Source organism: Gymnoscopelus braueri (genome assembly GCF_963280865.1).
Source record: "Gymnoscopelus braueri genome assembly, chromosome: 1".
NCBI lineage: Eukaryota > Metazoa > Chordata > Actinopteri > Myctophiformes > Myctophidae > Gymnoscopelus > Gymnoscopelus braueri.
In genome coordinates this window covers 33,488,933-33,633,111 of record NC_137603.1, presented here as the reverse complement: position 1 = coordinate 33,633,111, position 144,179 = coordinate 33,488,933, and the positions used below count along the sequence as shown (strand labels likewise).

Here is a 144,179-nt window from a genome sequence, read left to right as displayed (position 1 = left end):
TGCGTCTGATACGTGTGACATATATGAAGGAGACAGAAGGAAGGTCACCGCCAATGATCTTAGACGCTGTGTGTACAACTCCTTCCAACGGCCCCCCTCTTGAGGGCGCTTGTTTTGTCATACCACCTGACACTGTGACAGAGTACACAACACTGTGACATACCACAGTGACAGAGTACACAACACTGTGACATACCACTGTGACAGAGTGACATGCTGTAAACAGCACTTCAGATGAGTTCCCACTGTGCAGTTTTTGAGATGAAGAGCGCTTCATCTCAAAAGTGTGTGCTTGAAAAGATAAATGTTTTAATGTCTCAGTGATCGCAGTGTAGAAGCTCATCTGCATTGTCTCTGATATTGAAATTGAAATCGAAACCTCCGGAATTGTTTTTTTTATTTGTCATCTCATTCAATAGTATTATATTATGTCTGTTCCTCAATAAAAGCAGCAAATGAGTCAAAAGTAGACCTCACTGAAGTGTGTGTGTGTGTGTGTGTGTGTGTGTGTGTGTGTGTGTGTGTGTGTGTGTGTGTGCGTGCGTGCGTGCGTGCGTGCGTGCGTGCGTGCGTGCGTGCGTGCGTGCGTGCGTGCGTGCGTGCGTGCGTGCGTGCGTGCGTGCGTGCGTGCGTGCGTGCTTGCGTGCTTGCGTGCGTGCGTGCGAGAGAGAGAGAGAGAGAGAGAAAGAGAGAGAGTGGGAGCATCTCTTGGAGTTGACACCAACAGACAGAACGTGTGGTAGAGAGAAGAGAATGGAAATGTAATTACATCACATGCTGCCCCACCCCTCCTTTGAACAAGTGAAACACAATTCCCTTGTGTCTCATGTTGGTGTAACATGATGTGGCTGAACAAACCTGGGTTGGAATGGATACTAAGATAAGATGAGACAAGATAAGATTAAGAGTCAAGAACCAAAAATACTGAGCTGCCGGCCCAAGATATCTGCACTATACCGAATGAAGTAATGAGTGGACATATGTACATACATACAGTATATCAATAAAACATGTGCAGTGAATAATATGAATGAATATACATCTATCACCAGTGAATATGAAGATACAGTCTATCAACAGTGTGCGCCTGCGCACTACACTATATATATACAGTATATTATATATCTCTGCTGTCGGGCAGAAACCAGCTAACTCCACAAAATGTTAATTTTTCAGGAAATGGATAAATAAAAAAATTTAAAGTGGAGTTAGGAGGTTTTGTTCATCATTGATAAGAACAGCCGAATGGACCTCCAAGCTCTCAATGAGGTTGGAGGTCAAAAGGGGGTGGAGCCTGGAGTCAGCAAAACCAGCTAACTCCACCCCCCTTTGGTGGAGTTAGCTGGTTTTGCAGAAAGTTTGAGGATCCAATGGAGTCAGCTGGTTTTGTCAGAAGCGCTTTTTAATATCGATAAAACCACAAATTGACAGCCCTAATACAGACAGACTACCTGTCAGGTACTCTGACAATGGGTACTATCGGGTATGGGGCATGCATTTCCAACTTGCACCGTTCCCGATTTTTTGCACCGGTCTAGTATATACACACACATAATGCAGGATGTGATTGAAAGCAGAGTCCCTGGGTTTGATCGGATGTCACTGGTCTTCAGAAAAAGGCAAATCTATTCAGATTGTCAGTGTTCTCAGAGCCCAGCCTTTTCACCTGAAATTCTTAGAGAGTAATTGTCTATACTATGCCTTAATAGACTCTTACTCTCTAGGAATTTCAGGGGTATAGAATTTGACCGAGTTGCCCTTAACAGCTAGGAGAGTTTATAGCTGCCTGTTTGCATTCTTGTTTAGAGTAGATCATTTTATTTATTTTATTTCTATTAACAGTTCTAACGGTCAATGAAAGTGTATTCATTGTTATTTTTAGTAGCAGAAGGAAGATGGTAGTGGTATTCACGTTTTGATTTGTTTAAGTGTGCAGGTATTTGTATGACAGGCAGCCAGACGTATTGTACAACATTTTGAATTGTGGCTTGTGTGCCATTCACTGGTAAGTGAATGGTAAGGTGAAACTGCTCCCTGTTGGAATATGTCAGTGTGAGCAGACCAAGACAGCTCCCAGGTGAGGTGTCAGTACAGTATTCACTACACAGTTGAGGCTATTGTTCGGGCCCTTATCTGGGTGTTAAGAAGTGACACCTAGGGACGTACTTATTCAGACTGATGCATCCTGGTGGCCTTGGAGAGTAGGAGCTCTAGTGTATGCCAACATCTATTATACAATTTACAATTTAGGCATTTATCAGATTATCTTATCCAGAGCAATTTACAAAGTGGAAGATCAGATTGAACAACATGAACCCTCATTATGCATTTCCTACCTAATTCTAATCCGCTTTGCCTTTTAATTTGAATGTTTTCTTTGCTTAGTTTTTAGCCTTTTAACTTTTTATTCTCTTAATAATGTCGTTTTTTTTGTTTGCTCTGTTTTGTAAAGCGACTTTGAATACCAAGAAACGTGCTATATAAATTGGATGTAGTATTATTATTATTATTAACCCTAGTCAACAAACAACACTGTAAATGGTCACATAAGAGTGCCAAGAAAACAATTAAGTGCAATAAAGTAAGTAGGATAAAAGCTAAGAGTCTAGCATTTGTCTAAACAAGATGCCCTCTAAATAATATTATTAACACTTGTGGTCAAACAATTGATATATGTTTAAATATAAATAACATAACATAAAGTGAACAAGTAACCAACATACATCTGCATGCTGTATAACTGACATCTATCTATCCAAAATATGCGACAAGGAATGAGGAGTGCTAGTGGGTGAGGTACATGAAGTGATACAAGGAGAGAAGAGTGCTTGGGGTTTGGTGGAGTCTGAAGATGTGAGATTTCAGACTGCAGTGGAAAATGGGGAGTGAGTCTGCAGTTCTGACTGGGGGGAGGTCAGAGGTCATTCCACAGCCTGGGAGCCAGGAGCCATGGCGTCATTTATGAAATATCAATATTCCCCTCCATCAGGCGCCACGGCTGACCAGGGGGAGGCGGTATAGAGACCAGGATTACTGCATGTTTTTTGTGAGGGTACCTACCCTAGCAAACTCCGCACAGAAAGGCCCTTTCGTCAACCCCGCCTAGGGTATGGGCACTGATGACGCGGAGGAGAGAACACGCCCCCAGCGACCACAGCACCCCCGGCGGGAATCGAACCGAGGACCTTCTAGCTGAGAGGCGACAACGCTACCGACTGCGCCACCGGGCCCGAAATATTAATATTCTACGTTGGATCGAAAAGCTAGTGTATGTGGGACGTGGGTGGGACCATTGAGGGAAACAAGAGAGCATGTGAAACAACAAAACAGGCTCTCGTAAGGAGAGGTGTAGGATCTCACTAAATCATATTTAGAAGGTCATAGTATAATAAAGGCAGAAAGAATGTCAAAGGAAGGGAAAAGGGCACACACTGTTATTCTGTATATGGAGTCAGGACAACTAGAAATAGAAAATGCAAATGGGAAAGGTTAAAGTGAGAACACAGAGATTGGTTTTAATACGGGAAAACTCACAGAATGTGCAAACGTTGTCATATCTGGTAACTGTGGATCGTGCCTTTATCGGGTGCTTTTTGAGAGGTTTAGTGAAGATAGGTCTGCCTTGTATTGATAAGTTACTGAGCATGGGATGATTGGGATCAGTTCCTTCAGTGTGGCAGCTCTACTGGGTGAAAAAATATCCAATCACACATTTATGTGCAGTGACTCCAGCAAGTTTAATTCAAGTAGATCATAAAGGTTATAAGGACAGTAGTAATGTCATAAAGTGTGAAGTGTAGAAAATGTAACCTGATACATGTTTAAAACAAAAATCAGCATATATATTCACAATTTGGAATTTGAAATAGCATCTTCCCTGTTACTGAGGTAGGATATACAATATACAACTATATGTTCCTGCAAAAAAGAAATATATACATAATTTATACTGTAGAATCTACACAATAAAATGTATAAATGAAAACCAGGATGTAGGCATACAGAGTCATGCAGTCGGAGGATGACCAAATACATTATTGCAAATGGAAGTAAATATTATATTAATATGAATGGGGCATACAGTTTATTATACTAGTGGTTTCCAAACCTATTCACGCTAAGTACCCCCGAATTGATATGTATTGCTCTGCGGGCGGGACCCCCATTTGAAATGATTACTTGTCGTGCCTCCATATGAGAAGATCTTTGTTGTTAGATTCTTATACGTTCTCTCTTTTAGGCGGGGAAATAATAGTGAATTTAAACTGTTCCTCGGTTTTGGTCGGGAACCCGGCCTGGAACCCCCTCAAGCCAAGGACTCCTGGTGGTCCCATGCCAGACCCCAGTGGTTCCTACCTCTATGAGTGGTTCTCAAACATTTTCATGTGAAGGACCCCCAAATTGATATATATTTGGCCGTGGACCTCCATCTGCCTGGGAACCCCAGAAGAGAAATTATTCAAAATCTTCCAAACATTTTAGATATTTTTTCAAACATTTAAAAGAATAGCAGATATAGGCCTATAAGCTGTGAGCTTGTAGATCTGCTATTTTTGAATAGCCAAAATGTAAATGGATAAAGTGATTAACAGGATTGTGATGCTTTTGCAGGTCTGAGAGTGTATACATGGATTTATGTATTAGAGTAACTCCAATGCATATTGGACATTGGAGTCAGTCTGGAGTCAGGCATTGTATACATTTGGAGGAATACCCATGGCTGAACTTTACAGTATATGAGGGAAATGTATTGTTTTGCTGTTTGTGTTTTTTCATTTTATTCATCATTATGTGATGTCATGTGCTGTCATGTTAGTGTTTTGTGAAACAGCCATAAGAGGGCGCTACAGGACTGAGATGCAAAAGCAGAAGAAAAACTCAAGGGAACAAGTCTCGCGGTACTTGGTGGTAGTATAAAGTAGCGTGGGGCTTCCTCATCCTTCTTTCTTCTCTTTAAACGGTGAAGGTGCAACAGTGATCGGTCGTCCCTTATCTGGGTTCATCCGACACCCTCACCACCACAGCAACAACCTGCAGAACCGAGCAACTACAGCAACAACATGCCTCCCAAATTCGATCCCTTAGAGATCAAAGTTGGTACGTTTTGTTTGAGAGTTTTGTTTTTATTTTGTTTTTCTTCCCGAGACAAGATGGCGTCTGCCAGTGCCAGACGTGTGCTTGCCCCACACGCCACAGGACGCGAAAGAACGGATGTGTTTCAGGTGTTTTAGTAACCACCCGTTTATACTGAAACATAAAATGATTTAGTTTTTTACTGATAACGATGTACATGTGAAATGAGCTGCTACTGTAGCTGTAGGTAAGTGAGCTGCTGACCACGTGGGTTTTCAGCCCCATCTGTTAGCTCAGGACTTTGGCATATTATCTGAGCGCCGGATAAGGTATATTTTTGTGTATGTTTTCCCACCGCAAATGTGAAGTTATTTACAATGGATGGATAGTATTAGTAGGGATGGCTGGGGTTAGCTCTCCACCTTCTCTGTATAATGCACTTTTTGGGCAGAAAATGTAATGTGTCCGCCAGATGGAAATTATTTTATTTACTCCACTGCGCCCTCTACAGATCTGGTCAATGGTAACTCGTATTGATCAGATCTGTAGAGGGCGCAGGTGAGTCATTTATTTGACCTTCTGGCGGGCATATGACTTTTTCTGCCCAAAAAGTGTATTATACAGAGAAGGTGGGGTGCGTGGAGGCCTCCCACCGTGTAGAATAGACTTAAAATAACACAAAAAGCCTTCGTTTTGATGAGTAGCGAAATAGTTTTGTTTAATTTTTACTAAAGTTGGAGACCTCGCATAGTAGTGGAGTTTTCTGTTCATGGGAGGAGCACCGCTCCTAACCGAGCGTTAGAAAGAACTCGATAACGCTCTGGTCTAGAACTAGGACGGGGTGGTAAAAATTAAAAATCTGTGTCAAATTGGCTTAGTCAGCCTGAACATGTGCCGTTTTTAACACGGAAGCGCGTTCCTGACCAGCAGCAGATCCGGTGTTTTAATACAATGGTTAAACGGCGGATTTATTTTATCGAATTAAGAATTATGGACTACGAAATGATGAAAAAAGTCCCGGGGCTACAGCGATGGTAGAGGTCACGTTTAACTACAGATATTAAGTTTTAATGATGTAAAGATACTGTTACAAGTATAAGTCAGAATTAAAAATGTACTGAGTAAAAGTCCAAAAGTATTGGCATCAAAATATACTTAAAAAGTACTCATTATACTGAATGTCCCATTTCACAGGTTACAAGTGTGTAAAAATCTTTTGACAATGGTAGCTCTACAAGCTCACAGTGTGTCTAGTTTAAATGGTGCTGAAGTGGTTAATGTATGTTTTGTAATTCAAATCTAAAAAGAAACAAAAGTTTTCAAATTGTAGTAGAGTTAAAAAGTACAATATCTGCCTCTTGAGATGTAGTAGAAGTATTGGAAACACTCCAGTAAAGTAAAAATGCATGAAAATTGCAGTACTTGAGTAAATGTACTTAACACCACTGCGTTATACATATAAACCGTATGAACATGTCAGTACGTTCACATCTGAGATATGCCAGTGTATGCTAGGTCAACACGCCTTTATGCTCCCTATATTTATTATAACCCCTTCTGACTGAGTCCAGAGCTACTACAGCGATGGACCAGCTCAGCCTATAGAGGAGAACCGATAGATTTGTGGTTGGCAAGCGACACCTCGTGGTGATAATTCATTCCAACATGATTACAAACAGTATTATGGAGTTTTTTTAATATATTCATAGTATCCTAAAGCTTACTAGAAATCCTGATGCGTTAACCATTATGCTTTGATGGAAAAAACGACTGAATGTTTATCACAGGTGTAAAAGGGTGGGTGAAATTACTTTTCATATTCCTAATATGACCATGTCAAGTGCATGGTTTAAAATGGCAATAAAATAAGACTGATTGTGGCTGAAGCTCTGTCAAAATACTAAATTCACATAAAGCTTCGCAAGCACAGATTTGACAGTAACTGCAAAAGACTGTCAACTTCAACAATCAAAACATTAAAAAAAAATCCTCAATGTTTATTTTGGTAATGTTTGTTCGAAGATGCGCACATTTAGTCTAAAAAGTTAAGATGTCCTTTTATTATCAACAAAGTAATGTAGATGTATGATGACCAAAAAGGGTTTGTAGCATTTTATGTTTATTTCACTCTGCAGGAACAGTACAGGTTTAGAAAACTTTCCAATAACCAAAATCCCACAAGACAAAACTCATCATCCTGCTCTGCCCTGAATTACAAATATAATCTCTTATGCCCAAAGCATAACAATGATTAAACTATTCATGTACTAGAAAATCGGGGAGGATTGAGATAAACGGGCTTTTCTGTGGTCTACTTTAACCCATTATGTAATGGGAACATAATCTGTATTATTTAAACTCAACTTTTATGCGTTCTCCATATAGAGGTGGCATGATGCCTTTATAAAACCCAGTGGCTAAAAATGGTGTGTATCACTGTCCCAGCCTAGTTGTATAAATTAGGCATTACTTACTTGCAAGAGGAAAGTGTTCTGGTTATTGTTTTGCTAGGTCCAGGGAATGTTCTGCAGCAATGCTGAGCATATGAGTAGTGTTAGGATATGCGATAGACAAAACGTTTTGTTAAACCATAAGGCACAGTCATGAGTGCATAAATAGCGCTGTTAACGTGTCAACTTGCACCTTGTCATCCTAGAGGAAAACCTACCCCCACACCCTTTTTTTTCTTACCATATACCTCTATAGAGCGTCGCAGTTCCCGCCCACTTCCTGTTTTTTTTGGTGCCGGAAGAAAAAACTCAATGCATTTTTCCATTGACATTTCCAAAAATATTTATATCTATTAATTTAAGCCTCGAATCAAGCCATCATGACATGACATGAATCATGACCATAAACGTTTGATTCTGTGATTTTTTTTTTTGTTGAAAACGGCAAAACAAAGGGTATTTATTAAATATAGTATATCATATAATTAAATATAAAATTAAAAAAAATCACAGAAAAAAACGTTTTATGGTCATGCACTATGGTTTTGTTTGACCAAAAGGAACTGGTCTTGAAGCTAATTGACATGTTGTAATGTCTAGACACTGTTGTGCGATGGCGTATAAGTTGAGTTTAAAGGCACCAGCAGATGGAGTCAGTTATTACTTCCTGTTCGTAAGGATGGGACAACTTGCTCTATCGTCTAATTCGTTTTGTTATGTATTGTATGGTAGCCTCCCGCCACTATGCCTGTCTGTCAGAGTGACTGAGTATAATCCAGTGGAGGCTCAGATAGACCCAGCTCTAGGAAGCAGGGCTGCCTACATCAATGGGCAACTCTGTGCCGAAAGGCCTGGAACAACCATTGTGTCAGATATTGTGATGTCCAAATTCCTAGTTTCATATCACAGTATATTGCCCATCTCATAAGGCCTATCGATGTAAACCTGTTTATTCTATATAGCTTGAGGAACAGTTAAATGGACAGGTGCCAGGTGGTGCCATCTTGTGAGGTTTTCAGCTACTACTTTCAATGGTGTGATGTCACATGCTCTTATAAGGCCTATCAATGCATAAGTGTAATCTAGTGAATTTGATACTGATCATGAAACGGTAGCTAATGAAATGCCATAGCTAAAGTAAAAAAATTGCCTGTTTTTTTTACAGTGTACATGAGATGCACAGGAGGAGAGGTTGGAGCTACATCAGCCTTGGCCCCCAAAATTGGACCTCTTGGTCTGGTGAGTAACACTTGTATGTAATTGCATAATTTAATATGAATCCGGTAGCCTCCCGCCACTATGCCTGTCTGTCAGAGTGACTGAGTATAATCCAGTGGAGGCTCAGATAGACCCAGCTCTAGGAAGCAGAGCTGCCTACATTAATGGGCAACTCTGTGCCGAAAGGCCTGGAACACATGTCAAAACACTGAAGATAAGGTCTAGACAATGGGTGGGTTGGCATTAAGGCAATTTGTTTTGTAAGCCTTATCTTAACACATTTGGGGATGTACAGTATATGAAAAGTTTGAAAACAAGGCCCTCACTTCCCATGTTCTGTTTTCAGTCTCCCAAGAAAGTTGGTGATGACATCGCCAAGGCCACCGGTGACTGGAAGGGTCTGAGGATCACCGTCAAGCTGACCATCCAGAACAGGCAGGCAGCGGTACGTAGAAACACATCCACATGTCCGCTTAGTTCTGATCTCTTCCATTATGCACCCATATATTCTGGTTTCCAGCATGGTGGCAAACTTGAGTTTTCTTTGTGTTAGATTGAGGTGGTTTGCCCTATCAGTCATCTAATTGGTTTTGATATGTATTGTATGGCAGCCTCCCGCCACTATGCCTGTCTGTCAGAGTGACTGAGTATAATCCAGTGGAGGCTCAGATAGACCCAGCTCTAGGAAGCAGAGCTGCCTACATCAATGGGCAACTCTGTGCCGAAAGGCCTGGAACAACCATTGTGTCACCCATATATTCTGGTTCAGAGTACACGAACTGATTCTTTCTGGGATGTGTTTGGATGATGGTGACTTTTATGGAGCTTGTCAGGTTTCCAGCATGGTGGCAAACTTGAGTTTTCTTTGTGTTTTTAGATTGAGGTGGTTCCATCTGCCTCTGCACTGATCATCAAGGCCCTGAAGGAGCCTCCTCGTGACAGGAAGAAGGTCAAGAACAGTAAGTTCAACACTCTAGCACTTTGGGATCATTAATGAGTCATTAACTATATTGACATGGTGCCTTTCATATATATATATATATATATATGGCCTAATTTATACTAAGTTGCACTATGGTTTTGTTTGACCAAAAGAACTGGTCTTGAAGCTAATTGACATGTTGTGCGATGGAGTATACGTTGAGTTTAAAGGCACCAGCAGATGGAGTCAGTTATTACTTCCTGTTCGTAAGGATAGGACAACAAACATGTTTGCTCTATCAGTCATCTAATTTGTTTTGTTATGTGTTCTATATGTATTGTATGGCAGCCTCCCGCCACTATGCCTGTCTGTCAGAGTGACTGAGTATAATCCAGTGGAGGCTCAGATAGACCCAGCTCTAGGAAGCAGGGCTGCCTACATCAATGGGCAACTCTGTGCCGAAAGGCCTGGAACAACCATTGTGTCACACTTGTGCCTCTCTACGTGGGGATGGAGACCTAAACGTTTGGAATTAATTATGACACGTAAAGTTTTAACACATTTTTCTTCTTTGCTTACAGTCAAGCACAGTGGCAGTGTGACCTTCGACGAGATTGTGACCGTTGCTCGTACCATGAGGCATCGCTCAATTGCCAGGGAGCTCTCTGGTATGTATATTAAATTTATGAAAAGAGTATTTAACTTTGTGTAATGAGACATGTAAATATAAAATTAAGTTTGTGTATTTTATGAGCTACTTAAGCTTTATTCATAACAGCCGCCTATCTACATGCTCACAGCGCGTTGCGAGCCATGCATTGCGAGCTTGTCGATCTGCTATTTTTGGAAAATTTCAGCCATGGCCATCGGGACACATCGGCTGCATCATTTACACTACAAATGAAAAAGTCATAATCGGTCAGGCTCTAATATTTTGTGTACAATATGGCTGAGCCTCCCGCCACTATACCTGTCTGTCAGAGTGACTGAGTATAATCCAGTGGAGGCTGAAATAGACCCAGCTCTAGGAAGCAGGGCTGCCTACATCAATGGGCAACTCTGTGCCGAAAGGCCTGGAACATGAATTTCTCCAAAAACGCTGCAGGTAGTTTGGTTCAGTTTAAAAGTCTAATCTTGTGTCAAATCTTTTCCATCCTTCCAGGAACCATCAAGGAGATTCTCGGTACCGCCCAGTCTGTGGGCTGCACCATTGATGGTCGTCCTCCTCATGATGTCATTGATGACATCAATGCTGGCAAGGTTGAGTGCCCATCCGAATAAATCGAGAGCAAAATAAAATGTTTACAAAAACCTGACCATCCTGTGTTAAGGCTTTTTATTAATTTAAAGCCAGTGACATCAAGTGAACATTTTATGGCTGGACATTCTTGTTCATATTGGGGTTAGTATATCTAACAAAGTGACTTAATCGGGTGTGTGTTTGAGAGCAGGAGTGTTGTGGCTGCTGTACCAACAAACGATGAATATGCCAAATATTGCCCTGGGAATTGCTACTACAGACCATTTTGAGGGAACATCCTGAAGACATTAAAAGTGAACTTTGGAACTTGAACCCTGGGTTGATGGCAATTATTTGATATACCCAAGTCCTAATATTGATCAACTTACTGGGGAGCCTTGAATGGCAATTCTACAGCAAAACGGGTCCCAATAGAGCACCGAAGTCTGACGTAATTTACACATCCTAGGTTTGTCTACCTGGTTCGCCCACCCCCATTCTGAATCCCAATAGACGTATTTAATAAGTCAAATAAGAACTGTTCCAAAAATAAACAAATGACCCTGGCGGTTTTACTCTTATGGATATGAAGCATCAACTGACGGTGAGAAAACGCTAATGTTACTTCCGCCGAATTAGGATTTTTTTGCCAGAAACAGACATAAGTGACTGACTGACTATCATAAACGATACAGAACCTCCTCCGACAATATCGCAGAGACGGTTGTTTATTTTTGGACCAATTCTTATGAGACGATTCTATGATGACCCATGTTGTTCTCCATAGAGAAATTACTTTACGAACCTGGGGATGAACGAGTCGTCAGGACTTCTGTACTCTATAGCACTGCTAGAAGTGGACTGAGCACGTCCTGTTGGGCTTTATCCCCAGGCCATTTTGCCTATTGGCGTTGCTCGTAAGAAACGAAATGTAATGTTGACCTTTAAAATGCTGCAAAACTACAACCATGCAAGTACCAGTGTTTTTTTGTGGGATTACAATGTGAGACTCAAACCATCCAGATAACGGACATGAAGCACTTCAATATTTGTCTTTTGTACAAAATCTTTATTGAAAAAAATCAGTCTTGCAGTTCTACAAAAGTACAAATGGTTATCAGAGGCTCTGCAGACATGTGTAAGAAACTTTGCAATTACCTCTTGGTCAACACATGAGGTCTAAACAACTACTGATGCATGATGTTTTTCAGAATTTGTTGACACTGATGGGTGGAAAGATTTTAAAACATCACCTATCAGCATCTTTTGTCAGGCTCTCCAAGTATACAGGACACTTTAATTTAAAATCGGTTGTGCACTGCATCGCGCACAATATGCAAGCTTGGACCAGCTATATTTTGTGTGCAGCATTGACATGCACCTGATAAATCAGGCTTAAAGGACAATTGTTTTTTTTACAACCAAGGTTTGTTTCAGCTTGTAATAAAAGATAAGTGTTTGATTTTTTTCATTTACTGCTTTCTATAGTTTTAGCAATTTTTGTGATCTTTTTTTACTTTGGGCAGGTGGCTAAATATGTATTTTACACAAAAAAAATGGTCCCATGGGCTTTGATGTGAGTTATTGGGGGCTAGAAGAGCTACCGTAAATAAAGAAATGACCGGGTTATTTTAAAAAAATACATATTTAGCCACCTGCCCGTATGCCCCCGCCCACTGTAAGATAGCGCAAAAATTGCTAAAACTAGAAAGCAGTTAAATGAAAAAGTACACCTTTTATTTACTTTAATTACAACTGTAAGACAAACCTTGGTTGTAAAAAAAAAAGTTGTCCTTTAAGGACAATGACTAGCCTATCAAGTCAAATAATTTGGCTAAATAACTTCAGTGCTGATTGTTTGCATGTTTACCTCTGTCTGCTATAGGATCTACAGTACATACACATGTTAGTACATAACACAGCGTTAGTACTATGGCCAGAAGAACAACATGCTGTATTAGGTGGTGATGTAGTATAACAAACCTTGACCTAACAAAAAGATAGTTGCCCAACCTTAAAGTAATACTAGGTAACGTTTTCAACAAAACTAAAGTTAAGTTGTATATCTTTTGTCAGTGGCAAAAGTTTCACAACACCCCCGGAAGCCTTTTATTTATATATTTTCTATTGAACGGTGAAGGGGGGGACTTTCCCGGGAAAATGACGTTCCTGGCCGACGTCCCCAGGAACTACCGCAACGGTTTCCTGTTTGGCCAGGAACTACCGCGGTAATAGCAAAAAGGAACCTCACGCTGATGTTAAGAGAATGTAGGATTGGAAGATCGAAAAAGAACAGAAGAAGAAAGCACAGCTCATCTCCACTGGCTAAGAGAAACGATCCGTAGATAGTATAAAACAATTAAAAGATCGCTTTTTGAAACGCTTCCGGCTTCCGGTGAAAACGAATGGAATTCTGGGTAATCGAGGATTACGGAAATTGTATGCAGTGACGGTAGTGACCAGCAGAGGTTGCTAAAAATCGTTATTTGGGATTCTGCATTGTACAACTTTAACTAATACATTTTTATCAAATGTAATGTGGAATATGCATCTTAAAACCCCTAAGAAAGTACAAAAACAAGCATAATGAACAGCATGATACAAGCTGGAAATTGTGCAACCTCATATTGGACAAAGCAACATGTGCTTAATTTGAGAACCAGTTTTAGAGCATGATGGGCTGAAATGAATGGGTGACTAATCAACTTGTAACCTGAATCCTATCGTTCTATTGTCAGGAATGCAGGCGTTCCCAATGCATTGTTTGAGGGCTCGCTCTCTTGATGGAACATAAAATGCAGATTTTTACATCCTCACAATATAGAATTATGGGATTTCAGGAGGTTTCCCTTCAAGTTAAAAACAAACCCTGAATCTTCCGTAGAGTAATCAGAGTTTAATTGTAGCATTGATGCATAATTGCCCTTCATACTGTGGTATCAACAAGTAATTTCTTTAATTTGTTGACTAGGGTCCCCCAGGGGTCTATACTTGGCCCCCTCATTTTTTCCCTCTACACCAAAGCTTAACGTCTACTATGATGCCCAGAATAGGGACTCTAGGGTTCCACAGAGAAGGTGGTAAAGTTACATTTCACAAACATTGTAGTGTAGACAGAGGCCCAGGTAGTCACTGCTGTGAAGCCTCATTTTATACTCCTAACAACTTGTGTCACTTGTAGAAAATAGTATAAATTAAACCAGTGGTTCTCAAAGTGGGGTCCAGGGACCTTCAGGGTTCCTTGAAAGGGTCCCAAAAGTACCCTTACAGGTCTGTAACTCTGAGAGTATTGAAATGGAACCAAATGGACCCGTATTTGAATACTCTCAGAGTTATGAGAGTCCATCACCACCAGTCCCTAGTTGTCCACTTCCTCTTCCTCTGCTTCATTTTCTCCCTCAGGCTCCTCCTCCATGCGCTCCTCTTCCTCCTCCTCCCTGCTCTTATCGTGCTCTGCGTCGCTCTTCTTCTCCTTATCTTTGCGTTTCTGCTCGGACACCTCTTTCTTCCCCTTCTGGCCCTTCTTGTATACTGTTAGGGAATACAAAAAAAATAAAAAAGAAGAAGAAAATGTATGGCTTAGAGATAGCTTCCATTCCTCCTGTTAATTCACTCACCCCTCTTCTGGCTTTGGTTACATCATGGATCAAACGTATAGATATGTCATAAGCGTCTTAGTTTGCTGTGGGATCCAATGATACTTACTGCTATGGATATCGTGTGTGCACGTGTGTGTGGACAGACATACAGCAGACAAGACATACTGTACAGTATGAGTATATCTCAATATTAACAACATTTATAAAGGGAATGGGTCTCGGTGCATTACACCATTGTATACATAAATTAAGCATCAGAACATTGCAGAGAAAGATTTTAGTGGTCTAAATGGCTTTTTCAAAAATAAATATTTGCCAGTGTCAAACAGAGGGATTTTTAAAAGAAGAGGTTGCACAGCTTGTAGCCACGAAGCCAAAAAAATGTTTTATTTGAAAGGGCAAATAAAACAATGTTTCAACGTTGAAACGTTGGTGTGTGCCCTTTAAAATCAAAATATATTTGTGCTTCGTGGCTACGAGCTGTGAGTCTTCCTTCTTCTAAACCAGGGGTCTGGGACCCCTATGAGGTCCTCAGAATTACTACAGGGAATTACTTTATGTGATAAGAACTTTATTATTACTATTAATCACTTTAACCATAGCATCCCTATTCTGAGGGACCATTTGCCAAAAGATTGCAGATCTACAAGCTCACACTTGTAGATTGGCTATTTTTGGCAAAGGTTTGGCGTAGAGGGGGGGAAAATGCACATTAACATGAATCCACTGATGATAGTGCTGTCAAACAAGACTATGAAGCCATTTATGAAATCTATGAAAATGTTTAATAGGCAACGCAATTTTATGCAATATGTAGTGGGGGTCACTGCTTCATGTCTCTCTTAGCTAAGGGGTCCTTGGCCTGAAAAACGTTGAAGACCCCTGCAATAACAATTGATCACATTTACAGTGGTCAGCACCTCTTCAACATTGGCTCCTTCTCTTATGTTTATAAGCAGAGGGTTCTGGAGCAGATAGTGGCGCCCTATTTCCCCAGCTTTAAAAACATAACTGGGTTAATACAATGTGACGTAGAGGTGATGTAGACGCCATCGTACATCCAGTACAGGGGTGGGCAACTTTGACGATGAGAGGGCCACTATATTTCCACCCTCACTCCAGAGGGCCACATTGCATATAGTATTGTCGGGCAGACACCTCTTATATCCGTATTTTAACTTTTTTCGTAAATTAATTCCGTACTTCGCCATTCTATGTCACACAAAAGTAGCAAAAATAGCCGATCTACAAGCTCAAAACATGTCGCAGTGCGACACGTTTTGAGCTTGTAGATCTGCTATTTTTGAATTGGTATCCTGATTTTTTTGTGCCATTTTTTTATTGGAATGCTGAAAAGTAACATTCCTATTTAATTTCAAATGCATTTAGTTATACTTATGTTAACTTTATGAATTTAAATACAAATACATTTGACATAAAAAAGACAATAGAATTTTAATACTAGTCATAGACTGAAGTAATTAAAGCGGGTCATGTTTGCAATTGTAACCGCTGAAATCAATATATCAGTATTGACCTGCGGGCCGCACTAAGTGAAGGTGGGGCCGTATGTGGCCCCCGGGCCGAAAGTTGCCTATGTATGATCCAGTACATACCTTCCAAGGCTTCTCTTAGAGGCTCCAAGAATCGCTCAAACTCCATCTCTTCCATCGCTGCCAAGACATCTCCTGCATTCAGGGTTTTCCGTTTGGCTTTCATGGCAAAGTTGTTGGCGCTATCAGGGGGGGAAATTGTATTAGGCAAATGTAAAAACTTTTAAGAAGAATCTCATCCGAGTTTGTTAAAGGCACAGGTCTATAAAAGGTCTATGCTTTTTGGTTGACATGCTATTTGCAGATGAGTCATGTAATGCTCAGATTTTGGGAATTCAAGCCTAAGCTTACAGACATGCTATTTTTGAATTTGTTTTAAAGTGAAAGTAGTTAGGTCTGTCTGTGTGTTTTATAAAGAGAGTATTAAAAGGAGCTTGTGACTAAACAACTCCACTGGATCCATTAGAACACACACTATTTTTCTAAATTTCCTGAAAAGTAACAGTTTTGGACATACAAGGTTTCCCCTCGACAGCGACAATACAACCGTGACAGTCAGATAGTATGGTACATACAGAACCTTGGTCAGACATTATGGTACATATGCTAACCACTGTCACAGACAGTATGGTACGTATGCTAACCACTGTCACAGACAGTATGGTGCGTATGCTAACCACTGTCACAGACAGTATGGTACATATGCTAACCACTGTCACAGACAGTATGGTACATAATATGTTAACCACTGTCACAGACAGTATGGTACATATGATCACCACTGTCACAGACAGTATGGTAGATATGATCACCACGGTCAGACAGTATTGTACATTATGATGACTGCGGTCAGCACAGCAGGTACATGGTACAAATTATGAAACTATTATTTTCTTACCATGATGTTGCGTACAATACGAACACACTGGCAGCTTGGGAAATGGCTCGCCTCGCTTCTTTTGAAACATTCACTCCATCTGGTAGCTGTTAAAACAAATAGAGTTTTTAGACGAATGTTAAAGCTCAATTTATACTCCCGTCAAGCAAGCCAAAAATAACTGACCTACAAGCTTGTTAGCTTATAGAAATGTTCCTTTTGTAAAGATAGTCAGTCGCCCATGCCCCGAGGGAGTGCAGTCCCCGGCGCCAAGTCGGTCGGATAAGTGGTGTCCAGAACTGCCAATCAGATAGGCGTATATGGAGATCCGGTTGTTCAGAACCACCAATCCGACCGATGCAGTATGCCCCTCTATGGGAATATACTGATGACATCAGGGATCTCCAGATACAGAGATCATCATATACGTGTGGGCATAAAAGGGACAGATACAGAGATCATCATGTACGTATGGGCATAAAAGGGACAGATACAGAGATCATCATGTACGTGTGGGCATAAAAGGGACAGATACAGAGATCATCATAGTATAGATACAGAGATCATTGTATAGTAGCATAAAATGGACAGACAGGTACAACAGGTACTCTCACAACGGGTACAATGGGCACTAAATAACTGGGTGGGGCATGCATTTCCAACTTGCATCGTTCTGACTTGCATCGTTCCACACCGGTCTAGTAATAAAAAGAGTACCATAAACCAAGAGATTTAGGTATACTACAGAAATCTTGCTGGGCCCTCAGCACTTGGACGGCCTGGGAACTGGTGTGGTGACAGAGCTTTTGAAAGGTGTAGATATTAAGTGCAGTCAAAGTGCACTAACAGTATATTAACAGCATATAACAGTATATCAACAGGTATAAATATAGTCCCAGGTATACAAAGGTACAATCTACCCTACCCATAGTGTGGGTAGAATAGAACAGTCAATCCACAGTATCATCATCATCATCATCATACTACAGATTATATATTGCGTGCGACACTGCCGTCAGTTCAGAAAGTGAAGCAGGAATTTAGACATTAGGACTTCATGTATTTGAACGCACCGCTTCTTTGATAATGCGAGTGATGACCGCGTTGGGAAGATTAAGGTCCTCTGGTCTCTCTGCCATTTTGGTTCTCCAGTGACTTCACGTTGTCTACAGACGACAATCACAGACAGACAGCCAAACAGAGAGACAGACAGACAAACAGAGACAGACAGACCCTTATTGATCCTGATGGGGAAATTCAGGTGTCATAAAAGCATAAGCAGTAAGAATGAAACGCAGAGATAAGAATGCACTAAAATATAATAAATAAGACTTAAGTCTGTCAGTAGACATCTGCACTTGCATATTCTATCAATAATAATGTACACTCTATCATCAGTAATGTGAACATACATCTATCACATTATTATGTACAGACTATCAACAGTGAATATGAGACTGATTATAATATATACAGTGTCAGCCAGCCTACAACAATGTGTATATGGATAGCAGTCTCTATGAACAGTGAATATATTGAGTAGTCTATCAACCAGTGGTGGAAAGTAATAAGTACATTTACTCAAGTACTGTATACTTAATGACAATTTTGAGGTATTTTTACTTTACTGGAGTATTTACAATACTCAATACTTTTCTACAAGATCTACAAGTTCACAACGCTTCTGCAATTTTCAGAAGATTTTTTTACACATTTTGAAAACTTGAAATGGGACAGTCTACATAACTTTTGGTACTTTAAGTATATTTTGATGCCAATAATACTTTTGTACTTTTACTCGAGTAAATTCTGAACACCAGACGTTTACTTGTATCAGAGTATTTCTACATGGTGGTATTGACACTTTTACTTAAGTAAAAAATTTGAGTACTTTGTCCACCACTGATCAATACTAGAAATAACGAGTTAGCATAACTTAGCATTAGAGACATGCAGTTACCTACTAGCTAAAGGCTAATTCAAGCCATGCTTCGTGGCTCGGCAGCAGACAATGATTCAAATACGTTAATAAGTGACATGTTTTCATTCAACAACATGACGCATGGTCAGCTAAATGACCGTTGAAAAGACGTCATTTACGGAGAGCGACTCGATGTATTAAATGATGAATATATCTGATCTTGGGATCAATACCTGAACGGCTTTCTGATCCGGTCTGGGCGGAAATAACTTTACGTCATCAGGTGGCCGTGCACCTCCAAAATGATTCCCCCTCGTTTCAAATGTGTTTAGTTTGGTATAATCGTTACGTTTCTTTTGGTATAATAACCGTTTGGTATGTCCATCTCTTATTCTAACTCGTAGCACCAATAGCGAGCAGTGGTGTAAAGTAGCTAAGTACATTTACTCAAGTACTGTACTTAAGTAGGTAATTTTTACTGGAGTATTTCAAATTGTCATTACTTTTACTTCTACTCCACTGCATCGCAGAGGCAAATATTGGACTTTGTACAATCATTTGAAAACTTAAGTTACTAGTTACTTTGTAGATTTTGATTATTATTACAGAACATACATTACTCATTCAGTCCATTTTGGCCATTTGAAAATAGCTTTTATTATTATTTATTTCATAAATTTACTTATTTTCAAATGATTTTGACTTGTACATTTGTACATTTTGATACCAATACTTTTGTACTTCTACTCAAGTACATTTTGAATTCCGGACTTTTACTTGTAACAGAGTATTTTTACATTGCAGTATTGATACTTTTACTTAAGTAAAACATTTGAGTACTTTTTCCACCACTGCCAACGAGACTAAACGAATTCCGCATTTAAGTGGGGAACAAAAACAATGCAACGCCAACCGGAACACGATTCTTTTTCCCTTTTCTCTAAACCGGATCACGCGGCTCAGTTCAGAATGGACACCAGGGCTTAAGTCCGCTGATGCGAGGTTATGAATATCTAAAGCTGTCCACATGCACAGCAGAAATAAGTCTTAGTGCAATGTATCGTAATCTGCTCGTTCAACGTGACATTCATATTCAAAAAGCGTTTAGTAAAGTGTCTAAATAAAGTATGAAGTTTAACAAAGAGAAATGAAATAACATAAAACATTTACTTCAAGAATCCCGCGAAGCTTCCACTGCAAACCACGTGACCGCCTGTCAACTTTCAACTCCGACCCCCTCAACTCTGACGTCATTAAATGACCTACTTTTCACATGATTGTTTATTTTAAAACTAAGGTACTCAACAGTTGAACATTAAATGATCATTTCAATATATCCTTATACATACATTGTCCACAATGTAGACTAGTGCAGTGGATCAATATCTAGAATCAATATAATACTTTAATTACATAAACAGTGGAGGACATTTACATTAAATTGTTTTCTTAAGTAAAAGTATCAATAATGCAACGTAGAAATACTCTGTTACAAGTAAAAGTCTGGTAATCTAAATTGATCAAAATGTACTAAAAGTACAAAAGTATTGGTATCAAAATGTACTTACAAGTACCAAAAGTAGAAAGTACTTTATTATGCAGAATGTGTTTTCAAATTTATAAATTGTATACAAATCTTTGTATAAAATACTTGAGTACATGTACTTAGTTTCTTTACACCACTGCAAATGTGTACCATGAAATGTACTGTTTCAATCATAGACATAATCCATGAAGAGCCCCCTGGTGGATACTCGTATGTACTTAATGAGATTCTCTGCATGAGAAATGAGAAGGATGGGTAGAAAGTGTGTCTTCAGGGTCATTGAACGCATGCAGTTATATCACTGCAAGGACGGACAGACAGACAGACAGACAGACAGACAGACAGACAGACAGACAGACAGATAGTTTATTGATCCCTCAGAGGAAACAATAACATTGTGGCTGAAGACACACCATACAATATAGACACAACAACCATAGTATCTAATAATTGTACCCTGTAGGAGGTATAAAGTATGATTGCCGCTGGTATGAACCTGTGACATTCCTAACAGATTGCAAGACTAGATTGGTATTGGAACTGCCTAAACTTGATTTTGATCTGATCTCACATGAAGGACTTCATATATTCACAATGGTGGCCAATCATCCAAGCAATCATTACCCGTTAGGTCCAGTTCTCTATCATCTATACAGTATATCATAAATGCAGTTCCACGGCTATGCTGATGACACAGTTGTAAGCATCTTCTTCTACTGATGACAATACCCTCTTGAATAACTGATAAAGTGTACAGTATCTCCAACACACGTTCATGGATGTAAGAAAGAAAAACAAAAGTCTTCCAGCTGAATTAAAATGAGACTGAGATTATAATCTTTGGGTTGAGAGATCAGAGACAGAGGTAGTTATTCTCGACAATGGCCTGAATATGAAGTCACATAATTTACATTTTAACCCCGTGTTTCACTGCTGAGCAGCTGATACATGTATACTTTTATAACAAGTAGACTGGACCACGCTAAATGCACTTCTATAACATATATCATAGTCAACTTTAAATCGTGGGCGGCAGTAGCTGAGTCGGTAGAGAGGCCGCCCCCACCCTGGAGTCAGAAGGTCACTGGTTCGCCCAGTCTGTATGTCAAAGTGTCCCTGAGGTTAACTGCTCCCCAGGCAATGTATTAATAGTGTTTACAGCTCCTAATTGTTAGGATGGTACAAATTACACATATAAGCAAATAAATGTAGTGACAAATAAAATAAAAGAGGACTAAATTATTATTATATAAGTGAAGCAGAACGACATATTAGCCAAACTAGACAAAGGACACTAAGGTGTGGTGAAGTGCAAAGAACATGTTTATGAGTCTGATGTGTAGTGGCCTGGACTCAGCCAGCAAGTGAAAGAAATGTTGCTCAACTGCATGAAATGCATCTTATGATAAATCTTTAGGCTTGACTTGTTAGGCCTGATGTTTATCTGTTTGACTGGTACATGCCATGTAGGCCTGCTGATTCACTCTCATACGTAAGCATACAAATATGCTTTATCAGGACACTGTCTGCCCAATGATACCTGATGCAACTGTTGAAGTACAACTCATCTACATTGCAGAACATCATGACATAAAATGTAGATGAGTTCTTATTCAACAGTAAAAATAACTTAAGTAAAAAAGTAAAAGGTAAAAACCACTGTTGGAAAGAAAAGGCCACAGTTCTAAGGACAAGACACTTGAGCCTACAGTACAGTATATTAAGCACTTAAACCCTATATATTTCATTGACTGGGGTCCCCCAGGGGTCTGTGCTTGGCCATTTTCCCCTCCATTCGTCAAATCTCTTTGCCGAAAATAGCCGATCTACACGCTCAACTTTGTGAGTTTGTACTGCTAATTTCACCAAATGTTTGCGGCCAGAATAATGATGCTAGGGTTCATGTTGTTAAAGTTCATAGGGTGAGTTCTGATCTCTTTAAGTAGAACTGTGAGAATTTAAGAAATAATATAATAGTAATTACGTAACCACATGAACTATAGGTCCGGGAGCAGTATGGGTTAGCGCCCCAGCCTGTGTCTTCCGTGAGGAAGAAGCCCAACAAATCCACGGTGAGGCCTTTAAGGAGGGCCATTCAAGCAAGCCACAAGTGGAGCCTGCAGTACCACCACGGCCCAAGAAACCATCGCGCCAAAATGAAATGTTTGGAACGGGGGGAGTCTGGTGCAACGCTCAGGTCCTGGACCTGGTGAGATGAAGAAAGAGCCCGGCCAGGAGGCCATCCACAGAGCCTACTCCCTCCATGTGCCATAGCCTTTCCTCTCCCCCAGCCCTGGCAGAGTAGTCCCGGAAAAGCGGATTGAGTGGCCCTGTCATTCCCTAAGAGGACTGACCATGGGTAGCTACTGGGACGTAAGTCCCAGGTTGATCAACCCTGGCTGGGTCACCTGGGTTGCGAGACCCGAAACACCCGTTGACCCCAGGCTACAACACTGATGATACGTCCCAGTTGCATCCATGTGATATTTTTCTTTATAGGTCCCTATTCTGGGTATTCTGTCATAATAGGCGAACATTAGGCAAAAGTAGGTAACATTTGCTGAAAATTGCCGAACTACAATCTCACTAACACATTGTGAGCTTGTACATTGGCTATTTTCGGTAAAGAGATTTGGCTTAGTGAGGGTACCAAGTAAAGACCTGTGGGGGACCCTGTCAACAAAGTATATAGGGTAAGTAATACCTTAGATTTTAATACAGGATTTAGATATAGGAACAGACCTTTCATCAAGAGGCAGAATAACCTACGGTCTGATGAGACAAAGGCAGTAGTCTTTGTTCTATAGAAAGGGGAGATGTGGTATTATTATGTATATCCATAATGTGTTTGACAAATGACAGTAGGAACCAGATGCAGGGCATCGTGGGATGTGAGCATTCAGGCAAGGTCATGTGTTCCTGGTATCTGCTATGTTAATAAAGAGTTGCATGTTTAGTTCATAGTTTGTCTCAAACGCATATCTTCTTTGCAAACATGACCATTTGTAGGACATCATTGTATTTGTCATGCTCTTCAATTGTATGTTGATGGTAGACAAAAAAAGAAGACAGGGGTGACATATTTTAGTTTTTGTCAGTATCTGTACGGCTAAATTTGGAACACTTTTGTAGGTGTAAATGTCCCGTCTCCTTCGTCTTGCTGATGTTGAGCTGCAGGTGAGCGAACACCACTCCCACCAGGGCCCTTGGTGATACACCCCACAACAAACTGATCACTCCTGAACGTGGCACTTTTACAGTAACACCCTGCATCACACTTATACAGTTCTCATTCCCACCTGGGAGCATCAATATACTGTATTGTTCAGTTTGATGCAATTTGCGATCACAACTGAGCACAGCGTCGATTTGGGGATTCAAAAGTCATGCTCGAGGACACCAGGCCTGGATGCTGGCAATCAACAGAGTTTACTTTAGAAGACATCCAGCCAAGGTTTCAGAATGGCAGCAGAATTGGTAATGGTTTGTAGGGGGTAAAGGTACAGCATTTAAGTGGTTTCCATGGCAGCTAGCTTCCCAACTAATGCTGCAGCAGGAATACAGCCCACACATGTACACAGTAAGACAATCTGAACACCCACCAAATTCAATTCTAAAAGCATGTCTGTGCAGTGCCCAAGGGTATAAAAAACAAACTCAGCTTTCTGCCAGGCTGTGTCGCTGCAAAATTCCCTCCTGCATCTTTCTCCTTTTCGTTCAGCTTTCAGGCTAAAAGCAGTTTTGTAAAGCTGCAGGATATAGCAGTGCAAGACAAAGTTGGACAATATTATTGGGGAAACAGCCTTTTCCACTAACTGGTATTGCTCAACAATATGCAGTAGTGGTACTCAATTTTGAGGTATTTTTTTACTTTACTGGAGTATTTCCAATTTTCAATACTTTTACTTCTAGTCCACTACATCTCAGAGGCAAATATTGTACTTTTACTCCACTACAATTATTTTAATTTTTTTGTTACTAGTTAGGCTACTTTGTAGATTTTCATTATTATTACAAAACATATTACAAAAGCCCTATATACATTTCGGCCTTTTGAAAATAGACTATGTACAAGCTCATCGCAACGCATTGTGAGCTTGTAGATTGCTATTTTCAAAAGATCTTTATACATTTTATACATTTGAAAACTTGTGAAACGGGACATTCTGCATAATGAGTACTTTCTACTTTTGGTACTATAAGTACATTTTGATACCAATACTGTACTTTTACTCGAGTACATTTTGAATACCAGACTTTTACTTGTAACAGAGTATTTCTACATTGCAGTATTGATACTTTTACAAATGTGAGTACTTTTTCCACCACTGATATATATATATACTTCAGTAACATATATTCCCACTATGCCACTTTAGCCATGCACATGAAACTGTGATTGTATATATACCTTCTGCTTTCTTATGTAGCAGGTTATCCACCTGCACAAGAAGCATTTCTGCCTTCCGTAGTGCCATCTGTCCTGTAATGTCTGATTGTGGCCGTGCAGCTTATGTATACTGGACTTTGTATATTTGATTTGACTGTGCCTTCCGGTTATTTGACTTGTTCTGTGTTCTGTGTTCCTTTCTTCTCTATCCTCTTTTTTTCAACTGTAACTCTTCCTGTAACTGCAATGTAGAAAGCTTGCACAAACCATTGTACCCAATCTTTTACAACTGTAATTGTGTGATGTGGCAATAAAGGATTCTGATTATGAATATACGACAAAATTAACTAATAACAGAAAAAACTAGAAACTGAAAGAGAGAAAACTGTACTTTTAAATTAAACAATTGTGAGAAATAAGACAACATTACAACCTACCATAAAACATTATGCAATTAAATAAGTAAAGAAAAAAATTAAGTTAAAGAAAAAAGACTTTTCAACCATAAAGATCGACCTATAAGGGTCAATGTCCACACTCTCAGGGCCACACCATTACGAGTAAAAGCCTATTAGCCACTACAATTATAAGAAAACTTTAGTTACTATAGTTACTAAATCTACTAAGTATTAGTAGATTTGCTATTTTCAAATGTTTTTTATAAACTTTAGACATATGATAACTTGAGAAACAAGATATTCTGCATAATGAGTACTTCTACTTTTGGTACTTTAAGTATATTTTGACGTCAATACTTTTGTACTTTTACTCAAGTACATTTTGAATACCAAACTGCATTGGCAGGTGGATTCTGCCAATGCTTTTCAATGGGAACAGAGCGTATTTTTGCAGATATCCGCGAATGGCAAGAAACCACTCCATTCCCATTGAAAAGCCTTGGCAGAATCTACCCTTATAGGTAGAATTAAACTTCGGTGTGACCGTACCCTAACAGTGTATTTCTAGAATAGGGTATGTATTGATACTTTTACTTAAGTAAAAAGGTGAGTACTTCTTCCATCACTGGAACTGACTGACTCTGAACTTGCGTGGCGTGGTGTCGAGGGCAGATGTAATCCTAAACGTATACATATTCATTTGCTCAAAACTAATTAACAACATGAACCATAGCGTCTGTATTCTGGGCATGTCATAATAGGTGAACATTCAGCGAAAATAGCCAAACATTTGGTGAAAATAGGGAGCAAGGCGAAGAGATTTGATGTAGACTAGAGGGAAAAAAGGAGGTCCCAAGAATAGACCCCTGGGGAACCTCGCTCAACGAAGTATGTAAGGTTTAAGTGGTTAAACATCATGCATTATATATCACCTGTTTCCTCTCTTGTCAAATTCAGCAACATATTTTAAAGTGTGCTTTCATGTAAGCACTGAGAACCATAAGTGTTCAGGGTGCGTGCAGAACCCATCGTTCTTGTGTTCTAGTGCAGTGGTTCTTTAAGGGTCCAGTGACCCCCAGGGGCCCTTGAGGGGGTTCCAGGGGGTCCCCAGCTAAATTTGTCATAGCATGATCACCCTATGGTATTTTATGCTTCAGCTATTCAAAAATAGCCGATCTGTAAGCTCACAAGGTGTCTGCATCTATTTTCAAAAAATCTTGAAAGATCTTGACACATTTTGAATCGTTTTTTAACATTGAGCAACACAAATCTTCTCTTCTGGGGGTCCCTGGCATCTTCTCTGAAAATGTTTGAGAACCATTGAGTGTTTTGATTGATTGATTGAATACTTTATTAACAGTTTGCAAAGACAAGCACAGGGAAATACAGTTCAATACAAGGTCTGTTAAGAGGATTTGAAACCCAAGAAAGCACTATGGCTTGTTTCCATTGGGGTCCTCCTTCCTACTCAATTCATCGAAACATTTAATGACAGACAAATAGACACTACTATGCAAAAACATCACATAAACATCATTTACATGGGCCAGTTCCGAATTGCAGCCACCTGTAAGTGCTCTTTTAGAGCGGTTTTGAAGGAGAGTAAGGACTCACATTTTATACGTTTTATAACTGTTGGTAGGGCATTCCACATTTTTGTGGCATAGCAGTAGAACTAATTCAATCCCTCATTAGAGCCAAATCTGGGTTGAACGTGATTTGTGGAGCTCACTCTGGTGTTGTGATTGTGGACATCATTGGCGTTTTTGAAGTAGTTTGACAGGTACATGGGTGGCTTTGTGGTGTAGTGTATCTTGTAGAAAGTCCATCCATTGCAAGTTGCTGTAGGCCTACTCTGTCCTCTACCCTGAGCCATCCATCCCACCCTAGCAAAGTGAGCATTTTCAGAGGGAGAACCCTATGAGCAGAACCCAGCCTTAGTAGTGTGTGTGTGTGTGTGTGTGTGTGTGCGTGTGCGTGTGCGTGTGCGTGTGCGTGTGTGTGTGTGTGCGTTAGAGCGCACGTGCAAATACAGCAAGGCAGAACCCGAACCCCACCGTTCTCCACCAGTGTTGCCATGTCGGCTTATTATAAGCGACTTTTTCTGTAAAGTTGCTTGTAAATATTGGTTAGTTGCGGGTTGCGGTTTTTGGGGCTTATTTCTAAAGTGTAGTTGCTTATTTAGGCTTTGATTGATGTACTTTATTTAGTAGGCTAAGACATGAGAACAACAAGTAGGCTACAAATTCACAATACAAGTTGCAAGTTGAGGAAGCGCTCAGCTCCGAACTCTCCAAAATCCGTACTTGGCTTAGCCTACTGATAACAAACTGTCACTACACATTGGGAAAACTGAATCCATTCTCTTTGGGACCAAACATTCCCTCAGACAGATGGATGTAAATGATTTCAAGGTCAAAGTCGATGACAAACCTGTGCTAGTCGGTACCATATACAGACCTCCTAACCAGACTGATTTCTATGAAAGACTTGAGGAGTGTTTAGCTAAGGTGGAGTGTGCGGAGACGATTCTTCTTGGTGACTTTAACACAGACATGCTCTGTAAGGAAGCGTCAGTGTATAAGTCATTCAAGGGGTTTTGTCATCGGCACTCACTCCACCAGCTAATCACCCAGCCCACAAGGCTGTGTGTTTCCACTCAAACTACCATAGATCTCATTCTAGCAACGGACAAGGACAAAATCCTCAATAGTGGTGTTTCTACCTGTGGCATATCTGATCATAACATGATCTTCTGCACCAGAAAGAAACGTAAACCTAAGAACGGTTGCCACAAATCAGTCACGATCAGAGACCTCAAAAACTATAAGAGTGAGGACTTAGATCGCAGGCTAGAGGAACTGGACTGGTCCGACGTACTAAACAGCACACAGGTAGACGAATCTTGGCTTGGTTTCAAAACCAAATTCATTCAAATTTTGGACAGTGTGGCCCCCATGAAAACCGTCATGGTCAAATCCCGCCCGGTACCATGGATGAATTCGGACATCCTTACTGCCATGAAGGTCAGAAACAAAAAGTGTTCTGAGCTTCATAAAGGTAGGATCAAACTCGCCAGGTGTTTTAACAAAGGTCTCGAATCCCACATAGCTAAACTTGTAAAAGAAAGAAACAAGCTAAGAAACAAGGTTAATCGCATGCTCGAACTAGCAGAAAAAAGCTTCCTCGATGACAAAATTGAGGAAAATAAAAGCAAACCACGAGAGCTTTGGAAGCTATTCAACAACCTACTAGGCTGCAGCAAGAAATTGAAAACCAGGTTTACAAACATAAGCCTCAAGGTGAATGACACTCTCATCACATCCAAACATGAAGTGAGTAAAATCCTCAACATATTCTTCACGACCATAACCTCAGATTTGGTTGAAAAACTTCCCCCTCACTCTGGGTGCTATGGTGAAGAACATGTTGACTCATTTTACAAAAAACAGGGTGTACGGAAAGATGATTTTAAACTCTCCCCTGTGAAAACAGAAGAGGTGTTTAAAAAATTGAGTGCTCTTCATCAACACAAAGCCACAGGCCTCGACAATATCCCCGCCAAATTTCTAAAAGACTCGGCCGCCTCCATTGCTCCAATCATTACCCACATAATAAACCTCTCCATCATACAGGGACGGGTCCCTAACGATTTCAAAAAAGCAAGGGTGACCCCTCTGTACAAAAAAGGAAACAAATTAGACCCTGGCAACTACCGCCCTATTTCTATTCTTAGCTCCATCTCGAAAGTCATGGAAAAAATAGTCTATGAACAGGTCGATAAGTATCTTGCCGAAAAAAATCTAATTTACAAATTCCAATCTGGTTTCAGAACAAACCACTCCACTGACACATGCCTTCTCTATTTGAACGACTCTATCAAACAAGATGTCGACAAGGGCAAATATTGCGGCATGGTCATGCTGGACCTCCAAAAGGCCTTTGACACCGTCAATCACCCAATTATGATCAATAAGCTCAAAGCAATAGGTTTTGATGATACGTCAGTGAACTGGATGAGATCCTACCTGGAAGGGAGGGAGCAAGTGGTGGAAGTAAACGGCACCCAGTCCCCCCCCCTCCCTGTGACTTGTGGTGTCCCACAAGGAAGTATACTAGGACCTTTACTGTTCCTGATATATGTGAATGACATGTCATCGGCCTGCGACTGCAAGCTGTTCCTGTTCGCAGATGACTCGGCCCTGCTAGTCTCGGACAGGGACAGGCTGCAGGTTGAGAAAACTCTCAGCTCCGAACTCAACAAGATCTGCATCTGGCTCTCTGACAACAAACTTTCATTACACCTGGGTAAAACTGAATCCATCCTCTTTGGGTCCAGTCCTAACCTTAGCAAGGCAGAGAGTTTCACGATCAAAGTGGGTGATAATGTCATCAAAAGAAAGGATGAAATTACCTACCTGGGCTCCATCTTGGAGGCAAACCTCTCCGGTAACAAAAACGCCGAAAAAGTGATCAAAAATGTCAACCGAACAACACGCTATTTGTGGAGGATTGATCGCCTAGTCAGTAAGAATACTCTGAAGATTCTTGCAGGGGCCCTCATTCAAGGTCATTATGATTATGCATGCACTTCATGGTATCACAACACCTCCAAGGCCTTAAAAACAAGGCTCCAAACATCCCAAAACAAACTTGTAAGGCTACTTCTTGGCCTCAATCACAGAACCCATCTAACCCCTGCTCATTTTGCTAGGATTGGATGGCTTAGGGTTGAGGACAGAGTACAGCAACTTGCTATGGGCCTGGTCTTCAAGATACACCACAACATTGGGATCCCCCTGTATTTGTCAAAATACTTCAAAAATGTTAATGAAGTCCATGATCATAACACCAGAGGCAGCTCCACTGATCATGTTCAACCCAGATTTGGCTCAACTAAGGGTATGAACTCATTCTCATGCTATTCATCAAAAATGTGGAATGCCCTACCAAAAGGAGTAAAGGAGTGTAAAACCCTACTCACTTTCAAAACTGCCCTAAAGATACACCTTCAGGAGGCTGCAATTCGAAAATGGCCCCTGTCTAAGTCTTAACCTACCCCTCCCTACCCCCCCCCCCCCCCTCTTTCATTTTCCTCTTTTGTATATATATATATTTTTTTTTTTTTTTTTTTTTTTTTTTTTTTTTTTTCTCTCTCGTCATACCAGTAACCTGAAAGCTGATTGTATGACATTCTGTATAGTAGTGTGTATATCTGCCTGCCTCTTATATTTCATCATGATTTGTGTGCATGGGGTCCTCATCTTAAACAAGCGTAATGCTTAATGAGGGTTTCCAGTTTAGTAGACCTTGTATTGTGAATTTGTACTTCCATGTACTGTTATGTACTGTCATGTACTATTCTCATGTCTTTCTAAATAAACTACATCAATCAATCAATCAAACACAATTATCTCTAGCAAAGAAGAGCTGACCTATTTGGGTTGTATTCTTGACAAATACCTGACAGGTGAAAGCATGGCAACAAAGGTGGTCAAAAGAGTAAACCAGAGAACCAAATTTATGGGCAGTTTCCTCTTTTGTCAACCCTCAGGCCCTTAGGACCCTCTCAGGGGCCCTGATTCAGCCAGTTTTTAACTATGCTTGCACCTCTTGGTACTCCAACACCTCAGTGTCACTGAAGACTAAGCTTCAAACCTCCCAAAACAAACGGATTCGGCTACTCCTCGGACTGGGCCCATGTCCCACCTTTCTCCCACCCATTTTGCCAGCCTAGGCTGGCTCAGGGTGGAAGACAGGGTTAAACAACTAAAAATGGGACTTGTCTTCAAAATTGTGAATGCAAATTTGCCCGATATGCCCCCTATTCCTAACCTGACTCTGTCAAATGGAAGAAGCTTGCGACACTCAAATGCAAATGAGATTTCCGGAGGGAGGGGGGTTTACCAGGCTACCCTATTCCCGCATATCTGAGTAAATACCTCCAAAAAGTTAATACTAGAGGGAGCGTTAACAACAATTTGGTACCACCCACCCATAAAACAAACATGGGCAAATTCTCCTTCTACAGCACTGCCACCCAGGATTGGAATAGTCTAACCCCATCCCTCAAAAAATGCAGTTTGCTGGGCTCATTTAAAAGAGCCTTAAAAACTCACCTTTCAGGAGGCCAAAAGAGGAGGTAGTTCCCATTTCCCGACCCCCCCCCCCCCTATTTTTATTTTTTGTTGTGCATAGTGTTATCTTTTTCTGTTTTTTTGTGTTTATATTTGAACTGTGGTGCCACTATGTCTATGAATTTAAAACCAAGGCCCTCATTGGAAACAAGACCGCAAGGACTTTCATGAACGGACCTGTTAGACAAAGTATTTTAAATGTAACTGTGCTGTTTTACATTTTTTGCCTAATAAAATATTCAATAAAAAAAAGGTCTACTAAACCTGCTTCCAATTTTTTATTTTCTTTATTTAACCAGTGCATGGTTCTCAAATATTTTCATGAAAATGTTTTGTGCCAGCTATAGGGAGCATTTGTGTTGTGAATGTGACAACATTTTCCATATATTCCACATTTTATTGCAAGAGTTTTTGAAAATAGACGATCTACAGGCTCACAATGTAGTGACGTGTTGCAACATGTGAGCTTGTAGATCTGCTATTCAAATAGCCGATGCATATAGTTTTAAGGTTAGACCCTCCAGAAAAATGTTATTATGCGATCGCATAATGTAGTAGTGCATAATCAGCCAAATGGCGCAGATTATGCGGGGAGGATTTTTTTCCCCCAAAAGGACGAATAATTGCATATTTCTGCAGAACCTTCCCACATAGTTCATACATTTTCGCAGCTTTTTGCATATTTCGCGACTGATTGATTGATTGATGTAGTTTATTTAGTAAGACATGAGAATAGTACATGACAGTACATAACAGTACATGGAAGTACAAATTCACAATACAAGGTCTACTAAACTGGAACTCTCATTAAGCACGCAGCTTAAGCTTGTTTAAGATGTCGCGACTTTTCCTATAATATAGGAAAATTCGCGACTTTTCCTATAATATAGGAAAAGTCGCGACATATAGGAAAAGTCGCGACATATTATGTCGCGACTTTTCACATATTTCACAACTTTCTGCTTATTTCACATATTTCGCAACTTTTCGCATATTTCGCAACATCCCGCAATTTCACAGCATAAAATCACATAAAAACACCGCATATTTAATCGCAAAATCAAGGATTTTAGCCCGCGTTCTTCTGGAGGGTCTAATTTAGTGCTCATGTGGCCTAAGTTCTTTTGGGCAATGTTTTCCTACATGTGGTTGCTTATTTCTCTCGCAAAATCTGGCAACGCTGCCCACCGTTCTCCACTGACTGACTTGTCGTTGGATTCAGCCTCGGAAGCGTCGTGAAGAGGTTTGTTTATGCAGCACTACTTTATGTGTGTTCATCCGAGAATGTTTTCTACACACTGCGAGAGCGGTGCGCGACTGTTCTCCCATGAAGCCACTCGCTCTCGCCTAAAATACGGGAACAAAGTCGTTTTCCCCCGATGCCCTAAAGTATTGATCCGGATCTGATCGACAGATCGAGATCAGGAATCGATCCGTGCCGATCCGGGATCTATTTGTCGAGAAAGGCGGTGCTGCGGCTTTCTCTCTCTCTCGCCTCTTCTGCGATCGCCGCCATCTTGGATTTTAATGTTAATTTCTGAGATAAAAATGTGTTTCCTGTGATATTTTCGTGTTTAAGGGGGATCGTTTCGTGGGCAAATGTGGACTCTTTGTGTTTTTTGAGAACGATCGTGCGTTGACCCACTGTGTGGTGTCAAGAGGAGACGTGCAAGTGCAGTGAGTATGATTGTGTTTATTTGTTGTGTTTGTGTTGTGTGTCGAGCCCTAAACAGTTTAAACAACGCCTCAAAATACCACTCAGTCTGCTGATAAATATGATCAATGATCAATAACCATGAGATCAACGAGTCATTTATCACAGAAAAAACGTATAAACACATGGGCTGATAAAATGCATCATAGCGCCATTAGTTGAGGGATCAATTACCTCGATTTGCTTTTTTGTGAGTCAAATAGCCTGGTTAGCATGCCGAAAATAGCCGATCTACAAGCTCACAATGCGTCGTGGACGCGACGCATTGTGAGCTTGTAGATCGGCTATTTTCGAGCTGATAGCCCTGTTAGCATGTTAGCTTCCTCCTTCCCCATCGCAGCGTTAGATTGGCAGTTTTGGGAGCCGAATAGCCCCGGGTTAGCACGTTAGCCCGTTAGCTTTCTTCCACCGAAAATAGCCAATCTACAAGCTCACCGCGCGTCGCGTAGGCGACGCGTGGTGAGCTTGTAGATCGGCTATTTTCAAAGCCCTTGCTAGCCCTGTTAGCATGTTAGCTTCTCATCCTTTCCCCATCGCAGCGTTAGCTATGATCGAAGCTAACTGTTAGCTAACTGGCTATTTATTACATGCAAATGAGAGCTCATTTATACACATTTAAAACACATAATATGGTATTATCCGTGTTATTTGTAAACTGTGTCGGCTGCTGTTGATAAAACGTCGGTTCAGTGGATGTTAGCATCTTGCTAGCATGTCAATGTTTAAATCCCAATAATCTGTAACGGCTGAGTTTGTTATTTATTCAAATAGTTACTTTTGATTGTTTATTGTCGGTGAGAATGGGGCATTGTTTTGTGTTTTTGTTCGGCCGAATGTGTTGTTGACGGCACTGCTTTGGACCCAAGCTAGTAGCTTTCATGCCAAGTTATGATTGTTATTATAACTTACGGTTATTATAAGTTTTATTCGTTATAGTTATTTCACTATGATCGTTATCTCACAAAATGAGAGGTATAATTTTCAACTCGGAAAAGTGGTTTATTTTCGACAGAAAATGACGTATTTCCAAAATAGAAAAAAAAGTAACCGAGACCTTTTCACTTGGAAATAACGTCATTTTTTGGTGTGAGTTCAGTTGGTGTTTAAATGGCGTGTTGTTTGTTTCACTTTCAAAGTAGATGTTGACGTGATAGTGTTTCAGTGACGTTAAGCCGTCGTAGCGCAGCGTTGTGAGCTTGTAGATATGTGTGTGTACTGTGTAGATCATCTTTTTGACAAGCGACACCGTGTTGAGGTGAAGTATAATGCTGGGTTCAGACCGGTGTTGCCAGATTGTGCGAGAGAATCAAGTATACCAGGTCTAGGAAAACAGCCCAAAATGAAGCAACTTAAGCCACATGAGCACTTTGAAACCTATCATGCGTTGGCTATTTGAAAATAGCTGTTCTACAAGCTCACTGCGCGTCGCGATGCGACACGTTGTGAACTTGTAGATCTGCTATTTAAAAAAAAATCTTTCATTAAATGTGGAATATTTGGATCTCTTTTTTAATATTCTAACAAATGCTCCCTGGCTGGCACAACACTTTTTCATGAAAATATTTGAGAGCTATTGGTTTAAATAATAATATAAAGAAATGGGAAGCACGCCTAAATAAGCAAGTACACTTTAGAAACAAGCCCAAAAAAACGCAACCACCAATATTTACAAGCAACTTACTACACAAAAACAAGCCCAAAGTTGCTTATTATAAGCGGACGTGGCAACACTGGGTTAGACCGGTGACAAAGCGTGTCGCCGGTACTCTGAACTAAAACCTTGCATTTCTGTTTACTGTGCGGTGCTCACATCCGGTCTGAAGCCCGCCTACTGCATCCGGCAATGTCCAGACATGCGTAACATGCACGCACACAGACCGTTTCCGTATCCGCTCTGTACATACTGCAAAGCAAATCGATCCTAGCCTACTCTGAACACAGCATTACTAGTCTGAATATAGATCCTCAAACCAGACACCAGACTTGTATTTTACGTCAAAACTAGGCATTTTTTACTTTTACTTTTCTCTTCTGTTGGTACCCTTTTAGTAATGTTTATATCTGCTCTTTTTTGTAATTTTGCTGTTTTCTGTATGGGGACTACGGATGTAAATTAGCATTCTTGCTAAATCTGGTGTATTTACACGGCATTGTATGTGTGGTGTTCATTAATATGCGCTGTCCCGTCCAAATAAACGCATAAACAAACTATCTTCTTCCACAATTTTGGAATGCCACAGTCTGTAATTTCACCCACTGAAAAGTTGAGAAAAGGAAGCTGTCACCTGCTCTTCAGACGGAAAGGGCATTTGACCAATCACGACACAGTGTTTATGAAAATGTATTTTCAATTTTTTTTTTTTTTAATTGCCAATTTCTGCTAAACTAATTTAGTTTCCATTACATTCCGAGTTAGACTGTTAGTTGCCGGAAGCGTTTGAAAACTTGTGGGAGCAACACATCTGTCCTGAGAAACTAAATCTGAACACGGCATTTAGTTTGGCTCATCTGGGGAAGTTTAACTCCAATCGATGGATGGAGAGAGGGAAAGAGAGAGAGCGCAGTTGTTGGCAAACCTTGAGGCCAACACGAGAGCCAGCTGCTCTTATCAGCATTTTGGCATGGCCTTTCTTTCAGGTTTCCTTCTGCAGAATGTCACATGTCAATGTGTATAATTACATTGTAAATGTAACACGTTTTGTGTTACGTCAAATGTACAAACATGACCTGTGGTGCAGTTATTATAATGAGGCAAATGAAGAGGCTTCTGTTTGGCATTAAGTGGTTTTGGGGTGTGTTTGTCACTGTACGTTTACTTTACACGTTAACAGATTCATTTAGAATCACGCTTGTATGTTAATGTCACTAACCTTTCATGCTGTGTTGAGGGATTTCATGTACAGATTTATTTGGGCTTGATTCAAGGCATGTAAGCCTAATTATAAAGGCTTTGTTGGTCCTACATTGAGTCACCCAAAGTATTCATTGTGTCTTTGAAAACATTGGAATAATAATAATATTTGGCATCTTTCTGTATTATGTGTCCTTGTACTGTAGTCGGGTGTCTTTTCCTTGCATCTGTTCTAGAGGACCCATGTGCCTATTATAACTGTAGGCATGAAGTATGCTCCATAAATCAATTAACCAATGATCATTAGGCATGGATGATGGCACACACGTCGATATGATCAAGCTTGACAGTTAGCCAAAGTGTAATTGCACGTTGCCACTAAGTGGTGCTACAAGACCAGTGTAATGGTCAGTATAGGCCTTTTGTTGGTTTTCTTTGTTAGAACTACACAGGGCTTCTTTGTCAGAATTACCCAGGGCATAAAATGAACGATGCCAACTAATTCAAGGTGTTGCACCGTCCGTCACTGGTGCATTTAATCAACCACTAGTTGGGTGTTCAATAACATTTTTCATATCTATATTATGCACACATTCATACCTAGCAATTGTCCCATAAAACCACAGTCTTCTACTGTTGATCACTGTGTAGATTCCCTAGATCAGTGGTTTTCAACCTTTTTCATGCCAAGGACCGCTAAATTAAAGATATATATTTGGCCGCGGACCCCCATCTGAAAATGTTTTGTGCCAGGGACCGCCAGAAGAGAAGATTTAGCAGATACACAAACTCGCAGCACGGCACGAAGGCGCTGTGAGCTTGTATATCTGCTATTTTTAAATAGCCAACGTATACAATATGGATAAAGGGGTGAAAATGTATTAAAACTTTTGCTGGGGACCCCCTGGAACACCCTCAAGGACCACTGGTTGAGAACCACTGCCCTAGATGGTTTGGTCTGAAATGTCTTGACCAGGACACATCAACAGTAAATACTGAGGAAGTTTACAAATTATTTTATTTACCCAGATTAGGAAGGTCTTGGGTTTTGAAGTCTCCCTCGTCTCAAACCTCTACTGCATGCATTGATACTTGGATATTGTAGCCATATTTCCCCATTCACAAATCCAACATAATTCGTAATGATATTTTTGTGTCTTTTGTTTTACAAACACAAGGATATGTTTGTTTTTTGTTTTACAAACACAGGATATGTTTGTCTTTTGTTTTACAAATATAGGATACATTGCAATAAAACTTGGCTTTATTGCAATGTTTAATTCAGTTTAGTAGTATAGTTTCACAGATGGGTGTTGAGCCATCTTCACAGAGCTATAACCACCAGAGGGCAGCATAGCATACAAATAAAAGTAAAATCAGTCACAGAATACTTGTGTATTAATTTATCAAATTATGCAGGTTGTAACCATGTTATTTTGCGCACACAGTTACTTGCAGTAGTGTGCATAGATAAGGGTACTTGATGTATATAAGCATGTACCTTAGCTCACAATGCATTCCATTATACCCCCTCCCAATTATGCACATTTTCCCATTGCTGCCAAGTGTTTTTGAAGGTGTGTGTGTGTGTGTGTGTTTGTGTGTCTTACCTGTACTTTGTGTGTCTTACCTCATTTTCATCTCGTTTTTATTTTGTTTTATTTCATTACAATCCAGTATTGTATGTGTCTGTATTAATGTATTGTTATTGGCACGGTCTTGCAGAACATGCCATGCCAACATTTCCCTGCTTGTATCTTGTATGAGTGAGTAACAAACGGAACCCTTCTTGATTCTATTCTTTCTACTTCCTTCTCCAGGTTTCAAATCCTAGACCCCAGTCTTCCCCACCCAAGCGTGTCCCTTCAACTCGGAGACTAAATGCAACTGGACCAGGGGGCTTGTGGTTATGAAGTGGCTGGGCGAATCCAAGAACATGGTATTAAATGGCAGACGACATGGAAGCAGGTTTTCCAGTGAGCAGCCAGTGACCCAGAGCCAGACCCGCTCTCAGCTCGCACAGCGGACGTCCCCGCGCCCTGGCAAGAGCCACCCTAGCAACAGGAGATGTAGTCGCAGTGAGTGAGATGTTTCAATGGTTCTAAACGTATAGTATATCCTATGTATAATCCAATCGCAAGCTAATACTCATCACCACCAGGGCTGGGGAATATATCGATATTATATTAATATCTTGATAGAAGACTGGATATCGTCTGGGATTTTGGATATCATGATATGGCAAAAGTGTTGTCTTTTCCTGGTTTTAGCCCTATTTCATACTTTTAAAAAAAGTGTCCCAAAAAATGTTTTTTTTCACATGTCACAATACAATATTATTAAAAACAAGGTGTTTTTTATTGTTATTTGTCACAGGATTTGCCACGGCCAGCCTGGAGGCAGAGAGGCGCTATGTGCCGACTTCAGGTATGACTGCCAAAGAGCTGTGTGAGAATGATGACCTGACCACCAGCCTCATCCTGGATCCATATCTGGGCTTTCAGACTCACAAGATGAACACCAGGTTAGTGGTAGGGCTGTGAATCTTCTGCTATCTTTCGATTCTGCTTCTTGGGGTTACGATTCCGATTTTTTTTTCAAAACAAATGATTCTCTATTCAAACGTTTTTTTCCGATTCAAAACGATTCTCCATTCAAAACATAGGATTCCACGATCTACTCCAGTCTGCTGGCATGAGAGCAGAGTACATTTTGCGTAGCTTTTATTTTTTTTGAAAATGAGAATCGATTCTGAATCGTCCAACAGTAGAATCGCGTTTCGAAATTTTTTTTTCTGACACCCCTAGTTAGTGGACTCGCTGATATTGCAATATAATAATTCATTTATCACTCACATGACCATGACGCTTTATAAAAAGAGCAGGTCTTAAAGCTAGCATTGGCTTTAAGATCTATTCATTTTGGCATGCGGCACCACCGTGCGACAGGAGTGTAACCTGAGCTTAATAGAACGGTTTTGAGAACCATTGCTGCTGACGGCACTATAGGCATGATGGGTAAATAGCTCCTATCAATGTGCAGAATTCTTTCTGCATTCATCTCGGAACAATTACTACAGGTTGCAGTCAATTTAATTTCAACGTTTTGTCATTCACGTTTGACTGCAGATTTCGACCTATCAAGGGAAGGAATGAGGAACTGAAGGAAATCATTGAGCGCTTCAAGAAACATGACAACTTGGAGAAGGGCTTCAGAGCGTTGACTTCAGGAGACTGGTCTCGACACCATTTTCTCCACAAGACGAAAGCCCAGGAGAAGCTCTTCAAACAACATGTCAGATATCATCATCACTCTAAAATGAGACATGGTTCTTTTGTTTCCAGAATGTCCATCAATACAAGTTTTAACCTAATCTTTATATTTATTTGCACAGGTGTTCGTCTATCTTCGAATGTTTGCCACAGACAGTGGGTTTGAAATTCTCCCTTGTAATCGCTATTCATCGGAGCAAAATGGAGCTAAAATTGTGGCAACAAAGGAGTGGTGAGAAATCCTTATAAATCTCAAGTTTTTATTTCACTTCCAGCCCTTACCCCACCTTCATGTCCTCTCTACACCCCAAGGTCTTACCCCACCTCCATGTCCCCACTACACCTCCCGGTGTTATTACCACACCTTAACGTTCATGGTTCCAATCCGGCTGTCATTTTCCTTCTCTAACCCCACCTTTCTGTATCCCTACACTATTACTGTCTAAGCCAAGCAAAAAACTGCCTAAAAATATACAATATGTGAATATGAAGAAGTTATGATGCAGGGTGCTACTGTATGTTATACTTTGGTTCACTTACATTCTTAAATTCTGGCACTGTAGTGAAGACGTGGCTTTAATTTTTTTTTTTCCCCCAACGGATTACAGGAAGAGAAATGATAAGATTGAGTACTTGGTGGGATGCATTGCAGAACTGTCAGAGAGTGAGGAAAACATGTTGCTTCGCCATGGGGAGAATGACTTCAGTGTCATGTATTCCACTCGCAAGAACTGTGCTCAGCTATGGTTGGGGCCGGCCGCCTTCATCAATCATGGTATCCGTTTTTGTAGTGGATAGTTGACATGACATGATCATAACTGATAACGCGAGTGAAGTCTTAGAAGGATTTTAACCACTTAAACTCTATATACTTCATTGACCGGGGTCCCCGGTTATTGATTCCAGCTGTTACAATTCCAAACATGACCTGCTTTAATTACTTTAGTCAGTAGCTTAGTAGCTCAATGACAAAAATTCGATTGTCTTTTGTGTCCTATGTATTTAAGTTCTAAAAGTTAACAAGTATAACTAAATGCTACTTTTTGTTACTTTTTAATTCAACAATGGCAAAACAACAACAAAATTATGCAATGTGGCCCTCTGGAGTGAGTGTGGAAATATAGTGGCCCTCTCCATCATCAAAGTTGCCCACCCCTGCTCTACACCAAATCTTTCCCGAAAATAGCCGATCTGCTAGCTCAACAATGCGTCAAAACGAGCTGTGAGCTTGTAGATCAGGTATTTCTGCCAAATGTTTGCCTCTTATGACATGCCAGAATAGGGACGCTAGGGTTCAAGTGGTTAAATTAGAATTTTAACTCATTCCCACACATGATGAAGTTTGCCCTGGGTTATGATGTTTTACTTACAAGTTCTGTCCTCTCCCATTTTTATTTTCAGACTGCCGGCCAAATTGCAAGGTAGGAGCTTTAAAAACATCATCCTTTGGTGATACATGTAGCATGCAGAGTAACCGCTTGATGGTAATGTAAGTGTTTTTTCTTTCAGTTCGTATCGACTGGACGAGACACGGCATGTGTCAAGGTTTTGAGGGACATTGAACCAGGAGAGGAAATCTCCTGTTACTATGGAGATGGTTTCTTTGGAGAAAGCAATGAATTTTGTGAATGCTATACATGCGAACGGTAGGTCCTAAACTTTTATTTATGTTGTAACGACAAAACAGAGATGTGTAATCAGAAGAGCCGATCAACAGTATATGCAGAATTGTGTAGATATAATAATGATTTAGTTCAGGAGATAAAAAAGTGTGAATTCAGTTTACATACTTATACAGTACTGGATAAGTATTGGATAGTTGCATGGATGGATGTGCCATGTACACACACACACACACACACACACACACACACACACACACACACAGTGTGTATATGGTGCTAAATGGCACTAAAAGTGGTTAATCATAGAGGGACCTCTTCTGTCTTAAATGTGCTTTGTCAAATGTGCTATATTAGAGATACCTAAGCTGAAGAACCAGTGGAGAACCTCTAAAAACCCATACCATAACCACTTCTATGTATGTTGTAGAATGTAGTTAAAACTGTAATGACTGTGTGCTGGTCACTATGTGAGTGTTCAACTTGTGACTTAGGCAATAAATAACTGAATAACCACAGGTGCATATAGGATAGCATAACGTATCTTTAAAAGGACCTCATATCCTTGGCTAAATGAGCAGTGAGCACAATCCCATAATTTGTTTTAGTTGTTCAAATGCAAATTAATGCAGAAGTATCTTGCTTGGTCCAAAACACACTGAAATATGAATGCATAAATAAATGGGAATGTTTGCGGAAATGATTAAGTCAGTGGTTCTCAAAGTTCCTTGGGGGGGATTCCAAATGTACCCCTATGGAACCAAGGGTCAATTTGGTTCCATTTGTACACTCACAGAGTTATGAGGGTCCCTGAAATTATTAGCGAGTATGAGAACCACTAGACTAAGTCCAGCCAATAGTTGTCTAATGAGGATAAATGTAGCTTTGTGTAACATAACATTTTGTTTTATTTATTTACAGTCGAGGAACTGGTGCTTTCAAATCTAAAGTGGGGTTGCCAGTGGAGGTGCCAGTTATCAACAGCAAATACGGGTTGCGGGAGACGGACAAGCGTCTGAACAGGCTGAAGAAGCTAGGAGAAGGGAGCAGGAGCTCAGACAGTCACTCTGTCGGCTCCCACACCGATGTAGACTCTCAGGAAATGCCAAAAACACATCCATGTAAGAGCTCTCTTTATAATACAGAGCCTTTTTATATTGATGCACACCATTCTTGGAAATATGCAATAACCTACACCAATGAAATATAAATCAGTTATACAGTATTTTATATAGTAGTCAATTAGTTTGTTCCGTGCAGGCATATTCTAGATTGCTTAGTTTCTAATCTTTCTTTGTTTGGCTGACTGAATGGAAAAATGTGCCCTAAAATAAACAATGTGTTTTCTTTTCTTTGTAGCTGTAAGGAAAAGAACTTCTCCTGGCATGAAGTTCAGCAAAACCAGGACTCAAACCAGACAGACTCTTTCAAGAGCTCTTAATTCTACCTCACCTTCTAAACAAGGTCACATAAACAATAACAGGGTACCAAAGAGACTCAAATCCCCATCCAAGCCTTCACTAAGTAAAGTCCAGTTGCGTAGTCGCGGGAGAGGGGCAGAGCCCAAGGCATTGGCCAAAGGAGAGAATTGCCGGCTGGGTCATGTGGAGACAAAGGGGACGCAGACGCTGTGTAAAGGTCTCGTCATCAAGAAAGAAAAAGATCCACAGGGAACGATGCAGCAGACTCTGGGCCAGCGGGGCTGCCTGACCCGTCACGCGGCCAAGGAGAATAACAATCTACCAGGAGCACCGGGCTGTGAGGGGAGCCAGTCTTGCACTTACAGAACTCGCAGGTCCACGCGGACCCTTGTAAAAGCCCAAGAATCTGCAGGCGGAGTTAAGCTGGAGCCTAGTGCTTTGGATGGCTTGAGTCCAGTCCCTGGTGGGGTGGTCATTAAAACAGAGCCGGCTGACATGGAGGAATATCTCCACCACGGGTTAGGGCTGGAGCAGCCAGGACTAGAGGCTAGCTACAGCAGACAAGGATCCTGCACCCGGCGCAAACGTGTGTCACGGCTCAGGCCTGAGAGGACAATTAAATGCGAAGACACGTATGGTGAGTCATTTGTGCCGGTAACACCAACTACTCACACTGGCAACTTCACTGACTGTAGTAATATGCTACTGGGCTACAGTGACCGGCACCGGGACTACAATGGTATTGCAAATGGCAGCAAGACCCTCCGCAGGGACAAGGGCAAGAGTACCTGCCGGTCACAAAGCAAGTCGAAGAAGAAGCGTCGAATCACCCGCTACGACGCACAGCTGATCCTGGAAAACAGCACCGGTATCCCCAAGCTGACGCTCCGCCGGCGGAGGGACAGCAGCAGTAGCAAGAATGACCCCAGTGAAACGATCGGCTCGTCCAGCACGTCGGCCTCCGCGGCCAACCCAACGTCCACCTCCTCCAACAAGATCAGCATCAAGTTCAGTAAGGACCATGACAAAGATAAGGGCAGCTCATACGTTGCCAAACTGAACAATAGCTATTCCCCTGTGAGCCACCATAGCTCCACCAAGCTGAAGATCCAGCTGAAGAGGGAGGACGATGCTCGGAGAATAGCCCAGGCAAAGTCAGATCAGATCTCCTACAACGGAGACACGGGTCATCAGAGTATGGAGTCCAGGAATGGTGCGCATCGGACCCAAGGTGCCCTGGCAGAGTCGACATCTGAAGATGAGGACGACGATGAGGATGATGAGGACGACGATGAGGACGACGATGACGACGACGACGAGGAGGATGACGACGAAGACGACTACTTTGACAATGAGTTCGAAGACGATTTCATTCCACTCCCACCGGCAAAGCGCCTCCGACTCATAGTGGGCAAAGACTCCATAGACATCGATATCTCCTCCAGGAGGAGGGAGGATCAGTCACTGAGGCTCAATGCATAAATTAAATGCAGAACAGGTCTGCTTCCTCTAATTGCCTCCTTGGCTGCGGGTGCTCAGCTATAGTCAAGAACTTGTAACGACAAAAACACAGAATTAGTGGAAATGGCAGCACGCCAGGAATAGAGTAAAACATGCAACTTATAGTTCAGTTTCACATTTTGTATTGTGGAATAAATCAGACTAAGCACCTTTTTCTGCATTGTGCCTTCATCAGAGCAACGTCTAAACATGATGGTACTAGCTTATTTAAAAGATACGCAGCTACCAACGTGTTTTGATGTAGCTCTGATGAAGGCACAGTACTGAAACACGTCCACAATGCAAATATGAAATGAGACAAAAGTCTTACATTTTTTATTTTAATCTTGACTGCCTCTAGTTTCACGTATTTGTAACTTTTTTTGTTTTTGGTTACAAGCTCGATGCATAAGCTCTGGAGGTTATCACTCCTACTGTACAATGTAAATATAGATAACGATGACTCACTAATCAACTGTTGTTGATGTAAAACAAGTACAGTAATTTAAAAACAAATGTGGCTGAAAATCTAAAAATGAACATTATTAAATTAAAGGAGCTGTTAACCTAAAACAAATCTCTGTTGTTCACTTAAGTTGTATTATCCACCATCAGCTTATTAGCATAATTTGAGTTCATACTAATGCAGATGACTTCACATTGCATGGGCACAATGACTTTGCTCATCCAGTCTATTTGTTAGGTGCTGATAGCTAAACATAAGCTGGGGGAAGTTGTTGGGTATGTTTCATATTATCATTTGTCTTATTACTCTGGTAGAACCCTGTCAAGTAAAAAGTAAGAGAATTTGTTTTTCTTTAACTGTTCCTTTAAGTGAATGCACTTGTTATATTCATAATGGACATGGATATTGTAGAAAGTGTACAGTATGGTGACTATCCCCTCTGTCTCATAGGCAGATTTTTATTGAGCTTTTTGTTTTGTTTTTGTCTCATAGCTTGTAATTTGTGTGGCAAACCATACGTAATGTATGGAATGGTTGGTCCAGAAGCATCCTGAAAATATGCGGCAGTTTAGTCTGAAATCTGTGCCATGTTCTCATTATCCAGTGGTTTCCTTGCGAAGAAACACTGGAGTTCCAGTGGCTCGGTGATCAGAGTGCTTTCTGTGCAAGTTGAATGAGTTTGACAATGACACCAAATCTGAAAGAAAATGTGCTAATTATGAATTGAGTCCCCTGTACCAACAGAAAGGCATTGAAAATAAACCATTTAAGTTTAGATGTATCATGTATGGATTACAACAGTAATGCATGTTGACAGTTGTAATAGAACAGTGTATAGGTGAATAAACTCCAGTTGCTCATTCACTGTAATCAAATCGGATTCATCCTGTTTGAATTCCATCATGTAAAAACACAGTACAATACAGTCAAGAGATGACGGTGTACAAAGGACCAATTCGTGGGTTATTGGAGTTTTGAAACCACTGCATAATGGTTACCTGGTACAAATGATTGTTCAAACCTCTTAACCCTTATCATTTTGATTGGTAGCTCAAAATCAATACTCAATAGCTTACATTTGTAAAGGTTGTCTATTCTTATTTTTTGTTTTGTTTAAATCTGTTATGAATTCATAAAAGTAATGTACAGAAAGACTGTTCCATTGTTCCCCAAATCTGTGGATTATTTTCTCTCCAATGATTCATTTATATAGATCACATTGTAGGACATTCAAGTTGGCTTCCATTGACAGTGGAGGTATTGGGGCGGGGTCATTTATTCATTAAAATGTACCAACTAGCTTAGAATTGGATGTGCTCTCTTCTTACTGCATCTGTGGTGCTACTTCACTTTGTCGCCCTCAAAAACCAGGCTTCTTGTTTAAAATAACAGTCCTCTAGATCAGTGGTTCCCAAACGGTGTGCCGAGGTACGCTGATGTGCGTGAGACAAGGCCAGGTGTGCCTTTGGAGTTTTTGACAACCACACATTATTCCAATATTAAATTTGCTGTATCGGCACTAATTTAGCAATACAGAGGCAAATGATGTACCCTAAAAATATATTTAAAACTGGTCATTATAGGCAAATATTTCAATTTTATTTGTAATTCCACAAATCTTAAAGAATAGCAAAATGGCTGACCTACAAGCTCAAAGCAGTGAGCTTATAGATTGGCTATTTTCTCTGAGTACAGGTGTGCCTGAGATTTTGACTTGCCAATTGGTGTGACTTGGGTACAGAAAGTTTGAAAACCACTGCACTAGATTGGAAGATGGTGGCAGAATTTAACAGCTAAAGGCATTGTTTTAACCACTTCTATCTGTAACCTCTTAATAGGCAATATTAGGCATATATCTAATTTCAGTTTTTAACTTGCCAAATTATGTGAAAAATGGTTTATCCTCCAGCCTTAAAAAGCCATGGTCGTATTTATTATACAAAATTTGTAATATGATCAAATTAAGTGAAGAGTGAAAACGCTGAGCTAGATTTTTGTTTTGTCCCCCCCTTGTCTAGACAATTTTTTCAACAGCCATCCTCAGTCCTTCTGTATATTATTTTATTATATTATTTCTGTAGTGTGCAAGTCATGAACTGCCGCGTAGATCAAGGGATCAACATATGAATGTCAAACCCACTTTCTTCTCTTCATATGTACTGTTCATATCACCAGCAGCTGAACCTTTCCATTCTGTTCCAGGTGTTGCGTCTGTGTGCTCTTTGTTCGATAGACCGCTGTCCACATTTCCAATTGATGACTTTAAAAAACAAATGTGAATAGTTTGCGGACCTTTTAGAGTGTTGCGTGGGTAGTGGGAAATATGTAAAGAGAATTAAAAATGGGCAGTGCTTATATTGTCCAGTATGTAAATCATGTGAACACATCTTGTACTTATTTAACAGTTTTGAATACTTGAAAACTATATAAAGTTTCTTTGTGACTCTTGTTTTCTGTGCCCTATTTTGAGGTGTATTGGACATTGAATTAAATGTAATATAGTCTTTTAAAACCATGGGTGACAGGAGTTGTATTTATATTTGGGCTACATAACTGCAAGTAACAACCCAAAAGATCTAAGATATTGTCTTGAGACACAAAATAAATGTTGTGTTTTAATATACCTCTGTTAATACATTGAATTACAGATTTAAGGGGACGCAATGGAGACACTTCTGGTGAATTGTCCATTTCATTGTTGAAAGACAAAATTACAATATTGACATTTTCATATTGATTGGAATATGTGTGATATTGGACAATTCCATATATTGTGTGTGTGTATGTATGTATATATATATATATATATAATGTATATTAATCACAGCAGGCATACATTTCAACATAAGCTGACCCATATTTTGTTCTCAAGATTTTGTGGTGAAGAGATAGAATATCCCTTTTTAAACAATATAGCCAACAGTATTTATTGAAGTTTACAAATGAACAGAAAATGACTTTCAGTTATATCAAACAACAGTCCCACCTCTACGAAAACAAAAACAAAGATGCAAATACCGTCAGTACAAAAACAATGCAAATGCATGAATTAATAAACCAAATACAGAAAGAAAAATACAAATATACATACAAAATAAATTGTACAAGATATTAGCACTTCACACAATATTAAATTGGCCTGTATTCCTCTAGCATTATAATTTAAAGTAGGATTAAAGTCCAGCTTTAATCATTTCCATTAGTGAGATCTCTATTTTTGCAGGAAGGTCACAAAACCTCCCCAGCAAGGCCATGCAGCACTTGTCAAAAAAAACAAAAACACAAAGCCTTCTTTTTTAGATTGAACATCATTTGTAGCAGAGTGGCTCAGAGCCTCTGACTGAAGACTAGAAGCCTAAAATAATTCCCCCGGCCAAGGGGGATTCCCTCTTGAGCTAGTGCAGTGGTTCTCAAACTTTAATTTCAAGGACTCCCATGGGGACACATTATGGCCTCTTCATTTTCCCAGCATAGCTATACATTCGTTCTATTCAGGTGATGATAAGGTTAAATGGAAAGTCTCTGCTACACTAAATGGAACCGATATTAGCTGTTAGATTACATTGAGTACCGAATTCTACAACTGTCTAATACTGTATGTGGGGAGAAAACCTATGATCTGAATAGTCATTCTTATACAGTAAATTCTATCATTGAACTACCTTCTGGCAGGTGACATTATATGGAACCCCCTCAAGGCCCCCTAGGGGTCCCCAGACCCCAATTTGAGAACCACTGCCCTGGTCAAAATAGGGATGACCCCCATACATACACTCATGCACAAACCTGAATTCACATGTTGAGTGTGAGACAATAGTTCATTACAATAAGTAAGTAATAAAAAGGCATTTATTTAGACCAATGACCTTGGGTGAATAGCTTAAACTTGTTATGCCTGACTTATACTTGGTTGTGCGCCAGAGTTGTGCACAAAAAACTAGAAAAAGTGCTCCTCGGAGCACAGGTCTCCGCCAGGTCAGGTAGGTTATTGTGGGGCAGCAATGTTCGGAATTAGCCAATCAGGATGGAATATGAAAAATTGGACGGAACCATCTTGATCACTTGACTATATGTGTACCGATTTGCATGATGTTTGAATTTGTAGGAGTAATATAAAAAAGAAAAGTGTTGCAAAATTGGCCTCCTGGTGGCGCTATAATAGGGCAATGTTAAAAGGGTGGCATTTGTTCTTCAATGTAGTGGGAATGTGCGTGCAAAGTGTCACCACAATCGGACGCTGCATTCATGATTTGTGGCATTTTGTTCAAAACGGGCCACTCCTGCAAACTTTAGATGTCAATGTTAGCCAATCAGGATGGAATATGACATTTTTAAAAGATCCATCGTGATCACATGACTATAGAGATCATGTGTACCGATGTGCGTGAAATTTGGATAAATTCTGAAGGCTTAATATCAAAAAAAATATTGTACATAAGTCGGCCTCCTGGTGGCGCTATGAAAGGCAAATGTGAAAAATGCAGGGCAGTTGTTTTTCCTTGGCCTCTAGGAAGTGTGCGTGCAAAGTTTCATGCAGATCGGTGCAGTTATAGTTAAAAACACAAATCGTCCATTTATAGCGCCACCATGAGGCTGATTTGAACATTTTCAAGTGGCATTTCTTCCTCGGCCTAGTGGGAATGTGCTTGTGAAATCTCATGGAAATCGCAAGCTGCGTTCATGATTTGAGGCATTTTGTTGAAAACGGAGCAATCCTGCAAACTTTGGAAGCCAACCTTAGCCAATCAGGATGAAATATGGAAAATTGGACAGATCCGTGTTGATCACATGACTATAGAGATACTGTGTACTGATTTGCGTGATGTTTGGATAAAATCTGTAGGAGTACTGTCAAGAAATGTGTTTTGCAAAAAGCGGCCTCCTGGTGGCGCTATAAAAGGCTAATTTGAAAAATTTGGGGCAGAGGTTCTGCTCTGGCATCCAGGGAGTGTGTGTGCACAGTTTCACTGCGATCAAGCCAACGGTGCCGGAGATTAGCTGTACACAAAATGACAGAATGACGGACACACGGACGGACGGACGAACGGACGGACACACGGACGGACGGACAGGGGGCAAAACATACTCTCTCGCCATGCCTTTCGGCCTGGCGGAGACAATAATAGATCTACATGCTCACAACATGTCACGGTGCACCCCATTCGGGTGCACACTGAGACACGTTGTAAGCCTTTATATCTGCTATTTGTGCGACACCCAGGTGTTGCAACCAAGTGTAACTCAGGGTTTAGAAGAACTGCACAAGGTGCCATTGTGGGCTAATAATCCTGAAGCAATTCAAGTATGAGTTAGAGACACATGACTTCAAGATTTAACGATAACTTTGGTCTGGACACTTCTGCTAATGGACCCTCGTGTATTTCTGACGTTCTTCCTCCTCTTTCTATTTTTCTACTTTCTCATTTCCTCCTTCCTATTCCTCCTCAAAATATCCAGCTGCACAGTTGCTTTCAGTTTCCGAGATCTTTGGTCTAATGTACTACTCACAGAGACATTCTTTTTATGTGCCAACATACCCTGTCCCTCTGGCAATAAAAATGACTGTGATTCCCAAGGCTGGACTGGATTTTCCTCATCATGTGGACAAACAGTCAACACAACTTCATCTCTTCCTTTGCTAAACCATCTCAACTGAATTCCTTCCATCAAAATGACAGAAGAGTGAATAATTTTGCCTTCGTTTTCCTTCAATATTGAATATTCTTCAGTCCTTCGGGTGTCAAAGGGGGTAGAGTTAGCTCATACTGACATAAATCCCGACCATCACATTTCTGCTTCAAAGCCTCATTTCAAAACGCCACAGTATAACATGTTAATTTCATTGGTAACATTCATAGTCTAATCCACTAGTCTATTTCCCTCTCATACCAAGGCCTGCATGAAGGCAGTATGGTTGACAGGATTCTTTTTCCCTCAGAAAGATCTCAAGCCTGCCATGATATGTTTCTAAATCTCAGACAGACATTTTTCTACACTTGCTATTGTCAATCTTCGGTTAATGGAATGAAGACCTTTCCATAGCCTATATTTCACACTAAAGCCAAAGAGAAGAAAATAAAGACATGAAGCTTGATATATGATTATCATATAAGATATTTTATTTAACAACTTAAACTACTGCTTAAACTTTAACTAGTACTTGATCTAAACTACAACAGTTATGGTTTATTTTAAAGAAAATATGAAAGATACTCGTACAAAATAAAAGATAAAAGCATATTCATTATTCAATGTAGAACATAAATAGTAATAATAATGTACAGTAACAAAATATTAAATCAAACTTAATGTATAAGATAAAGCATACTTAATGTATAAAATAACAAAAGATAAAACATACTTAATATATAAGATAACAAACGTCAATGTAACAAAATAACTATTATTTACAAATAGCCTACAAAAGATGAAAGCATAATGCGACGCATTGTGGCCTTGTAGATCGGCTATTTTCAAATGGCTGAAATATATATAGGGGCGATATACAACAGTTTATTTAAACACAAGATGTAACTATGTACAAACCAGAGGCATCATCTCCCCAAAAAAAGTAGGGGATGGCAAAAAAACATTAACACTTAATCCCTATTCTAAAAAAAGCTAAAATAACCGATCTACAAGCTCCTACGTGTCACAATGCAACACGTTGGGAACTTGCATGTCTGCTATTTTCACTGTTTAAAAAAAGAAAAGTTGAAAATGCCCAAAATAGGGACGCCAGGGTGAAAGTGGTTAATGAATGTATGTTTGCAGACAAGAAAACACATGCCATATAGATGAGATGCACTCAGCACCCATCTAAAATCAGATGAATGTACACAAATTAAAATATGCGCAAAAGAACAAACTTTGACACCCTACAAAAAAAAAAGCTGAACCTTTCCATTCTGTTCCAGGTGTTGCGTCTGTGTGCTCTTTGTTCGATAGACCGCTGTCCACATTTCCAATTGATGACTTTAAAAAACAAATGTGAATAGTTTGCGGACCTTTTAGAGTGTTGCGTGGGTAGTGGGAAATATGTAAAGAGAATTAAAAATGGGCAGTGCTTATATTGTCCAGTATGTAAATCATGTGAACACATCTTGTACTTATTTAACAGTTTTGAATACTTGAAAACTATATAAAGTTTCTTTGTGACTCTTGTTTTCTGTGCCCTATTTTGAGGTGTATTGGACATTGAATTAAATGTAATATAGTCTTTTAAAACCATGGGTGACAGGAGTTGTATTTATATTTGGGCTACATAACTGCAAGTAACAACCCAAAAGATCTAAGATATTGTCTTGAGACACAAAATAAATGTTGTGTTTTAATATACCTCTGTTAATACATTGAATTACAGATTTAAGGGGACGCAATGGAGACACTTCTGGTGAATTGTCCATTTCATTGTTGAAAGACAAAATTACAATATTGACATTTTCATATTGATTGGAATATGTGTGATATTGGACAATTCCATATATTGTGTGTGTGTATGTATGTATATATATATATATATATAATGTATATTAATCACAGCAGGCATACATTTCAACATAAGCTGACCCATATTTTGTTCTCAAGATTTTGTGGTGAAGAGATAGAATATCCCTTTTTAAACAATATAGCCAACAGTATTTATTGAAGTTTACAAATGAACAGAAAATGACTTTCAGTTATATCAAACAACAGTCCCACCTCTACGAAAACAAAAACAAAGATGCAAATACCGTCAGTACAAAAACAATGCAAATGCATGAATTAATAAACCAAATACAGAAAGAAAAATACAAATATACATACAAAATAAATTGTACAAGATATTAGCACTTCACACAATATTAAATTGGCCTGTATTCCTCTAGCATTATAATTTAAAGTAGGATTAAAGTCCAGCTTTAATCATTTCCATTAGTGAGATCTCTATTTTTGCAGGAAGGTCACAAAACCTCCCCAGCAAGGCCATGCAGCACTTGTCAAAAAAAACAAAAACACAAAGCCTTCTTTTTTAGATTGAACATCATTTGTAGCAGAGTGGCTCAGAGCCTCTGACTGAAGACTAGAAGCCTAAAATAATTCCCCCGGCCAAGGGGGATTCCCTCTTGAGCTAGTGCAGTGGTTCTCAAACTTTAATTTCAAGGACTCCCATGGGGACACATTATGGCCTCTTCATTTTCCCAGCATAGCTATACATTCGTTCTATTCAGGTGATGATAAGGTTAAATGGAAAGTCTCTGCTACACTAAATGGAACCGATATTAGCTGTTAGATTACATTGAGTACCGAATTCTACAACTGTCTAATACTGTATGTGGGGAGAAAACCTATGATCTGAATAGTCATTCTTATACAGTAAATTCTATCATTGAACTACCTTCTGGCAGGTGACATTATATGGAACCCCCTCAAGGCCCCCTAGGGGTCCCCAGACCCCAATTTGAGAACCACTGCCCTGGTCAAAATAGGGATGACCCCCATACATACACTCATGCACAAACCTGAATTCACATGTTGAGTGTGAGACAATAGTTCATTACAATAAGTAAGTAATAAAAAGGCATTTATTTAGACCAATGACCTTGGGTGAATAGCTTAAACTTGTTATGCCTGACTTATACTTGGTTGTGCGCCAGAGTTGTGCACAAAAAACTAGAAAAAGTGCTCCTCGGAGCACAGGTCTCCGCCAGGTCAGGTAGGTTATTGTGGGGCAGCAATGTTCGGAATTAGCCAATCAGGATGGAATATGAAAAATTGGACGGAACCATCTTGATCACTTGACTATATGTGTACCGATTTGCATGATGTTTGAATTTGTAGGAGTAATATAAAAAAGAAAAGTGTTGCAAAATTGGCCTCCTGGTGGCGCTATAATAGGGCAATGTTAAAAGGGTGGCATTTGTTCTTCAATGTAGTGGGAATGTGCGTGCAAAGTGTCACCACAATCGGACGCTGCATTCATGATTTGTGGCATTTTGTTCAAAACGGGCCACTCCTGCAAACTTTAGATGTCAATGTTAGCCAATCAGGATGGAATATGACATTTTTAAAAGATCCATCGTGATCACATGACTATAGAGATCATGTGTACCGATGTGCGTGAAATTTGGATAAATTCTGAAGGCTTAATATCAAAAAAAATATTGTACATAAGTCGGCCTCCTGGTGGCGCTATGAAAGGCAAATGTGAAAAATGCAGGGCAGTTGTTTTTCCTTGGCCTCTAGGAAGTGTGCGTGCAAAGTTTCATGCAGATCGGTGCAGTTATAGTTAAAAACACAAATCGTCCATTTATAGCGCCACCATGAGGCTGATTTGAACATTTTCAAGTGGCATTTCTTCCTCGGCCTAGTGGGAATGTGCTTGTGAAATCTCATGGAAATCGCAAGCTGCGTTCATGATTTGAGGCATTTTGTTGAAAACGGAGCAATCCTGCAAACTTTGGAAGCCAACCTTAGCCAATCAGGATGAAATATGGAAAATTGGACAGATCCGTGTTGATCACATGACTATAGAGATACTGTGTACTGATTTGCGTGATGTTTGGATAAAATCTGTAGGAGTACTGTCAAGAAATGTGTTTTGCAAAAAGCGGCCTCCTGGTGGCGCTATAAAAGGCTAATTTGAAAAATTTGGGGCAGAGGTTCTGCTCTGGCATCCAGGGAGTGTGTGTGCACAGTTTCACTGCGATCAAGCCAACGGTGCCGGAGATTAGCTGTACACAAAATGACAGAATGACGGACACACGGACGGACGGACGAACGGACGGACACACGGACGGACGGACAGGGGGCAAAACATACTCTCTCGCCATGCCTTTCGGCCTGGCGGAGACAATAATAGATCTACATGCTCACAACATGTCACGGTGCACCCCATTCGGGTGCACACTGAGACACGTTGTAAGCCTTTATATCTGCTATTTGTGCGACACCCAGGTGTTGCAACCAAGTGTAACTCAGGGTTTAGAAGAACTGCACAAGGTGCCATTGTGGGCTAATAATCCTGAAGCAATTCAAGTATGAGTTAGAGACACATGACTTCAAGATTTAACGATAACTTTGGTCTGGACACTTCTGCTAATGGACCCTCGTGTATTTCTGACGTTCTTCCTCCTCTTTCTATTTTTCTACTTTCTCATTTCCTCCTTCCTATTCCTCCTCAAAATATCCAGCTGCACAGTTGCTTTCAGTTTCCGAGATCTTTGGTCTAATGTACTACTCACAGAGACATTCTTTTTATGTGCCAACATACCCTGTCCCTCTGGCAATAAAAATGACTGTGATTCCCAAGGCTGGACTGGATTTTCCTCATCATGTGGACAAACAGTCAACACAACTTCATCTCTTCCTTTGCTAAACCATCTCAACTGAATTCCTTCCATCAAAATGACAGAAGAGTGAATAATTTTGCCTTCGTTTTCCTTCAATATTGAATATTCTTCAGTCCTTCGGGTGTCAAAGGGGGTAGAGTTAGCTCATACTGACATAAATCCCGACCATCACATTTCTGCTTCAAAGCCTCATTTCAAAACGCCACAGTATAACATGTTAATTTCATTGGTAACATTCATAGTCTAATCCACTAGTCTATTTCCCTCTCATACCAAGGCCTGCATGAAGGCAGTATGGTTGACAGGATTCTTTTTCCCTCAGAAAGATCTCAAGCCTGCCATGATATGTTTCTAAATCTCAGACAGACATTTTTCTACACTTGCTATTGTCAATCTTCGGTTAATGGAATGAAGACCTTTCCATAGCCTATATTTCACACTAAAGCCAAAGAGAAGAAAATAAAGACATGAAGCTTGATATATGATTATCATATAAGATATTTTATTTAACAACTTAAACTACTGCTTAAACTTTAACTAGTACTTGATCTAAACTACAACAGTTATGGTTTATTTTAAAGAAAATATGAAAGATACTCGTACAAAATAAAAGATAAAAGCATATTCATTATTCAATGTAGAACATAAATAGTAATAATAATGTACAGTAACAAAATATTAAATCAAACTTAATGTATAAGATAAAGCATACTTAATGTATAAAATAACAAAAGATAAAACATACTTAATATATAAGATAACAAACGTCAATGTAACAAAATAACTATTATTTACAAATAGCCTACAAAAGATGAAAGCATAATGCGACGCATTGTGGCCTTGTAGATCGGCTATTTTCAAATGGCTGAAATATATATAGGGGCGATATACAACAGTTTATTTAAACACAAGATGTAACTATGTACAAACCAGAGGCATCATCTCCCCAAAAAAAGTAGGGGATGGCAAAAAAACATTAACACTTAATCCCTATTCTAAAAAAAGCTAAAATAACCGATCTACAAGCTCCTACGTGTCACAATGCAACACGTTGGGAACTTGCATGTCTGCTATTTTCACTGTTTAAAAAAAGAAAAGTTGAAAATGCCCAAAATAGGGACGCCAGGGTGAAAGTGGTTAATGAATGTATGTTTGCAGACAAGAAAACACATGCCATATAGATGAGATGCACTCAGCACCCATCTAAAATCAGATGAATGTACACAAATTAAAATATGCGCAAAAGAACAAACTTTGACACCCTACAATTTTTAGGTACTTTTACTTAATGGGAGTATTTCCAATTATCAGTACTTTTACTTCTACTCCACTTCATCTCAGAGGCAAATATTGTACTTTTACTCCACTACAATTATTTGAAAAATGTAGTTACTAGTTTCTTTGCAGGGGCGGCCATAGCTGAGTGGTTAGTGAGCCCGCCTAGGGAGCCAGAGGCCCTGGTTGCCCCAGGTACGATTCCAGGCCACGCCAGCATATGTGTCGATGAAATGAAATTTGTCCCTGAGCAAGACTCTTAACCCCTAATTGCTCACAGGCCCTCATTGGAAACAAGCCCGCAAGGACTTTCATGAACGTCCTGTTAAAAGGAATTATCCTTATCCTTATCCTTATTTTATACCTCCTAGGCTATTTGAAAATAGCCGATCTACAAGCTCACAACTGAGCTTGTAGATCTGCTATTTTCAAACATTTTAGTACTTTTACTTTTGGTACTTTAAGTACATTTTGAAAGTTGAACATATTACTGTTTATGTTCTTTACCAATACTTTTGTACTTTTATTCAAGTACATTTTGAATTCCGGACTTTTACTTGTAACAGAGTACTTTTTCCACCACTGGTGACCAGCCTGGGGGGAGAAGAAACACAGGGGTCAGTTTCCATGTCAGAATCATCCGTCAAACATGGAAACCAACTCACCTTCTGCTTTGGTTCCTCTCCACGTGAGCCATCCTCAACTGGAACCCTCCTCAGTGTCACCCTTGGGTTCTCGGGGTCATCATCAATGAAGATGCTCGTCCAGGTAAACATGTCATCTTGAGCGTCAAGATGTGAGGAAATGTAGACATTTGTACGTGCAACTTTAAAGTTCTTCAAAGATGACTGTCTGGTCTAACAAAATTAAACAATGTTACCGATGTATGTATTGAGTTGTTTAATGCCTCTATTATATACTGTAGTAAGGATGTACTTACGTGAACTGAAGACGCTTGGTTGGAGTCCTCCTCAGGACCACCCCGGTGTACCAGGGGTTGCTGGGGTCCTGGATCAGACGTGCGTCCAGGTACGGGTGTTCTGTTTGACAAAATTTAGAGATTTGTAAATGAATTGAATTGCCTTCATACATTGAACTGCAGGAAATAAGAGGCCATTGCATTTGGTCAAACAATTGATTTCTTTTAAACGATTTTCTACAAATAAACTCATGGATGCTTGAAGATTAAAGGTTTGTTGAATGGTGAGCACACAGAGATAGAAAAAGGCAGCCTCTGACTCATCCTATTGATTTCATTTTATTCAGATTTGAAGTGATGTCAAGAGGTTAGGTGGTAGGATCCAAACGCAGACTCCCAGACACTGGGAGACTCTGCAGACACTGTCACTGTGAGACATCAAAGCTCATGGGGAGAAAGTAAGCAAGTTGGTTAAAAGATGATGTAATCTGGAACAGTTGTGTTTTGAAATTTGAGACATGCCTATTCATTTACAAAATGAATGTCATAGATTAAGTGTATCCGGCTAATTATTTACACAGTAAGTGTAGTTACTTTACACCACTTCAAGTGAGTCCAGGTTGAATATATTTACACACCTCTGTCTCGAGACACTGCTAGGGCGGGGCTGATGTCATTGGCTCTTTTAAATATAAACCTGATTGATGATCTGATGTGATTGGCTCATTTAGATATAAACCTGATTGATGATCTGATGTGATTGGCTCATTTAAATATAAACCTGATTGACGATCTTTGCAATCAACAAATCCTATTTGCTTCCAATTTGGAACTCTGACCCCTCATAATAATCTAGGCACGGATAGGTCTATTTGAATGAAAATTATCTTTAAAAGCTCATCAAATCATTTTCATTCAAATAATGCACCCACATTTTTTTTATTGTTTGCATTCAAAATGACACAGTAGCTTGTAGGCTAGATCTTCAAGTGACATTGGTAAAAATGTGTTATATATTCTTTAAAAAAAAGTAAAAAGAATAAAAAGTGTAGATGTAGTGTAGATAGGCTGTTTTTTTTTGTATTCTTAAAAAAAGAACATTTGTTTACAAACGAATTCTGATATTTTTCTTAAAGTCACACAAACTTTATTTTAGTGCATTATGTGTCAAATCAAGTTGTGACTTTAACAGTTGGATTTTAATGAGTCATTAGCCTACAACTGAGAATATCTCCAATTGCATTAGTCAACATCATAATGCAATCAATGAAGGTCTTTGTTTATCTCACATAAACAGACATCCACATCAAACCTGAATATCGTTGGGCTGCCTCTAGATGGTGCTGTTTATCTTTTTTTTTTTTCTTAACTCAAAATATGCAAAGTGAGCCATAAATACAGCATTTGAGAACAACTTAGACATTGCATATCAATTCTATTCTATTCATTTTAAGAACCGATTTCAATTTCCTGGGATTCATTTCTTGTCAGCTCCTATTTGGGACGGAGGGGTCTGAAATCTTCATTGGCAGTTTTATCATTTTAGACCATACAAGACCATTGCAATACTGCAATGTAGAAATACTCTGTAAGTAAAAGTCAGGAATTCAAGATTTACTTGAGTAAAAGTACAAAAGTATTGGTATCAAAATGTACTTAAAGTACCAAAAGTAAAAGTACTCATTATGCAGAATGTCCCATTTCACAAGTTCAGAATGTATAAAACCCTTTTGAAAATAGCAGATCTACAAGCTCACAATGCGTCGCATGATCGCATCGCGACATATTGTGAGCTTGTAGATCGGCTATTTTCAAATGGCTGAAATATATGTAGGGCCGAAGACGTTAATGTATGTTTTGTAATAATAATCAAAATCTGCAAAGTAACTAACTAAAGTTTTAAAGTATTGGAAATTGGAAATACTCAAGTAAAGTACATATACCTCAACATTGTACTTAAGTACAGTATTGAGTACATGTACTTAGTTACTTTCCACCACTGGTGTGTGTGTGTGTGTGTGTGTGTGTGTGTGTGTGTGTGTGTGTGTGTGTGTGTGTGTGTATGTGTGTATGTGTGTGTGTATGTGTGTATGTGTGTATGTGTGTGTGTGTATGTGTGTGTGTGTGTGTGTGTGTGTGTGTGTGTGTGTGTGTGTGTGTGTGTGTGTGTGTGTGTGTGTGTGTGTGCGCGCACACGTACGTGTGTGGGTTTCTTTGTTTTTCCATCAAGTGCAGGAAAGGTAAACTCCTCCTTCCCGAAGTCTCAGCAGAACCATTTCTCCATCTAAGCGAGGCATTGGGTTTCCAATCAGTCAAGGGAAATTGTAAATCTGTTCAAATTCCCCTGCTGGCAATGAACAGACTGGAAGGAGGGATAAGTATATTATAATAAATCTATGGACAGAGGCTATAATATCAACTCTTCTCCAGGAATGAGACGTTACTAATGCTAGTGGAATTACAGAGCAGATTCTGTTAATGGGATCACTGTTATGATTCGATTGTCAGATTGATAAACACTCTGATTAAGAGCTCACATGCTATTTTATGTCCTGAGACATGGCAGTCAGTGGTGAAAATGGAAAACACTTTTGTAAAGCCAGCGAATACATAAATATATAAGTACCACTATACTGATAAATAACACCAGTATGAGGCTTGGAGCTGGTCTGGTCTACAATGAGTGAGGGTTGTGTTTCTTTGAATGCTTTAATATGCCCTAATTTATAGTATTTTATTTCTATTTACCCTTTATTTAACCAGGATAAAACCACATGAACTAGACTATTCCAGTGCTATAAGATCCAAAACATAAAATGTACACATGTTCTGACTATGGTGGTGAATCGGAACTATGGTAAAAAGTCTATTTTTCTTTAAAAACGTTTTGGCCATCCGGCATTCTTCAAAAGTCAAATTAGAGGAATGCTAACTGCAGATCTGGAAATAACAGAAGGAATAAAAGTATTTTTTATCTTGTCAGTGACAATTTGAACCACATCCTGGGGAGAACATTTGCCGAAAATAGCAGATCTATAAAAAAAGCCAATCTACAAGCTTGTACATGTGTTTGGGCAAAGAGATATGGTGTAAAGGGAAAAGAAGAGCGGACCAAGAACAGAGCCGACCATGGTCAACTAAGTGTTAGTTCACTAAGTATAGACTAGGGTTTAAGTGGTTAAGGTCACAAAGGGCCAGTGAGTTGATGATGTCATTCTGGTGGCCCCATGGTGCTCTCCAACTCCAATGAAGAAGTGGGATCATCTGTCAAACGAACAAGTTTTAAAGAAGCCTGCATTGTTCAGGGTCTGAACCTTAAACCATTACATAGGAGACCATTACACCATTCCATTGTAAGACGTGGCCACAGTCTGTGATCATATCTCAGCCCTGGCCACATTGAAGTCCAAAGAATAAAGACATTTATGGTGTGAATAAGGCTCATGTAGACTGTGTGACATTACTGACTGTGACACTGTATGTGCCGTGTTCTGTAAGAGGCCATTGTACTGCGACCAAGCATGGTACTGACCCTGACCTCACTGCGGCACCATACACAGGTCAATCAATACTGAATGCTACTACACACAAGACCTGAATGTCACCGGACTGCGTGTATAGTGACATGCGGGACACACTAACATGTACTGTAGGACACAGTATGTAGAACAAGAATCATATGCTGTGTTATATATTTGTTCCACTTTTACAGTGTTTACTGCAACATGTTTATGCTGTTACTTTATTGCTAAATTATTTCTAATTTGTCTTGTCGAGACGCCAAAACCAAATCTAATAATGTTCAACATTTACATAACAAAAAATGTACAGGGCAGACTAATACAAGTAAAGTAATATAGGGACATGTGTACAAAAAAGCCAAACCTGTAAAAAAGAACTAACAAAAAACGGCATTAAGCACATTAGCGGGGAAAAGGAGAGCAAGTATACTAGACCCCCAGGGGTCTAGTATACTTGGTCTCCTTTTCCCCCTCTACACCAAATCTCTTGGCTGAAATATCTTATCTACAAGCTCACAACAGGTTGTGCTGCAACCCGTGGTGAGCCTGTAGATCTGCCATTTTCACCATAGGTTTGCCTGTTTTCGCATTAACGTCCTGCTATTATGACAGACCCAGAATAGGGATGCTATAGGTTCATGTGGTTTAACATCAGATGAGGCAATCTGACTCTGTTAAGATGAATAACTTTTCACAACAAAACGTGTAACATAAATATTCTGTGTGTCTGTCTAGGTCTGAGACCAGACCAGAACACTAACCACCAGCAGCTTTTTTGTACCTGTATATAGCATACATGGGCATCTGGCCACATGTGGCCCCCACCTTCACTTAATGCGGCCCGTCTATATAATAGTGCTTAATGACTAGTATTAAAATTCTATTGTCTTTTTTATGTCCAACGTATTTGTATTTAAGTTCATAAAATTAACAAGCATAACTAAATGCATTTGAATAAAAATGTTACTTTTCAGGATTCCAATTCAAAAATAGCAAATTAAAAAAATCAGGATTCCAATTCTAAAATAGCAAAAATAGTTTGGATCAATTAAGCAGGGTTTCAGTGTCAGTCTTTTGCCATCATTCCAAATACAGCCACAGTACTGTATGTTTTGTTTAGTATTAGTTCTTTCCAGCAAACCCTGTAGACAAGGGGGCATAGTTCTTCAGCATTCCTGTGATCCTCGTCCTATATTCATTATGCAATAAGTCACGCTAATCTACAATGTACAATAATAATATGCCTTATTGGCAATATCTTCTCTCACCCACACACAGCACAATTCACCAACAATGTGTTCTATATATTTCTTATAATCTACCCACACAGTAAAATCCTCAGTGTTCATTTATCCATTCATAGCTCTGACTGTACAAATGGAACCAAATTCCATTCGTACACTCTCTGTGTTAAATGAACACTCAGCATTTATTGTACAGTGTTAGACCAGTGGTTCTCAACCTTTTCAGGGCTGTGACCCCCAAAAAGAATCATATTTGAACTGGGGACCCCCACCATGATTTAAGCACTTGGAATGTAGGAGTGGAGGCATTACATTTTTGGTTCCACAGATAAATATTGTGAAAATAGCAGATCTACAAGCTCACAACGCCTCCACAATTTTGGGATTAAAAAAGTCCTTAAATTGTCACTTCACTGTCATCTGAGGACCCCCCCCCCAAATCATGTGGGTACCCCCCCTTGGTCCGGGTCCCGACCCGCAGGTTGAGAACCACTGGTGTAGACTAGCCCATGGTCCTGTTTGCAGTGATGGAAAAAGTACTCACATTTCTTACTTAAGTAAAAGTATAATATACTGCATTGCAGAAATACTTTGTTACAAGTAAAAGTTCAACAAACAGTTCTACAATTCAAAATTTACTTGAGTAAAACTACAAAAGTATTGGTATCAAAATGTACTTAAAGTACCAAAAGTAAAAATACTAAAATGGTTAAAAATAGCAGATCTACAAGCTCACAACGCGCCGCGGCGTGTTGTGAGCTTGTAGATCAGCTATTTTAGTAAAAGTACAGAAAATTGTAAATACTCCAGTAAAGTAAAAAGAAAATACCACAAAATTGTACTTAAGTACAGTACTTAAGTAAATGTACTTAGTTACTTTACACCACTGGTCCTAGTTTGACCGTTACGGGGATTTGGGGGTTAAAGGAGGACACACTAGAACTTGCTAGTTCCCATATCTGCCGCAGGGTGGCGCTTATTCCCCAATGACCATGTGCCTCATGGTGCGATCTCACACTCATAGACAGAGAGAGGATCAGTTTACTAGAGCTTTGTTGTTCTGCAGCTCAGACGGTCCGGATCATTGGACACTGAACACAACCCCCCTTTGCACACAACTTTTCTCCGTAGATTTGGACGATCAAAACGTAAGTATCCTGCTGATTATAATCATTAAATACCAACTCATTCTGCTGAATAACGCCTTGCACCATTCTGCAAACAAACAAACTCACGAAGCTGGGTTTGTTTCTTGAAACTAGTAACGAAACAAGTGTTTTTTTTCTTCTTGTGTTATGTGCGATCAACTTACTTTTTTTTAAATGGCTTACCCATGGTGACAGAGTCTGGGATTGATGATCGACTTAATTATTCGATGATAGTCTCTGTATTTTCCTTATGAATGTATCACTTCTGGGCCGTTTTAAGACGCTGATCGTGGTGATGTGGCGCGTGTGTGAATGATTAGGAGCTGATAAACACACTTTAAGAGATGATGGCAAATAAAAATGCACATTGGTGGAAAAAGTGCTCACTTTTTTTTTTACTTATGTAAAAAGTATCAATACTGCGGTGTAGAAATACTCTGTTACAAGTAAAAGTCCTGAATTAAAACTTTACTTGAGTAAAGGTACACAAATATTGGCATCAAAATGTACTTAAAGTACCAAAAGTAAAAGTACTAAAATATTTGAAAATAGCAGATTTTCTATAGCCTTTTATAAAATGGGGCTGAAGTGGTTAATGTATGTTTTATAATATAATAATTTATATCTGCAAAGTAACTAGTAACTACATTTGTCAAATAATTTTAGTGAGAGTAAAAGTACAATATTTGTCTCAATATATAGTTGAGTAGAAGTAAAAAGTATTGACAATTGGAAATACTCCAGTATAGTAAAAGTACCTCAAAATTGTACTTAAGTACAGTATTTGAGTAAATGTACTTAGTTACTTTACACCTCTGATACTTATCATACTATTAACATTAAACTGCTGCTCATAACTTGGCACACGTGTGCTTACATACTTATACTTATGAAATAGTGAACTTAGTTTGTATTAGAACATACAGACTATTGATGTAGTCTGTCCCACTGTTTTTTAACGTTCAAACGCAAGTGGTTCTGACATTTTTCCATGTTAAATTGATATGTAGCCTATTTGGGCACAGACCCCCACCTGACAAGATTATTTTCCCAGGGACCCCGATAAGATAAGATCAAAATAGCAGATCCACACACTCAGTTCGTCTATTTTGGAATATTATGTGAAGAATAAAATAGGGTTCAAGAAGTTGTTAAACTGTTCCTCATTTTGCTGGGGACCCCCTGGCTGGAACCATTGTGAAGGAGGATTGGACTCTACAACCTCACAAACCTCAAGACACACACACACACACACACACACACACACACACACACACACACACACAGAGCTGCAGCTTCAACCTATCTATTATATCAGTGTTTTTTTAGGGACCCCCAGAAGCAAAGATTTGAGTTAAAAATGTTCGCTTTAAAAATATATATATATTCAAAGATATGCTCATAGCGCGGCACTCGGTGCCACGCTATGAGCTTGTATATCTGCTATTTTTGAATAGCCAAAGCTAAGTGGTTAAAATGATTGTGACGCTATGTTAACTCATTTCCCTCTGGACCCCCTGGTACCCCCCCCAAGGACCACTGGTGGTCCCCGGACCACTGGTTGAGAACCACTGTATTATGTCACAACCTACTCGGATACATATTTATATTTAGTTTACTCTTCCATATGTGTATTGATTGAGTTGGATAGCCTTTTAAAAGCTCCCATGACCTGACCTGCTGTCATGTTCATGTTTGTGACGGGTAGTAAATAATGATATGTATGTGGGTCAGTGTTGTGTTGTGTTGGTCACCAGTAAGGACAGATAATATCAGCCCTGTTGGGGCTGATTACCAGAGCCTTTGGTCGTATACTTACAGTGATGGTAAAAGTATTCCCATTTTTTTACTTTAGTAAAAGTATCAATACCACAATGTAAAAAATACTCAGTTACAAGTAAAAGTCCAGAATTAAAAATGTACTTGAGTAAAAGTACAAAAGCATTGGCATCAAAATATACTTAAAGTACCAAAAGTAAAAGTACTCATTATGCAGAATGTCTCATTTCACATGTTACAAATGTATTCTTTTTTTTTTTTTTAATAGCAAATCTGCGCGTCATGAGCTTGTAGATCGGCTACCTATTTTCAAATAGACATGGTTTAAATGAGGCTGAAGTGGTTAATGTTTTGTAACAATAATCCAAATCTAAAAAGTAACTAGTAACTTAAGTTTTCAAATAATTGCAGTGGAGTAAAAAGTACAATATTTGCCTCTGAGATGTAGTGGAGTAGAAGTAAAAGTATTGAAAACTGGAAACACTCCGGTAAAGTAAAAAAAATCCTGGAAAATGTACGATCTGTAGAGTACTTGAGTAAATGTACTTAGTTACTTTACACCACTGGTTGTATACGAGTTGCGTCTCCCAGAGGAGCGCATCCTGTGTCAGGAGTGGACTAGCCGGGTCTCTCTCTCGTCTGCTTTAGGTGGATCTTTTCTTGTAAATCTTTTCAGCATGGTTGGCTTTCCTCCAAACTGCAGGGCTCTCTGGCTGACCTAAATCACCTTTCCATACACACTGGGGGGAGGAGGAAAAAAAAGAGTGTTCCTCTGTTGAATGAACAGCTGCTGGTGGTTAGTGTTCTGGTCTGGTCTCAGACCTAGACAGACACGCAGAATATTTATGTTACACGTTTTGTTGTGAAACGTTATTCATCTTAACAGAGTCAGATTGCCTCATCTGATGTTAAACCACATGAACCTATAGCATCCCTATTCTGGGTCTGTCATAATAGCAGGACGTTCATGCGAAAACAGGCAAACCTATGGTGAAAATGGCAGATCTACAGGCTCACCACGGGTTGCAGCACAACCTGTTGTGAGCTTGTAGATAAGATATTTCAGCCAAGAGATTTGGTGTAGAGGGGGAAAAGGAGACCAAGCACTTGGTCTCCTTTTCCCCTCTAATGTGCTTAATGCTGTTTTTTTTGGGGTTTTTTTTAACAGGTTTGCCTTTTTTGTACACATGTCCCTATATTACCTTACTTGTATTAGTCTGCCCTGTACCTTTTTTGTCATGTAAATGTTGAACATTATTAGCACAATGTGGTGGAGCCACAGTAACATTTTACTGCACATACAGTACATGTATGGACATGTGGCAAATCTGGCAATTGTTATGCAATGATGTGAAAGGTGGAGGTTTCTCACCACTTGATCCCCACTAGGCTAGCGTCCTTGTTCGAATCGGAGCCAACATTCGGTGAACTGCAAATAGCCGATCTACAAGCTCACACGGTGTCGTGTGGCGACATCTTGTGAGCTTGTAGATGGCTTGTAGGGAATTACTTTCGGACCTAGTATAGAGCCATGAAGGACCCTGTTCAAATAAGTATACTGGGTTAAAGTGGTTAAGAGGATAAGTGATAATTCATTTGAATGAATACATTTTATGTAAGTAAGCTGATTTTCAGAGGTTTAGAGAGGAGGTAAAATGATATTCAATCGTTAATACATTTTTGATTTATTACTCAGAGCTTAGATTACTTGCAGTAGGCCTGGCCTACAGCAGGCAGTGAACAGACGTGAGAACATAACCTGTTTATCCTGTTCAGTGGAATTACCCTTCAGGTAATTATAGGGCTAATAGGGTTACAACCACAAACTCAAAACCCAGCCATTAGTGCAAAATAGACGTTTTGTTATGATTTTGTTTACCTCTATGATTTACCTTTTCCACAAACTAGAAGTACAACGTGTGGTCTCAGATTGTGCGTTAGATAACTCTTCTGTTTGTTTAGTAGGATTGAGCGTTAGATAACGCTTCTGTTTATTTACAAGGCTCAAGTTGAGTGTTTAGTGGTGGGGGGTCATTGGGTTCGGGATGACCGACAGAAGACTCCGACCAAGGTCTTGTTGTGGGTCACACTACTCCCCCTCTGCTGGAGGGCGGACAAAGAAATCTGGGAGCTTTTACTTACTCCAACGAGTGTCGGATTTAAACTAGTTGTCCGGGGGGACGTTGAATGAATAATGGTGTGACGTGGTGTCAATTCATGACGAGCACAGACAAGACATTGCTCACTCCGCTCCCCGAGCCACAACTACTAGCTCATGTTCCTATGTTCCCCTGCTTACTGCGAAGCTTAGAATGGCCCTCCATGCGCAGAATAGATTTAAAGTCTTCTAAAAATCTGTTAAAATGTGTCTTAAGGTGTCCCTCACCATTACAAAAAACGAAGGTTGCGGTTGTTGTTGAGCTAGAGGGAATTGTAAGGCTGGTGTATTACTCGTGGGTCAAGTTTCCTCTTTTGTTGCTGCTGAGAAAATTGTGTCTGAAAGCAGCCATTGTTTTGGTGGAGGACTCCAATTGGGGCCCTGGTGTTCGGGGGGTAGTTGAGGGGTGTCCGTTGAGTGGTCTGTCGTCGGGTAGGGAAAGTGGGAGTACTTGTCAGTCAAGTTGTGTGTGTGGACGTAAATGTCTGGTAGCTTAATTTATACTTCCAAGCCAACACGCGGGGGTGTCGCTTGCCAACTAGGACAGATCTACGAGCTACAATCTACAAGGGTTGCAAGTTGCTTGTGAAAATTGGTGGTTGTGGTTTTTTGGGCTTGTCTCTAGTGTGTACTTGCTGATTTAAGCTAGCTTCCAAATGTTTTAATTATTATTTAAACCAGTGGTTCTCAAATATTTTCATGAAAATGTTTTGTGCCAGGGAACATTTGTGGTGTTAGAATGTTTCAAAAACATTCCAAACATTCCATATTTTATTGCAAGAGTTTTTGAAAATGGCTGATCTACAAGCTCGCGTTGTGAGCTTGTAGATCCGCTATTTTCAAATAGACGATTGCATATCGGTTTACAAAGGGCTCATGTGGCCCATAAGTTGCCTCTTTTGGGCTTGTTTTCCTAGACCTGGTTGCTTATTTCTCTCGCAAAATATAGATAGATAAGCTAACAACGTGAGAACAGATCTACAAACTACCGACGTGTCACACTGTGTCATTACATGTTTGGGCTGGACCAGCTGAATGCTGATGAAGTTCCCTCCCCTCCCATGTGGGACACGACAACATTTAGATCACAGGCGGGCTGATGTTCACATACTGAAGGAGGACATAAATAGAACAGATAAATATATTTCTCAAAACAATAAAAAAAAAACACACACAGGCCATACTGTCAGATTTTAATTTTAAGCCGTTGTTGTCATAGTGTAGTGTGAGTTATGAAAACAAAAGGGTTTATTGTTGTCTTGTTGTTGTGTTCCCCCGCACTCCTCCAGAGTCTTGGAGAAAAAAACAAGATTTTAAAGGGGCAGTTCAGTGAGTTTACCCAAAATACTGTTTGTGTGTGTGTTTGTATTAATTGTCCAATATGGTCTGTACATAAAATCCACACATTTTTCTCAAAAAGGAAATCATTATTCTCAAGTTCTACTATGAGCTACTTTGTGTGGAGGACAGTGGAGGATAGTTTTGCCCGAATAAATGGAGTTCAGTTGCATTTGGTTTGTTTGTGCTGCTCATAGTGCCAAAACAATTACATTTTCTTTTCAGAAGTCATGAGCCAGTTGGTCTCTACTACTATAATAATCACTGGAAGTATCCAATAATAATCACTATAAAAATAATCACTGTAATAATCCACAGACCTGCTTGTGAACCGTTAGGTTAATAACTATTAGCTATTCATTTTCTACCAGTGGCTCAAGAGGTAGAGTAAAAATGAAATGAAGTCCGCTCACTGGTTAGCAGCTCCATTTAGTTTTAGTGCTGGTCAACGTTTCGATCCTATGGGATCTTCATCAGGAATTTAAATGTTGTTTAAAGATCCCATAGGACCGAAATGTTGACCAGCAATAACACTAAGTGGAGCTGCTTAACCAGTGTGCAGACTTTTATTTCATTTTTATGTTGATTGATTTATTTTGTCCAGCACCTTGGTCAGAGAGATTGGATGTGCTTGCACTGTCTTCTTTGTTCGAGAGGTAGAGTGACCGCTTGGGAATCAGGTGGTTCCTGCCTGGTTCGAATCCCCGGCTTCTCGTTAAAGTGTCTTTAAGCAAGACACTGAACCCCACCTGCTCCCCCAGGGAGAGCTGTCACTTAGGACTGTGTGGTATTGGTTTGTAGGTTTACTTGAGGGCGTTCTCCCGTATAGGTCTGTAACTCTTGAGCGTATACAAATGGAACCAAATGGACCCGTTTTACGGGTCCATTTGGTTCCATTTGTACACTCTCAGAGTTATGGGGGTCCGACCTTGAAATTAAGAAAGTTTGAGAACCATTGACTTAGGATGGTTAAATGTAGACGAATTATAGCTATATGCAGATGTATTTGGCAAATACCCCAACAACAATGACTAAAAGCGCACCAGCAAATTGATCACCAACCCAAAAAAAAGTCTACTTCCCAGTTCCCACAGCTGTCTAACTTTTAGAATAACTACAGTATTGATGGAAGAGATCAACCCGCTGAGCAAGCAGTGACAGGCAGTTTCAGACATACAGTATCACATTGTATGATGCCACCCTGGAGCCTGATAAATATTTGATGTGCTTTGTGTCACAGAGTGGAAGTGGGACCAACTTCTGTCCCCTCCTGGTCTGGACTGCTTGTCTCTTAAGGGCGCGCACACGCGCACACACACACACACACACACACACACACAGTATACATAATAATGAAGAAAACCTTCTGTGAGTTCCCACGTTTCCTTCATTTCTAACCTTGACCCAACACTGCCCTTTTTTTTTTCATTTTTACACACACAGACACACACACTCACACATTCCCACACAAATACCCACTTAGACCAAGCGATAGAAACCTGCCCTTATTGCTTAACAAGTTTATTTTTCTATTTGAGGCCTGTTGCGTCACTTGGTGCAAATAGACAGTCAGTTAGTTGTGCCTGGTACAGCCACGGGCTGAGGGGAGTAGAAATCTAAGCAAAAGAAAATGGTTGAGTGGAATGGCTTGGTTTGTTGAAGAATCATAATGAAACCAGAAGTGAAATATGATGTGAGGATCTTTGATCCTGCTTTTTAGGTCGTCTTTTTATGGTGTTATACAGTAGGGGTTTATTGTGTGTGTGTGTGTGTGTGTGTGTGTGTGTGTGTGTGTGTGTGTGTCAACAGCTAATCTCACAAGTTACAAGGCCGATCAGAATCATATTTATTGTCCTTGCTGCCAGCAGGGCAAGGATCTCAATGTCTGAAATTGTTTTAATTTGGCCAACGACAACTATGTCATTTTCTGTCTATTAATCATCACGCAGTACTCATCTCTCCAGGCTATGGGATACGGTCTACATACCGGAACTAGCCAATCGGGCGCAGATTGTACGTCCATATGGAATCATGAAGGCGTGCAACAATACTTGGCATCATAGTTGATAATCTATGCATGAAATGATTATATTTTCCAGCCAATCAACATTGCTTTTGTGAAGTACTGTTGATGTTATTGGCGAAGACTATAATGATTGCAATAAGCACTAAGCAGTGATACTGCCTTATTGTACGGTTCTATAGAGTGTCAGACTCAGCACATGGTGTTGTCACTCCATATGAGGCTGCTTTTATTTGCACTCTTCAATTCTGATTTAGTGATTTACTATATTCCTGATTCCATTATGTTTAGACGTGTAGCTTAGACCGTATACAACAACACATCACTGTACTATTTTCGACTGTTTTACAATTTGTGAGAGAGAGGGACGCAGTTTATCGCTAAGCGAGTGTGTCACGTGGTATATTACATTACATATCACAATTTGCAACCTAAGCGTGTAATTTCCCCAGTTTCATGTTGGTTACGCCGGAAATTGATGACCTACAGAGTACAGACTACCAAAGTATATGACTCCAGTGGCCCCCGTTCATAGAGTGCAGCACTGCAAGTGCCATCAAAATATAAGTTTATTTCATATTACGGTAGCCTAGTACACTAATGTAGTGTACCAGGACACATGTAGAGGACTAGTCATATCATGATGGTCCCTTTTAGTTTGTATTACTTTCATATAGACTGACTGATCAGCTGGTTGATGCTTTTTGGCTGCATGCTCCAACTACTTTATTATTTTTATATCAAATTGGACAGACTGGGGCTGCTGTCATTTAAACTCCCAGGCTATATCAGCATTCTTTATCATAGTCCTTACCCCCATTGCCCTGTGCCTTTTCATACATGTGCACAACGACAAATCATTGTCATCACTCATCACATGCCCCAGCCTGAGAGAAAGATGGAAAGAAGTAGATAATGAGTGTGTGTGAGAGAGAGAGGGAGGGAGGGAGAGAGAGAGGAAGTACATATGATGATATACAACTGGTAATCTCATGCTGTGCTAGTGCGCTACTCTTTCATGGTTGTAGGTACTTAACTGAACTCCATACATCACTATTATTATTAGGATTTGCAATCTACTGAGCACTCGCCACATGAACCCTAGCGTCCATATTCTTTCGGGGCATGGCATAGTAGGCTAACATTTGGCAGAAATACGCAAACATTTGGCGAAAATAGCAGAATCGACAAGCTTGCAGATCAGCTATTTTCGACAAAGATTTGATGTAGAGGGGAAGAAAGTATAGACCGTTGGGGGACTCAAAGACGATCAAAGACGTGTACTGTATATAGGGTTCAGGACCAGGTGGTTAAGTCATTCATACTGTACATTATAAGATTTTAGGTATGGTTGTTGTACTGTTGCCTTCATACATTGTGTGTCAAGGTCGGATGACTTGGACATTATTAATTCATGCCTACAGATAATGGATCTGATTAAAACATTTGAGAACCACTTGACTCCAGTACTGTATGTGACATATTGTGCCATAGCCCAAGTAAGACGGATCAACCCCCAAGAACAAGTATTGCAATGAGTGTATTTAACAACCCCGACAGCCCCATATGTTTATATGATAATTTAGGAGAGCTGATTAAAGACTTTAAAACATAAAGCTTTACACTGTAGGAACTGTTAATGTCTGCTAAATGCATTTCAAGCTCAATCTCAAGACTGCTGCAGTGGGGTGACCTGGTCTTATGGTGAGATTCTGGCTGTTCTGTTTATACTCGATAATACTTTCCAGCTGTCCAGAATCACTGCCTAGAACCCCCTCCACACACACACGCACGCACACAAACCATCTTTCTCTTGGTCCAAAAAAAAAACTACTGTTGTGACAGTAACCCATTTACTGCACTAGTAGGAATATGGGTCAGCTGCCTGCCGTTATCTGGCTCAGCATCCAGCCCCTCCACTCTTTATTTCATCCAGATCTCCATAGATTTATTGGAGAGTGAGTTGCTGTATTTTGATTGTCTTCGCCAGGGGTGAAGGCAGGCGCGAAACATTGTGTGTGTGTGTGTGTGTGTCTGCCCGGGGTGCCCGCGTACGTAGGGGTAGACAATCATTAACCCATTCAATCCGGGAACGTATCTTTTTATATTTCTTTGGCTATTCAAAAATAGCAGATGTACAAGCTCATAGCGTGGCACAGAGTGCCGCACTATGAACTTGTAGATCTGCTATTTTTTGAAAAATCGTGAAAATGTGTGCATATCTTTGTGTGTGTGTGTGTGTGTGTGTGTATATATATATATATATATATATATATATATTTATTTATTGTGTGTTTTAAAGCGAACATTTGTAACTCAAATCTTTGCTTCTAAGGGTCCCTGGAACAAAAATATTTATTCAAAAAATAAAACAAATATATTCAAAGATTTACACACATTTCCCCCCCCAAAAAATAGCCAAAGAAATAAAAAAAATGACACAGATGCGTTCCCTGTCTTAATGGGTTAAGGAAAATTTAAGATATTCAATTCAATATATTATGAAAATTATAACTGTACCTCATTATTTCAGTTAAGAAACTTTAAAAGGTCTGTTGAGCTATCGAAGGGGAACACAAAAAACCTTTGTTTATCTAGAATGGCTGTTGGCTAATATTCCATACATTGCATGTATTCTATGCAATGTGTTTCATAACTGTGGCACTGTCATGACAACTGAATTTCCCACGTGGGATCAATAAATGTCTATGTAATGCCAGCCAATCTGGAAACGTAAAGCTTTCCTCTCAAGGTCTTGATATGAACGCTAATTTGTTTAATTCATAACCTATGAATTTTACATAAACAATTTCATACTTTATTAACAAATTGCAATCAGTAGAGCAAGTAGAATTACGCACACAATGCTAAAAGGATAACAATGGACAACAATGGTTAAAATAGTTGAGGATAAAACGACCAAGTCTGACTTTTTTTCCATTATTGTTTATCCATGGATGAATTAAAATAACTGGATGAAAATGGCAGCCCTCCTGATGGTGCTCCAGCTTCCCTTCCGTGCCCGACTGGATTCCTCATCATCATAGCGTGCAGCGGTCAGATAGATTTCAGCCACCTTGAACTTTGCCCACGATTTGCATTGAGCGCACTGCTGAGCTATCTGTGGTGCCTGTGCTGCTTTGCTGGACGGAGCAGCAGAGCTCCCTTACGCAGTTCAACCAGTTTTGATTTCGTTGACTAAAACTATGACGGAAAATGTTTGTCGACTACCTTTTTTCACCGACGAAAACTAAATAAAAACTAAGCTATGATGATGACTAAGACTAAATATATTGAAAAGTTTGTCAACAAATAAAAACTAGACAAAAATGTTAGTGAGTGACTAGTGGAGAAGATCCAGTAGAACTAAAAGACAAGTCATTTTATGCTTGGTTGCACTCAGGTGTTGCGCTCTGAAAATAGCAGATCTACACGCTCACAAACGCGTCGCGCGTGAGCTTGTAGATCGGCTATTTTCAGCATGCACCCAAGTGTAAAATCAGCCATCAAGGCACCGCCAAAATACATTTTAGTGGACTAAATCAACTGTAGATTTAGTAGACTATAATATATTTAGTCGACTAAAACTAAATGGAATTTGATTCAAAAGACTGACTAAAACTGAATCAAAATTTGCTCTCAAAATCAACACTAAGTTCAACCCATTAGAATGAATGGGGTTTAGAGCGTATAGAAGAAGTGTAGAGCTGTCACGATTACTACTAAATGAAAAGAATTTGCAGAAATTTCCACCGCTTCCACAGACTATTTGTCCCTGCAAAAGTACTGCAGCATCCAAGTAGCTGACACAGTTGTGTTCAAATTTCATTTCATGTTTGTAGATCTATGATCTATGATTGTAATACAGTGTCTTGATTCCTATCAAATGTTCTGTTTGCAGATCTATCATCATGGCGAAAGGCTGCATGACGGTGACAAAGTACTTCCTGTTTCTCTTCAACCTCATCTTCTTTGTGAGTACTGGGTATTCATGAATATTCATGAATGTGGTAGTGTGAGCTAACACTGCTCATTCATTAGGCACCAAATGAGTTATTTGAGCATACATACATTAGGCTTTCGTCCCTTTCTCTGTGTCTGTCTGTCCTCTGATGGTCTGTCTGTCTGTCCATGTCTCTCTCTCTCCGTGATAATTACAGTGCACTGACTGTAGATGAAATGTTTGAGCCGTACACTTTCACTACAGTGGTGGAAAAAGTACTCAAATGTTTTACTTAAGTAAAAGTATCAATACTGTAATGTAGAAGTACTCTGTTACAAGTAAAAGTACCGAATTCAAAATTTACTTGAGTAAAAGTGCTAAAGTATAGTATACAAAGTATACAAATTTACTTAAGGTACCAAAAGTAAAAGTAGCTCACAACATGTCGCATCGAGCTTGTAGATCGGCTATTTTCAAATAGCCTTGGTTTAAAATAGGGCTAAATTGGTTAATGTATGTTTTATAATGTAATAATTGATATCTGTAAAGTAACTAGTAACTAAAGTTTTCAAATAATTGTAGTGGAGCAAAAGTACAATATTTGCCTCTGAGATGTAGTGGAGTAAAAGTATAGACAATTGGAAATACTCCAGTAAAGTAAAAGTACCTCAAAATTGTACTTAAGTACATTACTTGAGTAAATGAACTTAGTTACTTTACACCACTGCTTTCACTACAGAGAAAATGAGTTCTGTGAACGGGGGCTAGGGTTAGGCTTAGATAACCTCTAGCATGATGAACAGACGCTGTGTGTGAGGGGGGTGGGGGGTGTCATATGTGCGTGAGGGTTTTCATATGGTGAAAGCATGCACATGCATGGCTTTGTAACTGCATGGTCAGAGGAACTATCCATTATTTTCGTAGCGACTATTCTATCGATTTACTTTTTCGATTAATCCAATAATGTTGGAAGTGAGTTTTTATTGATTTTCTTTTAGCAACACAAAATAATTTTGTATTGATTTTCTTTTTTTTATAGTTGACTAAACCGATTAGTCAGATTACTTATTTTATACTTTGCCATACAACGGTGTGCTGTAGTGCATTAATAGCAAAGATAGCCTATCTACAAGCTCACAGTGCGTCGCGATTTATTTTGAAAAGTTTGGAAGAAAATAATAATACATTCTTCCCCCCAAATTGATTATTTTATTCAAATTGACTGTTTTAATATCAATTAAATCGATTAGTTGTAATAACTGACACCCTTACAGAGGATTAATATTGAAACTCATACATGTATGTGTGTGTTATTGTTCTTGCAGCTGTTTGGAGCCATCATCATGGGCTTTGGACTGTGGCTGCTACTAGACAATAAGAGCTTCATCGCTGTCCTACGTAAGTGTCCTCATCACCTTGAATGTGATTTATTATAATCCACTAGTGAGAAATGCGTTGATGGATGCTAACAAACTGATTTCAATAGAAATGTTATATTTATTGGGACTTAATTTTTGTATAACTTTGCTTTAATTTGGTCATTCTCGACTCTTACGTAGATTGTTACATTTTTTATCTAAAACCACATGAATCCTAGAGTCCCAGTCCTGAGGTGGACATTCAGTGGAAATAGCTGATCTACAAGCTCACTGTGAGCTTGTAGATCGCTACTTCCGGCAGAGATATTTGGTGTAGAGGGAACTACTAGTACGACCTAGTATAGAGCTCTGGGGGACCCTGATCAAATAAACATAGAAGTGGTTAATTTGTTGTTGCTTTCATTTTGGTATTTTGAAAGTTCAACCTGTTGTAAGTATGGGCCGTCTGACACCAGGTCCTTATATAGTATGTGCTGTTTTCTGATTAATTTGTAAGCCATGTGGCAAGAATCCAATTGAACATGTTTTTGTGGCTGGATTTAAAGGCCACTGGGATTTTTCCACTAATCCACTTGTAGCAACACATGTAGGGCAACGAATGGACCCATGATTAACACACGCGTGTGTGTGTGTGTGTGTGTGTGTGTGTGTGTGTGTGTGTGTGTGTGTGTGTGTGTGTGTGTGTGTGTGTGTGTGTGTGTGTGTGTGTGTGTGTGTGTGTGTGTGTGTGTGTGTGTGTGTGTGTGTGTAACAAAATACATAATGTGATTTTGGTACACATGGTTTTCCTTATGCTACTGCAAAAAAAAAGTATGGTCATAGAAATAGTATTACTTTTCCTTACAGTATTTGTATGCATGTTAGACTAAATGGAAGAAAATGCACCCGGAAAAACACATTTAGCGACTCTGTGGTAACGGTGTACCAAGATGTTCCAAGCAACTGTGTCTTAATTACCATCTGGTGCATTTTGTTCCTTTCTCCAGTTTGGTTTTAATGAATGCAACGTTTTTCAATGAATTACACGCTGATGATAGAGAGTCTGTTCTGTGTTGAAGCCCATGGCAGCATTCTGTCTATACCAGAGGCTCCCAAACGTTTTCCATGCCAAGGAGCCCAAATAGCCATAGCCTCTGACTATGAACCCCCCTTATTGTGAAATGGCTTTTTCGCAATGGGGGGCTCACAGCAAGCTCACCATGCATTGCGTTGGCTTGTAGTTCTGCTATTTTTGCCATTTTAATTTGTATTAGAATAGTTTTTAAGAAGGTTTTGAATCATTTTGACAATATTGCCATGCCCAAAATAGGATTGACAAGTTTAAAGTGGTTAAACTGGTACAATCATCTTATTAATTTAATTTAAATTAAAAAATGTTATTGTCTCCGCCAGGCCGAAACGGTCCCTGTAATCTCAGGCACCGTTGGCCGGTTGTTGCGAAACTGTGGACTCACACTCCCTGGATGCCAATTCAGAACCTCTGCCCCAAATGTTTCACATGGACCTGTTATAGCGCCACCAGGAGACCGATTTGTGCAAAACCCATTTACTCCTACAGATTTTATCCAAACGTCATGCAAATCGGTACACAGTATCTCTATAGTCATGTGATCAACAGGGATCTGTCCGATTTTCCATATTCCATCCTCATTGGCTAAGGTTGGCTTCCAAAATTTGCAGGATTAGTCCATTTTGAACAAAATGCCTCAAATCATGAACGCAGCTTGCGCTTCATTCCCACTAGGCCGAGGAAGAAATGCCACCCTTTTCACATTGGCCTGTTATAGCGCCACCAGCAGATATAATTTAGCAAAACAAATTTTTTGAACAAAATGCCTCAAATCATGAATGCAAGGTCCGATTGCCATGAAAGGCCCAAGAAGAAATGGCACCCTTTTCACATTGGCCTATTATAGCGCCACCAGGAGGCCACAATAACCTACCTAAGCTCCGAGGAGCACTTTTTCTAGTTTACATTGTTATGATGTTTTTTTTTCCCCTTCATTTTCCTCTCCTTGGTGTGTGTGTGTGTGTGTACTTAATATACTGACTCCCCTTGGCGGTTGCCAGTTTGAAAACCACTGGTCTATACTGTCATTACATGATGTTGAATAGATTATTTGGCTGCAGAAAGAATAGCTTTCAGTCACGTCCTTTTGGAAAGAGAATAAAACCCACATCAAATGTATAAGTTAATATACGTTAATTAAATGTAATGCTACTGATCAGTGATTTTCTTAGTCTTTTTGTAATTCAAATGTTTTTTTTTTTTTTTTTTTCTTAGTCTTGATTGAATGGAAAAGTGTGTGTGTGTGTGTGTGTGTGGCGCAGAAGTGTATTTTCCACCGTTTCACAATGAGAACCGTTAAACACAACTGTCCAACAGATTTTCTGTGCTGGTGTTGTGGTCTGGCTGTTGCTTCTGCCTCTATGAAAGATTCCAGTATTGCTTCTTCTGCCACTGTGAAAGATTCCAGTATGTCTAAATACTTTAACCACTTGAACCCTAGCATCCCTATTCTGGGCATGTCATCTTAACGGGCGAACATTCCTCAAAAATAGGCAAACCTTCAGTGAAAATAGCTGATCTACAAGCTCACAACGCATCGCAATGGGACGTCCCCACCTCTGTTTTTTTTCACAACATTGCAGCAACATACAGTAGGCAGGAGGTGCAAAAGGTGTTCTGCATATTATGCATGTAAAGCAGGCTGTGGTTATGTTTCTTACGGAAGTGTAAACGGTGTTAAATAAGGAGGAAATCATCTACCCTACATACTACACACTTCCTGTCTCCCTTATCTGTTTACTTCACAGTAAAGAGGGCAGTAGATATGTCTGTCATTCTCAACCTTTTAATTTCAAGGACCCCCAGTTTGATATGCATAGGCCGCAGGCATTTTCTTTTTAAATCTTTATTTCTGGGAACCCAATCTACATTGTAAAATCCTCAGTCTATTTAACTGTCAGAGAACAGACCTGTAGGGGTCCATTTGACTCCTGGTGGAGCCCGTACCCGAGGTTGAGAAACCATGAGTTGGGTGATGATTTCAGACCAGTATGTGTGCGTGTGATTTAATGTGGAGGCACAGGGGGAATTGAGTTCACGCAGAGGACGGTAGAGAGAGAGCCTGCTTGCAGAACCCTTTGGTTACTGAGTGTTGCCAAAGCGATTTGGTGTAGAGGGAGAAAAGGAGGGGATTGGGTATAGAGCCTCGGGGGAGCCCCATGCACATCTCTTGTACATCTCTAGATAAATAACCCTATAATTCTACCAGTCTACAACTTTCATTATCCATCATGAAATCGACATTAGAATATTTAGTTCATGACCTTATCAACCTGAGGATGTTCTCTGTATGATTGTATGCAGCAAGTACAATTTTACATATGTATCGATTCACCAATTGATTAGTCGAGAGAGTCCTACGACTATTGGTTCCCTAAGAATTTCCATTTGTTCCTTATTGTACAGTATAAGGCAGGGGTCGGCAAGTAAGTTCGGCCTTGGGCCAATTATTTTCTAAGCCATTAGTTGGCGGGCCAGAACACAAATCAATGGCTAATTTAGGAACTGGAAAATGCGACAAAAAGTATTTTATTATTATTATAATAATAATAACTATAATGCTTGAAAAGTTATAGAATAGATGTGTGTGGGTGTGGTATAACTAGTGATAGAAATGTGTGTGTAATCAAATGTTACATTAGGCCACCGACAACCCAGCTAGAAATACGTTTGTATCAGGCAATCATTTTGTGCAGGCACCATCCTTGAATGTGTCACTTAGTTAGAGAATATTTAGTTAATCAAAAAGTTTAAAAAATAACATTTTATCTGTGACAGTCATACTCCTTTTCGAACAAGAGCTCTTTCTTGGTTCAAGTCTCTGTTTAGAACAGACAGAAACAATGTATTATTGTTTAAGGCATGTGAAACCCAGTTTTTGTTTGTTTTTTTAAGTTCTCCATCCAAAAGTCTAATGTGTAAAGTTGACAGTGAAAACAACATTCAAAGAAGAATGGAGAGAGAACTATGCGTTCATCCTACTTGGTTTTGTCAACGCAAAGCAATTGCTGTCCATATCCTACCTATGTGAGTCTGTCAGTCAGATATTGCAAATTATTTACAAATTAATTACTTCTGGTGGGCCAGTTCTTGCCCACGGGCCACCTGTTGTCTACTACTGGTATACGGTTTGCCTCTTGTCTTGTGTGTTGGTTGGTTCATGAAAAAAAAGAGAAGATGGGTTAAAAATAGACCTTTATTGATCCAGAGGGAAATTCAGTTGTCATAGCAGCACTGCAGTAAAGATGAAACAAAGATACAAGCAAGGGTAGAGAACAAGTGATGCGTTGTGAGCTTGTATCAGCTATTTTCAGCCTAGATATTTGATGTGGGAGGGGAAAATTTAGGGGACCAACTATAGACCACCGGGGGACCCCGGTCAATGAAATATGTAGGGTTGAATTAGTCATTAAGAGATGAACGGAGAGGGTGGAGCAGTGTCAGCTTGAGAGAGAGAGAAACGTAAATATAGAGACAGTGTGCAAGTGTAATGGAGAGAGAGCAAGAGAGGGTGTCAGTGGGAGGAGAGTGTCAATGAGTATGACTCTCCAGAGAGAGAGAGAGAGAGTGAGAGAGAGTGTGTGCGCTCTCTCAGGGAGCGTTAGTGAGGACATTGTCTCCTCGTCTGTGGCCGATCTGCAGGTGTCCTCTCCTCAGACACTGGGCTCATTCTGCCCTGTCCCCGCATCAGCATGCATCACACTGTCACACATCAGCCCAGTACACCCAGTGCCTTACTCACCACACACACACACACACACACACACACACACACACACACACACACACACACACACACACACACACACACACACACACAGACTGCCTTGCACTACATCACTGATACAGCCAAGAAAAGGAGGAGACAGAAGAGACAGCATAGAGTTTGTGTCTGGGGAGCTCTTTTATTTCTTTATTTTCTTGGGTTGGGTGTTAAGTCATACAGGGACAGTGGAGCGCTTGGCTTTGTGTCCAGACATAAGATGTATTGATTGAGCGGTGGTGCTGCTGAATGGCAGGTCCCATGAGATGATGATTACAGTTGGTGCCGAGTAGGGCCGTCACGATCATGACATTTTACTTGACGTTTAATTGTCATACAAATAATGGATCCCCCTGCGTCGCGGAGTAATTTCTTCTATTGAAAATACCATAGGATCATCTTGGATCACTTCATATAAGAACTGTGTTCCAAAAATGAATAAATCGGCCACGGTTATATGGATATGACTCATCAATTGATGCTGAAAAAGTACAAATTTATCCAAATATTAAGAAAATAAATACATTTTCAAATATCAAATGTTAACTCAATATCATAAACGACACAGAGTCACGTAAATGCAGTCCCATTACCTGACAGAATCGCAGGCTGATTTTAAAAAAATTGCAACGCAGTTCTTATGACGCAATCTAACATTTCCCTATGGGATTTTCAATAGAAAAAGTACTTCCGTGACCCAGGGGTAGCGGAAGTGACGTCAGTACTCTATATTGCGATTTAACGATTTAATTGTGTTTTTCCATTGAACAGTGGAACATAAAAATTACATTTGTTTGACTTTGTAAACAAATAATGTACTAACTATGGCCAAAATAGGCCATGTTTAATCAATTTATACTCAACATTTGTTACAAAATAGTGGAAATGGTCAATCTACAAGCTCACAACATGCCTCGAGCTTGTACAGTAGATCTATTTCCACTATTTTGGAAAATGTTTGACAATGTCTTCTTTCAAGGTGGAAACAATTTTGATGATTATGCAAAAAATGATTGCGATTATCACAAATAATTGCGATCAGGCGATGATGTAATACTTGTGCCAGGGCCTGCTGAATGGCAGGTCCTATAAGAAGATGATGATGATGATCACACTGTGGTGCTGAGGTTGAGTCAATAAGCTGTTGGGTGTGTGTGTGTGTGTCTGAGTGAGTGATGAAATCAGTGCTGCTGGTGGTGATGTGTCCAGCCCTGTTTGTTCAAGGCCTGTTGCAGTCACAGTCATGTGATGTTTGTAGAGAATGTGTGTGCATGTGTGTGTGTGCGTGTGTGTGGGAGGGCTGTGCATGTGCTGGGGTGAATGTTGCAAGTTCACTGGTCTCCTTTGTGTCATAATTCAACCACAGACGTTCTGGCACGGTCATATCGCCACTGACGGGCAGAAACCTTGTATCTCTCCATATTTCATATTTTTTGATGTTTTTTTTTCCCTTCATAAGTTGATGCCCTATTAACAGTAGCTTGTGTCTAAATAATAACTACATTGAATCCATTGGAACACCGGTTCTCTTTTCCCATTTCCCGAAAAGTAATACACATACAAGGTTTCCACCCGACAGCAACGATGTGATGGAATTGGAGTCCATGCCAAGTGTTGAAAGGAGGTTACCCCTCCTGCACACGTGCATGTGTGTGTATGCGCGCACACACACACACACACACACACACACACACACACACACACACACACACACACACACACACACACACACACACACACACGCTTGTATTGCTGTACTTGTGAGGACATCAGCATTTTAGGACGCAGATTTTATGAATGCCATTTTTACAATTTCTTGTAATTGTTATCCCAAAACCTAAAGCCGAAAATAGCAGATCAACAAGCTCACCACGCAATAGATGTAGATCAGCTATTTTCAGTGCAAAACACAGCCACACAACCGAAGTATAAATCAACTCCAACCCCCTAACCCCTAAACCTAACCTCTAAATGTCTAATCCTAACCCCAACTGAATCTTTTCCTAATTATAAGTCTAACCCCAAAATGTTTTTGAAACCATAATCAACCATTTCCCTCGTAAGGACCAAGGAAACTGTCCTCACAATGTCTGTTTCTCGAATTCTACTATACTTGTGGGGACTTTTGGCCCAAGTATAGTAATACATGCGCACACACACACACACACACACACACACACACACACACACACACACACACACACAACCCCCTCATTGGCCCCCCTTCCTGGCTTTTCCACATTTTCCATCATAAACTCCATACTTCCCCTTTTGTTTTAGGTTGGAGCTGTTAGCAGCAGCCTCTGGTTCAGCGATCAGGGGAGTCCACATTTCCTCAAGGCCGCTCTGCTGGCAGAGCCTGAGGCCCTGGGGATGGGAGGGAGGGAGGTGGGGGGGGGGTGGGAGGTGTATATATTGTACTTTATAGCCTTTCAGATCATGCCACATTTACAAGCATCAACACGGTGACGTGTTTGTTTCAGTCAGCTTCAACCTCAGGTGTTTATGCCAGTGGTTCTCAAACTTTTTCCATGTCAAGTACACCCAAGGTAATATCTGTTATTGGCCACGGATCCCCACCATCTGAAAATATTTGGACAAAAATATTTCATATGTTTTTTGTTGTTGTTGAAAATAGCAGATCTACGACATCACAATGCGTCGTGATATGACGCGTTGTGAGGTTGTAGATCTGCTATTTTCAAAAAGCCGATGTGTTTATATACAGTATGGTTTTAAGTGGTTAAACTGATTTTGATGCTATATTAACTCATTTTGCTGGGGACCCATTGGAACCCCCTCCAAGGACCCCTTTGGGTCCCCGGACCCCACTTTGAGAACAACTGGTTTAAGCACAACTCCCATATTTTGCCCCCTTCCCCCCCCCCCCGTAGGTTTGTTGCAAAATAAATTGTGAAACTTTTATTTGTTTTCATTTTATAGTGTTTTCCTTTTCCAAACTCTGGGAGGCAGCAAGAACTGGGGAGGGAGAAAACAAGTGGGGTGTTTGGTTTTGACGTTTGAGTCAGGGTCACACATTGACAACTGAAAAAATACAAATGTATCTTCCCATTTAGTCTGTTTTTGTTTTTGAAAAGCATAGCCTGTGAATGATTTTCTTTTTTTAAATTAAGGTTCTGGTAGGTTCTGGTACAGAATATAGGCCATGCTCTATGCTTCATTTTACAAATGCGTACAGCAGCTTTTATCTACGTTGATGAGACACAAAATTAGCAGAATGAGAGGAGGAGTTAAGGAGAGCCAACCGAAACCTGAATACGCAACGCGCTGTCAGCGCAATAACCCCCCGTATCGCTGATAACGTTTTTCTGATCGTAAGCACATATATAGTTTTGCCTCTTCGTATGCTGCACTTCCTAGTCCATTGCAAAGCTAGCCACTGTATCTTACTGAAATTACTTGTAATTTAGAAGAGCTTGTTTTTTTTTGCAGAGTTTAGATTATGCCTCCCAAAATCTTGTTCTAGTATTTATAGTCTTTTCTTTGTGTGGTGGGTTCTGCATAGCGTCTCCAGACTTCTGGAAGCGTACTAAGTTACATCCCTCTCTGCTTTTATTTTTTCCCCTTTCTTTCTGGTGAGCCCTGGGATGTTTGGCAGAGAGACACACTCCTCACATGCCAACACAAATACTTCTCTCCCTCCCCACTTTATCTCCGCACACAGTTTGGAACTTAGTCCTGAATAAGTAAGATATCTCATCAGTGACTGTAGCCAGCTACAGGCTTTGGCTCTAGTGAACATAAAGTCGAGGTTTTCCAGGCTCCAGGCTCATGTCAGGTGATATGGCAGTGGGATCCAGAAGATTTTAAAACATTCAATTGTTTGCAGATGAACAAAGCAATGGTTGTCAAACTTTTTTTTTATTTCAAGGACCCCCATAACTCTTGAGAGAGTACAAATGGAATTACGGGTCTATTTGGTTCCATTTGTGCACTCAAGAGTTACAAACCTGTAAAGGCCCATTTGGAACCCCCACAAGGAACCTTGAGGGTCCCTGGACCCCACTTTGAGAACCACTGGAACAGTATTGGTGGCTTGCACAAAACAGATCCACAGTAAAGAGATGAACTTCTCTAAATTTGTATATAAGTTAATTACATGGCTTTGGTAAAGACTGAATTCTGGTTGGTCATTCAAGGCATTCTTTGTTTTTTTTATATTTATGTTGCGATGTAAAGCAAAAATCTTTCAAATAAAAGTTCCATGTCATCATTCATAAGTAGCCAGGTAATAGGTGTCTCACATTGTTCGCGCGTGACCCCATAGAGGTTTATCTGCTCACCGTACATTATGATTATGCCATACATATGACATACTTGTTGCACAGCTAAGAGAGCTAAATATAAGACTTTTACCCCAGATGCACATTTACTGCGTATTTAACCTATATCAGAGTATTGTAATCCTTTTTACTGTGTATTGAACCTAACCGTATATCACCTGTGTTTTCTGCAGAGGATTCCTCCATGGCTCTGAAAGTGGCCTCCTACATCCTGATAGGAGTGGGAGGGTTCTCCATGCTCATGGGCTTCTTGGGCTGTCTGGGGGCCATTTATGAGGTCCGCTGTCTGCTGGGCGTGGTGAGTTTTCATTTGATGTACAGTATGGGTACGTTCGGAAATTAAGCACTGAGCACACTGGCCCATACAAACTAATAGGCGAGTGCGCTCCCGGTGCGGATTTCCGAATGCACCCTAAGTCTTTATGTTTATGTGTATGTAGCTGATTATAGCTAAATGGTAGGATGATGTTTATCGGCATCCCGCAAAAATGACAAGAAGGAAGTTGGAATACTTTGCTGTAAGACTTTGTGAGAAATAGTTTAAATTATTTTAATAACCTACAGTCACCTTTTGGCAAATAGCATCTTTTATGAATTAATTCATTCTTGTATCGCTATGCCCAGTATTTACCATGTACTGAATGGTTTACAGTACTTCTTAGATGATGGTCTTCACACTAAAGAGTCACATTATGCAAAGGAATTACTCATGGAATCATGTCATAGTGTTCTTGAGCAAGGCATTGAACCCCTAACTGCTCCTGAGTCCTGACGAGCTACTCGACACCTTGCGTGGCTTCCTCCACCGCCGATGTGTGAGCATGTTTGTGTGAATGGCTGAATGTAATCATTATGCGAAATCATTATAAAGCGCTTTGGGAAAAGGCACGATAAAAATGCAGAACCAGTGAAATTGTTCAAAGTGAATTATTAGTTCATGTGGGACAGTATCGTGACAAAGTGAATCACTATAGTTCAAGTGGGACAGTATTGTGACTCAGTGAATCATTATAGTTCATGTGGGACTGTATTGTGACTTAGTGAATTACTATTCCATCTAGATCATTTCATCCCATCATATCTCATAGGTCTTTATTGTCTCACTATTGTGAGTCAAAAGTGACTCATCGAGGACACCTCAACATTTATTTATTTATTTTACCTTTATTTACCCAGGGTGGGTATGCTGTGCATGAGTGCTCTTTTTCAGCAACGCCCTACACACACACACACACACACACACACACACACACACACACACACACACACACACACACACACACACACACACACACACACACACACACACACTAAAACCTGTGAGCTGACCAGTACAACCACGGTCTTATACTATTGGCCACTAAGCAGTTGGGGGTTCAGTGCCTTGCTCAAGAGCATTTCAACGGTGTTTAGGGAGGAGTGAGTGGTGGCCATTCACTTTCCCACCCAGATAAAAAATAAATGGTCCCAGTTGGAAGTCAAAGATTAAACCTGGGACGTTCTGATTCCCATGAAACCTACCGCTCAAAAGTTTGATCTTATATTATTCTTCTTCCTCAGTACTTCGCCTGTCTCCTGCTCATCCTCATCGGTCAGGTGACGGCCGGTGCTCTCGTCTACTTCCAGAAAGACACGGTGAGTGGATTAACTTTGCTACACCAACATTTTTTTTAATGTTCTTAATTTTGTTTTCTCACTTGGACATAATGGCACCGAAAGAGATTCTCCCGTATGTTCTCACTTAGTGTCCACCAAGATGGGGTTTTTACTTCTCCTGAGCGCAGCGTATGTTTTTAATTGTTTACAATTGAAGCGCTGCGTTTTTTGAAAATGCCAGCAGCGTGACAAGGTGCTGAACGTCTATTTTGGTTTTTATTGGAATCGTTTTTAGCAGAGCGCCTTGCGTTTTCAGCTGGAATAAAACGCTTTGGTGGACACACGGCCATAGACGTTACCTCAGTGAAGATATAAGTCAAGATTGTGAGCTTGTAGATCTGCTATTTGTGGCTAATGTTCCCGCCCAGAATATGGATAAACATTGTAACACACCTTACTGAAACTGCTTCAGATTACCTCACTCGCAGGAATCAAGTTTAAAGTGGCAGAGAGCTTGGGGCATACCTTTCTGAATGTCGTGTGGGTGTGAATGGTCTCTGCCACTTTAAACTTCCTGTGAAAATGTGAGTAGACCAGTTTTTCTTGGTTCTTTCCACAATGGAGGCACTGTTGTTTGTCAACAATAAATTGAAAATGAAACCATGGTTTTGGTACTGTAGCGCCACCTGGTGAGCACAACATTTAATCCATTTTAACAGCCTTAGAGGCCCATAACAACGGGTCAAAAGTGATCGTGTGATCTGCTTTTTTTTGGTGCGTGACACCGCTGCGCAACTAAATATAAATTAGGCATAACTCCAATCCTAACCCCTAAACTAAACCTCTAAATGTCTAATCCTAATTCCCAACCTGAATCTTTTTTCTAATTTTAACTCTAACTCCCCAAATCATTTAAAATCATAAAACAACTATTTATCTCGTGAGGACAGGAAAAATTGTCCTCACAATGTCTGTTTCTCAAATTATACTATACTTTAGGGGACATTTGGACACACACACACACACACACACACACACACACACACACACACACACACACTTGATGGGATGTGTTCAAGTAGTCAGGATCCCAAGCTTAAAGAGCAAGATGAATCTTTCAATCTTTCAGACTCCTGGCTGAGATAAAACGGGAGGCTGAGCCCAGATGTTGTGAGTGATCTACAGTTGGTACGTGTCTCCCCACGGACACACAAAGCATCTGTGGAGGATGTCGTTGCTGTCGGATAGAAAGTCCAAATCCGTTCTTTTTTTAACTCTTTAAAATAGTGAAAGTAGCGTATCTACAAGCTCAACATCTGCCATTTTCACTACTTTTGTGTGACACTCTTGTATGGTGAAGTAGGATATTCATTTACGGAAAAAAAACATAAACACTTGAGATACGAGGTTTCTGCCCGACAGCAATGATATGCTGGAAAAATCAGGAATTCCAGGTCCCTACAGCAGCAATTCCCAACCCTTTTGGGACGTGCGGATATTGCAAGTGTGCCCCCAAATCATTGGCAAAACACTAAGACTTTATTGATAACATTAATATATTAAAGAAAAATGTGGTCTGTGGGCCTACTGACAGTCTGCACAAGGCATTTGGCGCTGATCTGTTCAAGCAGTTTGCTAGACGGTTTGTTGGCTCCGGACATACAGACAAGACGGACACGCAGACCCTCTTCTAGACAGCTTTCCTCTAAAGAGCGGAGCCCCACCTAATACGTACGACAACCCAAACTTACTCTGATGTCAGTAAATATCACAATAACTGTTTTGGTGTGGAAAATCACATGTTTAATTGTCTCACACTAAGCCGCTTTGCAAACAGGAAGCTGAAGCAAACTCCTTGTTTGATATGGATTAAGAACAGGATTATCTGAAAGTTTCTCAGGCGTTTTTGTTGACATGTCGTTCCAATTTGATAAGGCACAGAGTGATCTCCATTTCCCCCCCTTCTATAGAGGGAACACATTGGCAACTTTTATAGAGAGAATACAATTGGCAACTCTTGCCTCACGTATTTGCCCTGGTTTATGTGCACTTGCATCACATGCACCCTCTGTCTTCCAGATAAATGATGAGATGTCCAAGGTCGTACGCCAGGTCCTGGACAACTATGGCAAGAACACAACTACTGAACAGGCCTGGGACTTCATCCAGCGCAAGGTGAGACCCAGCACTCCATGCTCTTAACTCCTAAACCCTCCCATGCCATTAAAACAATCCTATGGACTGGGTTGGTGCCTGGCTGTCAGCAGGGAATATCGAACGGGAGGAGTAGGATGTTGGGCGTTATGTCCTCCCGGTGGGGGCTCCTCACTGGCGAGTGAGCCAGTAGGGTACATCAGCAGTAGCAACTCAGAAATGTATATCGAGGAATTGGACTAAATTGGGTTGAAAAAAGGGGTAAAATTAATTAGCCAAAACAATGAATAGATAAAAATAAAACGCTCAAAACGCGATGTGATGTGTTGGGAGCTCATAATATATACAGTATACTATATTTAAAAAAGAATTATAGCTTGTAACATATATGATGTAATATATATAATTTTCTTTGCTTTATTTATTTTTTTATTTCCAATTGCCTCTCCTTTCCAAATGCCCCCTGGCTCCCCCTGGTGGGCCCCCACTGAAAGGTCTAAAGATCAAATGACTATTACCGTAGATGGAATTAGATTTTGGACAAAAGTGAAATGTTATGAGACTGTTGCATATTTTGACCAGCTTATTGAAAGTCTCTTGCAAATACACACGCTCAGCCAACCAACCAAGAAACGGTTCTGAAACACTGCAACTGAGCTCAAAATAAGCATTGGTAACCTGAGGATTTGAACTTGACGCGCATCCAGGGCTGTGCGTCGGGGATTGAATTGCCAGCGGAAATCACCTGAACATCTGAAGCATTGTTCATCGCTGGATTATAAATGATGTTCCGTGACTAGACACTAGAGTGTCACAGGCTCGATTTCTGCTCTAGAAACTGTCCTTCAGCAGAACAAGGTAACTTGACCTACAGGAGTGTGGCTCCCTGTTTTCATTCATTCATTCAACCTCTATTTAAGATTCTCGGAGAGATCATTGAGGGAGACCCTCATTTACAATGATGCCGAGATTACACACACATAAATAACATAAGAACAACAAGAAAAAACGGTGAAGTTGGCACAAACAGTTAAAACAGTTGCATGTTAACAGCAATCAGTTAAAACGGTTACATACAGGTAATGCACGGCTATTATATAAATTCCTAAAATGGCCAATAGATGCCAGGGTATTCAGTTTAAGCTCTTGTTGCAAGAGGTTCCAAGACTCGGGTGCACCAAAGCTGAAAGCAGTCTTTCCCAGTTCCGAATTGGCAAAAGGAAACAGAAGGACTAGCCAATCGCTGGAGCGAATCTGACTAGGTTTCTGACGTAGCATGGAAGAGATATAAGGTGGAAATGTTCCATGTTGCCTGATAGCCTGAAGGCCAAACTGACGTTTGACACCTGCCAGTCACACAACAAAAGTGACATCTAAAGCACTGTTTCCCAAACACATGGGACCCATGTTTTTCACGAGTTTGGGTCCCAGGCAAACATCACATTTTTCTTTTGGGTCTTGAGCTAAAAAGTTTGGGAACCACTAATCTAAATGGCATAAATCGGTCTCGGAAACATCGGGGGTGTACTGTATTTGTCGCTGTATATTTGCACGTAATGTGAAATTTGTCCACCCTAACTTATTAGGAGCAGTGGGCACTATTAACACAGCACCCAGGGAGCAGTTAGGGGTTAAAGAGTCTTGCTCAAAACCTTCCTAGACTGTATGGCATACCTCAAGATAAGCCATTGAGTCATAAACTGTTGTGTAATATTCAATGGTTGGAATGATAAAGAAAAGTGTGTTGCAGTCCATTGCGATTTGTTTACACATGTTGTACCAACCACCTCTGGGGTTTTTTTGGTTCTTTTTTTTTTCATCCTGGCTCCAAGCCGGTGTTTCCCAAACACGGGCTCGCAAACCATTTTGGGTCACGGACCTGTTTTTCTGCACCCTGAGAAAATATCCCATTGGTTTTACATTTGCTACAGTTTTTGCTACTTTGTGACGACACATGAATTGGCTTTGTGACATCAAATGCATAATGTGGGGGTAGAGCTCGATGTATGTTTCCCAGATGGGTATGATCTGCTGTCCTGAAAATGGAGATATACAGTATTATACACTTAGATTACCATGTGCAAATCTTTGAATACATAATTTAAAAAAAAACTAAAATCTTTGCTTCCGGAGGTCCCTGGAACAAAAATATTTTACAAATGTTTAAAAAATATATATTCAAAGATTTGCACACATTTTCACGATTTTAGCGATTTTTAATGATATAAGCTATGATGAGCTTGTATATCTGCTATTTTTGAATAGCCAAAAATGACAGAGATGCGTTCCCGGATTGAATTGGTTATATAGCACATTGGCCGCTGGTGTTCATTGGATCGATGTGTCAACACAGCCGCCATATTGTATGTGTATTGAAACATAAGGCTTCTCCACGATGAAAATCATCGTAACTCCTTGAATTCTCAGCAATTTGTTTGTTACAAATGTTAGACACGTAGTTATGATATAGGATACTTGGTTAAATTAAAAACTGTTGGATTTTATACCAACATATATCTTGCATAACATAATTTTCTTGTCCCCAGTACTTACTGTACATACAGAATATTTTGTTGTGGCAAGATGCCCCTGCCAATATGTCTGTGATGTTGACGTACAATCCAGTGGCCAAGGCGGCATCTACCTACAGTATATTAAGTCTATGCTGAAAATGACAGACACCTCCAACCAAGGTTGTTTACCATCCAGTCCTGTCTGTCATAAGAGGGGGAAAAAAACAAAGTAGGCTACTTTTAAAGTGAGAAGCCAAATAATCATTCCTCCAGGCATTCAAGGTCACCACATTAACCAAATCCATAATATTTGACAATGAATTTTCATTCCCGTCTGGACACACAGAAGATTACCCCCTTTTGAAAAACGATCTCCCCCCCGGCCCCATTTTCACATCACACAAGCCATTGTATTTTCTCTGTCTGTGATCTCTCGTCTCCCCGACACGTCTCCGTTTGAATAAACCACACAGATTATTTAATCAGCGGTGTGTCCTGTGTGTGTGCGTTTGGCTACAGATGGAGTGCTGTGGTTGGACCGGTCGTATGGACTGGGAACGCAACGGAGTGATCGCCAACAGCTCCCAGCTGCTGTTCCCCTGCTCCTGCCAGAACGTCTCTGTCGCCACGGGCAACTTCTCCGACAGTGGATTCTGCGAGGCCCAGGCGGCGGATGACTGGCCTGTTTACGATGTGGTACGGAAACCTTTTCCTCATGCCCGTCCGTCCGCCTGCACCTGGACAGTGCTGCTGCTGTTCAGCTATTTGTTTTGCTCAGCTCAGCATGTTTTACATTATGTGCAACTTGATTTCCAACTTTGAGTTTATTTGTTCATGTTAACCACTTAAACACTATTATACTTCGTTGTACGTCAAATAGCACAAATAGCAGATCTAAAAGCTCTCAAGGCATCGCATTGCAACGCCTTGAGAGCTTGTAGATATGCCATTTTTGCCAAATGTTTGCCTATTTTTGTTGAATGTTTGCCTATTAAGACATGCCCAGAATAGGGATTCTAGGGTTCATGTGGTCAAACTACATAGTCAAGTCAAACTATATAGTCATCAAGTCATGTCAGAGCTGCTTTATGTGTCATTTCATTGTCGACTCTTATTCCAGGGCTGCTCCTCCAGCGTGGAGAATTGGCTCCTCACCAACCTCGGAGTGATCCTGGGCATCTGTCTCGCAGTGGCTGTGATTGAGGTATGTAATTATGGTAAATTACACCTACTGTAGCTGCAGCCATAGCTGAGTGGGTAGGGAGGCCGTCTGGTGATTAGAACTTCACTGGTTCTCCTCCCGGCCCACATGTCCCTGAGCAAGATACTAAACCCCTAACAGCTCCTTCCCGAGCACTCATCATGACCATCTGAGCAGCCATCAGCTGATAAAGATCCCCCCTCCCTCTAGTAGCAACATCTCCCTGCCTGTAGTAAAAACATCTAAGATTGCATAATGCTTTTCCACGTAGATGATGATGGCTTGGAAATAATGGCATAATGTGTAGGGCTGCATTATAATGTTTGGTTATCTCACCTACTATTTAGTGGTAACTTTCAGGGGGTATATTATTGTCGCTTTTGGGTATAAACCTTGTATGTCCAAAACCGGTATATACGTTTTTCAGGGCAATGACCCTTAAGCTCAGAGGTGGACAACTTTGATGATGGATAAGGGTCACTAAATGTCCACACTCACTCCACATTGCGTATGCATACCTGCAGTCTCACCAGTAGTATACTGTAAAGTGTAAACTCATCACCAAGATAGCCCATAATAGTCACAATTTACATATGTAAGGGATATTAACAATTATTATTCAGTGTATTATCAGGGACCGAGTTTATTATTATATTTCAAATGCATTTAGTAATTCTTATATGAACTTAAATACAAATACATATGGACTGTAGTAATTAAAACGGGTCATTTAAACTTGCATGCTTGGAATTTGAACAGCTGAAATCAATTTCATCAAAATCATATTATACATGTTAAGCCTTAGCTGATGGAGAGATGAAGCAGGGACCCCCTAAATTGATTCTAGATTTTATTCAATTGTTTCGCATGTTAAACTAAGCCTCGGTCCTTCCATCTTCTTATTTATTTTATTTTGTACAGCCTTCCATTCTGTCATAAAGATGACCTTGCATGGACCTGTTAAGTCTGTTCCGCTCACAACCCAGACATCAGTGAAATGTACTGCCAGCCCTGTGTAGTTTTGGAGAAAACTCCTGACTAGACATGCATGATAACACTGTTCCGTGTGAAAGCCATCAAACCTCAGAGTGGTGAAGTGAGTCATGTGTTCTTGACAGCTACCTCAACATGCATGATAACACTGTTCCGTGTGAAAGCCATCAAACCTCAGAATGGTGAAGAGTCATGTGTTCTTGACAGCTTTCGTGTAACATGCAGTGTAACCTGCAACATGTACTGTAGCATGCAGTACATCCATCACTTGTGGAGGAGTCGCATGCCGACATAGGAGCCAAGCCAACCAGTGCTGTTGCACTGGAGCACTGCCTTCATAGGAGAAAGTGCCCTTTCTACATAATTTCTCTCATTTAAATAACTGTCTTGCTGAACCACAGTTGCTCTCCACCCTGCTCTCATTCAGTACAAAGTCTGTAGGCTAGGTCGTTTTGTTGTCTCCTCCTGATAAATCTGGTTTTAACAAGAAACAAGGAAACTGCTGTGCTCAACTCAAGCGTTTTCAGAGTATAAAAGGCACTAAAATAGCAAATTAAGTTGTCAACACTTTTAATAACGCACAGCAACAGAGGGAACGGACACATTTCCCAGACATATGTGGGTGTAAAGTCTGGTTTTCAACATAGAACACCGGGTTAAACTGTCAACTAGCAGTTAGGGCTTATCTATTAATCATGATCATTCATATGTTTAACTTCTATATAAAATATGTACACTTTTGCTTGACTGGGTCTATATTGTTTAACTTCTGTTGTCTAAATTTGCTTTGCTAATTATGTTCATGTGTATTTTCAGACATAAAAAAAACCTGTCCTATCAAAAATTAATTTGGTGCCCCCCCCCCCTGCGGTGACTGAGGACCACCTAGTGGTTGCGGACCCCCTGTTGAATACCCATGTTTTAGAAGACGTTTGACCTGTTATCCATTTTTGTTTCACAGCTCCTGGGCATGATTCTCTCCATCTGCTTGTGCAAGAGTGTGACACAAAGAGAAGACTATACGAAAGTGCCAAAGTACTAAAGCTGAGTGGACGAAGATGAACCCCACACACACACACACACACACACACACACACACACACACACACACACACACACACACACACACACACACACACACACACACAAAGAGAGAGCAAATAATGCGTTCTTTCACCATTTATGTGGTGAAACATTTTGTCCAAATGTAAAAACAAATGTTTGTTTGCTTTAAGTTTTGTTGGATTTATTCTGTTTTTTAATGTTCCTTTTGAGGCACTTTTGTTCCAGTCCAGTTTCCCTGGAGCACTGAAGCCTCCTAGTTCAGATGAAAGATTTGCGACGAAACTAAACAGTTTTAGAACGTTGCAGAGACAAATCGCAGCGGTCTGAATTACCCTGTCGCAGCTTTGCTGATGAGTGCTGATTTGAGTCTCATGTGAGTGATCACATGTTGGGCCATTATTGATGATTTATCTGTTTACCTGTCGCTCGCACAACTGTTAATGTTCCCACGTCCTTTTCCAACACCAGAGCACTGAGGTCCCAAATGGCATCACAATTTATGAAAACAATACAACCAAACAAAACACATTGATATCTTATAGGGAAATACTGTCACGTGTTTTATTGTTTTCGTTCCCATAACCGGGAAGGACGGGCCCGCTGTTTATAACCTATAGCCTGGAGGGACTCTGCTGGAATTGCTAATTGGTTGTCTACACAGTATATCAATAAAGCGGAATATACACAATACATAGCTAAATAGATCCCGAGGGAAAGGTTGTTGTGCTGTCAGGTGCTGGAGGTTGCGCATCAAGGAAGTAGGTTGGCGTAATATGACGAGCCGTTACTATGGAAGCGGTAAACGGCCTCTGTTAGTCGCTTTGATGTGGACTGTCCAGTTTTATAATGTTGCAAACCACAGTTTTGGGCATTCTGTTTGCAAAGTGGTTGCAGGTTTTAACTCGTCTCGTCGTGAATCTTTGGTCTGACCGAGGCTTTAGTACTATAAAACTTATAGTTTTGAGTAAAGCTGAAAATGTCCAGCATTGGGTTGATGGGGTGCAGGTCTTTAGACAAATGTATTAACAATCGAACCCCCTGTTCTGGGGGGGAACATTCGCCAGAAATAGCCGATCTGCAAGCTCACGAGCTTGGAGATCGGCTATTTCTGGCGAAGAGATTTGGTGTAGAAGGAAACGAGAGCAGACCAAGTACAGAGCCAACTCAGGTCCGTTTTAGGTGTAAGTGCAGAGGGTTTAAGTGGTTGGCATGTCCTGGAATAGGTTGAGCAGGTATTAATGGAAGACATCATTTGTTTTGATAGAGACAAGGTTCCTCCTTCCTCTGACCTTATGCCTGATTTATATTTGTTTGCGTGCCTTGTTGTTTACCCAAAATAGCAGATCTACAGGTTCACAATTTGCTATTTTCGATGCGTGACACCGGCACACAACTAACTTATAAGTGGCTTTCATAGTGCCTCCATGCGCTTAGATAAAGATTATTATTATTTAAGTGCTGTAGGTGTCTATAAAGATGTCTTTGGAAGTAGTCGCTAATTGCGCCATTATTTCCCCTGAAAAATCTAAAGGGAAACGTTAATTTACTCTAAAGAATGACCGAATGTGATTTCTTCCTGGTAAATCCATCCGCGTGGTGATTTCTGTTTGTAGATTCTGTACTTCAGTGTTGGTTGACTTTTTGTGAATTTTAGTTTTAAGTTTATTGTATATAATATTAGTCATGCTCGTGGGATTTTGAACCCAAGACAACATTGCCTGTTTCCTTGAGCCTAATTTATATATCATCGTACGACTACGTTGCTCACAATAATTAACAGATTTTCAACTGCAATACAAGACACATTGCTCCTCGTTTTTCCGTTGGTTTTTGCGAGTGACACTGTCGCACGACAAAGTATAAATTGGCCCTTAGAACCTGGTCACTCCATGGTTATTATTACTTTTTTTTATGTAGGCTCTTTTCTTGTATTATTTTTCATATTCTTAAGTGTGGACAGGATTTTTTGTTTACCAGTCATTTTGTTCAGGTAATAGAAATAATTACATAAAAAGGACCACTTATGATGCATGCCAACCCAAAAGTGTTAAAACTCGGTTTACAATGGCCTTTAACGGGAAAATGTTCTTCAAGAAATTACATAACGTTGCTGTAAGATGGAAACCAAATGTCCCTTTTTTGTTATTATAAAACAAGTAAAATAGTGAGAATAGCCTATCTGCAAGCTCTGAGCATGTAGATTGGCTATTTTCACTACCTTTGTGTAACACTCTTGTATGATGAAGTAGTAGGGCGTTAATTTCACAAAATAAAAGCCCATAAAAATGTGGAAAATGGAGATGCAAGGTTTCTGGCCGACAGCAACGATAAACATCAGACCTGTGACTTCTTCCCCTGTTTTGTAATCTTTAATTTTATGTTCAACTCAATTTTCCTCAAAAAGCGCTTGAGACGTGAATTTTTTTTTTTAAAATCAGGGATGTTTAAACTTTGACTAAGTGAAGGGAAAATGTATGCTACACAATTTAAGTTATGTACTTGATGTGAAAGAGATATGCTTGGGGGGAAAAAAAGAATATCCATCTTGGAAATTAAATTTGTATGTTTATACAGTAAATCCTTTTGAATACATTTATGTACATTTTTAACTTTTCAGCGAACGTCTTTTCAGCGAACGTCTTTCCTATGTTTTTATAATGTACAAAAGATATCCTCTTTTTGTTTTTGTGTACAGTACTGTATGTTTGAAACACATTCCATTAACCTTGAAATAATTTCTAAAAAGGTGTAGGTGTGATTAAACTGGAGTAGTTCATGTATTCTCACCACGTTCATTCACGTTTCATTTTGCCAATAAACCCAGTAGCCAGACTGTTTGCGTTGTTTCATTCATTCAAATCCGTTGCGATCATCAAACCGTTTCTCCTCTTTAAGGAACATAATGTGGCTATCAGGAAGGATCGTTTATTAGACATGCATTTCTTCTTCATGGTACTAAGTATTTTGTAAATGTATTTTCTTTACTTCTTTATTCATTTACATTAACGATTGTGTCACTTGTCGAAAAGAACATCTTCACTTTTTATTGGCAAGCAGCCATGGAGTAATTAGACATGATGACCTGAGAGAAAGCAGTATTTAATAATGAGCTCTCTTTCATGCTCTCTGTCTCTCTCTCACTCTCTCTCTTTTTCACATAACATACATTCATATCTTTTATCATCAACAAATCTAAACATTTGCCATTCCTCCAATAACATTCAATGATTGATAGCTCAAATAGGTGTGTGCATGGCTGGTTGCACGCATGTAAGTTTATAACATTATCTTTCAAGAGGGTATTTTATACTGAATCCACTAGAGGGAACCAGAGCTCTTATCTTTAATTCCAACTGTTCAACACTTGGTGTTTCATTGTCCCCCACAATAAAAGTAGCCATTATGGCTGGTTCAGATGTTGTATCCAGTTACAACTGTACACGTACTTTAATTGTGATCTCAGTAATGATGATAACCCACAGGAACTGTTTGTAGTTGAGTGTGTGTGTGTGTGTGTGATCCTTTTTTTTTGGGTGCAAACTTGATGCAGAGTAGGGATGCTAGGATACAAGTTAGGTCAGTGATTCCCAACCTGTGAGCTGGAGCGTACCGGTGGGCTGTGAGGATATTGCAAGTGGGCCCCCAAATAATTGGTAAAACACTACGATTTTCATGATAAAATCTATCTAAGAAATATTGTTTTCTTTTTTTAAATAATGTGGGGTTTAGTTCTTGCTTTAGTTCCATTGATCCAAGCTGGAGCACAATCGATTGATTGATCATTAAAATAAACATGCTCTGAAAGTGCATGCGGGGCTGCCGTGTTAAGTGGTCAGATGGGTGGGCTGCGAACACTATTTTCAAGGGGGCCCTGATCCAGAAGAGGTTAGGAACTGCTAGTACATCAGAATGCATTGTGATTGCATAATGCGAGATGACCCTAGAAAGGAGAACGAGACCATAAATAATAATATTAGACCTGGGTTATGGATCAGCATGCAACTGTGTATTTATATAATAGATTGTACATTAGGATAACTGGCCATGCAGGCGATCGATCGATTGATTGTCTGTCTATCTACAAGGCCTATCTTTAGATACATCTATCTAACTACAGTATCTATCTTTAGATAATTATACTCACACATACAGGATGAGACATTCATGACCACATACCCTATGCCACAGACATGTGAGAAACAACAGCTGACAGGAAACGGACAAGACATGTTAAGTTGCCACTTGTGTCTGTGTGCGTGCGTGTGTGAGCGTGTGTGTGTGTGTGTGTGTGTGTGTGTGTGTGTGTGTGTGTGTGTGTCTTGCATACATACTCATGGCACAATCCAGAGCAATGAGCTCATCATCAGCCATCCTAAGCATAATGTAATTTAGCCTCACAATGAGAGGCAATGAAGGCACTGAAAGGAAGTCATTATTAATATGGATGAGTGTCTGCGTGGGGTCGGGGAAGAGGAGGGGTATGGATGAGTGTCTGCGTGGGTTAGGGGTTGCATCCAGAAGGGTTAAGAGGAGGGGATAGATGAGGGTCTGTTTGTTGGGTCCTGGTTGAATCCATAAGCGTTAAGAGGAGGGGGAGAACCAGTTACAAACCTTGCAAACATCCTTCTGTCACGTTAATGATTAGATGCTTGTTGTAAATATTCTCTCAAAGAGAGGGGACCTTCGGTCACTTTAACCACATGCACCCTAGCGTCCCTATTCTGGGGCAAACATTTGGGGAAAATAGAGAAGACATTTGGAATAGAGGGAACAAAGGAGGGGGCTAAGTTCAGACCCCTGCGGGGCCCCGCTTTATGAAGTATATGGGGTTTAAATGGTTAAATAGTTCTACTATATATTCCTTTAGTAATCATTGCTATATAGTGTTGGTTCAGTAGCAGGGCTTGGGTTCTCCCCGTCTCCCCAGCTGTTCCCGTCTCCCCAGCTGTTTATTGAATAGAATGTTTTTTTTCTGGTTGTGATACCAATTTTATCCAATCAAGAGAGAGAACTCATACAGGATAACCAAGTGGAAGCGATTAAGCAAAAGCAGCATTTTTTTTTTACTGGAACACAATAAAATTGAAGCTGATAAACGGGTTCTCTCTCCTGATGGATGAAATTTGTAACCCATCTGAAAAGTTTTTTTTCTATCTTGTTTGCCAAAGAGCTGAAGAGACATGGAGTTGCTGTTACTAACACTATAACAATGATTACTGTGTTTTCGTTTTAACCCAAACAAAACAAATCACTTACAGCACCTTTAACCCAGAGAGTGTAAAACTGGACTGAAAGATTGATGCAACTGAGTTGGGCCTGAGAGTTACTGTACCGTAGAATGGTCCTTAAACCTGCTCTGTTAGATCAGTCTTCCTATCCTTGGGGCTTTGAGCTTCAGCTTTCCACATGATGGCAATAGCACGGCTAATGTGGCATTACGAGGCTCACCTGGACTTATTGACATAGCTGCAAATGTCCACAGATTCCTCTGGAGGTTCCTCCCAACACTAAAGATGTATGTTTGCTGTTGAAGGTTCACTGGCTGTGCAGCACTCTGTTCTGAACATTCTTAAGCAGTGAGGCAAGATGTGTGTGGTATTGTTTCGTTTTTTTGTCACTTAGAATTGTATTCCTTTTTTTACACACATACAAACACATTACACAAACCAAACACTAGAAAAAAAAGACAGGACAATAAAAGAAAACTTTAAACAGACAAAACATAAAAAGAAAAAACAAAACATATTGAAAAAGACAACTGTTCAATTAGGTATCGTGTTAATACAATGTCACATCCTCAAAGTCACTCTCCTCTGTTCCAGATGTTCCTCCCATAACCTTAGTCTCTGTTCGAGTTCTTGTGAGTTATCCATTTTGACCATTTGTCCTCTTGTGTTTCCTGAAGTCTCAAGCGGTGTGTCATTTTTTCCATAATGTATATTTCCTCCATTAGTTCTTCCCATTGTCCTTGCATTGGAATATCTACCTGGCCCCATTTCCTCGTTATGGCTTTCTTCCCTATGTGTGGTATTGTTTTGTCTTCATTAAGCTGGTGGATTTCATTTTTGAAATATTTGCATTGAATTAAAACATGCCATACCTATCCAAGTGAGGCTTTGCTTGTTTAGCTTTTTGTAAATCAATGTCTTAGGTTTTTAACATACCGCTGAACAACATAAATGGCTAAATGGCAAAGCATACTTCATACTGTTATAACAGCTAAAGGAAACATTTAGGAAGGTTTGGGTTTTCACGCCTTTCCCAGAAATATCCTTTGAAAGAATCTTTTCAAAGTTAATCTACAACCTTCATAACGGGTGCCAAAGTTACATTGACTGAGGGGCCAATAGCTACTGTCAGCATGATGTTCTCGGGGGTCAGCCATGTTGTTTTCCTCTGGGCCTGAAGGTTGTCTCCCTGTGGGCAGTCAAGCATTCAGTATAGCTTCAGTCCAATACCTCATATCTGTACTGACAGCACATTTATCAATGTGAGGCAGGCCTGACAGAACTATCTCACTGTTAAAGGTGGCTGTCCCCTGTCAGCTGCTGGACTTTTGTCCATAATTTGATGGACTTTGTTGTTGCTCTGTGCTATAAGCCAACGTGTATTCCAGGCAGTGTTGATTTCGTCGACTATATATAATATGATGAAAAATTTTCATCAACTACCTTTTTTCACTGACGAAAACGAAATGAAAGCTAAACTACGATGACTAAAACTAAGACTAAATATATTGACAATTTCAACAACAAATAAAAAGTAGACTAAAATGTTAATGAAATGTTAACTAGTGGAGAAGAGATCCAGTAGAACTAAGACAAGTTATTTTATGTTTTGTTGCGCTCGGATGTTGCGCTCTGAAAATAGCAGATCGGCTATTTTCAGCATGCAACCAAGTGTAAAATCAGCCATTACGACACCCTCAAGGCACTGCCAAAATACATTTTAGTCGACTAAATCAACTGTAGATTTAGTCGACTGTAACCTTATATTTAGTTGACTAAATCTAGACAAAAACTAAAACATTTCAGATGACTAAAATATGACTAAAACTAAATGGAATTTTATTCAAAAGACTATGACTAAATCAAAATGTGCTGTCAAAATCAACACTGCTAATTTCATTCAGAGTTACAGACCCTTAAGGGTCCACGTGGACCCCCTGGTGGTCCCTGGACCTGACGTTGAGAACCTATGTGCTTTAAGCTTCCTCAAAAGTTTGTGGACTTGGTATGGGGATCATTTTGTGGAGGTGTTTTTGCACTTTTGTGGTTTGAGTGTGTGGTATTTCAATCAAGTGTTCTGGTTTGTGGCTGTGCAGGGCGACCCTATAGCTGAATGTTTAGGGTGCATAGTGCATACCACATGGGCTCTAATGCCTGACAGAGTGAGTCCCTGCTTCCATCCCGGCCTGACGGACAATTTGCTGCATGTCACTCCGTGGTGGAAAAAGTTAAAAAAGTAAAAGTTTCAATTCTGCAATGTAGAAAATACTCTGTTACAAGTAAAAGTCTGGAATTTACTTGCGTAAAAGTACAGAAGTATTGGTATCAAAATGTACTTGAAGTACCAAAAGTAGAAATACTCATTATGCATAATGTCCCATTTCAAGTTTTCAAATGTATAAAATGTATAAAAAATCTTTTGAAAATAGCAGATCTACAAGCTCACAATGCGTCGCATATAGCACATGCACAAAGTAACTAGTAACTAAGTTTTCAAATAATTGTAGTGGAGTGAAAGTACAATATTTGTCTCTGAGATGTAGTGGAGTAGAAGTGAAAGTACTGAAAACTGGAAATACTCCAGTAAAGTAAAAAATACCTCAAAATTGTACTTACTTTACACCACTGCCTCTCTCTCTCTCTCTCTCTCTCTCTCTCTCTCTCTCTCTCTCTCTCGCTCTGTTTCCTGTCTCTCTACTCCAGCGATTCCCAACCTGTGGTCGGGAACCCACAGGTGGTCCGTGAGGATATTGCAAGTGCCCCCCCCCCCCACATAATTGTCAAAACACTAAGATTGTATTAATAATCTAACATTATATGAAAAACTTAATGTAAAAAGAATGTCATGGTATTTTTTTTCCTTTAAAGGTTTAATGACATTCACTTTTACACCACATTCAAAGTCTTTGTCCTGGTCCTTCAAAAGTGTACAAAAAGTTTTAAGTGAAAATTCCATTCCAGTGATCAATGGCAGGTGTTTTTCTCTCACATTTCTAAAGCCTTTTCAACTGCAATGAAAAAAGAAATCTTTGCCTGCGGGTGTCGCTGGTGAGGGATTTTGCCTGTCAATCATCGCCTCTGCTCCGCCCCCCCCAAAGGAAAGGATAGGGGAGGGGAGGGGCGAGGAGGAGAGTGGGCGGGATTAATCGACTGTGACCTCACTGTCGAAGGGCCAAGCTCAGATTACTTTTCAGCCTAATTATTCAGAAAACCCCAGACCACAGAAAATCCACTGAATGTTCTAAGTTCAGGTTTTTTGGGTGTAATTGAGGTCATAAAACCCCAAATAAAACATTGAAAATAAAAAAAGTGAAAATGAATGTCATGATACCTTTAAACTTTGAATAGTGGGTTTTTATTGTGCTACCAATTAAGTGTACCACTTTAGTTCCACTGATCAAAGCCGGAGCACAATCGATTGACTGCCTGATGGCGCTGCGACGCGTTGAGAGCTTGTAGATCAGCTATTTTTGGGGCGCGACCCCACACTCTTTAGCTACTGAAGATACGGCGTACGACATGGATTTCTACACAGGACAATTCTTTCTACGCAAAATGCTGCGTTTAAGTTCAGGAGACTTCGGAAAAGGGCAATTCTCCTTGATGCTGCCTTTGGGTATGGCATGGAAAGGGGGGGCATTTGCATTTCTTTCACCATAGTAAATGCTGCATTCATGGTCTGGAGAGGCCAGTTTTTTACAGACGGGTAAAAGGGCAGGGGCTGAAGCCCCCTTTGATGTCTATGTGTGCACGTGCCTGATGGTGAAGATATCCGATGCCTTCCAATGCTGTTTCAAACAACTCTGCTTAAAGGCCCAATCCTGGATGGTCTTGAACATAATACAGTAAGTTAGTTAGTTAGTTAGGTTATTATTCAGAATCAGATTATATTTAATTCTTAGTTTTGCAGATGGAACAGTTGGAACATTCTTGCTGCATCATGAATCTAAATATAGGCCTATTTTACTCCAATGTTTGCAAACATAGAGTAACATAGGCCTGTGAATACAGCGAATACTGTGCTGTGGCTGTGGGTGATGCCCAGGGACAGAACTTTCTAGATTCAGAGCTGGGTGTGACTACACACCTGCATCAAACTAATCGATGCACGACAGGATGAAGCAGCCATCACACACATTCAGAGGGAGAAACAGAGCTGTCATGACCAGGATTTATCTGGTCTTTTATCATATTTGCTTGTGATAAGCTAGTACCGTACTACAAAGGCATGGCAGGCAGTGTGAGAACTTTGTTTTCAGAACCTTGGCTGCCATCTATCCTACCTTTGAGCATGTCACAATTACACATTTATCTGTTGTCTAATAGTTACCATGGACATACCCACGGTATGTCCACCTAGTCCTAGATCTAGACTCTAGGACAGGGGTGGGCAACTTTGATGATGGAGAGGGCCACTATATTTCCACACTCACTCCAGAGGGCCACATTGCATAATACTGTCGGGCAGACACCTCTTATATCCGTATTTTAACTTTTTTCGACATTCTATGTCACACAAAAGTAGCAAAAATAGCCGATGTACAAGCTCAAAACGCGTCGCAGCGCGGCGTGTTTTGAGCTTGTAGATCAGCTATTTTTATAGATCTGCTAAAAAAAATTAACTTAAATACTTAACTTAAATAGAAATACATTGGACATAAAAAAGACAATAGAAGTCATTAAGCTACTAATATAGACTGAAGTAATTAAAGCGGGTCATGTTTGCATGTTTGGAATTGTAACAGCTGAAATCAATAATATATCAGTATTACGATATTAACCTGCGGGCCGCAAGTGAAGGTGGGGGCCGCATGTGGCCCTCGGGCCGCCAGTTGCCCATGTATGCTCTAGGACTAGGTGGGCATCCCGTGGGCTAATTATCTAGGACCTAGAGATTTACAACTAACTAAGGGCCCTATTTTGGGGAAATAGGTGGACCAGCACGGTGGGTGAGGCTTGGTAACAGACCTTTGGTATTTGTCGGACCATAGAAGGGTGGAAGACCCACAATGCAGTGGAGAGGTGGGTTGGATTAGGCTGAATATATTATCAGTGGATGTGTTGCAGGTAGATTCCATCATGACCTATCAAATGATCACTGTTCATTACCTTTAAGAGCAGTGCACCGTGCTCTGTGCTTTGTTCACAGTGTTGTGGAAGAAAAACATAACAGAAACGTATATTTATCACGAGAACAAAATGTGTTCTCCCACACAAGGACATTTAACGTCCTTGTGTGGGAGGTACATCAACAACAAATCTACAGCACCTCAAACAGGCTATCAAGAACAGATGATGTGAAATGATCCAGGGAAGGCAGTCCACATGTCTGGCACTGGGAAGCTTCTCATAAGAAACAATTAAGTGATGTCCAGCGATGAGCCAAACACAACCTAGCAATGTGTGTAATAATCTGTCTAGACCAGTCAGTAAGGCTTTTATGACAACAAAACCTATGATGTATAATATGTCGTCTCTTGTCGGATGGAAACCTTGTCCAAAACTGTTACTTTTCAGGATTCAGATTCAAAAATAGCAAAAGTAGCAGATCTACAAGTGCAAGCTTGCAGATCTGTTACTTTTGATAGTTTTGTGTGATGCTGTAGTATGATCAAGTACAGTATAACACCAACCAAGTTAAGATATGGAGATAAGAGGTTTCTGCCGGACAGCAACGATATGAAGGGTTTGTGTGATTTTGGAGATGGGTTTCATCACCAATCAAAGTTGTCATTGCCCTCATTGACAACAAAATTGCAGAGTGCCGCTGAATAAAAAATGGCTCAACCTTTATTGTGTCTCTCCTCCCGAAATGACAAGTCTCCATTTCAAGTCGGCCGACTTCTGCACACCTCACACCAGTGTACATGCCCCAAACTAGGGCGCTAAGAGACTAAAAGACTCACTAGCAGTCCATTGAGGTCGTGCTCCTCCTTACACTCAACTGGAAATGTTGGTCATAGGGTAGTGCTAGACGAGAGCTCACCAAAATCAGTACGGTTCATCCTGCAGTCTCCCTATGAGATACCTTGCATGCAGTGTTGATATTTTGGCCTGAGGGTGGCCATGGGGTCATTCAAATTGTTAGGATTTATCCTCCAGGGAGCCTAAATGCACTGCATGAAGGTGCACAATAAATTCCATGGCAATCCAGCCAGTGGTTTGGCTCTTTGTTTGGGTCCAAATTGGTGGAATTGGTAGTACGTGCAAACAGAAATCAAAGTCAAGATGCAAACAAAGGTGCTTCTTGATCCTCGGGAGATTTAACAGTTTATATATGGACGGCCCTCTGCATTTTTCATAAGATGCCGGTTGTTGCAGGTCCTTGCTGCACTACAATACTGTATGTTGTGACACTGCCACATACATATGTGAAAGAGTATAATTTCCTGTCTATGTATGAGTATTGAAAGAAACATTACATACTTGTGATACTGGTGATAACAAAAGGAATATATTGGTTAAAAAGACGGTTGAATATTTAACACCTAAATGTAGTGTACAGGATTTTTTTGTTTTGACGAATAAAGCCATTAATTTATGGTTCTGATTGTTATAATGTAACCAACTAACCATGGTTTTGCCATAGGACAGAAAAAGATGTTACTGTATACGATCCGTCTCAATAACTCAATACTTATGTTTAGTTTGCACCTCCAAGACAAAGGTGGATTTACCACGCCCCCAAATACCTGTACATGTGCCTGAAAGAAATGAACATACTCAGTCCGGATGATCGGACCATGCTAATGGCTGACTACTGCCAATTGTCGACCAGAGACAGCTTTTCGCCCTGGTGTGTCAGGGGGACCTTTCTTTAAACGCATACAGTTAAAAGTTTCTATTTAAAGTTTACTTTACTAGTAAACCTTTTTTAAACACAGCAGTAGACGGGGAACAACTCAACCCCCTCATTCTGCCAAGCGCCTGTGGGCAGCCTTCCTGTTGCCAGTGTCCTTCATATACAGCTTCTCTGGAGGCCTGTCAAAGTTCATCCATCAGACACCTGCAGTGGGCATCTCTGTGCCAGTGTGCCCATCGTAACTGACAGGGGAACACATGGAGGTAATGGGCACAGACAGGGCATTCACTATCTAAAATGCACTGAACATTTTAGCTTGACCGTCTCTGGCTTAGACGAGGGAGAGATTTCAAAATATCTTTTGGACAACACAGTGACTATTTTAGCTTCAACACACAAGCTGTCTTGTGGGATGAAAAATTATGTTTTTTTTTTGTTGAATGAGGAGATAAAAATGGTTATTTATATACAGAGCCTTTTTGTTGTAGACATGTGAATGTGGTTTGAATTGGTTTCTTTCATTTATGTCTTTATGTAGCCTACTTTTTATGCTTTCTGTACCAAATGCCCGTAAGGAAATTGGGGGAAAGCCTTTTGTGGATTCTGGCATTCTTGGCATGCAATATGCTCCATAATAACTTGAAACTAATGAATTCATCTTTTATATTAAAATTGCCTAATGGGTAATGCGGTCGGTCGGTCGGTTGGTGGACCACATGGGCCCCCGTCACTATATGACTCAGACATAACCATACTGTATATAGAGTTCACTCTGACTATATGTATTTTCCTGTGTGTTGCCCAGTGTACAGTATGTCTTTTTCCATCATTGGTGTATGGGTGATTGAGTGGTGATGATTGAGTGAGTGATTGAGTACCAGCTAGGGTGTGAGTGGTGTCTGAATGTGAGTGGTTGGCTACCAGGTGGACCCTGCTGGTGATTGGCTCCTGTGACCAGGCTCACCTATAATCTCATGGCATCCCCCATGCTAGTCTCCAAACCACACTAGTCCGGTGTTTTGAGTGTATTTAGACTTGCCAGTATTTTAGACTTTCCCTGTTGACATGCGTTACAGTCTTAATGTAGTTGTGGGTGTCCTTTCTTTTGTGTTCTTCAGTTTATGTTAGATGCCTGTGTTTGTTTTGGGTTTTGTAAGGTAAGCATAGGTTTTCTTTTAGTTAAGTGTTTTATGTACAGGTGCCCACCCTGAGGTAATTTACCCATGTATGTTTTGTAAATTATGAAATAAACCACTGTACTTTGGAATTCCAACTGGTGTTGGCTGGCTAAATTTGGGGACTGGGTAGGAGGGAGTCCATTTTTGTGTTACACCTGGTGACCTCTAGGCCGGGTCGTAACACTCAGACATAATAATCATATAGAGTTACAGCTCTACTGCAGCTACACCCAAATATGGCATGTCTCATGACATCAAACCCAAACAAACCGTGTCATCAAGACTTCAGACTCAAACAAATCATATAAAGATCCATATACCATAAACATAAACCAACCAACATAAACCAAATACACATATATGGAGATCAACCTGTGGTTTATGTTGTGTATGACATCAGTGCAGCCTGCACTGATGTCATACACAACATAAACCAAACACACATATATGGAGATCAACATGCACTGATTTCTGTTGTCAATATTATTCTTCTCTTTTTCTTAACACACCTTTGACCCAATTAATCGTTGTGATATGGACATGTACACGTAACAGAACCAAAACGTAAGTAAGTTAATAAATAAGAAAGTAAGTCAGGTAAATTGACAACTCACAGAGGACAATTATTGAACATTCAAACTAAATTAAAGTAGAATTGTATGTTCTTAATTCACCAGAGCCAAACAGCATATTTAAGAGACGAGACATTACCATTTAATTGTCTTTCTTTCTTTTCCCTCTCCTTTGTTTTTGAGCAGCTCTGTTAATTATTTAGGGGTTAAGAGTTATAAGACAAAATATTCTTAGAGATAAAATACAACTTTTCATATAGGGTCATATACTGTAGTTGGTTATGCTACTGTAGCCTTTATTCTACTTTAGTTTTGGTTGATAATACACTGCTTCAACCCTTTTGACTTACAGTAGCTGTGAAGACGCAATAGCAGGCAATGTTCCTTTGCGAAAGTCTAATTGATCGTTTGCTTGGGGCAAGGAGGCAGAGTTGTGAGTTAAGTTTTACATGTCAGTGATGTGTTCTGTTTCCCCGCTGTGAAACCCGCTGGGTTTTCTCACCCACTGCGAGAGTGGAGAATGTCTTGCATTATTTAACACCACCCTCCAGCCGCAACCTGCAAGCCGATTGGAAAATTATACTTAGCTCTTTCTCTCTAAAAGAAAAACATAATAACAACCCATTGGTCTCTGTTGTTTTTCATTTGGTTTGGTTTTTTTTTTAATAGCTTTTTTTCCTTTTTTACATCACTTGGACCACACACAGAGAGAAGCTGATACTGCTCATCACTGGTCCTGACGTGCTGAACAGACACTGAACACATTCTAGCAGATGGTTGCTCTGCTAGCAGTAAAGGGAGCTGTAGGCATTTAGCAGACACTCTTAACCAGAACAAGAACAACTTCCGAAGTAATGTACAAGATCTGTGTAAACAACATGAACCCTAGTCAACTAAGGATAGCGTAAATGGTCATGTAAATAGAGTGCAAAGAAAAACAATTAAGGGTGCTGCTGTACACTGTATATGTTTTCTGAAAAACAGTGTTTTGTTAAAAGGTTAAAGCTACTGTATATTCTGATAGCAATCAAAGAAATATCACTTACAGCCCCTTTAAGTACTACAATGTAACTACTGTGGAATAGCACACATATGTGCATCAAACCTAGCATCTGTTTAAACAATATAACCATCTGTGGACAACATACATCTGAATACATAACTGTAGGCCTAATTGTACATGGCTATGAACATAAATAAATGGCATCAAAAGAAACTTTGAATCAAATGAGAAGAAAAACACCTCACACAGTCCACAGTAAGAGTAGATTAGCAGTGTTCATTTAACTCAGAGTATCCACAAGTTTCCTAGGGCATCACTTCCTGTCGATTTGATCAGGTATGGGTGCATCCACACATGTACGTCAAGTTGACGCTCGGAAGTCGTAAGTACCATCCACTCCCATGTTATAGGAAAAAACGGAAGTTCCGTCCCGATGTGCGTCTGAAGCGCATATGCGGGTTCCGGTTTTTATTGAGTAACGGCCAAAAATGGCCGGAACCGGAACAAGGGCTTGCGACCCTAGCGTCAACTTGACGTACATGTGTGGATGCACCCTGTCAGGGATCAAATCGACAGGAAGTGATGCCCACCATGTCCTAGGAAACTTGTGGATACAAATGGAACCAAATCGAAGGTTCCGCTCGGAGTTTCATCAGGTCCACTCAACATGATATCATCATCACGTACAGGCCTGGGCATGTGATTTGTTATATCTGTCCAACAACAATACATTGTAAGTTAACGATGATGGTTTAGAACAGTGGTCTGCAACCTTTTCGTTAGCTTATGATCACTTAGCTTTTAGATTTCCAAGGCTGGCATGATCACCCAGTGCCAAACGCTGACAACAACCATTGCTTCTTATTGGAGCCTTTCTGTATGTCAATGACATTATGGCTCCTCTATTCCCCTCTGTATTGTTTACTTCCTCTCGCCAAGGACTCGAAAAGCAACTGTGGGGCAATGAAAACCTGACACAACCTTTGATTGACTGTTGATGCAAATATAATGACACTATAATTAACAATTACATTTCAATATTGAATGACAATCAGAAATCTGTTCAGAATTGCATGCAGGGTCTTACTGACATTGGAGCTGGGGGGGTTGCACACATATTGCAGTGTGTTAAGATTAAAAGAAAATATTTGTAGACAATACGTTTTACCCCTTTCTCTCCCCAATTTAGTCGTTATGCCAATAAATTCCTCCCACTGCTTTCCACTGCTGTTGTACCCTACTGGCTCACCTGCCAGTGAGGAACCCCCACTGGGAGGACATAGCGCCTCCATCCGGGCACTACACTCCCTCAGGTCGTCGGCGGAAACTTTGACGTCGATCGGTCAGACGGGTCTTGAGAAACTACAGATGGACAGACGGACAGAGATTTTGCGCATTTATAGTACAATTTTAGTAGGATATATATTGGAACCTGGAACCCTCTCAAGGACCCCTGGGATGTCCCTGGGCCCACTTTCATACACAACCCCAGAACACTATCATCACACATGGCCCAGACAGACAGGGCATATCTCATATGTTCACCCTACTTAGCGCACCTTTCTTCTCCTCAAACACTCTTCACATGACTTATATAACTGCAGAGAGCCTCTTGATGCATAATTGTCATTTGCATGCATGTCATTTGTAATCATATATAATAATGCGTGCGAAATATATTGTCTAAGTGTCACTTGCAATCATGTCTTATAGGCTACTCATGTACTGTGTTAGGTAGAGGCCTCTTATAAGCCCTATTTGGGCTTCTTGCCTCCTCCTGGCACTCTTTCCCTATTGAATTTTGTGCACAAATCAAAATCAAATAAATCAAATCAGAGATGAATTATTTTGATGTCTTGGCTCTTTGTAATGTGACAACAGGGATCTTAGAGGATTGGTACATACTGGATTAGTAATTGGTATTCACACTGACACTGCATTGTGTGTGTGTGTGTGTGTGTGTGTGTGTGTGTGTGTGTGTGTGTGTGTGTGTGTGTGTGTGTGTGTGTGTGTGTGTGTGTGTGTGTGTGTGTGTGTGTGTGTGTGTGTGTGTGTGTCTGTGTGTGTGTTTTGAACAAAATGCAAATTATGAACTCAGCTTCACATTGCGGTGAAACTTTGCACACACATTTGCACTGCGTGGCCCTGGAGGAGCAAATGCCACCCTTTTAACATTGCCCTATTATAGCGCCACCAGGAGGCCATTTTTTTATATTACTCCTACACATTTTGTCCAAACATCATGCAAATCAGTAGCCTACACATTATCTCTATAGTCAAGTGATCAAGACAGATCCGTCTGATTTTTCATATTCCATCCTGATTGTCGAATTCCGAACATTGCTGGCCCACAATAACCTACCTGACCTGGCGGAGACCTGTGCTCCGGGAGCACTTTTTCTAGTTTTTCTTTCTTTGTCCTCTTTTTTAACAGTGGATTGGATGAAGCATTAGCTAATTGGGTCCACACATTCACACAACACAGCGCAACAGCAGCAGAAAACCTGCTGTTTTTATGGCCGGTGCCTGGTGGTGGGCGTAACTACAGCCTAAATACTCCGTAGAAAGACGGTGGCGCTTCACGCAAGAGACACCCTTCCCTTGCACGATGAGTATGAAGCTTTTACGCGCGTGTGTGCTCATACACAGACTACTGCCTACGGCGACTGAATAGCCTATATCTGTGCAATCGTGAATCTGGATTTATGATTGTGCCGAAAACAGAGACTCATTGGGACACATATCACAACATTCAACTACAAATAGAACGATCTGAACCACTGTTAGGTTTTTCAGGAGACACGCGTCTATTGCGGTAAGATGCAATTCTTTCATCTATTATTATTATCTGCCTGTACAATAACTGACTGACAGCATTACCACGTGCTATTGAAATCAACGAATTTCTGTAGTTTTTGAGAGCTTCTGATGCCAGCAGGTTCGCATTCTTTCTACCGTATCTGTAGACTATTTATTTTTAACTGATATGAAGCATTTGTTCAGGAGTTGCCGTTTTACGATTAAGCAGCGGTGGAAAAAGTACTCAAATGTTTTACTTAAGTAAAAGTATCAATGCTGCAATGTAGAAAGACGCTGTTACAAGTAAAAGTCTGGAATTCTTTGAGTTGAGTAAAAGTACAAAAGTATTGCTATAAAAATGTACTTAAAGTACCAACAGTAAAAGTACCCAATATGTAGAATGTCCCATTTCACAGGTTATGTACAACATCTTTTGAAAATAGCAGATCTACAAGCTCACAATGCCCGATGCAAATGTGAGCTTGTAGATCTGCTATTTTCAAATGCCAAAATGTATATTTTGTAATAATAATCAAAATATACAAAGTAACTAGTAACTAAAGTTTTCAAATAATTGTAGTGGAGTAAAAAGTACAATATTTACCTTTGAGATGTAGTGGAGTAGAACATTTGAAATTCTGGCCAGAATGCTATTTAGAAAGCTGCAGTTTTCTAAACAGATACACATGTATTTTGGGTTTGAGAGTGGAGAAACATTCTGAATTATATGACTGACAGGTGAGCCGTGAAATGGGGGGTTACTCACTCTCTCTCTCTATCTCTCTCTCTCTCTCTCTCTCTCTCTCTCTCTGTGTGTGTGTGTGTGTGTGTGTGTGTGTGTGTGTGTGTGTGTGTGTGTGTGTGTGTGTGTGTGTGTGTGTGTGTGTGTGTGTGTGTGCGTGCGTGCGTGCGTGCGTGCGTGCGTGCGTGTGTGTGTGTGTGTGTGTGTCGGGGGGGGGGGGGGGGGGGGGAGTATAGGCTATGGATAAAGTTCAGCTGAAGGAAAATGACCATTTAAATAGAAAGGTTTCAATGAATGTTTTAAGCCTTAATTCTTGATTCTAATTAATTAAATTAGAAACAAATTCATGCATCAGCCTACTAGAAAATGATAGAGTTCACTGCTCCAAAGTTCCATTATTATGTTTTACTATCTACAATGTAGATCCTGATCTACATAGATCCAATTTAGAGATTGAAGAGTTTAGATGAACCCTTTCATAATTCATCTATTTTTGCTATTTCTCCCCTCTCCCCAAATTACTCCTCAATTAACTTGATTAACTTGTCACATTGATTTATTTTTCTTTCCTCCCATTCAGTACATCAGTAGTTCAATCTTTGTGCCTTTAACCATTTGAAAAATACAGTAGGCCTATATATACGTAGTTGATCGTTGAGAAATGTTGTGAGCTATTCACAAAAAGACACATTGTTCATGTGTCTTTTTGTGCAAAGGGGTTAAAGCACTTTGAATGGCTTTGTATGAATGAACTGAGACTGATAACGAACCATGCTAAAGGACATATCTGATTGAACATGCACTATTTATTTATATCAGTGGTTCTCAAACTTTTGAATTTCAAGGACCACCATAACTCAGAGTTACAGAAGGGGCCAGGGCCCATTTGGACCCCCCCCCCGCCCCAAGGAACCCTGAGGGGGTTCCACTTTGAAGACCACTGGTCTAGATGTGAGTGCGCCAATGTTGTCTGGTCACGTGACCAATGTGTGTCTGGTCATGTGATTCACAGATCCATCTGTCCCCCTCCTTTCATTTGATCTATTTGTGGATCACAGTGTGTGTGTGTGTGTGTGTGTGTGTGTGTGTGTGTGTGTGTGTGTGTGTGTGTGTGTGTGTGTGTGTGTGTGTGTGTGTGTGTGTGTGTGTGTGTGTGTGTGTGTGTGTGTGTGTGTGTGTGTGTGTGTGTGTGTGTGTGTGTGTCACAGAGTGTTGACAAAACCAGTGGGTCACAGAGTGTTGAAAGACCATCCATGCCGCATTGTGCCAATAGAATCTCCACAGGTCAGGAAGCACGCTGCTGTGTGTATTGTAGCATGTGTAGCATGTGCACTCACATGGAGCAGTGAGTGGTGAGTGCTCCGTGGATTCAAACCCGGGTCTCCCGCGTGGAAAGCCAACATTTTACTATTCCACTAAGCTAAAGATAATTCCCTTCAAAAGGGGGGTGAGTGTAGCAGAGTGGCTCACAAACTCAGCCTAATGGCCTGAAAGTCTAATATCTCCACCGAGCTATAGGGAATTCCCTTTGGCGTAGGATGTTGGCGAATCCCGGGCGTTACACGTGGTTACCGCGGTTCATGGTACAGTATTCAATCAATCAGTCAATCTGATGTAGAGAGAAAAACAGGAGGTGAGTACAGCTCCCTGGGGAAACCTGGTGGGTTTAAGTGGTTATAGCAGGTCGAATCTCAGCACTACACCTGATTACAACTGGTTTTCTGAACAAAATAAGTCTGGGATGAATCTTCTTTTGTTTCCGTTAGTGTTAAATAATCAATTTATTTACACTTTTAGGACTGCCGGTGATTAGCTAATGAAGAAATCCTACGACACAGAGTGATAAAGGCACTCTACTGCTTTAAAAGGCTGGTTCTAATAACATAAACGGAGCCATCCTTGAAGCTGCTGATTAAACGACCACGCTTGAACAATGCCTATTGACATGCAGGGCTTTCCAAAAACACACTGAGGACACATGATGCTAATGCTAATGCTCGGCTGCTCTTTTCAAAGACTTCCACTCATAATGAGATTAAGTTCAGTCAAACTGAATTTAAAAGCAGATGGTCACCCTGTCACCCTGCACAGAAGACCTCCCCCACCCCACACCCCACCCCCAAAAAAGACAGAACACTGTTGCTGTGTTTAAGGTTCAAGGTTTCTTCATGGTGTTAGATCTTGTACTGGACTACTGGCACATAAGATACAATAACAATACTTAGTTTTGGGTCCTCAGACATTGTAGCAGCAATAATCGTAATATTAACAGTAAAAGTAAAATGGCACAACAAACAAAAACAAAAGGAATAGTCAAGAATCAAAGAGTAGCAGCAGTATCGAAACTGTTTCTTTCACAAACGCATATTGAGAGCTTGTAGATCTACCATTTTTGCAAAAAAAAAATCCCCAGAATAAGGACGCTAGGGACGGGTTCAATAAGGTGCTCGAAGGTGCTGTGTGCAACGTTCATTAGGGGTTAGAGAGCTAGAACTGTTTCAGGGCAGTGGCTGTGGATATGTCATCATGCATGTGGTATGATAGCTGTGGTTTTACTGCACTACAACCAAACGCATTCAGTTATTTTACTACCGAGTTACAGCTGAGACCCAATGATTAAGAGCAGGATCTTGTTACAGTAAAGCACCCATAGAAAACAGCCATTTCTAACCCCCCCCCCCACACACACGTTTGTATATTACTATACTTTTGAGGACATCACCATTTCAGAATGGCAATTTTATCTATCTATGTATTTTTTTTGGGGGACATATAACCCTAAAGGTGCAAGACACCTAAGTATAAATCATGCATAACGCTAACCCAACCCCTAAATCTAACCTCTAAATGCCTAAACCTAACCCTAATGCCAACCTGAAGATTTTCCTAACCTAACTCTAAAGATTGTCCTCACAATGTCTATTTCTCATATTCTACTATACTGGTTGGGGACTTTTGGCCCTCACATGTATAGTAATACAAGTACACACACGCACGCACGCACGCACGCACGCACGCACGCACGCACGCACGCACGCACGCACGCACGCACGCACGCACGCACGCACACACGCACACACACACACACACACACACACACACACACACACACACACACACACACACACACACACTCACACACACACACCAAGAGCCCCCACCCCCAACCCCATGCACCCTCCCTCCATGCATGTTCAGAGTGTATCCTCCAGAAACGGAACCAGATGGCGCTGGCTGTTACAATGAGGCTGCTACAGCAGCGGGTCTCCCTGTGTGGTCCTGCAGGCCTCTAAACAGTGGTCCAATGGCTCTGTAAAGAGTTGCATAATCTGTACGAAAAGGTTCTGATGAGAAACCCACACCCACCCATAAACTCTGATCCACACAGCAACTGCCAAAATGCACCTGGTTGCTATAGGGTGTTCTGTTTCCGCATTGCAAAGACAGACTTATCCAGAATATTGGTTTCAGTTCCGTTCAGTGGTATTTACTATACAGCACTTTACAAGCACAATACCATACTGTGTGAGTAATATATAGTGTGGCACAGTTGTTCGGTTATTATTGTCTCCGCCAGGCCGAAGGTATGGTGGAGAGTATGTTTTACCCCCTGTCCGTCCGTGTGTGTGTGTGTGTGTCCGTCTGTCACCAGCTAATCTCCGGCACCGCCCATAGGCTAAGCTTTGCAGGACGTGCTGCAACCTGACCTGGCGGAGACCTGTGCTCCGAGGAGCACATCTTTGTCTCCGCCAGGCTGAAGGCATGGAGGAGAGTATATTTTACCCCCTGTCCGTCCGTCCGTGTGTGTGTGTGTGTCCGTCTGTCACCAGCTGTGATTGGCTAGCGAGACACATGATGTCATCATGCGAATCGGTACACATTATCTCAGACAATTCCGTCCAATTTTTCGCATTCCATCCTGATTGGGGAATTCAGAACATTGCTGGCCCACACTAACCTACCTGACCTGGCGGAGACCTGTGCTCCGAGGAGCACTTTTTCTACTTATTTCTCAAATCTGCCACCTGGACATCAGTAATGTACATTTTTGTCCATCCAAGTTGTGCAATACATAGTGCTCTGATAAGGGCGCTTGGGCGGCGCAGTGGTAAAGTGCCTGCGCACCCGTGGTGCATCTTTGTCGAGCGTGTATACGAACCCAATTGACCCGTGTTCGGGTGGGGAGGGTGACATCACTCACTGCACGCATTCCTAAGAGCTGGGGCGGCACCTGTCAGCAGGGAGTGTTGGTCGGGAGGAGTAGGAAGGCTCTACGTCCTCCCGGTGGGGGCTCCTCACTTGCAGGTGAGTGAGTCAGTAGGATACAACAGCAGTGACAACACACAAATGTGTGTGGGGAGGAATTAATTGGCATAATGACAATAAATAAATAAATAGAGCTCTGATGAGATCGCAAGTGAATTGCGCAGGGCATGACAGACAACTAAGCAGCCACTAAGGGCCCCGTGGCCTTGGGGGGCCCCAAGTAAGCAAGACAATATGTTTCACTTACTTTTATTACTGCATGGTTAATTCATTCATAAATGAATAAATAGAAAATACATAGCTGACTTGTGTGATTTAGTGCTCTAGTTATGCACTGGTGCTATTTGTCATGCACATAAAAACAATCCGAACTCGACCTGCCAACCTGCTCTAAAAAGGAAGAAAAAAACAACGATATGAAATATAATAAAAATGATAATAATATCACTCAGCTATTACACACACATTGGCTCAAAATATAGACTTGCACACAGGGGCAGTTAGTTTGGTTCCTTGCTCAACGGCACCTCAGTACTGAGGAGGTGAATTGGCACCTCTCCAGTCCACACACTCCATGCTGTGGTCTGTGCTGGACTTGAACCAAGTCAAGTCCCTACAGACTGAGCTGCTGCCTGCCACCTCCAGACATGACAGTGCTTTGAATTATCCAGAAGTTGCATAAATTATTCTTTAGAAAATGCCTTCTGCAGGAAGACAAGCACTGTTGCCCATTCAGAAGTGATATTCAACATTTACAGCACAACAAAGCTTTAGCATTGACATTCAACAAATAAAAACGTATTAATAGACCAGCAACCTGAAAAGCACAAACTAAAGATGAAGCGTTCAGTATTTGTGTTGTATTTGCGAATTTAAATAATTGGAACAAATGGCAAATGGTGTGGATGAGGAATCTAAACGTTGTGCTTCATAGTTGCCCACAATGCCCAGGGCCAGCTTGACTCTGGTTGGTGATGGTGGAACACTGTCTGTGTCCCCATGAACGCTCCTGAATAATGTTAACAAACTTTTCAACTAGATGTTGCAGATGTGAAATGAGTCAATATTGAGCAACCTGCAATACTGCATTGCGTATTTCTCGCCTAAAATGTTATCAGAAACCGTTCTTTTTTGTTGGACTGTACATGTGAAATAGATATCAGCAGCTATGCTGAGGGGGCTCTATCTGCAGTGGAAAACGAATTAAAGTGAGTAGAGCAGTCTGGTTCCCAAAGTTTTTCTGGATCAGAGCCCACTTGAAGACCTTGAAACGGCTGTCGTGTTGGGTGGGCCGATGGGTGGGCCGTGTACATTTTCAGAGCATGTTTATTTTAATAATCAATCAATCGATTGTGTTTTGGATTGGATCAATGGAACTAACGTATTATACTTTAAGTTCATATTTATCAGTGTATCGCAAAGAAAACTCATGTTTTCAAGTTTTTAAAGAAAAAATACCATTACCAACATTTTCTTTTACATTATTTTTTATATTAATAGGGCCCCAGCCTACAGGATGGGAATGGCTGGAGTAGAGTCAAGTCAAGTAGCAACTCTGACATACTCCTACCATCCTACTATCCTACTATAAATCCTTACTATCATACTCTCCTATCCTACTATAAAATTACTTGTCTGTCTGTCTGTCTGTCTGTCTGTCTGTCTGTCTGTCTGTCTGTCTGTCTGTCTGTCTGTCTGTCTGTCTGTCTGTCTGTCTGTCTGTCTGTCTGTCTGTCTGTCTGTCTGACTGTCTGACTGTCTGACTGTCTGACTGTCTGTCCTCAGTCAATTATTTTCTCTTAGTGGTTTGACCAATCAATCTGAACTTGCACATGGGCATTGACCATTGCAGAGAATGAGGAAGCTGATTTTATACTTTTCACAAATTTGAGCTGCTTATTAGCATTTTGCCATGGGCTATGGGATCTGTAGTCACAGTCGCCGCTCCATAGCCCGGAAGGATGGACATGCCGTGGTTTTACTTTTATTGGTTCATGGTTGGTTGCCAGGGTGACGGTGGTAGAGTTGTGTGATTTGGGCTCGGCTGACAGGTATTTCTAATTGTCTAATTGTGCTCTCCTCTTTAGTAGTGTACTGGACCTCGGCTCGGTGTAAAGTTAGAAAGGACTTTGATCTAAATGCATAGCAAGCAGCAGACCCAGAGAGGCTGACCTATATAAACATTGAGCTCCGATATAATCCTGTGTTGTTGTTGTTCATGTATGTGTGTGTAGTCAATAAAGTGCAGAAGCTTGAATTACGAAATGATCTCATCAATATTGTGTTGGCAACAACCCACAGTAGCACTCAGCATGCTACAGTGACATAATGACAAATCGGCAGACAGGGACATTCATACAGTTATGTGGCCGTTCTCAGGCATTTTTCTCCTTAGTGGCTTGGTATATTGATCTGATCGGATGTGATCAATCAATCTGGTCATGGCCACATGGGCATATGCAGACCGATGAAGCAGATTTTTCACTTTTCCCAAATTAAAGCTCTATTAGACTTTTTGCCACGGCTATAAGTTCTGTAGTCGCAGTTGATGTGTACACTTCAACAGGTATGGACTAGTCTTAATAATTTGTCAAATGCAAAATGTGATCACGCAAGTTACCTGAAGAACAGGGACACTGTGACCTGTCCCCTCTTAAACTTCCTCTCCTCAGAATCAGGTCTAGATCTACAAGCCATGAGCTTGTATATCTGCTATTTTTGAATAGCCAAAGTATAAAAGGTTAAAGTGGTTAAAAGTATTGTGATGCTATATTAACACACTTTGCTGGGGACCCCCTGGAACCACCCCAAGGACCCCTGGGGGTCCCCGGACCCCACTTTGAGAACCAATGCATTAAACACTAGTTTGGTGGAGAAGAAGACGGGAAAAAGCACAGCTACATACAAAGATAATGGAGGAACTGCTTGAGTCACAGGATCAAGCTGTACCCAAAACAATCATCTTGACTCTATGATATTCAAATGGTGAGAACATATCTTAAGGCCAAATGTGAACTATCATAATAACAATACAGTGTCATTCTACCAAAAGTCTTCCACAAGTGAGGTGGGATCCTTGCACACCTCCACATATTTGATGTTATGACACAGAGAGAAAAACAGTGCAACATTAGTCACTTCGTTTACGCATAGAAAACCTCTTTGGCTTCTCAAACACCATTGGAGATAATTGAAAGCAGAATAAAGGGTCATGGTGTGTGGGATGTGGGAAGCATTTGGTCAGTGAGTCATGTGTCTTATGTTTACCAGGCCTGTCATCCTCAGCTATCTGCTGTCAGCAACCTGTAGCTGCTGGCTGCTCAGATGATCACCAGCCTCATCTCATTATACTGCGTTTATCAATCTAATATTAAAAACACTTAAGCTCTATATACTTTGTCATACAAGGAATAACAACGCATTGTGAGTGTGTAGATCTGCTTGTAGATCCTCTAAACATTTTCAAAAGTTTGAATAATTTTCACCTACAGTATAATGACATGCGCAAAATAGGGACGCCAGTGTTAATGTGGTTCATTGTTTGTATGCTCCACTCAAACCCCAGTGATGCCATGACTTTGCAATCCTCCTCATGAGGCAGAGTGCTTTTTACATTACATTTGTTTTGTTTTGTATTTTTGGTAAAAGCCACTCTGTCTGTCTGTCTGTCTGTCTGTCTGTCTGTCTGTCTGTCTGTCTGTCTGTCTGTCTGTCTGTCTGTCTGTCTGTCTGTCTGTCTGTCTGTCCGGTTAGTCGTTCCAAAATGTTTAGTGTTTATTTCAGTTTTTAATGTCGCTAGCCGCCAGGCTCTTAGGATGACTGTTGTCACTCTGTTTATCCATCTGTCCATACAACACATTGGTCCCAAATAACATATCTCGGCAGATTGTGAAATGCACACTACATTTTACTTTCCTGTTTGCATAGTTTTTTTTCAATTCAGTTTTAGTGTTAAATGATTGATTGATTGAATTTATTAGCAGTTTGCAAAAAAAGCACAGGAAATTATAGTTCAATACAAGGTCTGCTAAGAGGATTTTAAACCCAAGAAAACTTATCACAGCAACAACAAGTTGTGTCAAGACACTTGACACATAAAGCAGATACCCAACATTTCCCCCCTGAGCAAGCATTTGGCCTTCAACGAGAAGACCATCTGAGTTGACAGTAGTTGGTTGCTATGATACCCGTTGTACCAGTGTCAGAGTACGGTATACCCGTCTGTCTGTGTCACTTTTATGCCCATACTGTATGGAGATTTCTGTCTGTGTCCCTATTATGCCCATATATGGAGTTCTGTGTCAGGCATGCCCAAATATGGAGTCCAGGTCAGTCTGCTGACGTCATATTGACGTCAGCGTACTCCATTTTCTGGGAGATCCGCTGATCCGACCGACTTCCCACTCGCCGCATCACACCCTCGGGTCCACGCCGGATTTAAAGTCGGTCAGTCCCATATGCTGTATGGGCATGCCCATATATGGGAATATTGGCGGTTCTGGACAACCGCATAGCTGAACGTCCCCAGGGGTGCAATGCTCACTGGACGGCCTTGCACGGCGTGCCGGAACCCATTTGACCAGGAGCACGCGCAGGCACACGCATAGATTTAAAACTACTTTAAATTCACACTTCAACAAAGTTTACAAAGGCTCCCGACTCACGCCAGGTAGATTAACATGGGAATTAGCCTAGATGCATATCAATTGTCCATTGTGTGACCTATAGTGTAGGTGTTAAGCGACGTGCGCGTCACGTCATTAAAATACAGTGCAAGCACTTCCCAAACGAGCATAGCAACACTGACTGTCCCCCTATTGTGGAATGGCTTAAAACAAAAAGAAAGGCCTACCGGTATCTACAAGCTGAAACATGTTGCAACGCGGTGCATTGTGACCTTGTAGATCTGCTATTTTCGAAAAGATTTTGAACATTTTTGACAATGACATAACCAAATTAGGGACGCCAGGGTGAAAGTGATTTAACTGGCACAATAATCTTGTGAATTGAATTTTAATTGAAATAAAAAAACATGTATACATTTTTTTTCCCTCTCCTTCCAATTGGCCGTCTTGGCGGCCCCTAGGGGGGTCGCGGCCCCCAATTTGAAAACCGACTGGTCAAGGTCACAGTGTGCATGGCGTGAATCCACTGTGCACCATAAGAAATGTTTCATTATTGATGCGACGTTAGAGCCTGGGGCGTTTCCTGATAGCATAGCATCACAACATCAGCATCCATCATGATTTTGTCCTCCTTTCATGTGTTGGTTTCTATAGAAACAGCCGGGCGATGTAGCCTGCATGCCCTTTATATTACATTGTGTGAATTCAGCTGAACCTCTGTCCTGAGGGAGGGAGGATAAATTGTTAAGCTCTGCGCTTAGTATATCGTTAATCTTATTGAATATTATGAATCATGTCGTGAATAATGTACATTTTATAGATTTAAACACACACACGCATGCACGCACGCACGCACGCATGCACGCACGCACGCACGCACGCACACACGCACGCACGCACACACACACACACACACACACACATTTGTTTTGTCATGCCACTATAGCATTATATTGTGCATGCAGGTTTTTGGCATGGTCAACTCTGTCAAATCTGGGTCAAATCAATTATTGATAAGCTGTTTTTTGCAATTATGAAAATGTACAGTAAGTCCGCTCATCCTCCCAGTGGTGGGAGTAATGAATGTACTATCGCTACAATAGCTGGGCCTCAGGGTCTCACATGAATTCAACTGCCCCGTTATTTACACTGGCAAATATCACTTACAATCTACACTTCCTTGCCTTTATCTGTTTGGAATACAGAAAACGCTTTATGCATGTTCTGTAAAAGTCTTACATACTGTATTTATGTCTTCATGTTCTTCACTAGTAAGAGACCACACCTTCTGCTCAAGTTAAACAGCATTTATTGAACACAATGAAATGTATGTGTATTGCTGGGGAGCCCGAGGCGGGGCGAGACTCAGGGTGGGGGTATAGTCTCGGGAGCCAGGCGACCGCCGCAGTTGCTCTGCTCAGGAGCGGTCTGTCGCCTTCGCCCCGCCCTGGGGCTCCTGGAGGATGGAGAAAAAACGAAGTTAGATGAGCAAAATTGGTGAGAAAGGAGGTGGTTGGGGAGGAGGAGGGAATTTAGATTTGCGAGCAGCAAAATCAAACAGTTAGGTGATACAATCGCAGGTGTATTTATACTGTGGTGATTGCAGCGTGGATTGGCTGAGAGATAAGCAGCGCAGCTGAACTTGGTAAGGTGGTCTCTACTCCTGAACATGCGTTGAATACAACTACATTTAGGGAACAGACTGGAGAGCTAGAGAACCTGGGTCACTCACAAAGACATGACATGTATGCCAATTTTGAACATAAAGTTTTACATATATGTTGAAGTTATCAAGTTTATTTAGTTCAGCTAATGCTGTACCTCAGTATCTGAGTTGCAGGAAACCGTAGTGTGTCATAGCATTCTTGCTACACCGTGAATCACAAAAGCACTTGAATTGGACAATTGCTGTTCCGTTGCCATCATTCAATATTGTTCTCCAGAGCGAACAGGACGTACTTTCCTCTGAATCGTGCACGTACGTGCACGATTCAGAGGAAAGTCAATCCTGCTCGTTTGAGACACAACTACTCAGCCTAACGACTCCCAGTGAGCAATGGCAGAACAACTTCTCACCTATAAACCAAGCTGATCTCCTCTGGGAGGAAAGAGGAGGGGTGTCTGATGTTGATGAATCCTCTGGCGAATAGAGAACAGTTAATCAGCTATTGATCACTGGTGTGGAGCCTCATCATTGATTCCACTGTGCCACTGAGGGGCGGACAGCTTGCTACAGAGCTAACATATGATGAGTTGTTGTCATATTATGTCCATCCTCTTTTTTTCTTTTATAAAATGTAGCAATCAATACGTTAGATTAGTAACTTGTTGAGGTGATTGTGTATTCCCAAAGCTGAACAAACAGACCTGACAGACATGCCTCCGCCTGTGTCCTCTTCAGAAATATTTGTTCACACTAGCCTTTTTCAACATTCAGAACATGGTAGACAATGGCACCCCTTAGTAACAGACACTGTTTGTGACAATGTGATCTGGAAAGCACTGGAGGTGTCTCAAGCCCGGCGCTCAAGGCTCAGAAAGTTATTTTCCCCTACGGCTATCAGAGCCCTGAATGAGGAAGAACAAAAAAATATAATGAATAAACCAAAAACTGTAAGAATTCCTAGCAGTTACTCAAAAAGTGACTTGCACATCTACATAGACAAGTTAAATAGACAAGTGAAATTGATGGCATGCATATAGTGTTATGTATGCCTTTTGCCTTCTTGCGTCTTCTCCATTCTCCATTGCTGCTAAATATCATATCTACTGTAAGAGGTTTATTGCCCTTCTGGCTGTACTTTATTTCTGACGTATCAATAATTTGTATTACTTTCAGTATTTTTATTACTATAAAAAGAACAACATCCATCCACCCAAAATATGAAAAGCAATTCAAGATAATTTGATTCTGCCAGGTTCTTTATCTCTCTGAAGCACGGTGGCAGGCCCTTAAAGGTTATGGTATTAGGCTAGAGTGGCATTGGAGAGAGAGAGAGAGCGAGAGAGAGAGAAACAAAAGGTTCTTTGAAAACACTCCCCTGGGTCTTGATATTCAGAGCTCTCTCCAAATGCTCTGAATTGGTCTAAAGCACATTGACCCTTAAATCATTCGACACCACAGTGATTTACTGGTTAACAGGAACCACAAGGAGAAGGATCTGTACTTCAGTTTCATGAAGCCAACATTAGTTTTTTTGGCTGAAGACATAATGGCTTCTGTAACTCTTGAGAGTGTACAACTCTCAGAGATATGGAGGTCCTTGAATATATATTTTTTAAGTTTGCGAACCACTGTTGTTAGAGAAAGGCCAGACTGGGAATCCTAAACACTGCAGCTGTGATTTGAGGTGTCGTATATCTGACCACACACTCGCTGGTATCATTCAGTGAGCATTTCCCTCATGTTTTGACTACAGTGGTACAGGCTGGTTTGTCTCCAGCATTGGAAGCATGCAGGGAGCAGAAGGAAGGGGGTTTCCAAGGTTAAACACAGTATTCTGAGGCTTTAGTCCATCAGCCAACATCATGATGGTGGAATTCTTGTCTCCTTTCACTTTATCAAGACATTTCAAACCAGAACATTTTCAGTATACACAGTAAAATTCATAGTGTTGTTCACTTAACTGAAAGACACCATGTTGGACATAGTGTGGGAGGGCAAGAAGAAATGAGAAAAGTATAGGTTCTCTGCAACAACAAAAAAGGCAATATATGTCTCTGCTGTAGGCTTCCTTTGTCTTTACATTATACTGTTTATTAAAACAGAGAAGGAAAAATCTATTTGTGGCTTACCACTGATGATAGAACAACCCCCAAGACTAACTTTCACTGGACACCATAGGTAATTAATCATAGTGGCTTATAATTAGCAAAATGCCAGGAAGACTGACCGTTTCCATAAAGCATTCCTTTTGTGCCGGAAAAAAAGAAAGCCTCATTTTATTTGAGATTGACCATTATGGGTATCGATGGAACATTGCATTCAGATTAACAACGTAAACCACTTTGTTGACCAGGGTCCCCCAGGGGTCTTTATTTGACCGCTTCCTTTTTTCTATCTACATCAAATCTCATCAAATCTCATAGCTAATCTACAAGCTCACAAGCTGGAAGATCGGCTATTTTTGACTAACATGCCCAGTATAAGGTTCATGTGGTTAAACGCGAAACCAAGCAGGACAGGTAGAAAATGCATTGAAAGATAACATGGAACAACCCCAAATCCCGTAGCTCTCCCCTCAATGTGTTTGTGATAAAGCCAGGTCACGTTCCTCACTAAGGAGCTGGAAGATCACGTGAAGTCCACACGGATCCGCCTTGTCCCCCCCTGTTCAATACTGCAGAGCACGCTTCTGTCCTGATGGATGAAACCAGTCCCAGCCCCTCTGACACTGATTTATTGCAGTGGTTCTCAAACATTTTCATGTCAAGGACCCCCAAATTGATATGCATTTGGCTGCAGACCCCAGCCTGAAAAGAGTTTGTGCCAGAAACCCCCATAAGAGAAGATGTGTGTGATTTTTCAATTCTTTTTTTAAGATTTTAGAGACATTTGAAAAAAAAATCAGATCTACAAGCTTGTATATGGGCTATTTTTGAATAGCCTAAGTATAAAATAGGGTTTAAGTGGTTAAACTGATTGTGATGCTATATTAACTAGTTTTGCATGCTGGGGACCCCCTGGAACCCCCTCACCCCACTCTGAGAACCAGTGATTTATTGGACTGCAGGCGTCCCCGGTCAGCAGTAGGTTACCAGTACCTAACTGGAATGCTGCTTTGTGGCTTCAGTCTGGTATCTTGTTGCACTGATACAATGTGCTGACACCGCAGTCCTCCTTGCTATGCTGTGGGCTCCTTGCGTTGTGAATGCTAAAAGAAAGCTCCATTTTGTATGAAACCGATTGATGATAGAACTATCTATCTATCTATCTATCTATCTATCTATCTATCTATCTATCTATCTATCTATCTATCTATCTATCTATCTATCTATCTATCTATCTATCTATCTATCTATCTTCAATATAACAAAGCACTTTTCCACTCTTGATCTTCAGAGCATGTGTGCCTACACACACACACACACACACACACACACACACACACACACACACACACACACACACACGCACACGCACACGCACACGCACACGCACGCGCACGCGCACACACACACACACACACACACACACAAATGGCACACCTGCATCTTTGTATGCTGATAGTACTATACATAGGGTCCATCCCAGTATGGGTGGATGAAGCCCAACACCTCAGGGATATTCTACTATTGTACTGCAGGAGACATCCCTGGAGAAACATGCATGAAGATGACTGAAGATCAGTAGAGCTGCTCTCCTCTTGTCTGGCTGCATGAAACTGAATGGAGAGTGTGTGTGTGTGTGTGTGTGTGTGTGTGTGTGTGTGTGTGTGTGTGTGTGTGTGTGTGTGTGTGTGTGTGTGTGTGCGTGTGTGTGTGTGTGCGCGTGCGTGTGCATGCCTGCATGTTTATGAAGGCATAGCTTTATTTATGAAGTCTATTGTCAACAGAATAAAGGACTGCACAGTAGTCTCGCGAGCCAAACTGTTGCTTTCCACAATTTTCAAATGCCTCCGTCATACAGTCTGGAGCAGTAATATAAATCAAAATAATCGAAGGCTAAATAGCTTGCTGCTTATCAGAAATGGAAATTCAAAAATAAAATGTACAGATATCTTAAAATAGATTTAACAGATTCTATATAACATTCAGAGATTGTGGAATAGTTGTTCAGCAGTGAACAGAACTGGGTTGTATAGTGTGTTCTTCCACGCGCACGCAAGTCACGTTCTTCCGTCTAAACTCATCACTGACTGTCAGGTGAAAAGAAACGTCTGGTGACTTCATGTGTATCAGAGAAGACATGTCAATGTATGTAAATTGGGAGAAAACAACAAAAAAACGAATAATAATAACAATCAAATCTCTATTTGTAATGTGTCCTCTCTCCAAAACAGACAGTGGTTTTGTGATCGCGTCAACCCTACTCATGTTGTTCTTTGCTCTCACATTTCTCACTGTCATATGCTTTCATGCTTAGTGTTTCTTGTCACAAATTAGCTTTAATTGTGCCTTTTTTGATCTTTTGTAACCATGTTGAGCGGGTTTGCTATAACTCATGTTCTTGTGGCGTGATTCATGTGCCGCTGTCTCAGGAGGGTGTTTATAGTTCTGTGCACATCTGACTATAACACATTTTCACCACATTTAGGTGGTCTTGCTTGATTAACCCAAATCTCACTCAAAGACGTTGTAATTATCCTGAGTGCACTGTCAGTCACAGAGCCTGCATTTAAATGCACCCAGCCTTTTTCTTCATTAGAAGAAGAGCCTCTCACAGACAGGTCAAATAGGAAGTAAATACACAACTTACACAGCTGAGCGCCCACAGACGAGATTGCAAATAAGCATTAATTACCAGTGCCGATGAGCATTGTGTCTGTGCCTTTTACAGATGGCTCAGACGATATCAGGTTGGTTCCTCTCCCAGTTGATCTGATGACTGATAACAGAATAATTGCAATTAAGTCACACATCACCAGGCCCACGACAGCTTGAAATAGCCTGTCACTGAACCAAATTAAACCGTATTTCTTGCTCTTCTCTTACAAGTGATGGATGTGGCGGATACCTTGATCTAAATACCACCAATACCTAGATCTAAACCAGTAAAATACCACCAATAAGTAAGTAAGTAAGTAAACCACTGGTTCTCAAAGTATGGCCTCGGGACCCCACAGGGGTCCTTTGGGGGGTTCCAGGGGGTCCCCAGCTAAATTTGTTAATATAGCATAAAAATCTGTCTAACCACTTTAACCCTATATACATAGGGTATTTGAAAATAGCATATTTTCTTAAACATTTTAAATATTGTATAGGGGTCCCTGGCACAAAAGATATTTACAGATGGGGGTCTGCGGCCAAATACATATTAATTTGGGGGTCCCTGACATGAAAAGGTTTCAGAACCACTCATCAAAATCAGTGTACGGTACAGCTTTTATCTAAACCATTAACCCATTCAATCCGGGAACGCATCTCTGTCATTTTAGATTTCTTTGGCTATTAAAAAATAGCAGATATACAAGCTCATAGCGCGGCTATGAGCCTGCCGCGCTATGAGCTTGTAGATCTGCTATTTTTTTTTATTGTGACAATTTGTGCAAATCTTTAGCGAACATTTGTAACTGTCAAACGTCTCAACAAATGTCTTAATTCTTCTGAAAAACTATTGTTGCTATATCAGTGGTGCTTAAACGTTTTTGGCCGCCGATCCCCATCAAAATATGTTGTTCCAAGGACCCCCAGAAGCAACGATTTGAGTTAAAAATGTTGTTAAAAAATATATACATATATATTCAAAGGTTTGCACAAATGTTCAAGATTTTTCAAAAATAGCAGATCTACAAGCTCATAGCACGGCACTTGGTGCCGAGCTATGAGCTTGTAGATCTGCTATTTTTGAATAGTCAAAGTATAAAAAATTATGGTTATCGCCAAAAATCTAAAATGACACAGATGTGTTCCCGGTCTCAATGGATTAAACAGCATCAGGGCCTGTATAAATGCACACAGTTGACCGTCTTCACACGCTTTGCTGCCGGCCAACTTACATGAACATGTCGTCTTCGTCCTCCTCCTTCTCACACTCCCACGTCCTCCCACCCGTCACACTGGCACCAGAGGGACAGGCTGTCAGTGGCGTACAAAGCAAAAGGGTTCCAGATCTGACAGTTTGCTATAGCTTGTGCCCGCAGGTCCTGACAGCTGTGTCCATCATGTTCCTTTTGTACCGACTAATTGCAGTGGTGGCCAGTCACTAAGTACATTTACTTAATGTTTTGGCTTTTTCTGCCTTTATTTGATAGAGTACAGGTAGACTGACAGGAATTGGGGAGAGAGATGGGGAGTGACACGCAGCAAAAAGGTCGTCGTGAACGGGATTCGAACCCGCGACACGCTGTCATTAGCAGCCTAGGTGCCCGAACCGCTACGCCAGCTGTCTGGGCCCACTCCACTACATTTCAAAATATTGTACTTCCAAACTATTGAAAATCTACAGATCTACAAGCTTAATGTGTCATGGTGTGACGCGTTATCATCTTGTAGATCTGCAATTTTTCACTAGTTTTGACATTTTGATATGCATTTCATTAGATTTTTAGAAAGAAAATGTACTTGGGAATTTGTACTTTTGATTACAGTATTTTTAGTAGTCCATTACTTTAACTCAAGTACACATTTGACTGAGCAACTTTCACTTGTAGTGGAAGTGGAGTCATATTTGACCAGCACTCGGGAGTATCTATACTTTGACTCAAGTACTATACGTTTGGCTCTGTGTGTCTCCTCTCCAGTCATGTTTAAATTATGTGTGTATGTGTGTGTGTGTGTGTGTGTGTGTGTGTGTGTGTGTGTGTGTGTGTGTGTTTCTATCCAGGGTCAAGGGGAGGTCTCAGCCATGGAGTCAGACTGTCTCAGCTGTATAAAATACCTCATGTTCATATTCAACTTCTTCATTTTTGTGAGTTCACCACATACTCCGCACACATACTGCATATACAGTACACACACACACCATTTAAATGCCATCATGAACTTTATTCATTATGAGATAGTTTGCCATTTGTTTTGGTGAGATATAGGATTGAGGTTTCATTTGCTGGCTTTGATGAAATGCTGAGGTCACTAGACATCACACGGGACTGAACAGTAGAATACAGTGGTGGAAAAAGTACTCAAATGTTTTACTTAAGTAAAAGTATCAATACTGCAATGTAGAAGTACTCTGTTACAAGTAAAAGTCCGGAATTCAAAATGTACTTGAGTAAAAGTACAAAAGTATTGGTATCCAAACGTCCAAACGACCAAAAGTAAAAGTACTAAAATATTTGAAAATAGCAGATCTACAAGCTCATAACGCGTCGCAATGCGACGCGTTATGAGCTTGTAGATAGGCTATTATCTATTATCTAGGCTATTATTACTTTAGCCCTAAAATAGGGCTAAAGTGTTTAATGTATGTTTTATAATGTAATAATTTATATCGGCAAAGTAACTAGTAACTAAAGTTTGCAAATAATTGTAGTGGAGCAAAAGTACAATATTTGCCTCTGAGATGTAGTGGAGTAGAAGTAAAGGTATAAACAATTGGAAATTCCCCTGTAAAGTAAAAGCACCTCAACATTGTACTTGAGTGAATGTACTTAATTACTTTACACCACTGAGTAGAAATCATATTCTGTGTGTGGTGGCCAGGTGGGCCAATTGGAAAGGGGAAGAAAATGTTAATTCAATTAATTTCTTAAGATTGTTGTGCCATTTTACCCACTTTCAACCTGGCGTCCCTATTAGGCATGACATTATTGTCCAAAATTGTCGAACTTGGTCAAATATAGTGAAAATACCCCTGCCTTAGGGTTTACTTGAAAGGCCATTTTGCAGAACATGAATTATGTAAAATGCATCACTTTACACATCGGCTATCCAAGACTTTCCAGCACAGAGAGGGAGCTGTTGACACATTGAACACCCCTAACCTAATGTTGTTATTCTTGTCAACACATACAGTATAGGTGTACGTAACTCCCTCTGTGTCTCTGTCTGTGTTGCAGCTGGGTGGCTCGCTTCTGCTGGGCGTCGGCGTCTGGGTGCTGGTGGATCCAATGGGTTTCAGGGAGATCGTGGCTGCCAACCCTCTGCTGTTCACTGGCGTCTACGTGATTCTGGCCATGGGCGCCATGCTCTTTCTGCTGGGCTTCCTCGGCTGCTGTGGAGCCGTGCGAGAGAACAAATGTCTTCTGCTCTTTGTGAGTAGATGTCATTCATATACGCTGCAGAGTAGGCTATATACAAAACAAAATACTGCTACTGTAGTGCCATACTGAGATAAGGGAATTTGCCACTGTTAGTCTTGTAATACTGAAAATACATGGTGCTACTGTGCCCCCTGGAGGAGTTGAAATGAAATTGCAGCCAGGGCAGGTAACAATAGGACTTTTTGTGGTGTATTTCATTCCAGATTTCAATATCTGGTATGAAATAAATATTATTTTATTTTATTATCTGGGCCAGGAGATAATAAAGGAGATTGAGTGAGTGAGTGAGTGAGTGAGTGAGTGAGTGAGTGAGTGAGCGTGCAAGCGAGCGACTTAATCTTGCAAACTGCTGGACCGGTCAGCTTCAAACATTTCATGCATGCTACCAGTAGGCCCAGAAGGAAGATACTCCACCCCAGTTTTCATATCACCTTATTTTAGTGGTCTAATATTTTTCAGTTGTTGGTGTTAGTCATTGCTGGCAGTTTCCACTGACCTGATGTTGTGATGGGAGTCCCAACGGCTCCAGACCATACACTTGTATATAATGTAACAATAAACAATCTTCACTTTATAACCTACAGTTATGCATGCAAAGTTATAAACCATATTTACACCTTCTCTCATCTCAGTTCTTCATGCTCATCCTCTTCATCTTCCTGGCTGAGCTGGCAGCGGCCATTTTGGCTTTCCTCTTCAGGGAGCAGGTGAGTTACTTTCTGCTTTTTCAGTGTCTTTGACTGTTTCAATGTTTCCTGTTTGATCAATGTAATGTGCCAATACATTTATTGGCACATTACATTGATCAAACAGGAAACATTGACATGAAGTGACTTTTTACGACATGGCTCTGAAAGAGGCTAACTGTCTATAAGAGGGTCTGTCTGTCAGTGTGTGTGTGTAATGCCCGGGATTCGAATCCGGGTCTCCCGCGTGGAAAGCCAACATCTTAACCGCTAAGCCAAAGGAATAACCCTATCAGTTGGGGGAGATATTAGACTTTCAGGCCATCAGGCTGAGGTAGTGAACCACTCTGTTACACTCACCCCCCTTTTGACCTCCTCCCACGGGGAAACTCGATCCGGGTCACGGCACCATTGTAACACCCGGAATTTGAACCCGGGTCTCCCGCGTGGAAAGCCAACATCTTACCCGCTAAGCCAAAGCGATATCTCTATCACTCGGGGGAGATATTAGAGTTTCAGGCCATCAGGCTGAGGTAGTGAACCACTCTGTTACTGTTATGTACCCGTTGTGTAGCTGTGTACCCGTGTTGTATGGATATTGTGTACTTGTGTGGTGTACCTGTGTTACAGTATATAACTGCTGTGTACCTGTGTCTATGCAGTTGAACAGAGAATACTTCACCAGGGAGTTGAAACGTCACTATCAAGGCCACAACACCACAGATGTCTTCAGCTCCACGTGGAACGCAGTCATGACCACGGTAACCTTATTAACTCTATCACCATCGTCGTGGAATTCTGGATCAATCAGCAATCGATAAGCCACATAGGAGTCGGGACAATATTCTAGGTGGTGGTGGTTATGCTTTATGTACATGATATCATGGTAACGTTACTTACTCTATCACCATGGTAACGTTACTTACTCTATCACCATGGTAACGTTACTTACTCTATCACCATGGTAACGCTACTTACTCTATCACCATGGTAACGTTACTTACTCTATCACCATGGTAACGTTACTTACTCTATCACCATGGTAATGTTTATAACAACAAAACCATGTGACCTTTCCCGGTAAAACGTTAAGTGAGGTTTTCTTTTGTTCTGGCCAGTGGTGGTAGAAGTACTCGCGCCGTGTTTCGAGCTTGTGGATCTGCTACTTTTGATGCTTTAGTGTGACGCTGTAGTATGATCAAGTAGGGTATTCATTTACGAAAAGTTAGAGGTGTCTGCCCGACAGCTGAATGTTCCATTTCATAATTCTTAAAATAGCAGATCTACAAGCTCACAACACCCCGGGTATTTTCGAAAGACGAAGTATTTGGCCAAATCATCCATTAAATATTTTTTGTAATAATATTCGAAATCTTCAAAATAACTAGTAGTAGTGGAGTGAAAAATAAAATATTTGCCTCTGTAGAGGTAGTGGAGTAGAAGTATAAACTATTGAAATATGGAAATACTCAAGTAAAGAAAAGAAAACCTCAAAGTACAGTACTTGAGTGAATATTCCATCACTGGTTCCTGACCGTCATGTTTCTGAACACAGTTTGACTGCTGTGGCGTGAGCAGCCCGGAGGACTTTGAGGAGAGCTTCTTCAGGCTCATCCACCCCAGTAAGATGGTACCTGAAGCCTGCTGCCAGAGGGCCCTCACTTACTATGTTGATATGGATCAGTGTGTGGGTGGGAGCATGGCCTACCGCTACAACAAGGTAACGTACTAAGAACACATTCAACATAGCAGTGATTCTCAATATCTTTTCAATTTTGAGGACCCCCAGTTTGATATGCATTAGGCCACAGACGTCACAGACAAATGTTCTACTTAAGTAAAAGTATCAATAGTGCAATGTAGAAGTACTCTGTTACAAGTAAAAGTCCGGAATTCAAACTGTACTTGAGTAAAAGTATAAAAGTATTGGCATCAAAATGTACTTAAAGTACCAAAAGTAAAAGTACTCATTATGCAAAATGTCCCATTTCAAGTTTTCAAATCTATACAAATCTTTTGAAAATAGCAGATCTACAAGATCACAATGTGTCGCATCACGACGCATTGTGAGCTTGTAGATCGGCTATTTTCAAATGGCCAAAATGTGTATAGGGCTGAAGTGGTTAATGAATGTTTTATAATAATATACAAAGTAACTAGTAACTAAAGTTTTCAAATTATTGTGGTGGAGTAAAAGCACAAAATTTGCCTAATTTGAGATGTAGTGGAGTAGAAGTAAAAGTATTGGAAATTGGAAATACTCAAGTAAAGTACAAATACCTCAAAATTGTACTTAAGTACAGTACTTGAGTAAATGTACTTTTTAGTTACTTTCCACCACTGATTAGGCCACAGACCCCCATTTTTGGTTTTATCTCTGGGACCCCAAGCTCTAATTTAACCAAATGGACCCATACCCATTTACAGGCCCATACGGGTCCATTTGGACCCCTGGTGGTCCCCACGTTAGTCAATACAGAGACTCTCACGCATGCCAATGCATTAGTGGCTCTCAAACATTTTCTGGTCAACCCCAACCAGTGATTCAGAATGCTTACGACTATAATACAAGAATGTTTGTAAAAGCCAGTTATGAGGGTTGCGTTGATATTGCTCACAAAACAATTATGGTTTTCAAGTGTTAACAACCCTACATACAGTACCTCATTGACCGGGGTCAATGAGGTACCCTAGGGATCTGTACTTGGTCTCCTCCTTTTTTCAATCTACACCAAATCTTTTAACCGAAAATAGCTGATTTACAATATTAAGTGGTGAATCAGACTAATCGATTTAGTCAGTTACAAAAAAGGAATTACATTTTTTTGTGTGTTGATTAATTGATATCCTGTGTATAAAAGATTTAAATAAAATAATCCCAAAAACTAAAACCTTCTCGATTATTTGATTAATTGAAAAATAAATGAATCGATAACAGTAATTGCTAAGAAGTAGAACATAATCAATAGCTGAAACCATACCCATAATAGGGATGCTAGGGTTCATGTGATTAACCCATTAAGACCGAGAACACATCTGTGTCATTTTACGATTTTTTGGCTATTCAAAAAATAGCAGATATACAAGCTCATAGCGCGGCACCGAGTGCCACGCTATGAGCTAGTAGATCTGCTATTTTAGAAAAATCGTGAAAATGTGTGCAAATCATTGAATATATATTTTTTTAAAGCAAACATTTTTAACTCAGATCTTTGCTTCGGGGGGTCCCTGGAACAACATATTTTGAGATGGGGATCCGCTGCCAAATACATTTTGACAAAAAGAACCACTAGCAACATAAGTTTTTTTTTAAAACTGTTAGGATTTAGAAGACATTTGTATAATCCTCCATAAGCAAAGACTCGAGTAAAAAATGTTCGCTTTCAAAAATATATATTCAAAGATTTGCAAAACAATTCACGATTTTTCAAAAATAGCAGATCTACAAGCTCATAGCACGGCACTCGGTGCCGCGCAATGAACGTATACTGTATCTGCTATTTTTGGAAAAGCCAAAGAAATCAAAAGTGACACAGATGCGTTCCCGATCTTATGGGTTAACCGTGCTGTCATTTGAATGTTTTTCTTCTTCTAATACTCACATTTCCATGCAGGGGTGTTACTCAGCGATGATGGACTACTTTGAAACCTACATTTACATGGCTGGAGCTCTGGCCATCATGGTGCTGACTATTGAAGTATGTTCATAGATATCTTTCTAAACTTCATTATGATAATGATAATCAGGGTTGGATTGTGTGTGGGGCGGGGGGGGTCTGCCCCTCTGGTCATTAAGTCTTATGGCATATCCCCACCAGCCATAAAAATTAATAACCAGAATGACCAGAAAGTAAATGAATGATACGGTACTTGCATTTACTTATGGGAAATGTAGACTGTCTGATATGTTTGACATTTATAATTGATAATATCACAGTTTAACAATTTGATCAAAACAAATTATGTTAGCCACATTAACCGTGGCTTCCCTAATTTGCGCAAATTTGCCAAAATGTATAAAAAATATGATTCGTTTTTTTATTGAAATTTTTTGAAAATAGCACATCTACAAGCTCACAATGTGTGGTGAATAAATTAGCCATGTCCAACTCTTGTCTTTCTCATTATCTCCCCAGCTCTTTGCAATGGTTTTTGCCATGTGTTTATTCCGAGGAATCCAGTGACCTCCGTGCGCACGACGCCATGAGCTATCAGACGAAACAGACCATGAAAGAAACAGGAGAAAAGTCAAAACAAAAAACGCGTGTTTCTGCAGTATTGTTTACTTTTCATGTGTCTTGTGGAAGTGAGATTTTTAATTTGTTCCTCACGGTTTGGCCGTCTGAGCTACAGTAGGGCTGGGCAATATATGAATTATATCGTTATCGTGATATGAGACTAGTAATATTGTGATATGGCATAAGTGTTGTCTTTTCCTGGCTTTAATCATTTAAGCAAGATTTTTTTTAAATGGTAAAAAATAGCAGAGCTGTCTTTAAATGAAATTTTATATTACCGTCACAATATTGGTATTGAGGTATTTTTTGTCAAACAAGACTGTATCATGATATTTGATTGTCCATATCGCCCAGCCCTAGTTTGAGGTACAGCTTACAACAGACACAGACAGAGAATGATGTGAAGTGAAGCTGTAACTTTTCTGGCATCTAACCTTGTAACCTACAAAATGAAGTGTCTTAGTTGAGGCCACTACTGCTCTGTCTGCACTGTTGAAGATGATTTTAGTGCTCAGAAGCTCAATAAATCCAATCTACACTATTTGGAACAGTGGTTCTGAAACCTTTTTGTTTCAAGGATCCCCATAACTCTCTCTGTGAGCGTGCAAATGGAAACCATTTGGTTCCATTTGTATGCTCTCAGAGTTAGAGGCTTGTAAGGATAATAACCACTGAGTTAGACCATAGTGGAGAGGGTTTGTACATTCAAGGTTCTGTGTGAAGTATTATGACCATGGAGTGTTTGAGTACTAAAGTATGTCATGGGATGCCTGTAAATTGATACATTTTCACTTTAAGGTGCTGCAAGCGATATTTCTTTGTTAAAACAAAAATACTGTTTAAAAGGTAAAGCTCTATGTTTTGATAATAATCATTGTAATGGATTGTTTGTTCAGTAACAGGTGTTATCCTGTCTCTCCAGCTCCTTAATAAACAAAAAATACATTTTCAAGTGTGTCACCAACTTCAGCCAATAAGGGTGAAATTGGATTTCTGCTGGAATCACTTCCAATTTCACTTTTTTATGCTGTATCCTGTTCTCTCTCTTGATTAGATGAAAATGGTATCTCAACCTATTTTCTGTTTAGTAAAGAGCTGGAGAGACAGGGAGACACTAGTTACTGAGCAAACACTGTATAGCAATGATTACTATCAGAATATAGAGCTATTTAATGTGTATAAAAAAAAGAGAAAATCACTTACACCTCCTTTAAGTGTGTGTGTGTGTGTGTGTGTGTGTGTGTGTGTGTGTGTGTGTGTGTGTGTGTGTGTGTGTGTGTGTGTGTGTTGGGCTTGTATGCATTCGTGCAAATGTAGATATTAATAAGCAGGCCTGTGCCAGTGTACAGTATTGTGTTGTCATGTGCATTGTGTAATGATGTTTATCACATCAGTTGTAAAAAATGAGACTTTTTAGCTAAGATGAATAATTTCTGTACATGTGTTTTCAAATTTCTCTCAATTTGTATGTCAGTTGGTGAATTGACATTAAAATGTCTTCTGCGATGTTAACAGTGGTACCAGTTTCTCATTTATGCACAAATATAAGTAGTGTATATGATTTCAAGCATTAAATGACATCCTTAACCTGATGCCTTATTTATACTTCTAAAATAAGTATTTCTACTATCAGAAAATGGCAGATCTACAAGCTCACCACTCGTCGCAATGTGACATGTCGTGAGCTGTATGAATCAGCTGTTTCAGGTGCACGACACTGGTGCACAACTAAATTCCCTCTTTAGGGACCTTCCTATGTGGTAACCATAGATTTAGTAAACAGTTCTACTCAAGCCGAGGCATGTGATGTTCAAAAGAAAAGTGACAGTTGGCAGGTTTCACTTCTGAAGTGACCAGAGTGTCCAAGAAAACCCTAAGTCATCTCTAGAATGTACGCAGATATTTAAAGATTAGGGTCCAACCAGAACTAGATGTGGCGAGCAGCATTTCGTTGGCATACCTGGACTGCTGTGCTGTGTTTGGGGTTGGTCATGTTACACCTGGTTGGGAGAGGTAAGTTTGCATTGCAGAGAAATGTGATTGGCATGTAGAGAAGTTTTGTTATGAACAGTATTCTACTCCCAGATGTATTTATTTTTCCTTAAATACATTGATCGCACTGTATATATAGGCCTACAATAAATCAATGGCTGTAAAAATGGTGAGCAAGGCACACAGGTGTGCTGTGGGACAAGTCCAGGTATGCCATGTGATTTTGTGACAACGCATTGTTGTTGCAATACATATCTCTACAAAAATGTAATTTACTATATCACCAGTACTTTGTGTGCATTCATTTCCCAATACCGAGGCAAATTCTTGACCTTAAAACAAATATTTACTTTAACCACTTTCAACATGGAGTCCTATTTTGGGCATGTCGTTACCTGCCACACACAAAAAGAATTGCAGATCTAAAAACTTTGATCATGTAATTCACTATGAATACAAGTGTGTCTTGATATTTTCTCTTGCACATTGGTGTGCCTTGGGCAGTGGGAACAGAAAATCCTATGCTACCATCAGTACCATGATCGATATTGACAGTGCAATCTGTCCCATCGTTTCTATCTCCAGGCAGCGTAGTAAAAGTGCTATCACGGCCTGGCGAAGCGGTCACTCTGCCTTGTGAGTACCACTATGAAGACCTCATTAACATCACCCAGCTGTCTGTGCAGTGGAGAAACCCACACAATGGCCTCCTGTGTCACTACATCAAACACAAGAGCTTCCAGAACTGCAGTGTGGGCTACAGCATATCATACACACCAGGCAGGATAGCTCTCACCATCCAAGCAGTCAAAATGGAAGACGCCGGAACTCACCTCTGCTCCGTCAGCAAGCCACATGAGTTCTCTGATGTCAGCATCGATGTGGCCCTGATGACAGGTGAGTGAGATGTGGATGACATGTGAGTTTGATGTCATGACTAGGTTTGATATCGAGTGTCCTTGAGCAAGTACCCCTAACTGCTCCCTATGAGCCAACCGTGTATGGTGTCCTCTGCCATCAGTGTGTGAATATGTGTATGAATGTGAAATACATTGTACATCACTTGGGATATATTAATAATACAGTGCATGACATGTGATGTTTGAAGTGATGACAGGTAGTACGCTTGATTGACACTTGACAGGTGTTGATATGACGACAGTTGAGTTTTGATGTGATGACAGGTGAGTGTGTTGGACAGGTGGGACAGGTGTGATGATGATGGTTTTGCTGCTTTTTGGTCTGCTTTGTTTAGAGCCCAGTATTTCACCACCTACAAGCAGTTGGGAACAAACAGGTATGTTCAGACACACAGCATCTTTCAGATTAAACACAATATTATGGTGTAATTCCACTTAATGAAACTGTTATCCATAACCATTGATAAAACGTTTACATCATTGCAATCTATTGATTACTGGCTGTAATTATTAATAGTTCATTAATGTCTTCATCAAATAAATTGAGAGCAAATTAGCGAATGATTTGTTTTCTTTTTACATCATATCCAACTTAGGTATTACATAATGTAAGGGAACAACTTTGATAATGATCACCTAGCTTTAATTTTGTATTATCGTTGCTGTCGGGCAGAAACCTCTATCTCCATATTTCAACTCTTGTGTTTTTTCGTAAATTAATGCCCTACTTCATCATACAAGAGTGTCGCACAAAAGTAGTGAATTAAAATAATTATAATAAAAAAGGACCACCTGACAGCAACGATATATAGGCCATACTGTAAGTACAACTACTGATATGAACCTTTGTTTCCCCAGGGGACATGAACAGGCTCATTCTTCTGCATCTGCTGGCTTTGATCATTTGCATGTAGATATTCATCTACACATCATGTCATGAATTATGTCTTTTAACCATGACATGTGCACTGACTGACTGCACTCAATAAAACCTGCCCTACACGTGATGGTTTAAATGGCACGTTGTTTACATTGCTGTCATTCCATTCCTAGAGAGAGAGAGAGGGGAGGTTCCAGTCTTTCACATGCCTCTACATGAGTTGAGTTTGTGGTTGTGCAGTAATGGCAGGGGAATTTGGAGCAGTGGTTCTTGTGATTGGACAGCTCATGTGTGTGTAGCATTTTCTAGCCCCTCTCACCAGTGGTGTAAAGTAACTAAGAACATTTACTCTAGTACTGTACAATGTTGAGGTATTTTTCACTTTATTGGAGTAATTCCAGTTTTCAGTACTTCTAGGCTACTCCACTACATCCCAGACGCAAATATTGTACTTTTACTCCACTACAATTATTTGCAGCTTTAGTTACTATAGTTACTTCGTAGATTTTGATTATTATTACAAAACATACGTTAACCACTTCAACCCTATATACATTTCGGCCATTTGAAAATAGCAGATGTAAATCTGCTACTTTCAAAAGATTTCTATTCAATTTATTTGAAAACTTGTGAAATGGGACATTCTGCATAATAAGTACTTTCTACTTTTGGTACTTTAAGTACATTTTGATACCAATATCAAAGTATTTCTACATTGCAGTTTTGATACTTTTTACTTAAGTAAAAAATGTGAATAGTTTTTCCACCACAGGTGTAGCATCCCCCCCCCCCCCCATACCTACACACTCCCTCCCTCCCTCCCCTCTCTCTCTCTCTCTCTCTCTCTCTCTCTCTCTCTTGTTATACAAGCGTGACAGAGGCAAAGACAAGCTTTTCTCCTAACATTAAAACAGTAGGTGGTGGTGCGCCACTCCACAATATTTAACTACATTTAACTAGTCTCCTAAACATTGAAGATTGGAGGGGACGCGGCCATTTATTTCTGGTTTAATATCAAAACATGACCATCACATTTCATCGACAATCACAAATACTGCAATATTACAATTGTCCACTTGAGGGCGATGTTATTCTTTCCAAGTAGGCTACCACACTCCAACAGAGACAGCCAGGCTACATGACTGAGGAAGTACAGTAGCAGGCTAATGTAATCATAGATATATATAAAGGCTAGATGACTCACCCGCGCTGCTGGCCAATGGAGTACGACGTTGCCACATGGCGGCCATCTTGAAACAGTCATTCATAACATTATGTCTATGGAGCATATACTTTAAAATAACCATAGCGTGCTCAATTTTCATCCGATTTTCAAACGGTTTGGTGTGTTGTAAACACCAAAGATGTAATAAAATTATAAAATTATAAAATTATAAAAAAAAAAAAAAAACATGATTATAATTATAAGTATGCAGTATCATAACTACATCTTTGGTGTTTACAATACACTAGCCCTGAAACATGACTGTCATACCATGACAGTCATGGTGCCGAGTCCCCCTGGTCTAAAGTTGTGTTCGATTTTTTCACATTGCCATCTCTCACATAAACATAAACGTTCAGATTTCAAATATAAAGTGCTTACCACCGAGCCACGGATGTTACAAGGCGATGCGGACCGCGATGAGTACCCGTATCTCCCGTATTGTTCAATAAAAAGCATTTTAATCCCATCGCCGGCCATTTTCTTTTTTTGTTTTTTTTTGTTTTGTAATGTATCAGAGTGCAATACACCTCCCAACCATTAGTGTCGCATGGTTGAAAGTATAGGAGACAATTTGGAGAAAATGGACGGCGATGGGATTAAAATGCTTTTTATTGAACAATACGGGAGATACGGGTACTCATCGCGGTCCACATCGCCTTGTAACATCCGTGGCTCGGTGGTAAGCACTTTATATTTGAAATCTGAACGTTTATGTTTATGTGAGCGATGGCAATCTGAAAAAATCGAACAAAACTTTAGACCAGGGGGACAGGGCACCATGACGCTTGTATACAAGCGTCATGTGAACCATGGCTAACAATACACCAAACCGTTTGAAAATCAGATGAAAATTGAGCACGCTATGGTTATTTCAAAGTATATGCACCATAGACATAATGTTATGAATGACTGTTTCAAGATGGCCGCGGTTGAGCTACGCTTGCGCCGTCCCCTTGAGCCATCTAGCCTTTATATATATCTATGAATGTAATACCCATACTACTGTACCACCACTAGGGATACTGGTGAACAAAGGGAAATAAAATGAAGTGGACACTGGATAACTTGGCACTTGAAGTCTTAAGATTTTTTCTTCAGATAATTGGTCCTCACTAATGCTCATTATATTATTATAAGATGGTAGCATTTCCGTCTACTCACTCTGTGTCTCAGAGGGGTGCTGTGGACCAGCCTACCAATGATTTCAAACCTTTTTTTTGGTGCTTATCGACGTAAGAAAAATGATACTGACATGATACTGTCCATGATACTGACATGATACTGACCATGATACTTATCATGATACTGACCATGATACTGACATGATACTGACCATGATACTGACCATGATACTGACCATGATACTGACATGATACTGACCATGATACTGATATGATACTGACCACGATACTTATCATGATACTGACATGATACTGACCATGATACTGACCATGATACTGACATGATACTGACCATGATACTGACCATGATACTGACATGATACTGACCACGATACTTATCATGATACTTATCATGATACTGACCATGATACTGACATGATGCTGACCATGATACTGACCATGATACTGACCATGATACTGACATGATACTGACCATGATACTGACATGATACTGACCACGATACTTATCATGATACTGACATGATACTGACCATGATACTGACCATGATACTGACATGATACTGACCATGATACTGACCATGATACTGACCATGATACTGATCATGATACTGACATTATACCGACCAAGATACTGACCATGATATTACTGACCATGATACTGACATGATACTGTCCAAGATACTGACATGATACTGACCATGAGACTGACCATGATACTGACCATGATACTTATCATGATACTGATCATGATACTGACCATGAGACTGACCATGATATTGACCATGATACTTATCATGATACTGATCATGATACTGACATGATACCGACCATGATACTGACATGATACTGACATGATACTGTCCAAAATACAGACATGATACTGACATGATACTGACATAACCAGTATCATGTCAGTATCATGGTCATGTTGACAGGGCCATGACAGCCCTGCCATTCAGTGCTGTGAAGGGGCCTGACAACCATATACAATTATACAATTCTAATAGTAACAGGCATTTTTTTCCTCTCCCTGCATTGGAAATAGGCAAAGAATTACGTAATAATCATACTAACAGTCCAGTTTAATGTAAATCTGATATTTGGACATCGAAGAGATGTTTTCTAAATTATATAAGTAACAGAATACCCAATAAAAGAATTGGGTATTGTGTTACTTGGGTTTTATTGGGTGTGGTAAGGGATAGGGACCACTGTGACTAATAAACTGAGAAAAATCTTAACAATGTAAAGAGTGCACAGCCTGGATATCGAGAAAGGCCGGCAAACCTGGCTGCCCATAGGACAGGCTGTGCTCTCACTGCAGTCAAGGAGTGGTGGAGGAGACAGAGCTGCACTTCTTAACGATAAAGACACAAGAAATTTAATTGGTGATACCCAGGCAATCCCCTACTTGTTGGGTGAGAAAGCCAAATGTTCAAGGTCAATGACAATGATCAACTCGTCAAAAAGGTATCGTAAATGGTTAATGTATGTAGGCCAACCAAGGGTGGGTATTAGGGGAGTCAAGTGGCTCTGAGAGACTGTTTACAAATGAGCTGCAATCTGACTGGACTAAACCCCTTACCCCGGCATGCTTGTGTTGTTTGAGTTAGAGATACCAGAGCCATAAGCCTCCATGGCCATTAGCCTGATTTATACTTCATTGTACGAAGGTGTCGTGCACTGAAAATATCTATGTACAATATGTACAAGCTCACAACGTGCCGTGGATGTAACGCTTGTAGATCGGCTATTTTTGGCAAAGCATAAATTTGGCAATACTGTTCAACTGTGACTGCTTTTTTGCAGCGAGTCTTCCCTTCGTTTCTCTACCATAAATTCTGTTTATTTAACCACTGACACCCTCCACTTAGTAAACTAATAATTAGCAAATCTCTTTGCCGAAAATAGCAGATCTACAAACTCACAATGCATTGCTATTGCAAATGTTCCCCCCAGAATAGGGATGCTATATAGGGTTCAAGTGGTCAACATGGCTTAACGAAGGAAATGCTGCTGTTGAACTCTATGTTCAACAGCAACCAAAGTTATGTCTAGCCTACCTGTTAACTACTAGTGTATGATGCATATTATGATTACATGTTCGAAACAAAAGACCAACTATGGAT

General features: G+C 40.4%; 5 protein-coding genes across 9 annotated transcripts; 4 read left to right on the top strand and 1 right to left on the bottom strand.

Moving 5' to 3' along the window:
- The first annotated feature begins 4,957 nt into the window (after positions 1-4,957).
- rpl12 (ribosomal protein L12) lies at positions 4,958-10,979 on the top strand. Its single transcript, XM_080429622.1, has 6 exons — positions 4,958-5,097; positions 8,689-8,762; positions 9,088-9,186; positions 9,619-9,700; positions 10,245-10,331; positions 10,826-10,979. The coding sequence occupies exons 1-6, from the start codon at positions 5,061-5,063 to the stop codon at positions 10,942-10,944; spliced, it is 498 nt and encodes a 165-aa protein (XP_080285748.1). The 5' UTR covers positions 4,958-5,060; the 3' UTR covers positions 10,945-10,979.
- A 972-nt stretch (positions 10,980-11,951) lies between these two features.
- pole3 (polymerase (DNA directed), epsilon 3 (p17 subunit)) lies at positions 11,952-20,075 on the bottom strand. Of its 5 annotated transcripts, none has more exons than XR_013933236.1 (6): positions 20,024-20,075; positions 18,006-18,098; positions 16,954-17,039; positions 16,119-16,237; positions 13,412-14,434; positions 11,952-12,916 (listed from the first exon to the last, which is right to left on the bottom strand). XR_013933236.1 is itself a non-coding variant. In XM_080429772.1 (5 exons), the coding sequence occupies exons 2-5, from the start codon at positions 18,069-18,071 to the stop codon at positions 14,262-14,264; spliced, it is 444 nt and encodes a 147-aa protein (XP_080285898.1). In that variant the 5' UTR covers positions 18,072-18,098; positions 20,024-20,075; the 3' UTR covers positions 11,952-14,261. The 5 variants fall into 5 exon arrangements, 1 of the variants encoding a protein (XP_080285898.1); XR_013933238.1 differs by having other exon boundaries at positions 18,006-18,125; positions 20,024-20,067; XR_013933239.1 differs by lacking the exon at positions 20,024-20,075 and adding an exon at positions 18,897-19,155.
- A 12,482-nt stretch (positions 20,076-32,557) lies between these two features.
- kmt5b (lysine methyltransferase 5B) lies at positions 32,558-46,614 on the top strand. The gene is made up of 10 exons (XM_080427191.1): positions 32,558-33,001; positions 37,710-37,967; positions 38,266-38,413; positions 39,018-39,183; positions 39,284-39,393; positions 39,770-39,936; positions 40,563-40,582; positions 40,671-40,807; positions 41,705-41,904; positions 42,143-46,614. The coding sequence occupies exons 2-10, from the start codon at positions 37,799-37,801 to the stop codon at positions 43,684-43,686; spliced, it is 2,661 nt and encodes an 886-aa protein (XP_080283317.1). The 5' UTR covers positions 32,558-33,001; positions 37,710-37,798; the 3' UTR covers positions 43,687-46,614.
- A 15,850-nt stretch (positions 46,615-62,464) lies between these two features.
- LOC308086041 (CD82 antigen-like) lies at positions 62,465-96,719 on the top strand. The gene is made up of 9 exons (XM_080429365.1): positions 62,465-62,608; positions 73,808-73,880; positions 75,175-75,247; positions 84,538-84,662; positions 85,925-85,999; positions 88,040-88,135; positions 91,147-91,323; positions 91,748-91,831; positions 93,783-96,719. The coding sequence occupies exons 2-9, from the start codon at positions 73,818-73,820 to the stop codon at positions 93,861-93,863; spliced, it is 774 nt and encodes a 257-aa protein (XP_080285491.1). The 5' UTR covers positions 62,465-62,608; positions 73,808-73,817; the 3' UTR covers positions 93,864-96,719.
- A 14,638-nt stretch (positions 96,720-111,357) lies between these two features.
- tspan18b (tetraspanin 18b) lies at positions 111,358-136,781 on the top strand. Its single transcript, XM_080436429.1, has 8 exons — positions 111,358-111,484; positions 129,587-129,670; positions 130,761-130,955; positions 131,597-131,671; positions 132,313-132,411; positions 133,206-133,370; positions 135,265-135,348; positions 135,787-136,781. The coding sequence occupies exons 2-8, from the start codon at positions 129,608-129,610 to the stop codon at positions 135,832-135,834; spliced, it is 729 nt and encodes a 242-aa protein (XP_080292555.1). The 5' UTR covers positions 111,358-111,484; positions 129,587-129,607; the 3' UTR covers positions 135,835-136,781.
- The last annotated feature ends 7,398 nt before the right edge of the window (positions 136,782-144,179 follow it).

What these genes read in the sequence shown, in the direction of transcription:
- kmt5b (XM_080427191.1), top strand. Translation starts at nt 37,799, where the DNA reads ATGAAGTGGCTGGGCGAATCCAAGAACATGGTATTAAATGGCAGACGA. An exon ending in ACTCACAAGATGAACACCAG is followed by an intron (nt 38,414 to 39,017) that starts GTTAGTGGTAGG and finishes GTTTGACTGCAG; the next exon opens with ATTTCGACCTATCAAGGGAA. An exon ending in GAATGCTATACATGCGAACG is followed by an intron (nt 40,808 to 41,704) that starts GTAGGTCCTAAA and finishes ATTTATTTACAG; the next exon opens with TCGAGGAACTGGTGCTTTCA.
- rpl12 (XM_080429622.1), top strand. Translation starts at nt 5,061, where the DNA reads ATGCCTCCCAAATTCGATCCCTTAGAGATCAAAGTTG. An exon ending in CAGGAAGAAGGTCAAGAACA is followed by an intron (nt 9,701 to 10,244) that starts GTAAGTTCAACA and finishes CTTTGCTTACAG; the next exon opens with TCAAGCACAGTGGCAGTGTG. An exon ending in AATTGCCAGGGAGCTCTCTG is followed by an intron (nt 10,332 to 10,825) that starts GTATGTATATTA and finishes CCATCCTTCCAG; the next exon opens with GAACCATCAAGGAGATTCTC.
- LOC308086041 (XM_080429365.1), top strand. Translation starts at nt 73,818, where the DNA reads ATGGCGAAAGGCTGCATGACGGTGACAAAGTACTTCCTGTTTCTCTTC. An exon ending in TCTTCAACCTCATCTTCTTT is followed by an intron (nt 73,881 to 75,174) that starts GTGAGTACTGGG and finishes TTGTTCTTGCAG; the next exon opens with CTGTTTGGAGCCATCATCAT. An exon ending in TCTACTTCCAGAAAGACACG is followed by an intron (nt 86,000 to 88,039) that starts GTGAGTGGATTA and finishes TCTGTCTTCCAG; the next exon opens with ATAAATGATGAGATGTCCAA.
- tspan18b (XM_080436429.1), top strand. Translation starts at nt 129,608, where the DNA reads ATGGAGTCAGACTGTCTCAGCTGTATAAAATACCTCATGTTCATATTC. An exon ending in TGGCCTACCGCTACAACAAG is followed by an intron (nt 133,371 to 135,264) that starts GTAACGTACTAA and finishes ATTTCCATGCAG; the next exon opens with GGGTGTTACTCAGCGATGAT. An exon ending in TCATGGTGCTGACTATTGAA is followed by an intron (nt 135,349 to 135,786) that starts GTATGTTCATAG and finishes TTATCTCCCCAG; the next exon opens with CTCTTTGCAATGGTTTTTGC.
- pole3 (XM_080429772.1), bottom strand. Translation starts at nt 18,071, where the DNA reads ATGGCAGAGAGACCAGAGGACCTTAATCTTCCCAACGCGGTCATCACT. An exon ending in GTATTGTACGCAACATCATG is followed by an intron (nt 16,238 to 16,953) that starts GTAAGAAAATAA and finishes CCCCCCTGATAG; the next exon opens with CGCCAACAACTTTGCCATGA. An exon ending in TCTAAGAGAAGCCTTGGAAG is followed by an intron (nt 14,435 to 16,118) that starts GTATGTACTGGA and finishes ATTCCCTAACAG; the next exon opens with TATACAAGAAGGGCCAGAAG.